Source organism: Leucoraja erinacea, chromosome 25 (assembly GCF_028641065.1).
Source record: "Leucoraja erinacea ecotype New England chromosome 25, Leri_hhj_1, whole genome shotgun sequence".
NCBI lineage: Eukaryota > Metazoa > Chordata > Chondrichthyes > Rajiformes > Rajidae > Leucoraja > Leucoraja erinaceus.
The window spans coordinates 21,902,726-22,016,172 of record NC_073401.1 but is presented as its reverse complement, the minus strand read 5'-3'; the positions used below and the strand labels follow the sequence as shown (position 1 = coordinate 22,016,172).

The following is a 113,447-nucleotide window of genomic DNA, read 5'->3' as shown; positions in this document are numbered from 1 at the left end:
CAAAAGGAGGAAATGGGTGAGGAAGGGAAGATGTGTGGTGGCGGTGGAATCACATTCGAGTTGATGGAAATTACAGAGGGCGATGTGGTGGATGCAGAGGCTGGTGGAACATGAGGCAAGGACCAGGACAACTCTATCCTTACTCTGTCCTGGGGGGGGGGGGGGGGGGGGGGGGGGGGGGGGAGAGAGAGCAGGACCACAGGATGGGTGAGCGGTCCATCTATGACACTAGGGGGGAAAACACTTGACTAAAGAAAGTCAACGTTTGGATGGTAAAGAACGAAGACATGTCAGGTGCTAAAGAACGAGGATTTCTCAAATAACCTCCCCCTCTCCAGGCACTTTTTGATGAACCATCCGACTATCAAAAACCCCCTCACCTGTATCACCTGCCTATTACCTGCCAGGCTTTGCCCTGCCCCCTCCTCTTCCAGCTTTCTTCCCTCCCACCCAAAATCAGTATGAAGAAGGGTCATAACCTAAAACATCACCTATTCATGTTCTCCAGCAATATTGCCCGACCCCCTGAGTTAATTTGTCTAATTTTGAAAAACAACATCTGCAGTTACTGTTTTTTTCTATTGAGTTCAGGAGTTGGGACGTTATGTTAGAGCTGTACGAGACATAGGTGAGGCCATTTTTGTAGTTCTGTGTACAGTTCATGAAGGTCATGACCTCCGGTTCTCGATTCCCCTACTCTGGATAAAAGAGTCTTGTGCTTTCAACATATCTAAATACACGGGCCCCACTACTACAAATTTTGCAGTCAAGTATCCTGCATTTGGGGATGTCGCAGGCATCAACACAGCCGAAGTGCATGGTATAGCCTCTTCCTGGGAGAACCATCTTTTTGATCACAGTCTCTCCCCTGCAAGGCAAGTAAGTCGGGCGCCTTCTTTACCACCCTATCTACTTGTGTCGCTACTTTCAGCGAGCCATGGACTTGTACCTAATGTCCCGTCAGTACATCAATGATCCTGAAGGTTTGCCATTTACTCGATACTTCCCTCTTACATTTGACCTCCTCAGCTGCAACACCTCACCCTTGTCTAGAATAAACTCCACCTGCCATTCCTTTGCCCACGTTCCTAACTGGTCTATATTCTGCTGAATCTTTTGACAACCTTTCTCACCATCCCCAACTCTTCCAATTGTTGAGTCATCTGTAAGTTTCCTAATCAACCCATCACATTTTCATCCAAATCACTAATATTTATCACAAAGAACAGAGGTCCCACCATTGATCCTTGCGGAACACCTCACGTTTACCCTCCGTCTTCTGTGCCAAGTCATAGAGAAATAAAATCTTTTTTTAATGATTGCTGGAAATATCTAACAGATCAGGCAGAATCTGCATCAGAGATGAAAAGATTTAACATTGTGCCTCATGATCACCCTTCAGCTACGCTAACCTTTAGCAGCTGCAGAGCGCCCAAGGACCCTTGAGGCCATTGCAACAGTTAGTCCACAAGCAAGATTTGTCCTAATCTGATCTCCCGCATGCATCATACTTGCATGTTACGGAGCAGTGACACGCGCTCTCCAACTAGCCGGCAGTTCTCCATGGACCTTCCTAGTAGCCTTCAGTACAATCTGACTGTCAACTCTGTTTCTTTTATTACAGATACTGCCTGATCAGCTGAGTTGCTCTTTTCTGTATCCTTTTAATATATTTTTTGTACTCTGGGGATTAGAACTGTACACAGTATAGAATATTGAGTGGTCATTTATAAATTAACAGGATTGGTTTGCTGTTAAATTAACAAGCCTTCGGTTTGGCTACCTTCCAATATCTTATTTGTTTTCTCATTACCACAGAGTATTAATTTCAATCAGGACCACCGGATCTCTTCAATTATCTCTGCGCACAATTGTCTTTCCATTTATGCAATAGTTCCTTCCTGGATTTTTTTCTTGTCTTCGTGAAACATTGTATTTAATTTTTGCACAAATCGCAAGTATATTCCATTGTAACCGTAGCTAATTTTGTCCAACTTTGAAGTCTACATCCTTCAATGACCTTGTAATACAATCTTTGCAATTATTGTTATTGTGCTCGTGACTCTTGGCTACAGTTAATTTGCACGGATATTGAACAAATGTCTGTTTATATAGTTCCACGTGGATGGCTGGTTTGGAATGTTAGATCACCAGGGATCCAGTGTGAGCTGGCCTATTGGATACAAAATCGACTAAGTGGAAAGAGTCAGGGAATGGGTAGTGGAAGGTACACAAAAATGCTGGAGCAACTCAGCGGGTGCAGCAGCATCTATGGAGCGAAGGAAATAGGTGACGTTTTGGGTAGTGGAAGGTTGTTTTTCAGATTGAGGGCTTGTGACCAGTTGAAGAACTGCAGAGATCAGTGCTAGGTCCCCTGTTGTTTTCCATATACATTAATGATTTGGATGAGAATGTAGGTAGCATGAATAATAAGATATTATGTCTTAATGACTACCAGCCAGCGACCTTTATGCTGCCATGAAATGCTTTGAGAGGCTAGTACGGCACATACTAAATCCAGCCTACCAAGCAACTTTGATCCATTGCAGTTCACCTACCACCACAAAAGGTTCACGGTTGATGCCATCTCCCTGGCCCTAAGAACATAGCAGGGAACTCATCCCTGGAACACCTGGATAAGGACACTGACGTCAGACCCCTCTTCCTAGACCACAGCTCTGCTGTCAATACCACTATCCAAATCAAGCTCATCTCCAAACTCTTGGAACTTGAAGTCAGCACTCCCCTCTGCAACTGGATCCTTGACTTCCTGACCAACGGCCCACAATCAGTGAGGATAGGTGACAAATCATCCTCTAGTACATTGTTCTGTGAAAGTGGCAACACAGGTAACAATGTGGTGCAGAAGTAATATGTACACTTGCCTTCATCGCACAGGCCATTGAGTACATGAGTTGGGACATCATGTTGTACAACCACACGTCGGTCAGGCAGCACCTGGAATATTACATAAGGAGGATATAATTAAGTTAGAGAGAATGCAGAAAGATTCACAACAATGCTGCCTGCATTGGAGGGCTTAAGTTATAAGGACAGGTTGGATAGGCTGGGCCATTGTCACTGAAGTAAATGAGTCTCAGGGATTACGTTGGCGAAGCTTATAAAATTATGAATCTGTAGAAAAAAAAATCTGGAGGAACTCAGTGGGTTGAGGAGGCAAAGAGATAATCAACATTTTAGCTGCGGTATTACTTGATATAGGGTCTTTACCCAAAATATTGTCTATCCCTTTGCCTCCTCAGATGCTGCTTGACCCACTGAGTCCCTCCAGCAGTTTGTTTTTGCACCATCCAGATTCTATTGATCGAGTCGTTTCATTATAAACCATTTCTGCTGATTCCCACCTTCTTTATTTTCACCACCAGATTTTCCAGAAGACCCGAACATTGGTTTGCACGCAACCTTCATTCCCAAGTACACATTCAAGAAGTTCAATACTGTCCAGGTTAATGGAGCATGTTTGACATGGGAGTAATACACGTCAATGACGGCAGTGTGTACCATTTACAAACTGTACAATGACAATTCAACCAAGGATGACAATTTAACCAAGGAGAATTATCTAGTATACCAGAGGTTGAGGGGTGACCTAATAGAATATTTACAATTGTGCAAGGCCTAAATAGGGTAGACAGTCACTACATTTTTTCCCCAAGCTGGGAAATATCAAATATTAGAGGGCATGGTTTTAAAATGAGAGGGGCAAAGCTTAAAAGATGTATGAGGCAAGTTTATTTTTACACAGAGCATTGTGGGTGCCTGGAAACCATTGCCAGAGGTGGTGGAGGCAAAGATGAAAGTGGCATTTAAGAGATTTTTGGATAGGCATGTGGATATGCAAGGAATGGAAGGATATGGATTATGAACAGGCAGATAAGATGTTCTTGACATCATTTTCGGTACCGACTCCGTGGGCCAAAGAGCCTGTTCCCATGCTGTACAGGTCTATGTTCTAAATCTTCCACCCTATTTCTCAAACTAACAACCCCAACCACCCAGAAAGACAAGAGCCACAGTACCACCACCTGCAAATTTGTCTTCAGCCCAAACCACATCTGAAATGAAATTATCATATTTTTTAATTACTAAGTTTAACAATGGCTGGCCTTTGTACCTTAACACTGACAGAAATTACCATTGGAAATCTGCATGCCATTGTTATTCCCATCGACCTTACGTTCAGGAGAGGAAAGAAAGGATTGTAAAATTAACTAATATTCAACTCAATATCGGTTGTTTCCACCAGAAGCCATCATTATTTTCATCCTCGAGCCAAGCTGTTTCAGACAGAAAGCCGACGAGTGATTCTGAAATAATACTGGCCCAGATTGCTGACCTTGGAAGCAACTTGTCATAAAGCTTCATCAGGCTTAGTGGAGAGGATTAATCCTGAAAAAACATCAGCTGCAATCAGCCGTCGGTTTAAGTGGATCTGCAGTGTCCAACAACAGCCATGTCAGCGAGCTAACTGAAGAGTCCATCAAATTGAAGAATTTAGACACACCAAACTTGATAGTGCAAAGCTGTAACATTTTTAACTAAGTCTTGGAACATTTTGCAGTAATTAAAATAAAGGCTGGAACATACAAAACAGAAATGGCAATAAAAAAAACAAGCCTAATATTTGTATTTTAAAATCTATAATTTATTGACAATGCATGCCCGTTACAATATCTTTCTTAGGGTCACAGAGATTATGGCTGTTGTCATAAACTTAATCTTCTGTTGAAAGCCCAGTTATACCTGGTTGAACTGTATTCAAAAAGATAGACATTAAGTGCTGGGAGTAACTCAATGGAGCAGGCAGCATCTCTGGAGAGAAGGAATGGGTGAGTTACTCCAGCATTTTGTGTCTATCTTCGGTGTAAAGGGGGAAATCTTTTAGGACCGAGATGAGGAAAACATTTTTCACACAGAGAGTGGTGAATCTCTGGAATTCTCTGCCACAGAAGATAGTTGAGGCCAGTTCATTGGCTATATTTAAGAGGGAGTTAGATGTGGCCCTTGTGGCTAAAGGGATCAGGGGGTATCGAGAGAAAGCAGGTAGAGGATACTGAGTTGGATGATCATCCATGATCATATTGAATGGTGGTGCAGGCTTGAAAGGCCGAATGGCCTACTCCTGCACCTATTTTCTATGTTTCTATGTTTCTAAACCAGTAGTTCCTTCCTACGCATTTCAACTGTATTCAATCTCTGTTCAATATTTTCATATAAAATAATTTGTAAAAGATTGAGATTTATCTCAATTCACTGATTCTACGTTATATACTTCATAAAGACTGCAATATGACACTAAAATGGTATTTTTCATGTTTAATAGCCCATGTGTTTACTCCAGAAGCTGCTGTCGTATTTCCACCGATATATTAGTTTATTCTAACAACCCAACGGCCATGCTTGTCCCCTCCTCTAGCGTTCTTCCCCCCACCCCATAAAATTAACCTGAAGAAGGACCCAGGCTTGAAATATCACCCATTTATATTTTCCAGAGATATGTAGGAAGGATCATTTCTGTAATGGGCGGCACGGTGGCGCAGCGGTAGAGTTGCTGCCTTGCAGCGAATGCAGCGCCGGAGACCCGGGTTCAATCCTGACCTCGGATGCTGTCTTTATGGAGTTTGTATGTTCTCTCCTTGACCTGCGTGTGGTTTCTCTGAGATCTTCGGTTTCCTCCCACACTCCAAAGACATCCAGGTATGTAGGTTAATTGGCTTGGTAAATGTAAAAATTGTCCCTAGTGTGTATAGGATAGTGCTAATGTGCGGGGATCACTGGTACCCGTGGGCTGAAAGGGCCTGTTTCCACGCTGTATCTCTTAACTAAACTAAATTAAACTGCAGATGCCGATTTAAACCAAAGGTAGACACAAAAAGCTGGAGTAACTCAGAGGGGCAAGCAGCATTTCTGGAGAGAAGAAATGGGTGACGTTTTGGGTCAAGACCCTTCTTCAGACTGCTGCCTGACCCACTGAAATACTCCAGCACTTTGTATCTATTTTTGTAAACCATCATCTGCTGCTCCTTGATTCTACAACTAGAAGACTTGATTGCCTGATTTATGCAGTCACCCAATGTTCCAAACACTTGTTGGTCAGTGTTGTGGTTTGTTACGTTAACACTAATTGAGAACCTGTGGACAACACAAGGCTGCTGGTCTGATAATGACAACTCACATTTCTATATCTCCTGCATTAAAACAATGCAAAACTCTCTATAGAAGAGAAAATGGACATCGAGTAGGGAGAAATTTGAACATTGGAAAGTGTCAAAGACCAATACCACACATATCAGGAAGAGTGAAGGTGTTGTGTACATCATCAATAAATTGAGGTCATCAAGACCCCCCCCCTCCCAAATTAGCATACCCAAAACCTCTATTTTTAAATCCATTGGTATCAGGAAAATATGGAAAATATTCAGCTCAACAAGAAATTGGATGATTGTTCCTTCAGTGACACTGTCAGAAAAAAACTGCAGAACGCTGGCAACTGTGTTTTCAAGCACCGACATATCTGCTTGACAAAAACCGTGGAGTGTTCAAGAAGGAACTGCAGATGCTGGAAGATCCAAGGTACACAAAAAGGCTGGAGAAACTCAGCGGGTGCAGCACCATCTATGGAGCGAAGGAAATACGTGACGTTTCGGGCCAAAACCCCTCTTCAGACTGGAGAAGTGGCTTCATGGTGTTCGTGGTAGCAGGGAACATTGGGCAAATTTCTCTCATCTGCCGGTAGACCAGCAGCAGCCACCACCATTCAGCAAAGGGCTGACAGGGTAATGCACAGACATGCTCCAAAGTGAACACAACAAATCTGGAGCATCCTTGGATATTCTCATTGGAACATCTGTGGTGGTCTACATCTTATGCTCTTGCTGTGTGTTGACACCATGTAATACTTAATTATACAACTGCATCATATTTTCCCGTCTCCATATTTCCTTACAACGTAGAAGCCAGTTCAGCCTATTGGGTCAATATCATCTTACAGACCAATTGCTTTCCCTTACCAATTTTCTGTATGAACCAACATTAACTCTACTACCCATGCCATGCCTTTGATATGTGGGTAGAACTCAGAGCGTCTGGAAGAAACCCACATGTTCATAGGGAGAACTTTCAAACTTCACAAATACCACCGCAAGGTCAGGAATTGAGCAGAATAAAAACATTTTGGTGAGACAAAGAAACTGGAGCAGAAACAGGCCACATGACCCACCAGACCTGCTCCACCATTCAACAAAATCATGCCTCAAATCTGCTTCTCCACAGATCACGATATCCTGTCCTCTTAATGAACCAATATTTACTAATCTCAGTCGTGAACATAATGCATGACTGACTATCCAAATCACTGAGAAAAAGGATTCCAAGAATTTACCACCCTCTGTTTAAAGCTATTTTTCCTTATCTCAAAAACATAAAGTTATGAAAATTGGAATCAGACATCGGAGCCTATCATGTCCATGCCAGCCTTCAAGAACCCATCTATATTCATACATTTGTTCCAGCACTCAGCCATTGTTTCCCATGCCCTAGTGCTTCAAGAGCTCATCTACCTACTATTTAAAGGCCAAAACATCCATCGCACTCTGGAAGTGTGTTCCATCTTTCAAATCGCCTGCATGTAAAAATCCCCCTCTAAATCCTCTACCCCTCTTCTTAATCCTGTACCCTCTGGTTACAGATATTTTTGCAAAGGGGAAAATAACCTCACTATCTACCAATAACTATGCCCCTCATCATTTTTCTGATCCCCTCGGTATTCTCTACTTCAAGGATAACAAGATGAGAAGGATACGATTGAACTTGAAAGGATGCAGACGAGATGATACCTAGGACGGAATGTTTCACTTGAGTGTTTCACTCCGTCCTATGTATCATCTCTTCTGCATCTCATCTTGTGTGACCAGAATGTTTCAGTATTAAATTGGATCTACCATTTCCCTGCCCATCACGCTAACTCATCAATATTGTTCCATCACTGAAGATTGCCACAGAACATGAAACAGTCCAGCCCACAATTTATGTGTTGACCATAATGTCAATTTAAACTGCATTATCCACCTGGACAAATGAAATATAAATTGACATTTAATCAATTGCACTATATCTGCCTGCATATGCTCTATATCTCTTCTGTCTCTGCCTATTCATGTGGCTGTCTACATGCCACTTCAATGCAGCCATCATATCTCCTTCCACCACTTCTCCTGGTGGCAAGTTCCAGGCACCCATCACCCTCTTTATATAAAAAAAAACATGCCACAAATCTCTTTTTAATCTTCCGCCGTCTCACCATAATGTTCTGTCCTCCGGCACCTGATATTTGTACTCTGGGAAAAAGACTATGACTTTAATATTTTTATATATTACTATGAACGTCATCCCTCAGTCTTTGATGCTCCAGAGAAAACAATTAAGAATGTCCAACCTCTCTAATACGAACAACATCCTGACGAACCTCTACTGCACTCTTTCCAAAGCCTCCACATCCTGTAATGCAGTGAATAGATCTGCCGTCCTCATTATCAATTTGTTCTAAAAATAATAATAATAATAATAATGTGAGCATGCAGTTTTGATTTGATTCTTTTGCAGTAACTGAGTAATAATAATGTAAAAGCATGGTCAGTCAAATAATTGATTTGATTCTCATTTGACAGGGTAAGCACACAACTAAGACTCACCTAACAAAGTCCCCATAGACCACACCAGAATAATCTACCATTAAAATGAATGCAGATAAAATGGTCAGAAGATAATTAACTGAAACGGGGCTAACTGAATACTAAAACTCATTCTGGAACAGGAGACATTGGACACATACAATACAGGAGTTCATTTGCCCTTCGAGCCAGCACCGCCATTCAATGTGATCATGGTTGATACAATCAGTACCCCATTCTTGCCTTCTCCCCATATCCCCTGACTCCGCTATCTTCAAGAGCCCTATCTAGCTCTTTCTTGAAAGTATCCAGAGAACCGGCCTCCAGAGAATTCCACAGGCAGACGGTCAAGGTAATTAAAGTATTGATACTGTAGGGAATTAATTTAAAATATTTCCACTGGTTTACATTTTAAAAACATGGAGATCCAAAATGTAGCCAGCTCTTTGGAATTGAAGAGTAAAGATTAGCCAAGTTTATAATACAAGGAATTTGCCTTGGTGCTTTAAATTAACACATGATAATTTAAAATAAAACATTGAATTTAAAATGCAAACATTGAAATAAAAACCTGAGGAGGGCTACAGACTTTTGGCTGTGGAGTAGAGCTACATCTCGTGGAAAAAAAGCTGATTTTATGTCTGGCGGATTTGACAGTCCAGAGTCGCCTTCCACAGATAAGCGCTTCAAAGAGTTTGTGGCCAGGGTGAGAGGGGTCAGAGATGATCTTACCCGCTCGCCTCCTGGCCCTTGCAGTGTACAGTTCGTCGATGGGGGGGTAAGTTTACAGCCAACAACCTTCTCAGCTGATCGAACGATGCTCTGCAGCCTCCAGATGTCGTGCTTGGTGGCCGAGCCAAACTTTGCCATGATGGAGAAGGTGAGGACAGACTCTATGACGGCCGTATAAAACTGGACCATCATTGCCTGTGGCAGATTGTGTTTTCTCAGCTGCCGCAGGAAGCACATCCTCCGTTGGGCCTTTTTGACTGTGGAGTCGATGGTGGCCACCCATTTAAGGTCCCTGGAGACGATGTTTCTTAAATACTGATGTGACTGTGATGTTGTTGATGGTGAGTGGGGTGAGGGGAGGGGGAGCTCTCCTAAAGTCTACAATCAATTCCACCGTCTTAAGAGCATTGAGCTCCAGGCTGTTGCGATGGCACCAGGACGACAGCTGTGTCACTTCCTGTCTGTAGGCAGATTCTTCCCCATCCTGGATCAGTCAAATCAGGGTTGTGTCATCCTCAAATTTGAGAAGCTTGACAGAGGTGTCTGTGGAGGTGCAGTCATTGGTGTGGAGAGAGTAAAGGAGAGGGGAGAGTACGCAGCCTTGCGGTGCTCCTATGCTGGGGGTCAGCAGGTCCGGGATGTGCTTTCCCAGGTTCACATGCTGCTTCTTGTCTGTCAGGAAGTTGGTGATCCACTGACAGGAATTTTACACGCTGTGGGGGATAGAAATTTAGAACTCACTTCCACAGTGACATAACATCTGCCACCTTCTTGAACACTCATTTGCGAGTTCTCCTTTTCACATCTCATTCTCCTACCAAGCATCTTATCCCTAGCCAATTAGGATGCACTATATTCTGTTTTTTTCATTTAAGCCATGAATGTAAGTCATAGAAACATAGAAAGGTGCAGGAGTAGGCCATTCGACCCCTCGAGCCTGCACCGCCATTCAATATGATCATGGCTGATCATCCAACTCAGTATCCTCATGAACTACTAACAACCCAATACTAATTTCTCTGGCACCTAACAAGCAATAACTTGACAAACTGAAAAAGGACCTCCGTTTCCTACTTTTTGTTTACTATCCTTTAATCCAAACTGCCAGTCTTTTACCGCCAACTGCCAACCCTGTGGGCATTTTTTTGTTGAGTAAGAATCTTTTATGAACTTCCCTCAAGGAATGATCTTTGAAATTTCAAAATTAATACAGGTTGCTCCTTAAATTCTGGAGAAGGGTTTTCTTGTGGACGTAACTAGCAAAGTGGACAATGACTCCACCTGCTAATGGAACTAAAACTGTCTCTATATTGCGAATTGCACACGTTTTCTGATCTCTCAGGTGGAAGACACAAATATGTAGAAACATTTTGAAAAAGAGCTCTCTCAAGTGTCCAAGCAAATATTTTTTTCACAAACATCGCTGAAGCAGATTCTCAGGCCTTGATTACAGGTCTGTTTCTGAGATCATACTGGGTCCAAATTGGCTGATGCTTTTTTAACATTAATTACGTTTCATTGGTTATAAGGTACTTTGGGTGGTGTTGAACTTAGTTATTACAACACAGGAGGAGGCCATTGGATCCATCAGGTCAATGCTGTTTCCCCAACAGACTCTCTCTTCCTATTCTTCTATAGCTCATTCCCTCTCACACCCATCAACATCGCTAGGTTTCTTTGCCACTTATCTTCACAAGGTGGCTATTGGAAAGAGGTAATTTACAATAACCATCTTCACAGTGTGGAAGCCAGAGTGCTTCACAGAATGCATCTGGTTACAGGTAGGATGTGGAAACACCACACAGATAAGAACCAGGGGTCAACCTAGGTCCCTTAATAAGGTCAAAGGAATGAGTAGAATTAGGCCATTCGGCCCCTTAAGTCTACTCCACCATTCAATCACGGCTGATCTATCTCTCCTTCCTAACTCTATTCTCCTGCCTTTCCCCATAACCTCCGACACCTGTACTAATCGATCTTGTCTGCCTTAAAAATATCCACTGACATGGCCTCCACAGCCTTCTGTGGCAAAGAATTCCACTCCCTAGGGAGTGCAGAGACGGTTCACTCAGACTGATTCCTTTCCTGTCCTGGATAGACTTGGTTTAACTCTCTAGAATTTAGAAGATTGAGAGGGGATCTTATAGAAACTTACAAAACCTGTAGGCTAGATGCAGGAAGATTGTTCCCGATGTTAGGGAAGTCCAGGACAAGGGGTCACAGCTTAAGGATAAAGGGGAAATCCTTTAAAACCGAATGAGAAGAACTTTTTTCACACAAGAGTGGTGAATCTCTGGAACTCTCTGCCCAGGGTAGTTGAGGCCAGTTCATTGGCTATATTTAAGAGGGAGTTAGATGTGGCCCTTGTGGCTAAGGGGATCAGGGGGTATGGAGAGAAGCAGGTACGGGATACTGAGTTGGATGATCACCATGATCATATTGAATGGCGGTGCACTCGAAGGGCCGAATGGCCTTCTGCACCTAATTTCATGTTTCTATGTTTCTATTCACCACCCTCTGACTAAAGAAATTTCTCCTCATCTCCTTCCTAAAATAATATCCATTAATTCTGAATTATATCTATATTTATATTTTCTCTTAATAATTTGGAATAATAATATTTTTTTAATTATGGACACGGCCCCAGAGGGGGGCAGAGTGGCGCAGCTGTAGTGTTGCTGTCCTACCGCGCTAGAGACCCAGGTTCGATTGTGACTACGGATGCTGTCTGTATGGAGTTTGTACATTCTCTCTGTGGGTGGGTTTACTTCAGATGCTCCAGGTTCCTCCCACATTCCAAAGACGTGCAAGTTTGTAGTTTAATTAGCTTCTGTAAATTGTCTCTCGTGTGTAGGATCGAACTAAAGCATGGGTGATCATTGGTATGTGCAGACTCAGTGGGCTGAAGGGCCCGTTTCCATATTGCATCGCTAAAACCAGTACTGATATGGTATCGCAAAGGTAGAGTTCCTGCCTTACATAGAAACATAGAAAATAGGTGCTTGAGTAGGCCATTCGGTATATATCGGCAACTATGATCATCCAACTCAGTATCCCATACCTGCCTTCTCTCCATCCTTTAGCCACAAGGGCCACATCTAACTCTTAAATATAGCCAATGAACTGGCCTCAACTATCTTCTGTGGCAGAGAATTCCACAGATTCATCACTGCTGTGGGGGGACGTTTCATGTTGATTTCTATAGTGTACTGTGTCTGTCTTTTTTCTTTTTCTCTTTTTTTGATTTGTATGGATTTATTGCATTGATCTGTTCAATTTAATTTAATCAATCTCTGTAAAGCACTTTGGTTCAAATACTGGTTTTGTTGAAAAGTGCTATATAAATAAACATTATTATTATTATTATTATATAAATAAATAAACATTATTATTACTCTCTGTGTAAAAAGTGCTTGCAGCGCCAGAGACCCAAGTTTGATCCCGACTACAGGTAAAAAATTAATGTCTATACCAGTAATCCAGAGGGAGGCTCATATCTCACTATTCGAATTTAAGCTCAATGGTTAACATAATGCCTAAGCACCACTGGACTGTGACCCCAACGTGGCTGCTGCATATCTGCCCTTCAAAGTAAGCTTTAGCCAGTCATTTAGATGTACTAAACTGCTATCAGTGTTTCAAGTGACAGGCTGATAGCACCTAGTGATGGACAATAGATGCCAGGTTTATTATCTGTGCCAGAACATAAACAATGTAAAGTTATTGTAACATCTCCCGATTTAAAAACAGGGGAAATCGAGAATCACAACTTAAGAGGAAGGAAGGAAAAAAAATCTGGTACTGTACTTTCAGAATTTTGTTGAAAGTACTTTGCATTCTGAACACAGGACACAAACCCAGTAATCAAGAGATTAAAATAGAACTTGTCTGAGAAGGAGACTGAATCACCAATCACTGGAGCCTGTTTGTTCCAAACACTGACTTCTCATGTTTTTAACCCCATCCCCTGCAGATTAATTTACTGAGATATGACTCAGAGCTCCTTGGACAACAGGTTGCAGTGAAGTGTGGCAGGAATGACTGTCAGCACCAGAATATCAGATTTGTACATTACCATTTTTCCTACATCTCAGCACCAGCCTTCAAATGTAAACTGTGTTATCTACCCCTGTGCCATTCAATTGTGTTGGATGCCATGTAAAATACTGTGAGAAATGTGCACCCTAGAGTAAATGTTTTTATTAACACTGGGATTTATCATGTGTATGCAGAATACATGTTAGTTATGCTCAAGGTGCAAATACAAAAACACAGATTCTTCTTGCAAATTTTACTTTTGTAAGAAGAAAGGATGGCAGGTTCTGATGGTCATTTCACCACCCAAATTCCTTCACGAGTTCCACTGAACCCCACTTGTAGCTTCAATGGGGAGAATTATGAAACGATAAATGACATAATAAGCCAGTAATTTTGATATAAAACTGTAACGATCAGGGAAATTCCAGTGCAGTTAACGTATTTTTATGCAACCTCCAAATTTCTTTGATATTTTCAGGCATTTCAGCAGAACTTCCATCTGAAACTTCTGCCCCCATGGATAAGTGTAGCCCTCGTGAATCAGGAAATATAAACCAGTGAAATACTCTGAACTGACAACAGCATTGTCAAAAATCTTCTTTGCTCTTTCTCCAGTACAATCACAAACTTCTTGTAATGTGCTTGCAAGAACTGTTTGCCAATGACCTTCCTTGTTAACTCCTGAAAAGAATGAATACTCTGACATGCTTGGCTGTTAATCAATCCATACTGACTATTCCTTTATTCCTCATTAATATGATTTTTCAGATGAAGCTTCTCCCGTCCTCTTCAATGGATTCCAATAATTTGCCAATAACATAAATTAAACCAACTACCTGTAATTGCTTGATTTATCCCTTCCTTTCCAGTTTAGGTTAGAGATACAGCACAGAAACAAGCCCTTCAGCCCACCAAGTCCAGGCTGACCAGCAATCACGGCATGTTAATACTATCCTACACACACGAAGGCCAATTTACACTTATACCAAGCCAATTAACCTACAAACCTGTACGACTTTGGAGTGTGGGAGGAAAAAAAATCTCGGAGAAAAACCATGCGGTCATGGGGAGAAACTGCAAACTCCGTACAGATAACACCCGTAGACAGAATCGAACCCTGGCCTCTGGAGCTGCAAGCACTGTGAGGTAGCAACTCCACCACTGCACCACCGTGCCGCCCAACCATTCTAAGGAATGATACATTAGCAGTATGCAACCTCTTCATTTACTAGGGTGGATAGTCAGTCTTTTTCCCCAGGGTAAGGGGAGTCTAAAACTAGATGTCATAAGTTCTAGTTATGCCATCTAACTACATCTGCAGCCAGGAAGGACTGAAAATTTCAGTCACAGCCACTGCAATTTCCCCCCTTGCATATTTTAAAAGCCTGGATATGTTTTCCTCTGAGCCTGGTGATTTATCAGTTTAAGTATGCTGAGCCGCTTTATCTCATCCAATAATTCACACTCATCCTCCCTAACGGGAACATCCACTTCTCTTTTCTGTAGACAGTCAAAAAAATGTAATCAAGAACCTAGCCCACATCCTCTGCCTTCACATTGAGTTTATCTTTGTGGTCTCGCAAAAGCCCTAGTCTATATTTAATTATCCATTTGCTCTTTATGTACTTACAAACTATCTTTGGATCTTCTTTGAATTTACTTGCCCGTGGTTTTGATTTTCATATTCTCTCTTAAAACTTTTCACTCCTACACTTTGCCCCACTCTTCCTGCCGTATTAAAGATTTGGTTGCCTGGCTAACCTTCCTTTTATTGCTTTATCTTACCCTCTATGCTACTTGCCACCCAGAAAGCTTGCAATTCAGCAATCGCAGCCCCTTTCTTAATAAGAGCGTTTAAATAGTTGCATAAAGTTACAAGGAAAGTGGCCCTTCGGCTCAACTTGCCCTTGCCAACCAGAATATCAATTCGTAATAGGAAGGAACTGCAGATGCTGGCTTATACGAATTATAGACACAAAGTGCTGGAATAACTCAGCCGGTCAGGCAGCACCTCTGGAGAAAAGGGAAAGGTTTGGGTCAAGTCCCTTATTCAGACTGAAAGTAGGTTGGGGTGGGGGTGGGTGGAAGGGGGAGAACAGGAGATGATAACATAGGAGATGATAAAGTCCAGGATTAATCCAATTTGTGTTTGGGCCATATCCCTCTAAACTCCTTAATTCTAAAAACTTTGCTATGCATTTACCATGCTGTCCAACCATCTTTTAAAGGTATCTTGTAACTGTACCTGCCTCTGACATCTTGTTTTATATATACACACACACACACACCATCTTCTCAGTGAAAAGCTTGATCCTCAGATTCCCTTTAAATCTGGGACACCATTAGCTCCCATTTCACTTGGACAATTCATCTGAAGGCTCAGCAAAGCATTGGAATTACCCCAGCAAGAGAGAGGAAAGTAAAATAAAGCATTCTCCATCCCAACTGAAAAGAAAATGTGCAGCTGTAAAGTTGTGCAGATGGAGGCAGGATTTCACAAAGGCACGTACATTGATCAAATGAAATAAATGGTGCAATACGTCTCAGTGGAAGGAACTGCCAGGTTAATACATGATAAATAAAATGCAAATATTTTCTTAATAGCAAGAAAATATAAAATAACTTTGGTTAAGACAATAATTGAAAAAGAGCCATTGTGTAATGGAGTCATACTACAGAGTAATAGGCCCTTTAGTCTACCATGTCTTAATGCCCATCTACACTAATCTCATTTACTCACACTAGGACTATCTTTTTATGCTTTGTTTGTTTCGGTGTCTGCTTGAATGCCCCTTACACTAATAGTACTTGGTTCCACCATTTCTTCAACAGCTTGTTCCAGGTATCAAGTACTTCAGTGTAAAAAAATAAATAATAGAACACTGGTTCGTATCACACAAGGTGCTGTAAAACAAAGGAAAGCAAATACTTTAGTCAGATTCCATCAGGAATATTGTGTTCAATTTTGGTCACTACACCTCAAAAAATTCACTTAACATTGCAGCAAGTACTACACAGTTCTTACAGAATGATACTAGCCATAAATTTAGTGGGCCGAATTATGAGAATCTATCCTTTGTTCCTTTGAGTATTAAAGGCTAAAAGGGTGATCAAACAACATTACAATGAATACTCTGTTGTCAGCGACCCGGGTTCGATCTGGACTATGATTGCTGTCTGTAGAGTTTGTGCATTCTCCCTGTGACCATGTGGGTTTTCTCCAGGTGCAGACTTGTCGGATTAAAAAAACAATTCACTGTATGTATTAGAGTATTGATTTCCAAGCCTTACTCAGCTGCATGGTATAGCTTGCAAAGGTCTTTGTTCTCTGTAAAATAAAGATTCTCCAGGTCACTGAAAAGAAAGACATCAGATGGAGGCAGGATTTCACAAAGTCCTTATTCCAAGTGCAGAATGAAGAACATTTATTTTCTATCCGCAAAGTGCAGTGGGTCAGGCAGCATCTCTGGAGTACAAGAACATATACTATCACCTGGTGATGTTTTGGGCCCCAAAAAATGACCTGTCCATGTCCTCTATAGATAATGCGTGACCTGCTGATTTCCAGCAGAGAGGTCACGTGATAATAAAACAACAATACACCCCTGGTCTGTGAATGACACCCCTCCCAAGTCTCTGCAGCACGATGGAGTGCCAGAAACTTAAATAAAACAAATATAAAATGTAAACTGAATGAGAATTAAATGACCTGCCGACCCATTGAGTCACTGCCCACTCTTGCCCCCCCCTATCCGCCTTCTCCTACTCCACCACCTGCTCCACCCCTGAAGTAGTTCTTCTCAATACACCACCGTGGAAGTGATAACAGGTAAGAGAGGAGGGAACATCACAGTGAACGAACACATTCTGCCAGTGGGGGCACACTGAGATTGTTCCCGATGTTAGGAAGTCCCAGGACAAGAGAGGATAGGGGGAATCTACAACGTGATCCGTAACGACAGCCGCTTGTGAACCTTTAAAAAGAAAGGCTCGAGAGTGGTGCAGACTCCTGCACAGAGGGTCATTGACAGTTCATTGGCTATTTTAAAAGTGAAAGGGGATCAGGGGGTAAAGTGCTGGAGATAACTCAGCCAACATATTGAATGGCAGTCAGGCTTGAGGGGAAGGGTCCTCAATGTCCTCCCTTGCAAATCTCTGAGTGCAGAATCTCCAGAAGTGCATGGGTCAGGACATCCTGGAGTACTGAACATATACTATCCAGTACGTCCTGTCCTCCATAGATAATGCGTGACCTGCTGATTTCCAGCAGAGAGGTCACGTGATAATAAAACAACAATACACCCCTGGTCTGTGAATGACACCCCTCCCAAGTCTCTACAGCACGATAGAGTACCAGAAACTTAAATAAAACAAATATAAAATGTAAACTGAATGAGAATTAAATGACCTGCCGACTCATTGGATTTAAGAGAGAGTTAGATAGAGCTCTAGTGGCTAGTGGAGTCGAGGGATGCGTGGAGAAGGCAGGCATGGGTTATTGATAGGGGACGATCAGCCATGATCACAACGAATGGCGGTGCTGGCTTGAAGGGCCGAATGGCCTCCTCCTGCACCTATTATCTATGTTTCTATGTATTTTTGGTGGCTGAAGGGCTCGCTGGTGCACCTTGTGAGCTGGGAATGGGGTCAGAAGATGGGGCTCTAAATGGCCAGTGAGACGGTGCAGTCCAGGGCTGGGTTGGTAGGTCCGTCCGCTACATCTGTTGTAAGGGGGTCATTAAAACTAGGGTTTACTGTATTGCCTTTGCAAAAAAGTTAGGAGAGAAGATTGAGAGCATCGTTAATTGAGAGCCACATCTGGGGTTGCTTGGAACTTCAACTGAGCTCTCGGAATTTTGTCCAGATTATAGGGGTGGGCAGGAAAAAGTGAATGCTGTTCAACCAAACATTTCTACTGCTCTGCCTTCTGCAAGGACACCATAATTAATTAATTGAATCCACATCTGTTCTCACACCCCTGCAAGGATATTCAGCTGGTCCTCAATTCCCAACCAACATGACTGTTCTGTCCATCTTATCCATCAGTTTCAATGAGATGCCACCTACCATATACATCCTCACATTACAGCACACCAAGGGGATTTTTCCTCCATGAATCACTGACTCGTCCATCACCACCAACCATTGTGTCCCAAGCAATGCCTATCATTTTACCCCCACCTTTCTCACCATCCAGGGATGCAGAAATTCACTTGCATTTCCCCCCCCCCCCCCCCCCCCCCCCAATCTAGTGTTTATCATTTGATGCTCAGTGTAATTTTCTCTACATTAAATCAAATGCACTTAGTGGAACCCCTACAAACAGGCTGCCATGTAATGTTCCATCAAACTCCCATTTTGACCCGTCACTGTGGCTTCCTGTACAGTTTTACACAAACATAAGGAACTGTGTCTTATCTTCTGCCTGGGCACTCTACAGCCATCTAGATTTAATACTGCATTCAACAAATTCTGGGTAACTCAATGTCCATTTGCTTTAGAACTTGCTTGTTCTGAACTTTACCCATCTGTAATATTAACTCAGCCTTTCTCTCGACACCAACTGCCTAATTGCTGAGCATATACTCAAAATCAGACCCAAAATTAATAGCTTTCACATGTTTGCTTTCTCGAATTGCCCTCATTAATCAATCAGTCATAATAGCAACCTAGGCTTCACCCTCCGAGATATTTTTTAGTCTATCCATTCCCTACCCAAATTTTTTCTGCAACTTAAAAATAGTCAGTCTACCTTCCCACACAGTTTTGACCAAGGTCTTCACATTGAAAATTAAACCTCTCTTACCCGATAGAATGGATGGCCTGCTGAGTATATTCTCTTTATATTTCAGATTTGAAATTTTATTTGGGCCAAATACCTATGTATGTATTGGATATATATTATATTTATTGTTGGTAATTATTGCAAAACAGGGTTCCAATTAAAATGGTGAACAATTAATAGCCACCGGGGAATCTGATTCTTCGATTTTGAAATGATACCGTGTGGCCTTTGTCTAACTAAGAGACCAGGCAGCACCTTGATTTAACATATCATCCATCTGATTATTTACATTGTGACAAAAATGGACATACTTCTGATGAGATCCAAAGCTTAAGATGTGCACACTGTGGTTTTACATCACTGGCTTTACAACAGACAGTTTGTTCCAGTGGATCATGATATCAGGCCAGCAGACAATGAGCATTCAATTCTTAGCGTATTTCATTTCACCATCATGTTAAACATTTGTTTACTCATTGGTGACTTCATCAATACCAAAAACATATTTAAAGCATCTCCACGCACAATCAGTTTATTTTGACCCATCCGTTCAAGTGTAGCACTGGTTTCTCATGTTAAACAAGCAGCACACTGTGAAAACAACACTGACCATGTTGCCACTGCCTTCTGAACTGGTTCCACTCTAATTTCAAGTCAACGACTGCAACCCACCCCATACCCTATGCGGGTAAAGGGATCCAACACTTGAGAAGAGCAATGAACATGGAAGAAACAAATTAAAACAGCACAGAACAACAGTCATGTTGAAAGGGAAAAAATAATGGCAGTAATATTTATATCAAATATTAGTTGACGAAATCAATCTAAAATCTATGAAATTTCAATGCAGAGGTCTACCATAGTTATGGGCTCTTTGGTAACACAACTACAGGAAAGGCCTTACATTGCCTTAATGGATTTAACATATTTGCATTGGACAACGTCAGCTAGACTGGGTGATACATTGTTCTTGGATGCCCACCTAGGGAAATTCTTTCAGAATGGAAAGAAGGCATCTGCTTGGTGAAGAAACCAAGAAGGTTGGCTTCCTTCAGTGTCAACCAGCAGATTAAAACAAAGCTATATCACAACTCCATGATGTTTAATATTTATTTTCACATGCAACCCATGATTTTGACACAGGTCTGTAATACTGCAAAAATTTAAATCGTGAAAGAGATCATAAAGGGCCAGTTGTTTCTCCAGATGTTCACAACATGAATGTTTCACAATTTCTTAGTTTTTTCCATGACTCTAGCTGAACAACAGACTTCAGGTGTCATACACCAAAGCTCCTCAGAAGTCGTTCTACCTATCAGTCTAAGTGGTACTCGGCTTGATGTAGTCAACTAATTTTGCTACCTTGAATGCAATGTTACTAGGAATGCACATCTTCATCCCATGCTCTTAAATAGAACAGGCAAATAGCCAGGAACAGTAAATTGTCAATGATAGCAAAAATTAGTACTCGAGACAGATGTTATATTCATTCTGCTTTATGGCTCGAGCATGGATAATCTATACCATACATTAAACAATTGTCACGAGATGTCCATACAAAATTTTGAATAAATTGGCAAAACAAAGCAAAAAGAAATGTTTATAACCTTTCATGAAAAAGTTGATTATAGAAAAAGTCACTGATGATTTATTGTCGAGCCAGTGATAGATTACAGGAAGGTACACAAAAAAGCTGGAGAAACTCAGCGGGTGCAGCAGCATCTATGGAGCGAAGGAAAAAGACAACGTTTCGGGCCGAAACCCTTCTTCAGATTACAGATTCATAGATTACAGGATCTTGCTCATGAAGGAACCGTATAAGTATGTAGAATTTGAGATAGTTGCAAATATGACACTGTTTCATTTAGAATCCTTATGAACAATGAAGGAATAGGAGCCTTAAGCTGTCTAGATTGTCAGAATCAGTTTGCAACAAGAGCAGGGGACAAAACTGTTTTTGGTGGTCAAAGAAAATACTAGCTTTGAGTCAGAAAAAAATTTAGTGCTTGGGTAATCCCATCTGCGGTCTAGATTGACTGTTGCCTGATTGATTCAATGGCCCAAGAACCCACTAGTGCACACGTATATGCTCTGTAAAGAACAGCTGTGTAATAGGAATATCCAGGTCAACATGCAATACACTCCCTTTAAGGCCAATATCATGCTTCCCATGTGTTGTCCAAATTTTCTCTGAAGCCAAATTACTGGATCTCCAGCACTCTACAATCGATGGTAAAGGGTATTAATACTTCTTATGCATCTAATATATTCATTTAAGATGAATAAATCAAGTTGCAATCAGTTTTCAGTTCATGTAAAATACCTGCCAAAACCATAGCACTTAAAAAAAAATTTAAAAAAAAATCAGTTCACCTGAATGATTGCAAGTTTAAAGTCGAATATTGTGGAACTTCAGACTTCCTTTATACATTTTTTTTTAAAATCAGTCAATGTGAGAATGTGGGACACACCAGAAGCTTGGATCTCTCCTATAAAATTTCAAAAAAATTAACGGGAATATGGCTGTAATGTTTTTCAGCAACATCTAGAGCAGCTGATGCAATAGATGAGGCTGGAGGAGGCGCAGGTGAACCTCTGTCGCACCTGGAACGACTGCTTGGGTCCTTGAATGGAGTCGAGGGGGAGGACCCGAGCAGTCGTTCCAGGTGCAACAGAGGTTCAGCACTTCAACTCCCCCTCCCATTCCGTATCTGACCTCTGTCCTGGGCCTCCTCCACGGCCAGAGTGAGCAACACCGGAAATTGGAGGAACAGCACCTCGTATTCCGCTTGGGAAGTCTGCATCCTGGTGGCATGAACATTGAATTCTCACTATCTGTTAGCCCTTGCTGTCCTCCTCCCCCTCCCTCAGCCCTCGGGCTCCTCCTCCTCCTTTTTCCTTTCTTCTCCCCGCCTCCCCCCCACCAGTCTGAAGAAGGGTTTCGGCCCAAAACGTTGCCTATTTCCTTCGCTCCATAGATGCTGCTGCACCCGCTGAGTTTCTCCAGCATTTTTATGTACCTTCGATTTCTCAGCATCTGCAGTTCCTTCTTAAATACTTCTGATAACGGCCTGGTCCTACAGTTGAACCAGCACCATTCACATTCTGTGCAGTCAAAATGATTGAACCAACACTAATTTATATGCACTGACACAGACGACATTGATTCAAGGCAGTTGGCCACCGTCTCCTTAAATGGGTAAAAAGGGTATGGACAATAATAGTAATGCCCTGATCCTTAACATGAATACAAAAACTAAACTTTTATTTAATGTTCAATTTGTACATTAAAATAAGCTACTGAATGTCTAACCTACTATGTGTTTTGGAAGATGTCCATAGAAGAGGATATACCATCCACATGGCTACACTTTATTTTGGCAGCTGAGAAAAAAACAAAAACTTAAATCCATAAGAAATGTCGATAATGCCTGCAACAACAATGATGTTTTGACATAATCTTTGTAATCATTTGCAGAGCCTTCAAAATGCATCACTTAGGAGAAATCGATCGTCATCTATAGATAGAACAAAAAAGGACACATGATTTTCAAACCATTAATAAACCAGTGGCTAAAGGGAGGACTCTGGTTTAGACTCCTAACTGATCATATTGATTAAAAAACAAATTAGAATGAGGAAGTACAACACAACTGTAAATTTGCAAGACACCTACATGTAACAAGTAAAAGAGAACCAGAAGTAAACACTGATCTTTGGATGACAAGGCATTGGAAAATAAAGAAGTATTAAAAAGTATCAAAAAGGAACTGCAGATGCTGTTATATACCAAAGGTAGACACAAAATGGTGGAGTAACTCAGGTCAAGTGGTATCTCTGGAGAAAACTTATAGTTAGCGTTTCAGGTTGGGACCCTCCTTCAGACTCGGGTGTTAAAAAGATATCACTAAACAAATTAAATGGGACTAACAAATCCTTAGACTGAGTGGCTTGCACCTTACGATTCTGAAAGAAATGGACGCATAATAATTGTAACATTACTATTCATGAAAGGGTACAAGATTGGGGAATCAAAATGTACAGGATTTTTGAGGGAAAAAAAACTGACCTTAAGTACAACATAGTTTTTGCTGATACAAGGAACTGCAGATGCTGAAGTAACAGCAAGTAACACAGCATGTTGTTTAAGAAGGAACTGCAGATGCTGGAAAATCGAAGGTACACAAAAAAGCTGGAGAAACTCAGTGGGTGCAGCAGCATCTATGGAGCTAAGGAAATAGGAAATTTCGGGCCGAAACCCTTCTTCAGACCTCAGCATCTCTGGAGTTCATGGACAGGTGACATTTCAGGTGGGGGCCCTTCTTCAGACTCATTTTGACGGACTTGTTTAAGACAAACTTACATTTTAGACAGAGTTCATCAGATTGATTCCTGCGATAAGGGAATTAATATTATGAATAAAACTTGATTGTCCATATTCTCTGAATTATCGAAGAGCAAAAGCTTATCCTACTGAAACATGCAAGATGCCGGGAGAATTACAAGTTTGGAGACACGTTTCCTCAAATGGGAGTGTTCTCTGAAGTCACGAATCTTTGGAATTCCCTGACTGGAGAACTGAATACAGAGTCATAAATGATTCACAACAAAGAAAAGTAGATTTTTGGATGGAGGAGAAAATAGGATATTATGGTGGCTAGGAAAGTCAAAAAAGGAAATATAGCACCTGCAGTATAACAGGATAAAATATGGGCCACTCTCACTTCTTATGTTCCAATTACAAGAAGTCAATTTAATAAACAGACCATTTAGTCTTTTCTGCGCACTTGCAAATCATTACAATCAACAGCTCTAATCAGAACTTAATGGTCTGTGATTTGGAAGGAGCAAGTGATGGGCAACTCGAATGACTTCTGTACACCATAGTTTGAATGCAACTATGATAGGAATAAACATCACTCCTACTAAAAAGGGCAGCTGTTATTTTTTTTTTTTTTTAAAACACCATGCAGGAAACTTGACCCAAAAAGTCAACGGTGAACACGTTTGCCGGATTCAATTAAGTCGCAAGCTTCCAACTTGAAATTCAGCCAATAAATCAGCTAGCATCTCACTCTGTTTCTTCTTAATGTGTTGGTGATTTGTCCGAGCATGAAACTTTTTTTTTAACCTCTTAACCAACTTAAGACTCACTTAAAATGTCAGATAACCAACATCACTCCTCATAACAACAAATAAGAGTTTCGTTCTGCAGCTTTTAGTTTCTTGATTGACCTGTTACAATAAAAGTAGTATTCTTCTCTATCCATTACCTTGCAATTCCCAATCTTTAAAATTATAATACAATAATTGACCTAAAATAAACATATCTAGGGCATATTATTACAGAACAAATGACAGATGATGAGGATATTTATAGGCAACGACGCATGCTGTATGTACAGGCGAATATTCTCTTGCGTAAATTTGGTGCGTGTGCAGATGTGGTGAAGATGTCGCTATTTAGAGCATACTGCACACCACTCTACACTGCGCATCTGTGGTCGAACTATGGAAAGACAAGTATTCAGACTAAAGGTGGCATATAACAATGCCGTGAGAACACTGCTAAGGCAACCTAGATGGTGTAGTGCCAGTAATATGTTTGTGGCTGCAGGAGTCAGTACTTTAGAAGCTATCCTAAGACATCACATGTATAAATTCATTTGCAGGATAAATGACTCTAAAAATATGCTTATTGTGGCCTTGTCAAACATAAGGGTTAGCACTACACGCTACGAATCCCAGCTGTGGAGACACTGGCATCGTTGTCTCGTTGTAGGACATTGATCATTCTTTTAATCTGGATTTTTAACATGTATTGTGTTTTAAAAAATATATAAATTATGATGTTTTTATAAGTGATATACTAAGATTTTATATGTATTTTATGATATTTAATATGCAATGCATTTTTTATGTAATGTTGCCCCTTGTCTGGCCCTTGAGTCCGTAATAAAGTTTATTATTATTATTAAAAGGTGAAATCATGATAAGCCCAAGAACTAAATTTGTAAAGGACTAGATTGGATCCTACCAACATCAAAACCATTAACTAGGTTCACCAACAACTCCTGACCTGATTAGTACAACAGGCTATTGAATTGCGCATTTAGTCCTTTACTTTTCCTCTGGGACTTTCCATGAGCAGAAAGGAAGTATGCTGGAAATTCAGTGACATGATTAATTTTAGTTTAATCAGGACAGAATTCTCATCATTCTATTGAATATTCCTGAAGTCACTGGTTCGTTTTTGACAAATCTACTTAATCTTCAAACTGCAGCCAAGAAAACATGCAACTTCTACATCCATTTAAAACATTTCCTGTCAGTAACATTGGTCACGCAGCCCACCATGTCTATCCCACCCATCAAGTACCTGCCAATGCTAATCCCATTTACCAATGTTAGTCCCAGTCCAATTCCTTCTATGCATTGGCAATTTACATGTTAGTCTAGAGAACACTTGAATGTTGTGAACCACCTGATGAATGTTTGACCACAGATTCCCTCCAAACCCCTTACTTTAAACCCATGCCCTCTAGTTTTAGGTATCTCTGCCATGGGAAAAGGCTTCTCATTATATACATCCTTCAATTTGTTCAATACATTCATCAGATCACACAGCAGCCTATTCTATTCAAAGGAAGACAAACCCAGCCTATTAAGTCCCTCCTGTAACTTCCATCCCAGGCAACAATCTGTTGGATCTGCTCTGTACCCTTTTCCATTGTAATCATATTCTTCCTATAAAATATTCTTCCTATAAAATCGCGACTAGAATTATACACAATACTCCTAGTTTTATAAGTTGTACTATAACCTCCTTGCTCTTTCATTCTAGGCCCTAGCTAATAAGCCCAGCATCTCATATTGCATGTGCAGGCAACATTCTGGTGAATCTCTTCTGCATCCTTTCCACTTTAATAACATCCTTCCTGTAGCTGGGAACCAGAAATGCACACAGTACTCCAAGTGTGGTCTCACTAAGAACTTTTATAGCTGCATCATGATGTCCCACTTTGGTACACAATACCCTTCCCAAAGAAGGAAATTGTGCCAAATGCATTCAACACATTGACCACCCAGTTTGGCACAAGGCAACCAAGCACTGTACTTCAGGACTCCCACTATCCCAGGAATTAACCTAGTGAAGCTACGCTGCACTCCCTCAAATAGCAAAAATGTCCTTCCTCAAGTTTGCACACAATACTCCAGGTGTGGTCTCACTAGGGCCTTGTACAACTGCAGAAGGACCTCTTTGCTCCTAACTCCAAGGTCCTTTTTAGTACCATCACCTCCATCATATGTCCTGCCCCCCAGTACCAGCTTAACTGGGTCCCCTGCTAAGTGCGAGGAATTTACTACATTTTTCACCAGCAAAGTAAAGAACATCAGAACGAATATTTCCCCTCCCAACCGTCTCATTGGTCCGTACTTCAAAATTAGACTGTTTCCAACCCGTTACTCTAGCCTCCCTTGTAAAACTGGTCACCACCATGAAACCTACCACCTGCCCCCTCGACACTGTCCCCTCTGCCCTTCTAAAGGATGTCATTACAATAGCCAGTCCCAGCATCCTCGCCATCTTCAACAGTTCTCTGGCCACTGGCACTGTTCCTACCTGCTTCAAGCATGCGGTCCAGCCCCTCCTGAAAAATCCTAACCTCGACCCCACCTTGCCAAGCAACTACAGACCCATTTCAAAACTGCCTTTCCTTTCAAAAGTCCTTGAAAAGGTAATTTTAAGTCAACTTATGCCTTACCTTCACCAAAATGCTATCTTGGAAACTTTCCAATCAGGTTTCAGGGCCCACCACAGCGTCTGCATTGTTGAAGGTACACAATGACCCACTGCTCACCGTTGACTCTGGCGACTGTGCAATCCTGCTCCTTCTGGACCTCAGTGCAGCATTTGATACTGTTGACCACACCATCCTAATTGACCGTCTCTGGTATGGGGTTGGTATTGATGGCACTGCCTTGAGCTGGTTCACCTCCTACCTCAAAGGTAGGGAGTTTCTCTACTAACATAGGCAACTCTTTCTCCTCCCCAGCTAGCCTCTGCTGCCGGGTTCCACAAGGTTCCATCCTTGGCCCCATTCTCTTCTCCCTGTATATGCTCCCCTTAGGCCAAGTCATTCAAAGGTACGACATTTCCTTCCATTGCTATGCAGACGATACACAACTATCTCCCCCTGAAGCTCAACAACCGATCAGATCTACTTGACCTTATCCACTGCCTCGAGGATATAAAGTGTTGGATGGCCCAGAACTTCCTCCAACTGAACGAGAGTAAGTCTGAGGTCATCCTTCTCGGCCCCTCGGACTCAATCAAAATGATAGCAGGCAGCCTTGGAAGCCTTACCCCATTACTCAAACCTCACGTCAAAAACCTTGGTGTGATATTTGACTCGGCATTGAAATTTGACAAATGCCGTGGTAAAAGCTAGCTTCTTCCAGCTTTGGACGAAAGCTAAAATAAAACAATTCCTCCAGTTTGACGACCTCGAAAAGATCATCCACACATTTATCTCCTCCCGCCTAGATTACTGCAACTCCCTCTACACTGGCATCAGCCAATCTTCCCTGTCCCGCCTGCAACTGGTCCAAAACGCCGCAGCGAGACTCCTGACAGGCACCCGAAAAAGGGACCACATTCCCTACATTCTGGCCTCTCCCCACTGGCTCCCGGTGCAGTTCCGAATAAATTTCAAGATCCTCCTTTATGTCTACAAGGCCCTTAAGGGGCTTGCCCCCATCTACATAATTAGTCTGCTTATCCACCACACCACCTCCAGGTCCCTCAGATCGGCCGACTTGGCGTTACTGAACATCCTGCAATCTAGGCATAAGCTTAGGGGCGACTGCGCCTTTGCGGTTGCAGCTCCTAGACTGTGGAACAGCATCCCTCTTCCCATCAGAACTGCCCCCTCCATCGACTCCTTTAAGTCGAGACTTAAAACTCATCTTTACTCTCAAGCCTTTCTGGACGTCCTCTGAGGGCTATATGTATGTATTTATGTATGTATGTAATCTATGAACCAATGTTGTAGAACATTAGCATCTCCACCAATGTAAAGCACTTTGGCCAACAAGAGTTGTTTTTTAAATGTGCTATAGAAATAAAGTGACTCGACTTGACTATAATTAACTCTTGTTATGAAGGCCAACATGCCATTAACTTTCTTCACTGCCTGCTGTACCTGCATGCTTACTTTCAGTGAGTGATGAATAAGGACCCCCAGATCTCTTTGTACTTCCCCTTTTCCCAACCCGACACCATTCAGTTAGTAATCTGCCTTCCTGTTTTTGCACCAAAGTAGATAACCTCACATTTATCCACATTAAACTACATCTGCCATACATTTGCCTACTCACCCAACCTGTCCAGGTCACCCTGCATCCTCATAGCATCCTCCTCACAGTTCACACTGCCTCCCAGCTTTGTGTCATCTGCAAATTTGCTAAGGTTACTTTTAATCCCTTCATCTAAAATCATTAATATATATTGTAAATAGCTGCTGTCCCAGCACCGAGCCTTGCGGTACCCACCCCACTAGTCACTGTCTGCCATTCGGAAAGGGACCTGTTAATTCTGAAAGAGACCTTTGTTTCCTGTCTGCCAACCAATTTTCTATCCATGTCAGCAAGGGTCGAGACCCTTCTTCAGTCTGAAGAAGGGTGTCGGCCCTAAACGTCACCCATTCCTTTTCTCCAGAGATGCTGTCTGTCCCGCTGAGTTACTCCAGCATTTTTAATGTGTCCATGGTCATTACAATAGTTGAGGAACAGGAAGTCAGTTTATACGAGTGGAATAATGCAGCAAACCCACTTTGTCAAGGCACAGATAGTGCAGATGTCATAATGACACTAGTAAGTCCCTCACTATTTTTTGAACCATTGAAGCTTTTTTTCTGAAGCATTGTTCATCATAGAGCAGCACCAATTTATCAGCCAAAACAGTACAAAGAACATTAAGAGAATACAGAATTAAAATACTGAAAAATAAAAGGCCTTGAAGAGAAAGGGCAGATTTGCGTTTCAGGTACAGTGTAACCAGTCAAGCATTCCCAGCTGTGAATAACCAGTTACTTTGGTTTAAAATGATTCAGTTAGCAGCAATCTTGTCTGAAAGATAATTGGATTCAAATTTCAATAGCTGATACTTTGGTAAAAAGCGAGTGCTGCAGAGTCAACAATCTGCCAGCTGCAGATGTTAAGAGCTTTGGTCACAATTTGAGGAGCACCTATTCCTTTGAGCGTCCTGCGTAATATTCCTACATTACTCACTGGCCTATACAGCAGTTGATCATAATTGTGTTACTTTTTGTGACTCACTGGTGCACTTACAAAACCTAACCATTTAATAACATGAAAGTTAACTTCAACCCAACTCATTAAAACAAGCACTTGGAATTTCACTTTCAAAACGTTCAATTTCAAAGGAATGGTTTTATTTTCACCCAGACTAAATGCATCAACATTTAATTGTAATTCATACTAGTCATTCCCACATCAGTATTCTTTGGTCATCTTCAGTGACTTTTTCATGAATAATTTGAAATTGAGAAAACTCAATGATCAATGTTTCTGGAATCACTTACCTTCCCTTGACAAATTAAGCAGCAAATAACATCTTCAGGATCCCTTAACCAGATCCATATCAATTTGGCACACAAGAGTTGTTACGGCAACAACATTGAGGCTCCAAGTGCACAGGCTGAGGAAGGACATTATTGCCATAGAGGGAGTGCAGAGACGGTTCACCAGACTGATTCCTGGGATGTCAGGACTGTCTTATGAAGAAAGACTGGATAGACTTGGTTTATACTCTCTAGAATTTAGAAGATTGAGAGGGGATCTTATAGAAACTTACAAAATTCTTAAGGGGTTGGACAGGCTAGATGCAGGAAGATTGTTCCCGATGTTAGGGAAGTCCAGGACAAGGGGTCACAGCTTAAGGATAAAGGGGAAATCCTTTAAAACCGAGATGAGAAGAACTTTTTTCACGCAGAGAGTGGTGAATCTCTGGAACTCTCTGCCACAGAGGGTAGTTGAGGCCACTTCATTGGCTATATTTAAGAGGGAGTTAGATGTGGCCCTTGTGGCTAAGGGGATCAGGGGGTATGGAGAGAAGGCAGGTACGGGATACTGAGTTGGATGATCAGCCATGATCATATTGAATGGCGGTGCAGGCTCGAAGGGCCGAATGGCCTACTCCTGCACCTAATTTCTATGTTTCTATCACCTACTCTTACCAGTGTCTCAACTTCACACACGCAGCTTTTCAACGATTATTAACAGACAGGATGTATCCTGGTGAGTCTTTTATTTTAACTCCAGTACAATACAGTGTGTTGCTGCACAAAGTTGATGTAGTTTCAAGACAGATCAGCAAAGCAATGTATAGTCCCAATAGCTATGAAGGGTTGGGGGTGAGGAGAGGTAATAAAAGCATTCAAGTTTATAAAAAATACAAAAGAATTCAGGCACGAAAAAAAAATTACTTTAACAATATATAACATGCTTTAGAACTTGTAATATTGTCAAACACCCTTGTAGAAAAGAATGCTCCAGACTTAACATTCTTCTTGTGCACTAACACCAAATGGCCACTGCCCTCAGTTCTTCAGAGCAAAACTCACTTACTACTGGATGGATATCAACAACTCTAAAGCCTCAACCAAAATAAAAGAGATCTCAAACAAAAAAACATTGATTGTAGTGAAAGGAAAATAAAAGTGTTTAAAAATAAATTTAAAATGTTATCAGTCTCTGGATGTTAAACCAACGGACAAGCACCCTGGGATTAGCCAGCACAACAGCCTGCTCCATTGGTCCAAGAAGAGATGCCCTTCCCACCCCAACCCTCTCCATCTTTTATTTTTTTTAAAGGCAAAAAATGAAAAGCAAAAATCACAAAACCTGAAAACAAACACTAAATCAGATTGCAAAGTTAAATGTTATTGCAACAAAACACAAGAATTACAGAGAACAAAAGTGCTCAGGTAGGGGAAGCAAATCAACTTACCCAGTAAAAATATGTATAAAACCTTAAATATGTTTCTTCTTCTAAATGTACAAAAATGTTTTCTTTTTATATATAGGGAAACTGGTTCAACAAGATCCTCGATCTGTTGTCTGCTTCAAGTATTTAATTTCTGTAGTGCGACCCTCTTGAAATCGGCTCAGTAACCAGACTGGCCCCGACTTGGTTTCCAAAAAAATGTTCCTTCTTCAGTGGCGCGTATCTGATCAGGACCCATCCCCAAAGAATTTCAACTCAATGCACGGCACCAAGGAATGAAAATTCTGACAGCAAGAGAGCAGGCAAAAAAAAGTTGGCTATAAGTGGTGATAGGAACACTATTTAAAAAAAGTATCTGCTGGACCTTCCTGTTAACACTGCATATGAAATGTCTAGCAGCAGAGTGCACCGTTACCTGTAGCAGGTGCACCCATACGACAAAAAAATGATTTAACCAGCAAACCATTGCACCCAGAAACTGTCCATACTCCAAGAATTGGGAATGACAATTTGGGAAAAGAAAACAGGAAGCAGAGATCAGAATAGGAGAATGCGAGGAAAGAAAAATATAAAACTTGTTTAAAAAAAGGAGCAAAAGCAAAGTTCTGGAGTGTGTACGCGTTCCAGGCAAGGGAACTTTATGCATCCGTTAAGTTTTAACAGTTTGCAGACCAGGAGCCCAGCTCTACGTTTAAAAACAAAAAGGATGTTATACCCAGAAAACCTACTTTTGCGCCCAATTTTGTCCAGTGCATAAGTATACTGCTACATGGAACCAGCCATATGTGTCCTTAAACCTACCTTTGTACAATTTCAGTGGGTCCCCACTATCCCCTTACCACAGCTCCCATTAAATGCTACAGCTGCTACATGCTAGATTTATGCCCACTGGCCATCTAGCAACAGTCTTGGAATAACGGAACGAAATGCAGCCTATGGGGATTCAACTGTACCTCAGTGTCACAACACTGCAACCATTACTTCCCGGTCCCAAAACAACTCTAAAAATAAAAAAAATGCTACATTTAGATGTAGATGTATAAACGTATATAAACTCCCTTCACAATGATCTCCATGCTGATCAGCCAACTTATTTCTGTATCAGAGCATGAACAGCGATAGAAGTGACATTTAGAGGGGAGTTTAAAAGAGGGGAAGTGAGAACAGCCAAGTTCAGAACAGTCGTCTGTAAAGCTAAACTTTCCAAAAATAAAAGTTAACCATTTCTCCTCGCTCAAACCGTAAAGAGCTTTGAAAAAAATCTCATCTATAGCTGTTTTACAGTGTTTCACACAAGAGAACACCAAACCTAGACAAAGATTAAAAAAAGAGCAAAAGGGCCAACAAGAAGGCAACATCAATGGTTCAGCTGTAAGGTTTTTTTTTTTAAAAAAGTCAGCAAATGTTCTCAGAACTGTCTTCTAGCAGAGCATTTTCTGTCCATTAGATCAGCCTCATACACAGTCTTTAAAACAGAGCAGCAGGGGTCTGTAAGTCACTGGTCACTCCCACCCATTGTCTTTAATCATGTGGGCCAGTTCAATAATGAACTTTCCTTCTTTGTACTTCTGACTGCTCTCGAAGGCATGTTCCTACAATGGAAAAAAAGAGGGGAACATTGCATCAGATGAAAAATCAAATATAGCAGGCAATGAACCATAAAAGTGAATAAAAACAAAAGTGTTATTAACCAAGGTGACCTAAATTGGAACACCAATCATTTAGGTAAATTGGAACCATAATACTATAATCACTGACAGTTCCATCTTTGAAAGAAATCCTATAAAAAAGGACTGTTGGTGTGTTACATTAACCACCTTTTATCTGCTTAAGTGCAAGAGAGCAGGGCATCAACATTTAACAGAAATTACTAATTTGGATGGAACAAGATTTCATTTGAGTCATAATGTATCATTTGATTTTCTCTTAGGTCCATAAACTAAGAATGTGCCTCTCATGCAAGTCTCTCCCAATGGAAGTAATATCTAATACCAATTTGTAAAAAGCCAAGGAAAGGAAAAACTCAGATGGAGAAGGCACAAAGTTTCCACCTTAAATCCTATGAAGAACATCAGAAATGGATGCAGGAATAATGCCATGAGCTCTCATGTTTACCCTGTCCATTCGCTAGTGGATCATTAACTTCAATGCCATTTTCCTGCACTAACTCAATTAAGGGCTGCACAGTGGTGCAGTTGGTGGAGCTGCTGCCTCACTGCAGAGACCCGGGTTCAGTCCTGACCTCATCAGTGTAAAGTTTGCATGTTCTCCCTGTGACCACATGTATTTTCTCTGGGTGCTCTGGTTTCCTCCCACATCGGAAAGACATGTGGGTTTGTAGGGTAATTGGCCCTCTATACATTGCCCCTAGAGTGTAGGATGATAAAGTGGGATAACAGAACTAGTGTGAATGATGATCAACAGTCGGCGTTGACTCAGTGGGCCGATGGGCCCGTTTCCGTGCTGTATCTCTAAACTAAGAATCCATAATTTGCAGGTCCTGGTAATAAATGTATCGCCTATTGAGGGAGAGGGTTTCCCCTTACATATTCCCTTTCACTTACAGAATAAGCAAGACCGCAAAATGTAATAGGAGCAATATGGAGACACGTACATATTTCCATCCCAGAGTTGTTTTGCAGTTCTCGCAGTAGATGTCTGCCACAGCATGCAATCCCGTCAGCAGCACTCTTTCTTCAGCAGGGCCACAGCCCACATTCACCCTGCAGAAGAAAAAATCATAGCATTAAGTGTGATGTACACCTCATCCTGCAGAGCCCATAAAACTCTTAAACCCCACATGCCTACTCCATGCCTGCCATGATAGAATTGGAACACTGGTCTTTTAATTGTTAGCTCAGGCAACTGGATTGCAAGTCCAATAACTGCTGCACTGACATTATATCCACTAGACATTTTCAGTGGCCAGCAGTGCGGGACAAAGACGACACTCTGTGGAGGCCAACAATAGTATACTCAAACCACAACAGGATAACGCTGAAAACAATCACAGATGGTAGTGGAAATTGCTGTGTTTGTCTCCAAAATCAAACCAACGTGGAAACTCCATTATGCAGCAAGTGATCATCTTGTAAGCCAAAGGTAATAACCAATGTCAAAAGAACAGCAACAAGGAGAATAAAAAGGCAGAGCCTTGAGCAGTAACAGGAAAGAAGACCAGGAGAATGCGGAGCATCCACAACTTCCCCTATATGCAGGCATAAAATAGTGTTGTCAAAATGATCTGAACACACATGTGAGAACATGAAAATTATTTCTGCTTTGCACCAGAGCAAAATAATTTGCCCTCCTAGGTGAGACCACATATCCACCTCTTTTTTCTATGATGGGCCTAGCAGAGGTTCTAACATTTTTTTTGGTACTCGGGGAACCCTTTTGGCATGGATATTATTGGTTTTACATTTCTTGATGCGGAAGGTCTCTCTCTTTCTCCCCTGCGACCTGTGAGAACGCTAATGAGCGTTTCTGATGTGTGGATGATTCAGCAGTATGCCTTTAAGGGCTCTCAACCTTCTGGCTGCTGTGCTGCAAAGTTTTGGGAACTGTGCTGGATTGACTCAAGACCCACAGGAATTGTGCAAGTCCTTTCAATTCTCAAATCTGCATGTTAATCACCAATGCTGTATTACATTGGACTTTGGCCAATTTTAAGATTTTATTTACAGGAGAACAAATATGGCATGAGCACCAAAACAAATAATATTTTAGCACACCAAAACAGGTATAATCCCTTTTCTAGATTATAGTTGTTCATGGAGATTGAAAATCTCAAAAGAAAACAGAAAGTCCAGGAAATGCACTGATCAAGCACTATGGAGAGAAATATGGAGGTAAAATATTCATACAACAGAAAATTTAAGAAAAAAGGAATCGGGTTGTGCAGGATTTTAAATTTCTAGTCATATCTCTTCTATTATAATCCCACCACTGTTTAAATGTGATAAAGATTTCTGCCTCTTCTACCCTTTTTTGAGTTTCCTATGATCTGGATGAAAAAAAAGTTTACATCACCTCTCTAATCTTTCCACCAATTTCATTAAATCCATCCTTTCATCCCATCTGTTAGCACAACAAATACTTAATTTAGACAAAAGTGCTGGAGAAACTCAGTGGGTGCAGTAGCATCTATGGAGCAAAGGAAATAGGCAACGTTTTGGGCCAAAACCCTTCTTCAGACTGATGTAGGGTTGGGGGGGGGGGAGTAAGGAAAATGGAAGAGGAGGAGCTCGAGGCCTGAGGGAGAGCTGAGAAGGGGAGGAGACAGCAAGGGCTACTGGAAATTGGAGAATTCAGTGTTTATCCCGCTAGGGTGCAGACTGCCCAAGGTCTGCATGAGGTGCTGCTCCTCCAATTTCCAGTGGTGCTCACTCTGGCCATGGAGGAGGCCCAGGACAGAGAGGACAGATTCGGAATGGGGAGTTGAAGTGCTGAACCACCGGGAGATCAGGTTGGTTAATGCAGACCGCGCGGCGGTGTTCGGCGAAACGATCGCCAAGCCTACGCTTGGTCTGTTAATGCAGAGGTGTTCGGCAAGAACACTCCCATCTCTTTGTACAATAACACTTTCAAATCCAACACAATTTAAATAGTTGGGTGGTACAGTGGCGCAGTGATAAGAGTTGCTGCCTTGCAGCGGAAGAGACCCGGGTTCAATAATGACTATAGGCACTGTCTATATGGAGTTTGTACATTTTTCCTGGGACCACATGGGTTTTCCTACTGTGCTGTCTGTTAACCAATTTTCAACCTATGCCATTACTCTCATTATGATGCTCTTTCATTTTACACAAACCTTCAACTTTATGAAAGGCTTACTGAAATTCCATGCACAGTGCATCCACTGCTTTCTATTTTCTACTGCAGTTTTTTGAGGATGTAACTCATGTTTGTCAAATATAATTTTCTCTGCAGAAATTCATGTAAACTTTGTCTAATTCTGTTGATATTTTCCAAATGTTCTAGCATTTTACCTAATTCTGATGTTAAGCTAACTGAATCTTACTTTCATATTTGTTGTCTCTAATTTTTCCAATTTTCCGCATTGTCCATCATTTATCAGCTAAGATTGTTCTGCTTCACTTGACATTTAATTATAATTAAGAAGTGTAGAATGTCAGCCACTGCAAGTACAATGAATTTAGCTGTACTGTTTATGAAGATTACAGCCAAAATTGTAACTGTCATCTAATGTTTTAAAGTGTAGCTAGGAGCATTTACTTTGGTGGTGGTTGTTTTTTTTAATTCTCAACAATTATTCAACAGCAGTTTTGTACATCGTCATTGTACTAAACAGAACATTTAAAGTTATGAAATTAAATAAATTTTATCCAAACCCCCCCCCCCCCCCCCAAAAAAAAAACCTGATCTCCCGGTGGCTCAGCACTTCAACTCCCCCTCCCATTCCGAATCCGACCTCTCTGGCCTGGGCCTCCTCCATGGCCAGAGTGAGCACAACCGGAAATTGGTGGAGCAGCACCTCATATTCCACTTGGGCAGTCTGCACCCTAGCGGCATAAACATTGAATTCTCCAATTTCCGGTAGCCCTTGCTGTCTCCTCCCCTTCTCAGCTCTCCCTCAGCCCTCGGGGTCCTTCTCTTTCTTTTTCCTTTCTACTCCCACCCTACATCAGTCTGAAGAAGGGTTTCGGCCCGAAACGTTGCCTATTTCCTTCGCTCCATAGATGCTGCTGCACCCACTGAGTTTCTCCAGCACTTTTGTCTACCTTCGATTTTCCAGCATCTGCAGTTGCTTCTTAAATACTTAATTTATCTAGGCCCTCACCTTTTTAAAGCTCCGCTCTGCCTCTTGTCCTCAGTAGTCAAAGCACCTCCTACAAATAGCCTATAGTTGATCTACAAGTGTCTTCTTTATTTAAAAAGGTGAAAAGAGAAGAATGCACTGTTTATATTTAATAACTGACAGTAAATGGTACACCTGAACATGGCCAACCAGTCCAAATGACCCATAGCACGGTTTATGCTCTAATCTAATTTCACAGGAATAAAACATAGAAAATAGGTGCAGGAGCAGGCCATTTGGCCCTTCGAGCCTGTACCGCCATTCATTGTGATCATGGCTGATCATCCACAATCAGTAACCCGTGCCTGCCTTCTCCCCATATCCCTTGATTCCTCTAGCCCCCAGAACTCTATCTAACTCTCTTAAATTAATCCAGTGAATTAGCCTCTACTGCCTTCTGTGGCAGAGAATTCCACAAATTCACAACTCTGGGTGAAAAAGTTATTTCTCATCTCAGTTTGAAATGGCCTTCCCCTTTATTCTTAGACTGTGGCACCTGGTTCTGGACTCCCCCAACATTGGGAATTTTTTTCCTGCATCTAGCTTGTTCAGTCCTTTTACAATTTTATATGTTTCTGTAAGAATCCCTCTCATCCATCTAAATTTCAGTGAATACAAGGCCAATTTTTAACCATAATACTTAATACGGTTAAAGCATGGTTTCTGGATGCAGTTTTCCCATAACATCCATTTCATAGGAAATTAGCTCTTTTGCTTGCATTTTTCTTTTTTCAGCAGAAAAATAATAGCAATTCTGAAGCTGTTCCAAAAAAGTTTTTTTATTTTTTTTTTAAATCACCCTTAAAAGGATTTTCACTGTGGCAAGTAGGCACTTAAGGCCAAAAGGCTTATACACATTTCTGGTTAAATTATGTATGCAAGAAGGAACTGCAGATGCTAGTTTAAACCAAAGATTGAACCAGTCTGAAGGGTCTCGACCCGAAATGTCACCCACTCCTTCTCTCCAGAGATGTTGCCTGTCCCTCTGAGTTACTCCTGTGTCTATCTCTCGTTAAATGATGATCTGTTTGACAACAATATGGTCATTATGATCCAGTTTCAGATAGTTGCCTGCATGCAGTATGGAGTTGGTAGCAGTGGAACCAAAATTGTTTATATCTTTCCAATACCTGGAGAAAGTTTTTATTGACCAACATATAGTTCTGGCAACAGAGAGACAAGTCAAAGATTAATCATGTTTAAGGGGCGACACAGCTCAGCCCTATAACATCCTTTAGTACACCACCACCTTCCTCCCCACCCCCAGAATATCCTCATTATTGATTCAGTTCTATCCACTGCAGCAACTATCAGGAATGGGAGAGAAAGAAAGAAACCTGTGGGGGTAAGAAAAGGGGGAATACATATTAAACAAAAAATGGGGATACATTTTGGAATGAAAGCACATTTAATTATGGAACGGCATGTAGTGTGTTTAAGATGAAACTCAATGAAAATCCAACAAACCACAAAAACTTTTAGGAATGTTAGAGCCTTATCCAAACAGTTTCACAAGAATCTGTGTAGACAAAACAAAATACTGAAACAGGGCATGGAGCAATGGGTGAAAGGGCAGGGCAAATGGCCACAGTGAAAGTAATCAAACTTATCCCTCCCCCCCACCCAGGTTTCAAACTGCAAATACATAAGCTCTTTTTTTTTAAATGACATGGCATGGGGGGGGAGGGGGGGGGAAGAGAAGAGTTGCACCAATGGTACATAATTTGTGCAAGCACTAATGTTCTAGAAATGTAAATTTTGCAATATTTCCTTCCAATATGTGGTAGGTGTTTTTCCCCAGGTTCCCTCACAAATGCTAAACCAATGCTGAATGATGTTATTCTTGCACTCAGGTGGACACCAATTCCAAGTCATTGTGTTGTTCAGGGAGCAGGAACTCCAAATTCACCAGCATAGCCCTCAAAGTAATGGAGGCAGTGGAAACTTGCAATGAAGGTCTTAAATGCCAAGGAACACAGGAAGCAACCATCCATCCCATCCATCCCATCCTTCACACAAAACCAAGGACAGAAACAAGTGTAAGGAAATAGCAAGAGACAATTGCCGACAGTGATGTAGTCATCTTTTTGTGGGTATACGCAACTCCTCTCCAATGTGTGGCATTGCCGCAGGGAAGTCAGGGTATACAAATGCCCTGGAGGATTAACATCAAAGAAATGCACCAATATGCAAGTCAATTATTGTACGAAGTTTCCTTTGATTATACATAAGTTTAGCATCCTGAATTATGTTATAATGACTTTTCATTATTTGAGCCAAAGGCAATAACATGGTGATCAGTAATAGTAGGTATGTTACAAAACCTACCTGAATCGTCATTGGGAATCTGCCCACAGCCAGGTCCGCGATTTTGGCGCTGTTTGGAAGGGGCGGGTTTAAAACGCGATTTTTACTAGGCTGTACTAATCGCAGTTGTTCAGCCTAGTAAATCATTAACGAAAAATCGCTGCAAGACCCGGTCGCAAAAGGTATTATTAGTTTTATAGGCCTCGATAATATAGTTATAATAATTTTAAAATTACTGTCTCATTCCGCAACCTCTCGCAGCCCCAGGGTTTTATAAAGCAAACAATTAAAGGTATGTACCTTATTTTTACATTAAATGGGGCATATATCACATCTGCGCCTTCCTCCCTCGGAACATGGACCCGTTGCAGTTTGCATACCGTCCGAACAGGTCCACGGACGATGCGGTCTCCCAGGTCTTGCACACCGCTCTCTCCCATCTGGACAGCCAGAAGGGGGGCTACGTGAGGATGCTGTTCATAGACTACAGTTCAGCCTTCAACACGATAGTCCCCACCAGACTGGCCGGGAATCTACTGGAATTGGGGCTCAACACCTCCCTGTGTGCCTGGGTCCTGGACTTTCTCACCGCCAGGCCCCAGGTAGTCAAGATGGGAGGGAATACATCGAAGTCCCTCACCCCGAGCACAGGATCGCCCCAGGGTTGCGTCCTCAGCCCCCTATTGTACTCCCTGTACACACATGACTGTGTGGCTAGGTTCAGCTCCAATTCAATAATTAAGTTTGCTGATGACACTGTGGTGGTGGGCCTGATCTCAGACAATGATGAGAGGGCCTACCGGGAGGAGGTGGCTGATCTAGCACTCTGGTGCCAGGAGAACAGCCTCCTCTTGAACATCAAAAAAACGAAGGAGTTGATCATGGACTTTAGGAGGGCACATCATCCGAGGACGTACACTCCATTGAGTATAAATGGGGATCCTGTGGATAGGGTGAACTGTTTTAAATATCTGGGAGTCCACATCTCTGAGGATATGACATGGTCATCACACGCCTCAGCACTGGTGAGTAAGGCAAGGCAGCGCCTTTACCACCTCAGGCAATTGAGGAAATTCAGAGTGTCTCTGAGGATCCTCCAGCGGCGGTGGAAAGCATCTTGTCCGGGAACATTACCATCTGGTTCGGGAATTGCTCTGCCAAGGACAAGAAGGCTCTGCAGAGAGCAGTGCGTTCGGCCGAACGCACTATGGGAACTTCACTCACCCCCCTGCAGGAACTATACAACAGGAGGTGCAACTCCAGAGCAAACAAAATCATGAGAGACCTCTTCCACCCCTGCAACGGACTGTTCCAGCCGCTACGGCCAGGCAAACGCCTCCGTTGCCATGCAGTGAGAACGGAGAGGTTGAGAAGGAGCTTCTTCCCAGAGGCAATTCGGACTGTAAACGCCTTTCTCACCAGGGACTAACTGTACAGAACGTTTTTCCTTCTATTATTTATTATGTAAAATAATATGTGTGTTATGATTGTGTTTATAATTTGTTTGGTTGTTTTGTTGTTCCGCGAGCATTGCCACTTTCATTTCACTGCACATCTCGTATGTGTATGTGACAAATAAACTTGACTTGACTTGACTTGACTATATAACCCTATATATCAAGTTATCTATAGCGAGTAGTTCATTTTGGGCTTTTTATATCCCGCAGTATTTTTCTCGGCATTTGAGGGCACTAATCCAGCGCGATGTCAACGTTCTAAACCAGCGCGTTCACAGGAACCCACTGGAAAGCCGATTTAAATGGGCATTTATTTACAGCAATTGAACACTAAATTCCTTCCATTTGGCCTATAAATTAATGTAAATTAGATATAAAAATCATGTTATATTGTGAATTATTTGTGAATAATCTTTGGACACTTAGGCTATTTAAAAATGTTAATTTTTCCTTAAGAAATGGGCTTTTGACTATCCAAGATCACAGCTTTTTTGTAATGTCCATTGAAAATCAATAGGGAACAAGATGCTAATTTCCGAGTATGAAAATGGCCATAACTTTTTTAATACTTGAGATATGAAAGTGAATTTGGTGTCAAATTAAACTTATTGTTATGCTTTATCTGATGGGATAAATTGCAGACTTGATTTTTAAAATCTCAAAATTTTGTAACATTGCTAGTAATAGGAGGATGGTTACAATTGGACTGCATAATTATGAAGATCAGCACATGTTGCTCATTTCCCATTCCCAAAGGAGACTATTAAGATGCATCCTTCCAGACCCACTGCAAAGCTTGTGGGAAGTGAACTCCCACCACCCGACATCAGTCTAAAGAAGGGTTGACCCGAAACGTCGCCTATTCTTTCTCTCCATAGATGCTGCGTTTCTCCAGCATTTTTGTCTACATTTGGATATTAATAGGGTACGTTCCAAAGTACTAAGTCATCAAACATGCCCGAAAGGAAGATATTTGGAAAAATGGGAATGCTGTAATACCTACCTTGCAGAGGGCCACAAAATGAACATGCCATGCAGGCTTAACAGATACATGACATTAATCATAAAGATTTTAAGTGTTTGACCACTTCTCTATTCTCAAATCTCTATTTTCAGGGAATAACAGTTCTGGAAGTTCATGAAGAGATCAAATCAAATGTGGAGTCAAAACCACCATCCATGATGGTTGTTTTTTTACCCCTTAAATCTCCAACAAATCTACATCTGGGCAAAATCTTATGCCTACATATACGTAAACAATTGGTGTATTATCATGTGTTGTAAGATTTTGCATGATGCAGGCTTATCAAATACACGAACACAGATAGATGAAGAGAAAGGAAATAATGGAGCATAGTTTTACAGCTACAGGAAAAGAACAAATAAAAAAAGGTGCAAAGTACACATTAGATTGGAAGCCTGGGAATATATTTTTGCCATATGAGAGCTTCATTCAAGAGTCTGATGTACTGTGGGGAAGAAACTGTTCTTGAATTTTATGATAAATGTTTTTAAAATATTTGCATCTTCAGCCCAATGGGAGTGGGGAGAAAACAGAATAACTGAGGTACGGGTAATCCTTGATTACAATGGCTACTTTCAGCGCATATATCTACATGCCTATTGGTTTCTCTAAATACAACAATGAATTCCCTTCACCTTGGGAAGCATTCCACAACATTCCACACTGCAATGACTGGACATGGAGATTCACATCATGTACCAGCCTGGAATGATGCCAGAGGCAAAATATTTATCTATTTCAATACACAGGAGGTCCAGACAGATGTACCATTCTGATGCCTTTCCTCACGGGGCGGGCATAGTTGCGTAGCAGTAGAGTTGTTGCCTTACAGCGCTTGCAGCGCCAGAGACCCGGGTTCGATCCAGACTATGGGTGCTGTCTGCACGGAGTTTGCACGTTCCCCCTGTGACCTGCATGGGTTCTCTCTGAGATCGTCAGTTTCCTTCCACATTTCAAAGATGTACAGGTTTGCAGGTTAATTGGCTTGGTATAAGTGTAAATTGTCCCTAGCGTGTGTTAATGTGCGGGAATTGTTGGTCAGTGCAGACTCAGTAGGCCAAAATGCCCGTTTCAACACAGTATTGATAAACTAAAACTAATAAACTCACGGACTGGAAAAGTTTAACCTCTGAATGCACTGTTCTTCAGGCAGTTGGTGGCAAGCTTTGGAATGAAATGTAAACTCTCCCAAGTCAGTCTCCAGACTTTCTTCCTTCAGGTTTATGAACAAATTCATGTCATATGAGCAGAATTAGACAATTTGGCCCATAAAGTCTACTTCACCATTCAATCATGGTTGATCTATCTTTCCCTGTCAACCCCATTGTCCTACCTTCACCCTATAACCTTTGATATCCTTACTAATGAAGAATCTGTCAATCTCTGCTTTAAATCTCTGCAATAACTTGGCCTTCACAGCTGTCTCTGGCAATGAATTCCACAGATTCACCACCACCTCTTCAGCAAGACTACACAAATATCCACAATGTGCCACAACCTTGATTCGCTGCACAGCCAAGTTCACCAAGCAACCTGTACTCTTGCCCTTTGGAATGAAACACTCTGCTTTGCTTGGCTCTTTAGCTAAGTTTCTAGTAATTCTATTAAACTGCATTGGTATACACTTATACCAAGCCAATTAACCTGCCCATCCCAATTTATTGCAAAGGGCAGCTAAAGAAGTCAATACTCATGTGCAGTCTGAAAATTATGGGGATCCAGCAACTTGCATTTTATTTTTACAAATGCACACGAGACACTGCATGGTAGTAGCAAAAGAGTATTCATAGTGATCGCATGGGGCTGGAAGAACTAGCTAATGGATATCAGGGAGAAAATATGTGATAACAATCCCGCCTCTCAGTTTGCACACCATCTCTAGTGTGGTTCAATGATAATTCAATTTTTAGAGACCATAATCACATTTAAACTTTATCCAATTTGGATCACTTATTAACTTAACCCCTAATCAAAATTGTAGATGAAATTTAATGTTGAGAACTATGTCGTGCTATATTTTGATAGGACGATTGAGAAGAGGCAATATAAACTAGAGGACAACTCTAAAAAGGTTACAGAAATCAAGAGTTCTGGGAATATATGTGCACAGCTCATTCACATGGCAGGCCACGTTGATAAAATGTTGTTGTTTTTTAAAGCACATGGTATCTTGGACCAAGGAGTACTTTAGCAAGGAAATCATTGTGAAACTTCAGAAAATGGAGTTCTGCCATAACTGATGTGTAGTGATAGTTCTGACCAACTCACTTCAGAAAAGATATGACAATATTAGTGATTTACCAGAATGATTACAGGGATTAGCTTTACTTATGTGGATATAGAAAGACTGGATTTGTACCCTTAAGCCAGAAATAAATTGAGGTAATGATATAGATATTTAACATCATGATGGTATAAAGATGAATAGATAGAAATGGTTCCCAATGAAGGGGTCAAAAACAAGATGTAGAATGAAGATGTTTGGCAGAAGAACTAAAAGTTATAACCCTCGTCCATGCATTTTGTTATTTGTACACTTATTTATCCCAAAACTGCCCCAGACTCCACCAATCTGTACAAACCTCCATGTCATTTACACACAACATTCATATCAACTTGCACCTAGTCTCATTCATCCAGATACTCATCAGTTCTACATTGTGAGTCATAGATAAATATAGCCACAATTTTAAAATGCTTATTCTTCCACTCAAAACAGTTTCAGCTGCCTCAGTTGCCTTTGATGAAACTATCTGCCCCATCCATTTCTAACCTTTTGGGTATCTTTGACTTGAGGATGTGCTGCTTTAGACTCTAGAATTTTCACCATAAATCTTTATTTCTTTTCTTTAAGGATCTCCACAAAACCAGTTTTTTAAAAAAAAACTAAGCTTTCAACCATCCCTACTCCAATTATCTCCCTTATTCTATATGTAGAATAGTGTTGGATTTTGATGTTGTGAAGCACCAGCAAGTGCTAACTATATTAAGGATAGTACATAAATACAAGTTGCTGTTGACATCATAGTTAAGTACAATGGAACATTGTAACAATAAAAGGCAGAAGAATAGACAAAACAAAAATCAATCACCAAAGCATACATATGAGTAGTACCAGTATAGCACAGGATTTCTCACTCACAATGTAGGAAAGCAGAGAAACACTATCCAAAACTGAACAAAGTTTGGATACGAGAACTCAATGTTTTTCTTGAATAACAATGATGGATCAGCTTTAAAACACAACTAAAACAAGCACAAGGGGTGTTCTATCTAGCCAATTAATTACCTCAAGTATACCAACAATATAATAAATAAATAAATAGAAATGTAAATAATTCAAAAAATGCACCACCACTTCTACACTGCTTATTTCATGTGCTTCAATTTTCTAATAACCTATGTATTTTGCCAATTTAATTCCGAAAATGTTGAGCTCAGTTCACACATTCATTTGCCATAAGTATAGATCTCATCTTCTGGCCTCACATGTTAAGAATGGTGTGCCAGCCTGAGGTGATATGGCTATGCAAAAAAAAAAGTATAAAATGCATTTCCAAGGTGCCTTGTGTTTACTTCAAATTACTGAATAATTGAGCTAGTGCTGGAAACCACACAATTACTTAGGACTATAGCTTTCAATGCACCTTATCCCTTAATGAGAGGGTATAACGTTTTTGTCAGACTACCTTACCTTACGCAGATGATCATTTTTTCCACAACTGCTGATCAACTAATATTAAAAATTATCCTTACAAAAGATTAGACACGAGTTAAAATGGCATAGGGCAAACTAGGAAAACAATGGCCTAGCTAGTTCATTAATCATCTGAGCACATTTAAGAAAACAAAAATTCTTAAAATTCTGCCTTAACAAGTACAGGTTTGTGAAATGTAACATCGAAGTTCAGGGATAAAGACACTCACGAGGGCAATAAAAGCCACAGTAACAGTGGCTGAGCAGAATGTAAAGGGGAAGAAGTTAGGCAAATTGTTTTAAGTGTCATAAAGTAATTAAGGCCAGTGCTTAAGTGACAATTCCTCCACCTTTTGTCACATCTGCTCCCAAGATGAGACTTTCCATTCTTGCACAGTTTTGAACTGGTCTACCAAACAGTTTGTGTGTTGTCTGTTTATTAAGAAGCGAACCTGTTAAGTTGTTATAAAAGTAACTTTTTTTCACATGGTTTCCTCCCCTTCTGTCATAGATGGTTCCCAAACTCACCTCTACGACCTATTTCTGCTCTTGCACCACCTCCTCCCAGATGGAACAAGGACAGAGATCCCCTGGTCCTCACCTTTCACCTCACCAGCCTCCACATCCAATTTGAAGGACAGTGCAGGGTTACTCTCCAGTGCAAAGTGTGGGATGCTAATGCAAGGCAGGGGTTTTAAATTGGCTAGAATATACCAGACTTCACTGCTGAAGAAGCTGTTACAAGTGCTTTGCTGGGTCATTACAGAAAATAAATGTGGAAACAATGGATGAGGCTTTGACCATTATTAGAAATATGCCCTTTAAAAAAGAGCAGGCTACTAGCCACTACAATATTTAAACAAAGATTCGTTGAAGAAACAGAGGCTAGATATGAGCTATTTGTTTGAGGGATGTTGGACGTTTCGCTCAGAGGAGAGAAAATCGGTTCGCTCAAAGGAGAGAAAAACATTGAGTTCTCATATTCAAACTTTGTTCAGTTTTGGATAGTGTTTCTCTGCTTTCCTACATTGTGAATGAGAAATCCTGTGCTATATTTGCTGTACAAATTTTTGTTAAATCGGAAGCTGTAATCTCCGAGTTGTTTTCAAGAATTGTGCATTAGAGAAGTGCTGTACACTTTACATCAACCTGAAAGGATTTTCAGGAACCTCTATGCAGCTCTTAGAAAAGATTATTCTATCTCAGCAGATATTTATTCCAATGGGTTAACAATTTGATCAACACTGGAAGTCCAGTTAACATTGCCACAATCCTTTAGGACATGTCTGTACAGATGACTGCCAAGGAAAACAGATTTTGGTTGGATTTTTTAAGTTGTGTACGATGCGACAGAACTCTATTTATCCCAGGAATTAAATTGATCTGCCAACAGTCATAAAAGCACAAAATACATGAAACATGAAATTAAAGTGACGAGTGGAAAGGATTGGGGAGTCAGTCACAGTCTACCCCACGACAGAAGGAAAGTGTAAAGCACTTCTCTAATGCACAATTCTAGAAAATAACTCGGAGATTACAGCTTCCGATTTAACAAAAATTTGTGCAGCTAATATAGCACAGGATTTCTCATTCACAATGTAGGAAAGCAGAGAAACACTATTCTATTGCTGAAGGTACTTCTCTGTTTAACCAGTGTGTCATGGTTCCGAGCTGTATTGTCCAAGATACTCTGCAGTTTGAGGAACATCCTCCCCAATACCACCTCCCATGAATCCAACTCCGCCCCAAGGTTGGAGCCAGCCTTCCTGACGAGTTTGTTAATCCTATTGGCGTCTGCGGCCTTTGCCTGCTGCCCCAGCATACGACAGTGAAGAAGATGTCATTGGCTACCACCGATTGGTAGAGCATCTGCAGCATCTTACTGCAGACGTTGAAGGATCAGAGCCTTCTCAAAAAGTACAGCCGGCTCTGTCCCTTCTTGTACAGGGCCTCAGCGTTCCTGGACCAGTCCAGTTTACTGTCCAGATACACTCCAAGGTATTTGTACTCCCAGGTAAACTGTACATCCACGCCATTGATGGAGATAGGGAACAGGGGTGTTCCTCACCTCCTAAAGTCCACCATTAACTCTTTAGTCTTGTCATTGTTCAGCTGCAGGTGATTCAGTCCACACCACTCAACAAAGTCGTTGACTACACCTCTGCATTCAGCTCACCTCCCCCCACTGATGCAGCCCACAATTGGAGTCATCTGAAAACATCTGCAGGTGGCAGGAATCTGAGTTATATCTGAGGTCCGAGGTGTAGATGGTGAACAGGAAGGGAGAGAGGACTGTCGCAAGTGGGGCCCCTGCGTGGCTCACTACCAGGTCCGAGACACAGTTCAGTAGCCTGACATATTGTGGGCGTCTAGTCAGGTCATTGGTGATCCAGGGCACCAATGGAAAATCCACCCACATCTTTGTCAGTTTGCTCCCTAGCAGTGCAGGCCAGATGGTGTTAAAAGCACTGGATAAGTTGAAAAATATGACTCTCACAATGCTTCCCAGTTTATCCAGGTGAGCATAGGAACGATGGAGAGCAGGTGGATGATGGCATCCTCAGCCCCCATCTTTGGTAAGCGAACTGTAGGGGACCCAGGTAGGGTTTAGTTGATGAACTAAATTAACGTACAAAAAGATAGATAAATATTAATGGTCAAGGACACCAGCTACGCAATATGGAATATTTGATGGGTCATTTTTTTTTTCCTGCTGTTATACACAAACTGAAGAAGTTCAGGGGAACACGTTGCAAATGTCACCAAGGTGTGTGAAAGCATCAGATGGCAAAAGCAAATTTACAATATTTCAGCAAGATGTGAAGCACAACAGGACAGTAGATTTAAAAATGAAGAATGTTTTATGATGCATTGGATAGAGGCAACACCAAATATATAATTCAGATATAGCCTGCTGAAGGTTTGAGGCGAAGGACCTGGCATTAGGGTATAGAAGGCATTCAGGTCCAAGGCCCAAAGCCACCATGAAAGCAAAGGAGTTAGGTGAACAGAGGGCAAAGCAAGGTACTCCCAATATCCTTGCATTAATGGCTTTGTATTTTTATGCAATCATCCTGGCACTCTCTGGCTTCACAGTGCCCTCAAGCCAGACCACATTTAAAGTGGTGTCCAAGTTTAGCTTCCTGCAGGTAATGAATGTCTAAGTGCCCTGAAAGGATTTCCAGAAGTAGATTGGAGATTATGACACATGGTTCATACAATATACTGAGATAGATGTTTTAGATTAAAGGAAAAGGTGGGAAGGGCAGGTGTGTGGAATTTATGCCAAGGATAGGCTCCACACTTGCCAAAAACCCAGAATAGAGTCGAGTTCAACTGCAATACTTTGTATAGGCAAAGAGCTTGTTGATGCTCACTAGCCAAATTACAGATTTCACAAGATAGCAGAAGGCAGAGAATACACAGAAAACCAAGACCATGGGTTTTCTCCGGGAGCTCCGATTTCTCCCCACATTCCAAACAAGTGTAGATTTGTAGATTAATTGGCTACTGTACATTGTCCCAAGTGTGTAGGGTAGAACTAGAGTACGGGTGAACGTTGGTCGGCACAAACTCGGTGGGCCAAAGAGCCTGTTTCCATGTTGTGCCAGCTTTTATCTAGCAACTTCAATAGGGTAGCAGATAACTTTGTCTTATACATATACAACATTCTCATACCCAGTTATTTCGAAATAATTCAAAGCAGCAGACTGGCAATAAAATGAAATTTTCAATTGTGCTGATGGAGTCATCATGCAACTGTGAAGGAGAATATCCTAATGAATATGAAATAGTGCATGTTTTCAAACTGATGCACAGTTAACCAATCAGAGGATGCATGCAGTTGCTATTTTGGGTTTGGTGTCATTGATACCTGTTAACTTGCTGATACCCATCTTATAAATCAACACCCACCAGTAAAACTACCCCTTTAACAAAGACAATCACCAAATCAGGTTCATAGCATAGATTTTCTCATGGAAACACCAACAGCACAAAGGTACCTCATTTTTGAGCAGCAAACAGAACCATATACTTACACAGAGTTGAACAGGTATGCACGTCCCTGGCTGCCTTGGAATGACTGAGAAAGAAAAAGAGGCAACGATTAACACGTTTTGAACAAAAGGAACCAGAAGCCAATCCAAAATTCACAGTGCATGAAATTAAAAGAGCATCTTTCTTATGCCCCTAGGCATGCAAGCTCAACACTGCAATTCCTTTTTGAAATATCATTTGCCATGGAAGATATTTAAGAGCATGCAGATGACTTGGGAGCAAGACAGGAACGTCCTATCATTTACTTGCATGCTCTTGAGGTTTTGTAAACATTTCTCTCCAGTGTTCAAACTACTGGTCCACTTATCAGTACAATGCAAGAAATGGAAACAACAGTAAGCCACACAGTCCATCAAGCCTATTATTATCACATATCATCTGCCCTGTACTTTAACCCTACTTTTCCATCCTTCATTTTATAAAAACAATCCCAAAATAAATTGTGCGCCTTCAAATGCATAGTGGATGTTCATTTGTCGTGCTTCTGAAAGATTTACAGCCCTTCTCTCGATCTCCAAGTTCTAGGTCCTTCAGTTTGAGAAATCAACTCCTTAGCAACTAACCTGCTAAATTTCTCACTGTGGTCATGTATGTCTCAATGAGATTATTTGTTTTATAAACTCCCAAGAATATTTTTTTATTATTAGACAAAGATCTGAACTCATTCAAGAAATGTATCTTGTGAAAGTGTTGCAGGTGTTGCACCACCAAGGCAAATATATCCTGAGCCTACAGGACAAATGTGCAAACAACACTCTAGTAGAGTCAAACTCCAGCATATAGTAGCACTAAGATAGACACAAAATGCTGGAGTAACTCAGCGGGACTGGCAACATCCCTGGAGAGAATAGCACTACTTCCTCCTTGCACTAAAGGCCAACATAAAATGTAGAAAGCAAGCAATTTTAAACTATAAGTATCAGCATGGTGAGATTACATTGTTTTGCAGCATTTACAAATTTCTTACTACTGAAGCACAGATGCTCAAATCTTCTGCTGTGCAACTCCCTGCCAACTGTGTTTCTCTCATAGCTTGTTTTTTCACCTAGCTTTGCACTTCTTTTCAGTTGTATCTTTAATATGGATTGGGACAAATTTACTGTCCTGCAATTAACAACTTGAATAGTTCCAGGTTGGAAATTGCAACCAATATTGGAAATACACAGGACCTTAAAATGAAGGTGAATTACATCCAAAATAATAATAGATTTTTCTTTGACATGTTAACCAACTGAGATTTTCAATCTCTAGATCGGCGGATACAAACAAACATGCATATCTTAATGCTTCTTAATCTGAAGCCAGGGCCCAAAAGAAAGTTCAGCCAAATGGTTTCCACAATGAGGAAAATACTTTTAAAATGATTTAAACTCAGAATCTTAAGGTCACCAAAATATCTGTTGACAGCAGTTGAAGTGTTAGATCTAAATGACCAACCAGCCAAATTCATAAGACGCAGATTAATAAAAAATACAATTCAATTTGAATTGACAGCCTTTTGCCAAACTGAAAAACATGGTGCGATGCAAGTTTTGAGATCAAATGTCAGATGACTAATGTTACATTGAAATCTGCAGCCATGGTGCAGCATTACTAATCATACAAATGCATGGGTAATTGCAAGTTAGGGGAGATGCAGTTTGTTTCAAAAATGGACACAGTAGTCAAATACTGGATAGAAGACATGAATTTGTGCAGCTTCTGCAATCTGACAGGCAAGGCCAGTAAGACATTGCAACATTAATTCTAATAAGCATATCTGTAAAAACACATTAATTGGTAGTGATTTTGTGGACAACGAAATGGGTAATCTTTGGCTGTTGAACAACGTTGAGGAGTTGGTAAGATGGACAGCACAATGGTAGATAGAATTTAATCCTGAAAAATATGATTTCTTGTATTTTGAGGAGTAATAAAGATAATATTTCAATGGTAGGACAGTACATACTTGCAGTATGTGGGAGGTCAAGGACACCGCTGGTGCCTCTGGCTGCTACAAATGCGAAAAGTGCATCCAGGTAGAGCTCCTGAAGGGCCGTGTTGGGGAACTGGAGAAGCAAGTGGACGACCTCCGGTTCGTACGAGAAACGGAGTCGTTCCTCGACAAGTCCTACAGTACGATTGTTACACCTAAGGTACTGGAAGAGAGAAGGTGGGAGACAGTGAGAAAGGGAGGGAAGCATGGAATGCCAACGTCCCCGGGTGGTGTACCTCTTGTAAACAGGTTCATCCGCTTAGAAGCTGTTGGGACAGAAGACGTGAGCGGCGGACTGGCTTGCGATGCGAATAGGGCTGTTGAGCCAAAACCAAAAAGGCCTAAGGCAGGCAAGGCCATTGTAGTGGGAGACTCCATCGTGAGAGGTACGGACAGGGGTTTCTGCGGCAACAGACGGGATGCGAGGATGGTGTGCTGCCTTCCCGGTGCCAGGATCCAGGATGTCACGGACAGAGTGCAGAAGGAGATACGCCAGGATGTTGCCTGGGGTGGAGTGTTTGGATGGTCCCAGAATGAGTGGATAGGCAGGGTTTGTTTTCTATGGAGGAGAGAAAGTTGGAGGATAGCCTAATTGGTATACAAAGCTGAAGGGCATGGATAGCGAGAAGCTTTACCCTGCACAGAATATAACCAGAGAGGAAGGTTTAAGGGGTGCAAGATTTAAAGGAGAATGTTTTCACCCGCAGTAATTAAAACTTAGAACTCACTGCTAATGGTGGTAAATGCAGGTACTCCCATATTGTTTCAAAACTAGTTAGATGTTCAAGTTCAAGTGAGTTTATTGTCATGTGTCCCTGTATAGGACAATGAAATTCTTGCTTTGCTTAAGCACACAGAAAATAGTAGGCATTTACTACAAAACAGATAAATGTGTCCATATACCATGATATAAATATATACAAACATGAATAAAGAAACTGGTAAGGTGCAAATAACAGAAAGTGGTTATTAATATTCAGAGTTTTGTCCGAGCCAGGTTTAATAGCCTGATGGCTGTGGGGAAGTAGATATTCCTGAACCTGGTCGTTGCAGTCTTCAGGCTCCTGTACCTTCTACCCGAAGGTAGCAGGGAGATGAGTGTGTGGCCAGGATGGTGTGGGTCTTTTGATGATACTGCCAGCCTTTTTGAGGCAGCGACTGCGATTAATCCCCTCAATGGAAGGAAGGTCAGAGCCGATAATGGACCGGGCAGTGTTTACTACTTTTTGTAGTCTTTTCCTCTCCAGGGCGCTCAAATTGCCGAACCAAGCCACGATGCAACCGGTCAGTATACTCTCGACTGTGCAACAGTAGAAGTTAGAGAGAGTCTTCCTTGACAGTCCGACTCTCCGTAATCTTCTCAGGAAGTAGAGGTGCTGATGAGCTTTTTTGATAATTGTGTTAGAGTGTTCTCGGACCAGGAAAGATCATCAGAGATGTGCACGCCCAGGAATTTGAAGTTCTTGACCCTTTCAACCATCGACCCGTTGATATAAATGGGGCTGTGGGTCCCCTTCCTACTCCTTCCAAAGTCCACAATCAGTCATGGGCACTTGAAATGATGCACTTGATGGGCACTTGAAATGCGACAGCAGAGCTGATGCTGGGAAGGGCTGAGTGCTGGGAAGTGAGATTAGCATGGATAGGTACTTCATGGCTGGCATGGATACAGTCAGCTTCTGATGTCATTTGTCTACTGCATGGCTTTATAACTGAACAGAGTGAACTACAATTACACAACATTCAATGCTGTGAATTATATACTATACTCCCTAGATTTTAAAATATCTACCATTAATAGTTTGTAACAAGATTTATTATTGAAAACCTGGCAAAAAAGGGGGAACTAGGGTCACCCAGGAACAAATCATCAAGCAAAATTACATAATCTTTCCATTACTAATTGGAAACCCACACCCTTTCTGATAGTGCAACATTACAGGTAGGAGCTTTGACAGCTAACCATCTTCATCGGTTCATCAAGCAGGCATATTGCATTTTTTCATCCGAATATTGCTGCATCCACTCTCCATTTGTCCAGTGGAGGTGGACAATGGCAGATGCAGCATATTGTAGCAGAAATATATTCATATATAGAATACATATTAAGAATTTTGGGAACATGCACATTTAGGAACAGGGACAGGCAGTGTAAACAGAAATTAAGCGGTACAAGAGCACAGGCCGACTATTTATTAATTCAGTTATCAATCGGTATGGCAATCTGTCATATCCAGCTGCAGAAATTTAAGCCTTTAAGAGGAGAGAAACCAAGTCTCTGTCAGCATCTTCTCCAGCAGATGAAGTTCACTCAGCTCAATACTAGTGTCTCAGTTGCTCTAAATTGATAATAAATTCATAATATAGTATAGGCTCACAACACAAGAATTAGAACCAATTTGTCTGCTATGTAACTTGCCAATGTTGCCCTTCCAATGTCCAGTTGAGTCCTCAAAGCATTAATATTAAAAACTAAGGCAGAGTGGTTCCATAACAGGACTTCAAAGATCCCCAATCATTGTTTATTCATAACAATCCCATGTTAGGAGTTAGATTTTGACATTATCTCACTTGGCAGTGTCGGACCCTCCAAAGACTGAAGAAGTGGAATTGATGGAGGAAGAATCAGGAAAGGTCTGGATACAGTATTCCCAAAAGCCACCCGAAAAGTGCAAGATCGTGCCGCGCGGACTGGGTAATAAGTGATGGGTGGCGTTGCCGAGGGAACAGGGTGTGGTATGCTTAAACACCAGAGGCTAACTAAAAGGGAGTGAGTATGCTTTTTCCCCCAACTGACCGATTCGCTGCAGGCCCACATGCTCATGGAGGAGTATCAGCAGGACGGAAGGGTCTGGCACCAGATACCAGTGGATCACCCAGACCCAAGTACCTTATGATTGACATCGGGTCCATCACTATTGTATCGGGCGCTGTGTTTGCCAGGAAGGACATGGGTGAATTATTAAGTTGGTATACTGTTGCTTGCCTGTTTGCGGTGTTCGGAACGAGTGCTGTACTTATATTCCAGATGATTCAGAGAACATCACCAACCTCGCTGACCACATCCAAGAAGATTCGAAGGGTCGGAAAATAGTACCACGACTACAACCCCCCCGGGATGATGGTGGCCTTTCGGGATGTTTGGCGGCTGAGGACTGGCCATCGGGAAAATCTTGTTGACAATTATATTATTGCGTTGTATGTGCGGATTGGCATCACGACCGCATGGACTTCACTAAAGTCTGTGGGCCGGATGTAACGAGGCCACGCCTGCGTGTCAGATGTAATGGTAACCAGACTGTTCGAGGGGTGGAGTGCTATACGAGAAATTTGCCCAAACCCATATCGGTATGTTTAAAGCCCATAGCGCTGTGGCCAGTAGTGCAATATTTAGAACCATAGCACTGCAGCCAACACTTCTCTGTAGCACTATGTGTATTGTTTTATACATTGTCTGCAGCTGATAGCGCAGTGTGTATTACCTTGCGCGCCAAGCCTGCGGCTGATAGCTCTTTGTTTCCAAAGTTGGGGGGAGGGGGGACTTGCTCTGATGCAGTCCCCAGCCATTGGTTGTAATTTGAATGTGGGAGCAATGCTATTGGCCCGTTACCGGTGGTTCTTTTTGCCTGTAGAAAGGCAGACGCCGGTAAGCCATAAGGTAGTCATTGACGAGAGGGGTTCACCAACGAGCTGAGTTGCGATCGGCACCGCGGACGGAGGCCAAGAGAGAGGGAGGTGTGCTGCTGTAAGATGGGCCCCTGCGCATGCCGAGATAAGTATTGTTTTTGTTCTCTCTCGTGCCAATAAAACTGATTTGTAACTTAACGGACGAATGTGCCTTTTTTCTGTTTTACTAGTCAGATCCTTGAACCTGTTCCCTCGTAAAAAGGCACTCGCTGTTAATTGTACAACATTTACAATCCCAACATAGGTAGCCATGGCTTTTTTGGTACATCAAAGAGTAATACACTGGTAAGTTGTAGAGTGGGTGGAAGAACCCCCCTCCCCACCACACAAAGAAATGACAACTCGCATCAAACAATTGGAAAAAAAAAACTCATGATTAATAAACTCAAGGTCGGTCATGAATATTATTGCTCCAGAATTTTTTTTACCCCTCCAAAACCAACCCAGCTTCCTTTTAAAGAGGTCCAGTTGTTGAGGTCCGCATTACCCAAATCCACCTCCAGTCCGGCAAGTGATTATCACCAAAAGTGATTATCGAAGTTTTCCAGCCACTGAAACCAGGTATTCTGAGAAAATACTTTCTGCCTTTCTGCCCAGCAAGTTCATGCCAACAACCACTTTTACATCTATCCTATCCCAGGCCATTTTATTTTCCCCACATTGTTATCAATGCTCCCAAGGTTTTACCATTTTGCCTAATTCACTCTGGTTCATTTGTTTTAAATCTGTAGCAACTTACTCTCTTGCCAGTAAATTAGTTGCTTCTTGTCCATTCCATCAAAAGTCATTATAATCTAAGAGCTCAGATGATTTCAGTTCTTACCAAATACATTGAAATATTCTCTGGTAGTTTGCTAGACTACAACCAGCTCACTCAGCATTGATTGAGTTGAAATGGAAGGCTTAGTCTTTCTACTTACTCGCAGGGACATCCAAACAATCATGGATTTATAAGCACAACACTTATGCTGGCCTACAATAAGCAATAGAAAAAAGCCCCCATTAAACCTCTACTTTCCCCCAGCTGTTGCTTACCTTAGAAATTAATTCATCATGATTCGCAAGATGAGCTCGACAGTGAATGCAGCTGTATGTCCGGTGGCAGTTTGGCAGATAAGCCTGGAAGGTTTTTGATTTTGTCATCTTCACCATTTCCAACGGATGTTCTTCGCTGCTGAGCTCAGGGCTGGCAGTCGAAGAGTTACAGGCCTGGTGCACTCTCTGACAGAAGAAACACTGGAAAACGCAAGCAAAAGCCGTCGTTGTACAGGAGTGTGTGTGGCCTTCTCCACACAGACACCACGAGGGAAACTGTCAGAACCTACAAAGGGAAATCCAGAATGTCCATATTAGCAAAAGGCAATAAAGACAGAGGAATACATACATTGAACAAAGTTGGGAATTACACTGCTGGGTTCATTGCGACAGGGTAATATTTTATCATGTAGGGGTATTAAATTGCTTGGAACCAAGGAAAGTAAAGGGAATTAAGAAACACCTAATCCAAGGTAGTTTATGCATTTCAATTCATATTTGATGAATTAAGCAACAAATTTGTTTTTAAAAAGTCAGTATTACTACACACTATACCCTCATCAAATTAAATTACTTGGTATTTCACATTTAACACAGTTTGGGAAAAGGCATCACTTCTTATTTAGAGAATTTTTACAGCCTCCAGACTTGACATCAAATTGTACAACTTTAGATAACTCTCCTGCTCTGTACCAAAAAAGGCAATTTCTGCAGCAATTCGTCCATTAATGATATTGGTTAGGCATTTTCACATCTTTATTAGTACAACTAGCTTGCTTGCCATGAACTGTAGCTCTGCATTTCACTGCTTTATATGCTTTTCTTTATATTCTCACCCCCCAACTGCTTTTATCAAATCAATTGGATGACTTCCACAATTTATCCCCATGGTGATCCTGACCCCACCCTATCAGATATATTCCCTTTGTCCCACCCACACCTTCTTTGCTATTTAAAGTTAACTGTGTTCCCTCGTCCCTAGTTCTGACAGTCTTTGATCTGATTTTTTTTTCTCTTCCACTAATACGCTTTGACTTGTTAAACATTTCCAGCATTTTTTGTTTTTATTTCAGATTTCCATCATCTTGCCTGTTCTTGTGGGGGTTACTTCAAAAACAGAATATTTGAAATCTAAAACAAATAAAAAGGAAACCAGATCAGTTAGATCTGTAGAGGAATTGATGTGAAGACAGCAAGATCCACAAGGAAGATATTCTCCCACATTCTAAAGTTCAAAACAAACTACAAACTACAATAAAATCATAGTTTTGACTGCTCACCCCTTCCACTGTGTTTACCACATACTTTTAATGAAAGTTCTAAAACCACAGCAACAAATTAGCTCCAGTCTCACTTACTCATTGGTTGATTGTGGTATTTTGGTGTGGCAAAATTGTCTGTAGTGTTTACAAACATAATGGGCCTGTCCCACTTAGGCGATTTTTTTAGGCGACTGCCGGTGACAGTCACAGTCGTAGCAGGGTGCCAAAATGGACCCACCCTCGGATAACGTCCATGACAAGCTACCACCTAGTCGACGCCAAGCTACGTCAACCGGCGACACAATTCCTCGTGACTTGGGACATCCACCTATGACAACCACAACACCTACGACAACCGAAGTTAACCTACGTCCACCCGCGACAAGCTACGACCCTGTCGCCGACAAATGAAGACAACTGAAGACCTCTCTTGACACCGGTACTATCACCAGTTGACCTAGGATGACGTAGGTTGACGCCAATGGAATTCACAGAGGTCATCACCCGGCGACAATCAACGTCACCTGGCGTCAATCTACGACAGGAGAAGACAGTCAACGTCAAGCCCACTGTCGCCGAAAGGTTTTGAACATTTCAAAATCCAGCGGCGACAAGAAAAAAGGTTATGACACTTGACGAGACAACTCACGACAATACAGGCGTCACCCCCGCGACCATGTGGCGACAGCCTATTTTCCGTCTGTCGCCAAAAAAAATCGCCCAAGTGGGACAGGCCCTTAAGTTACTGTATTTCAAATAGCAATTCATTGGTTGCGAAATACTTTGATGCAACTTGAAATGTGATATGTCATTATATAGTTACAAATGCATTCACCCCCTTCCTGGTGTTTCAATAAACTTAGCTTTCCAGTTTCCTGTCAATACCCATTGCTTTAAAGAATTTACCACTTTGAATGTTGACCTCGAGTCCATTGTTCCTGCCAACTGTTTACTAAAACAAACAAGTATGATTTTTATATTCTATCGCCATATATCTGCATATTCCCCAGCTTCATTTATTCAATTTTCAGTTGTAGAATCTGTTCCCAGCTTTGGTACTTTATCCTAGCATTAATGCCTCATAACAATTGTTTCCTAACACCAAATCATTCTATTGAATCTATCCTTTACAATAGTTATCAGTCGTGATAAGCAGAGCCTATGGCCAGACTATTCCTCCAAAACCCACTGTTGGCCATTTTTGGTACTCCTCCCAACACCAACCTCTCTGTTGCGTTGAAGCGGGTCCTGGCTTTTACAACCTTGTTAGCCTGGAGACTGATCTTGCTTAACTGGAGGCTCACCCGTCCCCCGCCACACGCCCGCTGGATCAAGGAGGTGCTCTACAATTTAAAGCTTGAAAAACTTAGGTTCTCTCTCAAAGGCTCTACCAAGACACTCCTAGCCACATGGAACCCTTTCCTGGAACTTGTTAACTCTTAACTTGTCCCCGGATTCGGAAGAGGACCGAGTGCTTTCCATCACTGTCCTGCTTTACTGCAGCTGCTCCCCCCCCCCTTAGCCTCCCCCCCTCCCCACACTTATTTATTTAATTACCTACTTATTTACTGTTATTAGTGACTTTTTTTCTTCCCCCCCCCCAGTACATTTTGTTTTGTTTATCTCTATGTATTTGTGTGGATTCGTACGTATGTGAGTGTTGTTTGTCCCTGTTTCGTTCCGACCTGATTCGGGTGGGTTGAAGGTGGGTAAGGGTAAGAGCTTTGAGGGCCACTTACAGTCCGTTGCACAATTATGCCTTGAGTGTCACCGTCTGTTATTATTGTATGTATGCAAATTGATGTGAAATTCAAATAAAAAGATTTCAACAAAAACAAAAAAAAACAACAGTTATCAGTCAATCATACCACAGAAAAGATCTACACCATGGCTTGTCCAACAATTGTACAATCATTACATCAGGTCTAAGGTCACACCTGTTAGCTGCATGCTGCCAGTCCTATCCAAAATATAACTACATTTAACCAAGCATTCTAGAACTGAATTTTGAACTCTTGTTGTTTGCCAAACAACCCAACAACTAAAACATTTTCAGTGTTATGCTTAGTATGCACACACCATCTGTAAACACCTAGAATAAAGCAATAGAAAATAAATGTATAACAGTGCAGCACAGGAACTTCAGTCCATAATGTCTGGGCTGAACATGGGGGGGGAAGAAGAGGGTTCTCATTATTTATCCCATTTATGCCTCTCAAAGTTATACACTTCGATCAGGTCTATGCTCAAACTCTGACTCCAGAAAAAACAATCCAAGTTTATCCAACCTTTCCTTATCAAGGCAGCATTCTAGTCAATATCTTCTGCACCCTCTCGAAAGCCTCTACAGTTTCTGTAATGAGGTGACCAGAACAGCATGCAATACTTCAAATGAGATTTGACCAAAGTCTTATAGAGCTGTATCATGACTTCTCAACTCTTATAGTCAATGCCCTGACCAATAGAGGCGAGTATACCATACAACTTGCCATTATCTACTTGTGTTGACCATTTCATGGAGTTATGGACATAGGCTAGCATATCCTGCACATCAATGCTTTTAAGGATAAAGTGCTGGAGTAACTCAGCAGGTCAGGCAGCATCACTGGAGAATATGGATAGATGATGTTTTGGGTTGGAGCCTTTCTTCAGACCAATAGTGGGGGGGGGGGGGGGGGGGGGGGGGGGGGGGGGGGGGGAGGGTGGGTGGAAGAAAGAAAGCTGGGAGATACTAGAGGCAGGACAAAGAGTGCCAGGCAAAGGGGGTTTTGGTAGGCAGATGGTTGGAACAAAGGCCAGAGATTGAAACGAAATCTGAAAGACAAATGGATTGAAGAGTTGCAAATGGTGAAGTCAGAGGAAGGAATGAGACTGGGAAGGGGCAAAATAGGCGAGAGTCCAGGTAAGGGGGGGGGGGGGGGAAGGTTGTTGGGGTTACCAAAAATTGGAGAATTCAACATTCATATAATTAGGTTCTAAACTATCCAAGCTGGATACGAGGTGCTGGACATAACAGAAAAGTCAGAATGGGAAGGGGAGTTGTAATGGTCATCACCCAGAGATCCAGTAAACCTTGGTGGACCAAGCGTTGGCAAAACGGTTAGTGAGTCTTCACTTTATCTTGCACATGTACAGCAGGAATATCAGTTGCATTAGATGAGGTTAGTAGGGACTTTTAAGGATCTTGTCATTATCCGTAATCTTTCTTACCTCTAAAAGTGCAACACCTCACATTTGCTCAGATTAAACTCCATTTGCTATTTCCCTGCCCTTATTCTACTGTATACTTTGACAACCTTCCTCGCTGTCTACAACTCCGCCAATATTGGTGCAGGCACAAACGTACTAACCATTTTATATACATCACAAACAGAGGTCCCAGCACAGATCTCTGTGGAACACCACTGGGCACAGATCTCCAGCCAAAACAATACTATTCCACCACATCTTTGTTTTCAATGAGTAAGCCAGTTCTGAATCTATACAACCAATTCTCCATAAATTCAGTGCATGTTAATCTCCAGGATCAATCAGAACTTGGTTCAATTATTAAAATCCATGTTTACAGGATCCATCGCCCTTAACTTCATTGATCACATTGACACTTCAATAAACTCGATAAAGTTAGTACGACATGATCTAATGCTTAGAAAGCCACATTGACCATCGGCAATAAGCCCATTCCCTTCCAAATGGAGTAAATTCAGTCCCAAAGAATCCCCGCCAATAGTTTCCCTACCATTGACATGAAGCCTACAATTCCCAAGATTATCTCTACTTCCCTTCTTAAAGAAGGAAACATTAGTTATTATCCAGTCCTCTGGGACCTTGTCTGCACCTATCTTCAAGGACCTTGCAAATTCTCCTTTTACCTCTATTAATAAACTGGGATAGATGCCATCAGGCCTGCAGAGGCTCTTCAAGACACCTAACACTGCCTCCTCCTTGATTGCAAACTGCCCTCACATATGCACTGATCTCACCATTTTCCTCAGATACTAATGCAAAGTACTTCCTTTCCGTCCTGGGCCTCCTCAATTGCCAGTACGAGGCCATATACAAACTGGAGGAACAGCATCTCATATTCATATAATGGTATGAACATTAGATTGTAGCTCCAATGTTCAGTGACTACAAAACACTACCCCCCCCCCTCCCCCCTACATTTCTACATCTTTATCTGTTGCCTGGATTCCAAAGTTATACTTCAAGTGTTCATTAAAGCCCTCCAGAATTAGATAGAATAGAAAAGTGCAACAGTAAAAGGAAACTTTAAAAAAAGTTAGGGCCTACAAATCATTATTCACTGAGACACCCTGATTCCCCCCCCCCCCCCCCCCCCCACCCAAGCTTCATTTCATCAATTTATTAACTAAAACAAATCATAATATTCTATCCAAAGTAATCAAAGAAGACAAATCTGCATCCATTTTGTAACTCACTTCTGGTATATTTAATGTCAGTGATATATTGATTTAAAAAAAATTAGAGATTAAAAAAAGCCTAATAATGACGACGTTTGATTTGTGGTAATTGAGAACTGAGAACATGGTTAAAATCACATATGGTTTATTTATCACATCATGTATAAGTACAGAGTTCACAGAGCCCGAGGTACAGTGGTTGTTAACCTGATCCAAGATCTCTTTCCCAATAAAGAACCTCACACAATTAATACAAATCAAAGGTTAATCCACAAGGAAATACGTGCAGGATTAGACAGCCTAGCTCCTTATGTCAGCATAGCCATGCAATTGTGATCAAGGCAGATCTACCCCAGATCTCATCTCCCCAAAATCCACAAACAGAACTGTCCTGGCCGACCCATTGTTTCTGCTTGTTCATGTCCCACCAAATTAATTTCGACCTACCTCGACTCCATCCTATCTCCTCCCCAGTCCAATCCCTCCCTACCCAAGTCCAAGACACTTCACATGCTCTTCGACTCCTCAATGACTTCTGTTTTCTAGGTCGCCACTCCCTCATCTTTACTGGACGCCAAGTTACTCTACACCTCTATCCGCCACCAGGAAGATATAAAGTCCTCCATTCCTTCCGCGACTGCAGAACAAGCCAATTTCCATCTACCAATACTCTCCTCCGCCTAGCGGAGCTGGTCCTCACCCTCAACAACCTCTCATTCGACTTCTCCCACTTCCTCTAAATCCAAGGCGAAGCTATGGGCACTCGCATGAGCCCCAGTTATGCCTGCCTCTTTGTAGGGTATGTCGAACAATTACTGTTCCAGGCGTACACTGGCCCTATCCCCGAACTCTACCTCCGCTATATTGACAACTGCATTGGTGCTACCTCCTGCACCCATGCAGGAACTCATTGACTTCATCAACTTCACCACCAATTTCTATCCTGCACTCAATTTCACGAGGACCATCTCTGACATCTCCATACCGTTTCTAGATCTCACCGTCTCCATCACAGGAAACAGGCTATTGACCGACATCTGCCACAAACCTACTGACTCCCATAGCTATCAAGACTACACCTCTTTCCACCCCGCTTCCTGTAAAGACTTTATCCCCTACTCCCAATTCCTCCGTCCACACTGCATCGGCACCCAGGATGAGGTTTTCCCATATCATGGCATCGGAGATGTCCTCATTCTTTAGGAAACGGGGCTTCCCCTCTTCCATTATAGATGAGGCTCTCACTAGACACTCCTCGATATCCCGCAGCTCTGTTCTTGCTCCTCCTCCCCCACATTCACAACAAGGACAGAGTCCCCCTTGTCCTCACCTTCCACCCCATCAGCCATCGCATACAATCCTCCAGCATTTTCACCACCTCCAATATGAACCCACTACTGGCCACATCTTCCCATATCCACACCTTTCTGCTTTCTGTAGAGACCATTCCCTCCAAACCTCCCTGGTCAACTCGTCCCTTCCCACCCAAACCACCCCCTTCCCAGGTACTTTCCCTTGCAAGCGCAGGATATGCAACACCTGTCCCTTTAACTTCCTCCTCGACTCCATTCAAGGAGCCAAACAGTCTTTCCAGGTGGGGCAGAGGTTCACTTGCACCTCCTCCAACCTCATCTACTGTATCCGCTGTTCCAGGTGTAACTTCTCTACTTCGGCGAGACCAAGCGCAGGCTCGGCGATCGTTTCGCTGAACACATCCACTCAGTCCGTCTTAACTTACTTGATCTCCCGTTGCTCAGCTCTTCAACTCCCCCTCCCATCTTTGTCCCGCCCACTCCCGACATCAGTCTGAAAAAGGGTCTCAACCCGATACGTCACCCATTCCTTCTCTCCAGAGATGCTGCCTGGGGTGGGAGATTACAACCTTCACGTGGTCCGCCCTGTTTCGACGAATGCAATCAACCTGGCATGCACAATCAAGTAAGATCAAATAGAACAAGTTGTCCTACAACTTTAGGCTGTGCACGCCATATGCAAGAAAAAGAGATGCTGCCGTCCCGCTGAGTTACTCCAACGTTTTGTGTCTACCCTCAGCTTCTCTTCTGTGCCATATCCATCGATTTGCCAATCATTTAACAATGTATCTAGCTGCCACAACACTGGCGGAGATTTATTGCCGTCTGCAGGAAAACATTTATATGCACCTTGATTTTTATGAACCTCTGCTTCACCTTATACCCAGGTCCTCTCATTTAATACTCTCCCAATTGTGAAAACTCAATATCTAGTATCACATTCCAATAAAACCATCCCTCATTCTTTTAAACTCCACAGAATGCAGACCCAACCAGTTTAGCCTCTCGTAAGGACAATGTTCTCATTCCAGGAATTAGTCTTCATGGTTAATTTATCCTTTCTTGGTTAAGGGGCACAAAATCACATAATTTTCTCATCTTTACTCTTCTGAAAATAAAGTGCCCAACAAGAGGATTAAATTTTACAATTGAGCCATGTTTGCTCCTTTGCCAACTTGTAATATTTGATCCTCTTGTTGGGCACTTTATTTTCAGAAGAGTAAAGATGAGAAAATTATGTGATTTTGTGCCCCTTAAGCAAGAAAGGATAAATTAACCATGAAGACTAATTCCTGGAATGAGAACATTGTCCTTACGAGAGGCTAAACTGGTTATATTAGTATACGAATGGCCTGTACCAAAGAGGTAACACGACTAAAAATGACTGCCACCATCATTCTTTAGAGAGATGGGGCAAAATAGGTCCAAGCCAAGAGGAGGAGTTTGAAGTCCTAGTTTGATGAAGGCAGCACTAACAAAGAAGGAAGATGATATGACAGAAAAGTTTAGGATGAGTATTACTGAATTGGATACAGAACTAAATGTACAGCTGCCAACCAAATAGCAGTTTGAAATGCTAAGCAATCAAGGAGTTGATACATTTATCAAGCCAGGCTCCATTCTCCATGTGCATCCAGATTTCAAGAAACTAGCCAGACATGATCAGAAGGTTACCCAAGAGTATTCCAGGGATAAGATTAATATGTGTTTAGATGGACAAGGGAGATTAGGGATAGTCAGAACGATTTTGTACATGGGAGATTAGGTGTCACAAATATTTTTGACGGCGTGTCCAAAAACATTGATGACGGCAGACTTGTAGACATATATATATATATATATCGATTTTGGCAAGGCATTTGACAAGGTTCCACATGGTAGGATGCTCTGGAAGATTAGATCGCATTGGATCCAAGGGGAGATAGCTGATGGGAGAGAAAATTGGCTTCATGGAAGGAAGCAGAGGATGATGATTGAAGGCTGTTCTTCGGACAGGCCTGTGACTTGTGGTGTGCCTCAGGGGTCGGTGCCGACCCCATTGCTGTTTGTCATCTATATCAATAACTTGGAAGAGAATGTACAAAGCCTGATTAGTAAGTTTGCAGATGACACTAAAATGGGCGGAATTATAGATAGTGAAGATGATTGTCACAAATTGCAGGAGGTTCTTGATCAGTTGGGCAGGTTGCAATTTGAGGAAATAGTTGATGGAATTTAATACAGAGAAATGAGAGGTATTGCATTTTGGAAAGTCTAACCAGGGCTGGACCTACACAGTGCATAGCAGGGTCTGGGGAGTGTTTAGAGCAGGGGGATCTAGGAGTGCAGGTATATAATTTCTTGAAAGTGGTGTCACGGGTAGATAGGGCGGTGAAGGCAGCTTTCGACACATTGGCCTTCACCAGAGTATTGAGTACAGCAGTTGGGAGGTCACATTACAGTTGTACAAGACATTGGTGATGCTGCATTCAGTTTTGGTCACCTTGTTAGAGAAAAGATGTTGATAAGCTGGAAAGGGTGCAAAGAAGAATCATGAGGATGTTGCCTGGACCCGAGGGCCTGAGCTACAGGGAGAGGTTGAGCAAGCTAGGTTATTATTCCTTGGAGCTCAGGAGGAGGGGTGATCTTAGAAGTGTACAAGATCATGAGAGGAATCGATAGAGTAAATGCAGAGCCTCACCATTTCACACCACTGCAAAAAGCTTGATACTACAAAACCTTCTTCATTTGCCAAGCTCTTTCACAGTAAATATTCGGACATGACCTTTGACATGAACATTCATTCCATATCTACAGTCACAAAAGGTAGTACTGCTAAAAATGATGAGCATTTCTTTATTTTTTAAGATTTTATTTTACAGATGTGGCATAAATGTGAAACTCCATTCATAGTTGGTACAAATAGTATCAATGCTTTTTAATGAGCAGCCAAATAAAGTACAAGCAGGAAAAGGGATATGCTGTCAAGGCAGGATGAAATAGTATAGAAGTCTTGTTTGTATCATAAAACAAATGGGCCAAATAGCTCATTTCAATGCTGAAACTTTACAGTATGTACACCCATTAGAGTAACACCAGAAATCACTACGAAAGCTTCTGAATGGCAATAAAACTTAACCATTTCAGTGATGCCCTTTTGGAAAAAGAAACAACCTATTTCTTTCTTAGACAAACAACCTATTTTTGTCTGGCTTGCAATCCTACCCCGAATGGTTGAACATACAAACATGACAAGAGAAGACTGAAGGGTGATGAATCAATTCCGCCCTTTATTCATTACTGAAACATCATACCATGGTAGTTGTCTTCCTTTTTCCTACTGGAATACAAGCCCAGATATTTTGGCATCCTTATTATACTACATCCAGCTTTTTGAAAAGCACAAAATAAAAACCCCACTGATGGGAAAATAAAAACTGCCAAAAATAAATTCCTCTCTGATGATCAATAATTCTCCAAACTGCTCTCACTAAGCTAGTAAGCCAAGGTCACTAAGATGAATTTTATTACATTAGAGGCAATATTCAAATGCAGGCTATTGTAATCAGAACAATTTATACTACATAAGACTAAAATAACCCAGATAATTCAAAAGAAAATTACAAAACCAAATTTGACACAAAGGTGCTGCACCAAGCTAGTGAAAAGGGAAATATGGAGGGATTGCTTCAGGCATTATAGATCTTAAAAGCCAACAGTCAATACAGCCAAAATTAAAGTGTTTAAAACTGTGAACCAAGTCATACCATTCTATGATATGACATACCATCGTCTATGAAAGTAAATAGTGGATCAACTCCAGAAACGTCCCCTAGTTCCACAAGGCACCCCCACAAGCTATGGAAATGCATCAGAAGCAGTAGTCCTTACAGAATGACTGCAGATATGACGATGACAACATATCACCCGCTCTCCATCCCCAATCCCAAGTGACAAAATAACCTAATGTAACCCTCCCTCTCCCACCACACAATTTACTGCAAAGCATTACTAATAGCTACAATTGATTTAAACTCAAAACTTGAATAAAGAGGGCGGAGAGAAAAAAAATTGATAGAATTATGGGGAAATAAAATGGAATGTTTGACAATTGGTGTAGCCCAATTCTATGTTGTATGACTCGGATTGTTTGGTCTTTGACCATTTATTTTAACCTACAACTTGAATGTTCGCACGTTATATCATATATTTTGCTTACTGTCGCATTACTTCTCAAAATGTAGATCCTGCCCATTGCTTCAAATCTGTTGCATGTCAAGATTACAGTTTCTATGGCTCTTGATAGTTAGAAGTTTAAATCTCAAGTCTGTGCTGCTATGGAATTGGTTAAGGCATGTTAACAAGGGTCTCGACCCGAAACATCACCCATTCCTTCTCTCCAAAATGCTGCCTGTCCCGCTGAGTTACTTCGGCATTGAGTCTACCTTTAAGTTGACATTGATACTGGTGTTCCTGAAACCAAAAGAAAAATTGGAAAATATGGTTGGGAACAATAACAAATTAATTGACTGTCATTTGCCAATTTTTATCCCAAATACCATTAACCAGGAAGGAATTGAACCACGAGTTGAGCACAACTTCGAATTTAATGAAAATGCATTCAGGGATGGTTGGAAGGAAGTGCAACATGTGACAAGCTTCCACATGTCAGCATTTAAGAAACCCAATAGTGATGTTTCTGTGTTTTAAATGCAGATGCTTCGACACATCCATTACAATATGCGAGTTCGGTATTCCGAAAAATGCCAGGAATCATGGGATTTGTCAAAAGTCAAACGCTATAAATAAAAATCAAACGAAGCGCTGTAGATTCAGCGAGTATAGTTTAGGTCCGATTTTTTGGCTTTTTCAACTTTGGATTTGTCAGGGGGCAGATACGAGTTGGAGACTGGCGGGGGGGGGGGGGGGGGGAAAGACTTGACCGGCAGCTGCACGCACACAGAACCGCTCCTCATCCGCAGCTAGGATTGAACGCGTGTCCCCGACGCTGCAAGCGTTGCCAAACAGTCAATGGAACGTCCCTGGTCCCCTCCCCCCCCCCCCCCCCCCCCACCCGAGTGTCCCATCCCCGACCAGGGGGGCTGCGGGAGAGGTCCAGACAACGGCACCCAGGCCCCCAGCCAGCGCGGAGAAGCGCCAACCTCAGCTCACCTCCGCCGCTTGGCAGGCCAACTGACAGCCAGGACCAACGACACCAGCAGCCCCAGGCCCACAGCCAACACCAACTACAGCCCAACCCCGCTCCAACTCCAGAGGAACCCGCTCCCCAATGGGCCACTACGGCGACAAGTGCCAGTTCGCCCACAGCCTGGCCAAGCTGCGCTCCCTCAGCCGCCACTCCAAGTGGAAGACGGAGCCGTGCCGCACCTTCCACACCACCAGCTTCTCCCCCTACGGTACCCACTGCCACTTCATCCATAACCCCGAGGAGGAGCGAAGTCAAACGTTGGATGTCGGTGTTGGACTGAGGGGAGGGGAGGTGGAGGGCTGCCGGCCAACCCGGCAGAGCCAAGCCGGAGTCAGCGGCTGCAGCACCGGCTACAAGTCCAGGGCCACTCCGCCAGCCCAGCAGCAACTCAACAGCACCTGCAGCGACAGAGAGCCGGGCCTGATCCCGACCACGGACGAAACAAAAGCCTACACACAATGCAGCACCACCGTTGCAGAGACTGTTTATAGCGAGTGACCTATGACCTGGGCATGCGCAGTCGGAATACCGAACTCACTTATAGATCACACGTCTTCTGGCATCACAGCAACTGGAGACTAAAACTTTAATAGTGCCATAATATGACTGCGAACATTCCACGAGTGTACATATTTTAAGTCTGGCAAATCCAATTACTTTCTCAGCATCCCTTGTTTCACAGAAACCTTTTAATTTCCAAGATAAAAATTAAGCAATAAATTAACAAATTAAATAAGCATCAAATTCTGTACTACATATGTAATGAAAACAGAAACGTTTTCCAGTTTAAATCTTAACTCTACTTCCTTCTCCAAAGCATTCTTTCTCATCTGTTAAGTATTAAAGCAGGTTCTTAATTTCACATTTGCTTCTTAAACTCAATTACATGATAAAATGCAAATGTTATGGATTTAAAAATGTCATGGAATATAGAAATGCTGGAATGATTTGGGGGAAATTAACTGGATGCCACTGATAAAAAACAGAAAACACCAGAAATAGCCAGAAACTGCAGACAGGAAAAGTTTACTCTTCAGGTCAATGAGTTTATCAGACCTGGGAAAAAAGGACAAGTTGCAGAGAAAGCCGAGAGTTGAAAGGGGAGAAAAAAAAATGATAGGATAGAGACCATTTGTAAATATCTGCACATTCTACTTGTGCCATTTGCCCTCTTTTTATTGATTTATAAAAACTTCACACAACTCATGAGGAATTTAGGAAACATCTTAATTCAAACTTTTGCATCATCCTTCCACTTAATAATCTCCAGAGTTGTTAAATTGGTAGCCTGAATACAAAGCAGCAAAGCTAAGGAACCAAAATCTGAAATAGGAGACATCAAAAGTGTTTTAAAAACGTGGCTCCATCATTTGGATGTATGAAGAGCTAACAAAAACTTCCAAGGTCCACAAAGATAGGCACGAATTGATGGTATAAACTTGCCCCACAATAAACACAACACAGCACAGTACAGTAAAAAAAAGTGCTGGAGTAACTCAACGGTTCAGGCTATATCTCTGGGGGTCATGGACAGGTAACCATGTTTCTCCAGTTTTACACAGAAGACTAATGCAAGATAAGCAAAACAGAACAATGATATTAATATGGTACTCTGCACTACATATGCATGTTACATGATGCTGAATGCTTGTTCCATCCAATTAAGATGCTCTTCTTGATGCAAGAAGAGTGGCTTTCAGTTACATGGATTGCCAAAACATTTGCATTTAGTTATTATACCAAAAAGCCAACAAAGGCTTGACACCACTGCAATTTAATGCAACATGTCACCACTGAGAGCTACAAGAATGAAAGCACATTCCATTTCCGAAATGAATATTAATCCTGATTACAAGTGCCAACTACAAACAAGCAGTTAAGGGGAGGTGACAAGAATGTGGTTCATAAAAGAGACATTTCTTCACTTCACTAAAAGTTTTCCCCAGATTACAAATATTATTAAATTCAAAAGTCCAACATACATAGGTTTCTATGAATGATAGAGCAGATTTCCCCTCTCCCCACTTTTAATAATTGTTCTTTGTAATCATTCATGTGCATTTGATGCCATTCCTACTGAGGATGCGAGCTGTTTCTATACATTTTCCGACTTGTGAACATGCTCAGCTATGGCATTGCAAAAACTGAACCCTGGGGACTGCATAAATGATTTTTTTGAATCTTGAGGATTTTGAATCAAGGAATGACTAACTCACACAAGGTTTTATTACGCGTCTTCAAGTATAGCTCCAGATATGGGTCATTCTTCTCTTTAGCAATCCATCTTCAGCCATGTCAGGTTTTTTTTTTAATCTACATTTATAATTTATTCTGTTATAATTGGTTTTCATAACTTGTTTGCAACTTTATATTTTTTAAACAAGGAAGTATTCATTTCAATTAATGTTAGTTTGTCAGCAATTTGCCCTGTTTTCAATATTAGCAGTTCAATTTCATTTTCATTTTGCTGGTACATTTCTAGCTGCAAAGCATCACTGAACTATACTTCCATCCCTAACCCAAATGAAATTCAAATCAGATAGGCCATCTGGATTTTCATTCACTCAGCAAGTTCCAGAAGAATGTTTGCAAACATAAAACAACAAATAAGTGGGTGAATGTAACTTTAAACCTTTACCTATGATCACCCATTGGTCCTTAATACCCTTCTTGTAAATATGAAGAATACAAATAAATCAAAAACAACCAATTTTGGGAAATGCTCTGTCCAAAACATGCCAGTGGATGGGTGATGGTTAGTCAGTAACACCAGTTGATCTCCTGATGTCAGCCAAGGGCTCTCTCAGCAATATCCTGATTCTTGAAGCCAGATAACCATCTTGTACTGTGTTTAAGAGTCTATCTGACAATAGCATTGAAACAGGAGTTGACCAGTCAGCCATCTATCCTTTTATTCCTACAATACGATTGTGGCTGACTGATAAGCTAATATTAATTTGTTATCTTTATCTCTGGATAATTTCAATCAGTGCTGCATCCAACTTCAGGGGACCGAATTCCATATTTCCACTAACTTCTTTGAGAAGAATGTTGATCAGTCTGATTTCAGCACATTTCAAGATTAATAGTTTCAATGGGTGCCCAAAATGAGAGTACAACTAATTATCACTTTCTAAATATTTCATTGATGCAAGAGTGGCATATTAGACTGGAGCTAAACATCTAGTCACAAATTTATACTAAGATAACTCAATCCTATCTTAGTAACATCACCCAAATCTACCCTGTTTCTGCTCACCTTTAACTGAAAATGTTCCACATATCCATGTACCATTTGGCTGGACATCCATTCCATAACATTTAATGTATCCAAAACTCTGCTGGCTATTATCTAGTACACTAGATATAATCCACATCCAGGAAAATTCTCATCCATGCCTTCACATTTCTCCATGTCTCACCTGTTCTCCAGTTTTATAACCTTCACATGTCCATCTGTTACAGCTAAGGATTCAGATGACAAGGGTGTCAAATCTGAAAGCCCCTCCCATTCTTGTCTTAAACAAAAAGATCTAAAATGACCTCTTTCACAATCTGTTTTAGTACTTCTTACCATGACTTGATATCAAATTGTATTTAATAACACTTGTGAATCTTGGGATATAGTTTGTTATCTAAAATTCAATGCTAACGAACAGGCTTGCTTTTTCCCTCTCCCTTAACCATTTACAACCATTAACCATTTCCATCAACAAAATTCAACAGTTTTAGAAAAAACAAGCTCCAATTGGAGAAACTCAATGTTACAAGGTAATCTACAGAATCAGGCATTTCAGGGCAATCTTATGAATGGGGAAAGGGAAAGTAATTCACTGACAACAAGCACAAAAAATGGATTGCAAACAAATGGATCTTCAACTAACTAGTATTCCATAATCACTCTCCACAATAGAATAAAATAATTGCCTGAGTAAATATAATTCCACGAAAAATACACTTTGGTCTGCCTGAAACTTGCTTGTCTTCCAGTACAAGTAGCTATCTACTGCATGACCAAGGACTACTGCCGAGGGGTGCAAAAAACTGTACACAATATTTATTAGGAAATAATTATATTTTAAATGCCCTCTTGCCATTGTTTATTGGAATCTTGGCTTGGACTTTGTGCACAACGAATGTGCGTGAAAGAAAAAAGATAATTCCATTTGCTAACAAAATTTTACTTGTACTATTAAAGTGACATATTTGCCACATTATTTGTCACATATAAAGTGACATTATTGGTTGTAAAATTTATGAATAATAAAGGAGGCTTCTTAAGTATTTAAAAAAAAGAGTTGCAATAACAACGTCCAGAGTGCAAAGAGCCAGATGGCAAAACAATTAAGTTTGGTTCCCCAGGCACATCCCCAATTAAGATGCAGCTGCCTGGCTTGAATAAATAACTTGCAAGTCTTCCTCCAACCACAAATCTTTGCATGAAAATACAAATATAAAACGACAGGCTGACGAAGCTTTAATTGCTGGTCTGCTCATACGGACTTTCATACAGCCTCCGAATTATCCAACCAGGTAGACAATGACGTCACGCTGTCAAGTGATCGACGGAGAGAGGACGCCGTGACATTTACTCTGCAAAAGCGTCAAACCATTCCCGGAACTTGAGTGACAAATGTGTCAGATTCTGTGGTCGCTACGTGACGTGAACATACTCAACCGGCTTTTAATTGTTAGCTCTGCACAGCTAACCAAAAATTACCGAGCAGTTACACGGAACTTCCCACGTCAGTTAAAGCAAAGCGACCAATAAGCGCACAAAACACGAAATCAATCACCACTACCAGCTGTTCTCCGAGTGGAACATCACTTCCGTATAAACAGCAGAGAACAGTGGAGTGGGGAAGGGGGTGGAAATGGAGGTAGAAAATAACATTGTAGACTTCGAATATGTATCCAACATTAGTCGCAACGAATTGCATATCCATCATAGCGCAAGCTTGCGATAGACAGTCCGTGCATTTCAAAACTAAGGACATAAAATAATCTAATTTACCCCTGGTTTACGCAAGACACCCTCATTTGACATTCACTATAGATCCCCAAATTACATCACAGCCCCTTTTTTGATCTTGCCAATGTACCGGCAGTACGAGCTACATACACTTAAACAATAAACTACTTACAATACACTAAGCTACACTTATGTATAGATACTAAAAGATGTAACTAAACATTCAAAGGAAACATTTCCCCGACATGCGCCTTGTATACGTCCATTAAATCCAGCCCGTCATAGTACCTCGCTATGATTTCTCGAAAAGGGAAGTACATCCTAAGCTAATGCATCCCATTGTAAATACGGCAACTAACCCATAACACACACGTCCTGAATAAACTAGTTACATAATGCCGCATTTTGTTGTGACAGCTAGTCTCGCCCAGGTTTACACATGGACTGCATTTAAAAAACACCCTAAATGGGGCACAGCCGTCGTCATAGTGTACCGGGATATCAGATTTTACTCGTAATCTGCCCTAACTCCACAGAAAAAAATCTTCGAGGCACACGGCAAAATGGTTGATTTAAAAAAAGTTTAATCAACCCAAGTTGTTTACAAACGCCAGTCTTGTTTTACGTGTGCAAGAGTACGTGCAGCGGGATATTGATATTGGTATCCCGCATCGCGGCACGTACCGTACTGTGGTTTCAAAACAATTGCAACACAACTCTCCCAGGATGGCCACTTCCAAAGAAACAAGTAAATCCGGATGACGGGTGGTTCCCAAATACCCAACATTAACTTTTAAAGCCTAATTAAAACAGTTGAATTTTACTGTTTAAATAAATGTAGTTGATAGGAAGCCCAGCCGTTTCTACTGACGGCTATCGACAACATTAGCTGGCACCGTTCTAGGTTGGGAGGGGGAGGGGGGAGGAGGAAGACAACCGCTTCCCCCTTCGTTCACAACTCCCGCAACGGAGGACAAGGGCTGAACGCCAGTGTAGATACCTCCTTCCTCTCCAGTCGTCCCAGTGCAGCCGTGTCCTTACCGTGGACTCGTTGTCCCGGCTGCGGGCTGGCTGGGAATCCAGACGGCTCGGCTTCCCTCGCCCGCTCACTTCCCGATACAATGCCCCCGGCGTTGCGTTCTGCTCGGGGTTCCCCCACTCGGTCACTCGGTGCCCCCCGCCCTCTGGCTCACCCCCGCCTCTCCCCAGCTTTGCCGTTTGTCTGGGCGCCGAGTAAGGGCAGTTCGAGCCAGTTTCTCTTCCGTGGTGTTGGCACTGTAATCCCGGGCTCCCTAGTCCTACGGTCCGGGATAAATAAAAATAATTCGGGCGGCTCGGCTGAATCCCTTCCCGTTCCCTACTAGCTCGGGCCGTTTATCCTGTGCCCCGGATCCGGCTCGCTGTCCCGGCCTGGCTCGGTTTCACTGACCGTCCCGCCGGCGGGGGTCTGATTTTGCTTCGCGTCTCGATTGAGCGCTGCTCGGATCGGATTGAATGGGACGTGGTGTCCTCACCCCGAGGCGGCTCGGGATCCGGACGTGCTCCACAGCTCTCCGAATCCCGGCTAGGTTTTGTCCTCAGCCCGTGGCCGACCAGGCCCGGTTCGGCTCCCTCTCGGTGTCTGTTATTATTCTGCCTCGCGTACAGTTTTGCGTCGCCGCGCGGCCAATGGGAAACGAGCGGCACCGGACGGTTTGTGTTTGAAGCGGGAGCGAGAGCACGTGGGGAGGGAGCGCGCGCCGCGCCACCTCGCGAGGCCGTTGGCCACCGGCGGACGATTCTTTTTTTAAATTCATAAACGGCAGCGTCTCGCGACCCTGACAGAATCTGGGGGGGTGGGAGGAACAATAACGCACACGTGACACGCGCGCCTGCGGCGACTGAGCCCATTCCCCCCGAGCGGCCGCGCGCACTCGGCACATCGAGATGCAAACAATAACAACGGCGCGCGCACACACACGTGGCATACGCGCGGGGGTCACGTGGTCTGCGGCGCCAGAGACGTCAGTCTCCAAAGCGCTGCTTCAGCCAAAGATACTAGAGGATCTTTGGCTACGTTGGAAGTGGATTTCATTGAAACCACTTTCTTTTGTACGTTCTCGTGGAAAGGTAATTCATTCGAAACATTCGTTTGGCTTCCCCACAAATGTTGCCTGGCCTACAGGGCATTTTGGTCTATTCTGCTTTACATGCATTTACTATCTTGATCTGAAATGACATTTCCCAATTGCCAAAGCCCCTCCAAATTTTACAGGGGTGGTTATTGATCAAGAAACTCAACTGAGCTAGATCTAAAACTAATATTATTACACAAAGGTGACGTTAGATCCCCATTCAGTGACCTTTTACCATCCAAGTGTTTTGTGGCACACTTTCTACTTAATCACAGTTGTAACAACATTGAAAAATGTCAACGTTATCCAAGATAAGGCAACCATTCGTTTGGCATTCTATCTCCTAAACAAACATTAATTGCTTCCCCTGTTGGTGTCGGTGCATATAATCTATAAATTGCTCTTCTGTGAGTCGCTTTGGCCAATTCAATAACACCTCCCAAACTTATGACCCTTGCCAACAAGTAGAAACATAGAAACATCGAAAATAGGTGCAGGAGTAGGCTATTCGGCCCTTCGAGTCTGCACCGCCATTCAATATGATCATGGCTGATCATCCAACTCAGTATCCTGTACCTGCCTTCTCTCCATACCCTCTGATCCCTTTAGCCACAAGAGCCACATCTAACTCCCTCTTAAATATAGCCAATGAACTGGCCTCAACTACCTTCTGTGGCAGAGAATTCCAGAGATTCACCACTCTGTGTGAAAATTTTTTTCCTCATCTCGGTCCTAAAAGATTTCCCCCTTATCCTTAAACTGACCCCTTGTTCTGGACTTCCCCAACATAGGGGACAATTTTCCTGCATCTAGCCTATCCAACCCCTGAGACTCAACAGGACAACTTTGAAACCAGTACGACTTGGGTGGGGGAGGGGTAGAGAGAAAGAGAGGGGATGCTTGAAGTTAGAGAAATCAAATTTCATATCGCTGGGTTGTAAGCTGCCCAAGCAAAATATGAGGTGCTCTTCCTCCAATTTGTGTTTGGCCTCACTCTGACAACGGACGAGGACAGAAAGGTCAGTGTGGGAATGCAAAGAGGAATTAAAGGGTTTGGCAATCTGGAGATCAGGTAGGTCCAGGCGGACTAAGCAAAGGATTCTTTGGTATGGTACTTGCATTTGGGAAAGAATTAGCGGGAATTAGGGACAGTCAGCACTGCTTTGTCGGTGGCAGGTCATGTGTTTTAGATTTTGAACGATTTAGATCTTGAGGATCTTGAGGAAAAGTAATCGATGTAGGTAAGGTGGTGGATGTTGTCTGCGTAGATTTTAGTAGGGCATATGATAAGTTTTAATCTACAATTTGAGAGGGAGAAGGGAAAATCGGAAGTGTCAGTATTACAGTTGAACAAAGGGGACTATGGAGGAGAACAGTGGAACAGCAATGGCAGGTATTTCTGGGAATAACACAGAAGGTGCAGGATCGGTTCATTCCAAAGAGGAATAAAGATGCCAGGGGGAATAAGGGGCAACCGTGGCTGACAAAGGAAGTCAAGGACAGTATAAAAATAATGGGACTTTCAGAAAGCATTTGATAAGGTCCCACATAGGAAATTAATGGGAAAAATTAGAGCACATGGTATTGGGGGTAGGGTACTGACATGGATAAAAAATTGGTTGGCAGACAGGAAACAAAGAGTAGGGATTAACGAGTCCCTTTCAGAATGGCTGGGCAGAGACTAATGGGGTACCGCAAGGCTCGGTGCGGGGATCGCAGCTATTTACAATATACAGTGGCTTGCAAAAGTTTTCATACCCGTTGAACTTTTCCACATTTTGTCACGTTACAACCACAAATGTAAATGTATTTTATTGGGATTTTATGTGATAGACCAACACAAAGTGGCGCATAATTGTGAAGTGGAAGGAAAATGATACATGGTTTTCAAATTGTTTTACAAATAAAAAACTGAAAAGTGTGGCATGCAAAAGTATTCAGCCCCCTTTACTCTGATTCAGAAGTCACCTAATTAGTAAATAGAATCCACTTGTGTGTAATCTAATCTCAGTATAAATACAGCTGTTCTGTGAAGGCCTCAGAGGTTTGTTAGAGAACATTAGTGAACAAACAGCATCATGAAGCCCAAGGAACACCCCAGACAGGTCAGGGATAAAGTTGTGGAGAAGTCTAAAGCAGGGTTAGGTTATAAAAAAATATCCCAAGCTTTGAACATCTCACGGAGCACTGTTCAATCCATCATCCGAAAATGGAAAGAGTATGGCACAACTGCAAACCTACCAAGACATGGCCGTCCACCTAAACTGACAGGCCGGGCAAGGAGAGCATTGATCAGAGAGGCAGCCAAGAAGCCCATGGTAACTCTGGAGGAGCTGCAGAGATCCACAGCTCAGATGGGAGAATCTGTCCACAGGACAACTATTAGTCGTGCACTCCACAAATCTGGCCTTTATGGAAGAGTGGCAAGAAGAAAGCCATTGTTGAAAAAAAGCTATAAGAAGTCCCGTTTGCAGTTTGCCACAAGCCATGTGGGGGACACAGCAAACATGTGGAGGCAGGTGCTCTGGTCAGATGAGACCAAAATTGAAGTTTTTGGCCTAAATGCAAAACGCTATGTGTGGTGGAAAACTAACACTGCACATCACCCTGAACACACCATCCCCACTGTGAAACATGGTGGTGGCAGCATCATGCTGTGGGGATGCCTTTCTTCAGCAGGGACAGGAAAGCTGGTCAGAGTTGATGGGAAGATGAATGGAGCCAAATACAGGGCAATTTTGGAAGAAAACCTGTTAGAGTCTGCAAAAGACTTGAGACTGGGGCGGAGGTTCACCTTCCAGCAGGACAATGACCCTAAACATACAGCCAGAGCGCCAATGGAATGGTTTAGATCAAAGCATATTCATGTGTTAGAATGGCCCAGTCACAGTCCAGACCTAAATCCAATTGAGAATCTCTGGCAAGACTTGAAAATTGCTGTTCACAGACGCTCTCCATCCAATCTGACTGAGTTTGAGTTATTTTGCAAAGAAGAATGGGCAAAAATTCAGTTTCTAGATGTGCAAAGCTGGTAGAGACATACCCCAAAAGACTTGCACCTGTAATTGCAGCAAAAGGTGGTTCTACAAAGTATTGACTCAGGGGGGCTGAATACCTTTGCACGCCACACTTTTCAATTTTTTATTTGTAAAAAAATGTGAAAACCATGTATCATTTTCCTTCCACTTCACAATTATGCACCACTTTGTGTTGGTCTATCACATAAAATCCCATTAAAATACATTTACGTTTGTGGTTGTAACGTGACAAAATGTGGAAAAGTTCAAGGGGTATGAAAACTTTTGCGAGCCACTGTACATCAATGATTTTAATGAAGGGATTCAAAGTAACATTCGTAAATTTGCAGATGGGACAAAGCAGGGTGGCAGTGTGAACTGTGAGGAGGATGCTATGAGGATGCAGGGTGACTTGGACAGGTTGGGTGAGTGGGCGGATGCAGTTTAATATGGATAAATGTGAGGTTATCCACTTTGGTGGCAAAAACAGGAAGGCAGATTATTATCTGAATGGTGTCAGGTTGGGAAAAGGGGAAGTACAAAAAGATCTGGGGGTCCTTGTTCATCACTCACTGAAAGTAAGCATGCAGGTACAGTAGGCAGTGAAGAAAGCGAATGGCATATTGGCCTTCATAACAAGAGGAGTTGGGTATAGGAGCAAAGAGGCCCTTCTGCAGTTGTAACAGGGCCCTAGTGAGTCCACACCTGGAGTATTGTGTACCGTTTTGGTCTCAAATTTGAGGAAGGACATTATTGCTATTGAGAAAGTGCAGCGTAGGTTCACGAGGTTAATTCCCGGGATGGTGGGACTGTCATATGTTGATAGAATGGAGCGGCTGGGCTTGTATACTCTGGAATTTAGAAGGATGCGAGGGGATCTTATTGAAACATATAAGATTATTAAGGGATCGGACATGCTAGAGGCAGGAAACATGTTCCCTCTGTTGGGGGAGTCCAGAACCAGGGACCACAGTTTAAGAAGGAGTAGACCATTTAGAATGGAGATGAGGAAAACCTTTTTCACCCAGAGAGTTGTGAATCTGTGGAATTCTCTGCCTCAGATGGCAGTGGAGGCCAATTCACTGGATGCTTGATAAAGTCCCCCACGATAGGCTGAACCAGAAGATTAAGATGCATGGGATCGACAGTGACTTGGTAATTTGGATTGAGAACTGGCTTACTCATGGAAGACACAGTAGAAATGGAAGTGTTTTATTCTTGTTGAAACTTCAGTGAAAGGTGGGTCAGGGATCAGTGTTAGAACCTCTGTTGTTTTGATATGTATAAATGATTTGAACATGAATGTGGATGGGTTGGTTCGTAAATTTACAGATGACACCAAATTGGTGAAGTTGAGAAGAGTGAGGAAGGCTGCAAAATTAAATGCTCAGGATTTAAATCAGTCACAAATATGGGAGGATAAATGACAGATGGAGTTTAATCTGCGCAAGTGTGAGGTGCTGCACGTTGGGATGTAAATTTTAGGGAGTTAATGGTAAGACTCTTAACAGCATTGATGTACAGAAGGATCTTAGGTCCAAAGTCTATAGCTTCCTGAAAGTAGCAACACAAATAGATAAATTGATAAGGAAAGCATATGGTATGCCACTGGAACACGCTAGACGGCTAAACCATATCATTTGTACTTTCACAAAAACTGTTCTCAATTTTGAAAAGAATCTTGGCAGCAAAGTATTTTGAAGACTACAAATTCAGCTTTAAATAGCGCACATACAATGGTGGGGGATATCTGATAACCTACAGAAAAATAATTTTCAGCACAATTTTGAACAATATACCACCTAGGTAACTCAGTTCAAACCCAGTCAATAATGTATTCATAGATTTGAATCGTTCTAAATTCCATCTTTTTCAGGTTGTAACTGTGCCAGGCTTTCATTATTCTATATATAATTTGTAGAGATCCTCAATTAGAGTCCTGCTTGTAACTTACTCCCAGGTATTCATTATTGATGTTAGCTGCGGTTCAGTTGAAAGCACCCTTAGCACTGTCAGAATGTTGCGAATCGTGAATCTCATTGTTCAAGTTCCACCAGAGACCTGAGTACAAAAAACATGTGGATGGTTCAGTGCATTGAGGTTGTGCTATATTGTCGGAGGCAATATCATATAAATGAGATGTGAAGCCAAAGCCTATCTACTTTTTCCAATGAGCACACCACACCACTCTATGCAGATGACATCTGTTTGGCCTTCCAAGCACCAGATTTTGGTACATTGGAACAGGTGCTCAATGAAGGCCTTGCTAAACTGGACAAGTACTGCAAAACCTGGCGCCTAAAACCAAGCACAGAAAAAACGGTCTCCAGTGTGTTCCACCTCCATAATGCAGAAGCCACAAGAGAACCAAACATCTATCTGAGCAGGACCAGACTGAAGTATGCCCCCACTCCAACTTACCTCGGAGTGACCCTTGACAGGACGCTATCCTTCAAGGAACATCTCAAAAGAACAGCAGCTAAGGTGAAGTCCAGAAACAATCTCCTCAGTAAGCTTGCTGGCTCAAACACTGCGCATTTCAGCACTAGCCCTTGCATTTTCTTCAGCCGAATATTGTGCCCCTGTTTGGTCCAGGTCATCCCACACACACCATGTGGACACACAATTGAACTCGACAATGAGGATCATCACAAGAATAATCTGCTCAACACCACTCCCCTGGCTCCCTGTCCTATCCAACATAGCCCTTCCACACATCCGGCGAGTAGTCCTCACTCAAAAGATGCTCCAAAAGACCAAAAACTCCCCTTACCTGCCAATTCATATGGACATCTTCAACCCACCCACTGGCACCAATCTCCCAAGGTAGCAGTGGACGACGCTGAATATATTCAGGACTGGACATGGCCCCTGCTTGGCCAGCCTTCACAAATGGGGCAGCAGTCCAACCCCACGGTGTGCTTCTGGAGAGCAGCAAACAATGCAACACATCATTGAAGCATGCCCTCAACAAAGACTCAAAGGAGGACTTGTCACCCTTCATACAGCAAATCAAGAGGCAACTGCTTGGCTAAAGGACTTTGCATTCGCTAAATAAATAAACCACTCTTTTACAAAAGAACAGGGGAGTTCCTCCTTGTGTGTGTATGTATTCAGCACTCATTTAACATCTTTAACAAAAATGTTGCCTGAATATTATTATAAATTTTTTATTATATTATTCAGTGAAAATTAGTTGCCACTTTTAGAATATTACAACCATGACTACTTCAGAAGTACTTCATCACACAAAACCAAAATAATTTGCATTTATATAGAATTTTAACATAGCCAAATGTCTCGACATGTCATAGGAAAAAAATCAAACAAAATTTGGTACTGAACAATGTGAGACAAAAACAGAAAATTCTGAAATTTTAGAAAAAACGCTGCCACTTACGGCGTTTACTTAATCAAAATAAACGTGAAAAGTCAAACTTTAAATAGTGCATTCCTTCCTTGCATTTGTGTGTGTTTCATTGATCAAAGTATATGAGAAATGAATAACATGAGGGACTACTATGAAAAAGAATGATATTCAGACATCAATTTGAGGTTAAAAAGTCAGAGATTTCCTTTATTGGTAGTGAAACATACAAAAGTCATGTAAACAAACAAATGTTGATAACAGCCTGGTGGTTGGTGTGGAGCGTTGTACGCTGCCCCTGCACTGAAGCCTTTTCCTCAAAGCCATTACTCACACCATCTGATCCACTGAAAGCAAAATTGCGCAATTACCGTGCACTGGAATGACAGCGCATCACGTGCTGCTGTTTACATACCTTTTTTTCGCAATGAGCCAATGAAAATGACCGGTCAGCAAAGGCGATTAACTAAGGCTACCTACAACTACGTAAGACTACCTACGACTACCTATGACCCCACGACGACTAGACCTACGACTACAAAAGTATTGATTTTCTCCATGGCGACCAACATGTTGAAACATTTTCGGCGACCATACTGAGGCCGCGACTAGTTCCCAGAATGCAGGAACTCCTCCTGACCATGAAGGAGACCACCTGCGACCATGTGGCGATTTTGTGGCGAGTGCAGAGTCTCCTGCATTCGCCAAAGAGATCGTATAACGTCCTTTAAAGAAGTATTTGGAGAAATTCCTCGGCAGTTGAGGACTCGGCTACTAAAGGAGGACCATTGCGCGTGGGAATTGGAAATGCGTAGATTTCTGGGTGGGTTATAAGGCTGAGAATATTATAGAGACATGGAAGACAACCAGTGAAGAGAGTTTAAGAAAATACTAAGATTTTTAAAATTGAGATATTGTTTAGAAATTAGGTGCAGGAGTAGGCCATTCGACCCTTCGAGCTCCGAGTTTAAGGTCGAGTCAATATGGATTAACAAGAGTGTGCATCAGATGGAACTGCCATTAACTGCCTAAAACATATGATCAATGAAGGTCATGTGTTTCTGAAAGTCAGCCCTCCAAGGTCCAGTAGATTTAAATTACTACATGGCCCCTGTAAAGGGTTGATGAGTGAATGGGAGTTTGGACACAAAAACAGAGCTTCAGATGTTCTCCAATTTACAGAGCGTAGAACGAGAGAGGATGGCTTGGAGTGCGTTGGAATAGTTCGATCTGGAAATAAAGAAAGCATGGATAAGGATTTCAAGAACATACAAACCCAGCAAGAGCAAAGCTGGAAGGTTTTAGTGATGGCATAGATATATATTCTTAAGCTTTCTGGGATGTCCTAGAGTGTCTATTACATTATTTATAATCCATGTGAACAAGACAGATCAAGAGGGTCATATTTCCCCTGGGAGTGAACTCTCTTTCCCCAACCTACCCTCTGCACACCCATTACCCAATATGTTGTTGAAAAGCTATCTCTATCACCATCTGGCACATTTTACAGCAGCAGAGCTTTGCCTCAACAGTAAGATTTTGCATAATAAATAATGTCTGATTAATCTCCACATGCATCTTAGATAAGAAAATAATGCGATTGCGTAATAAACCTAATAAAAATAACAACAAAGAGGCCAGTAAATTTCTGGAGTTACATTACTGCAACCACACTAAATCCAATCCATTTGGTGTACAGATATAGTTTAGGCAGCTGTGCACATGCTTAGTGCTTTACTGCCCTCTAAGGGTAAGTACTGTAAACCACTGGCAACATTGGATGAGAAATTATTTTATTCATGGGTGTTTAAATTATTGGGATGAATCTCTTTTGGCTGGAATCATTAGTTCTGATCAGAATCGCTGGCTTTCAGCAATCTAGGTATCAGTGTGTGTTTCAGCAAAATAGGTATCGGTGCACTGCCAAATACAGATGTCAGAGATTTACTGCATGGTTGATGATGATGCATATGTCACTATGTCCATATGAAGTCCAGCGAAAGGGCCCAGTTTTGTTAAGACTCCTTAGCGTTATATTGAAGAGTTGTCTCTCCAATCATGTGCCAGAATACCCCCGGAGTAGCATCAAAAACCTAATTGATTTCAAAATAATTATAAAGCAGCGGATTTGGAGGCAACAGGGATGGTTATTTTTGCTTTAATTATTATATATAAACTTAAAAATGATTGAAATATTTTTCATAACTTTAATTTTTATGTTTCATTGTATTTTTAAAAATAATTTATTTAATTTTAGTACTGACTCAGTGGCATTGCAAAGTGACAGGTTTTACTGAAGGCAAATTTCTGCCCCAAGCATGCCTGGTATTTAAATAATAACTAGACTAAGTGGGACCTGTGTGTGTGGGGGCTGGGAGATTTGTGAGGGGGGAGGGGGAGTGCGAGCTCGGAGAAAATACGGGGATGGTGGTGGGTAACAGGGATGGGGGGCAGAAGCCAACGAGGGGGACCAGAGGGGAATGGGCTGGAGCGGACTCACAGAGGTCGCTGGTCTTCCTCTTCCACCGAGATTGGATTATCCGCTTTCCATTTGGCGACATTTCCCGTGCCGGGCCGTTTCTAGTACCTCCGAAAATTGTGTCCGGTTGGAAACCTCCGCCGGCCATCTACCGTTCCAGTAAAGACACAATGGCACAGGAAGGGGCGGACCGTCCCACGGAGTGACAGGAGAAAAGACCAATCCACGCGGCGCTGAATGGCAGGAGAGGAGATTGATCTGCGCACGCGCGGTTTTTAAGATCTTTAAACCTCGTTAAAGTTTACATTAGACCACCAATAGGCACAATCATAGCGCAGGAGAACGGTGAGTAAGCTGGCGAAAAATCGTAGCGCTATCGCATATCGTTTTTGCGCTAATATAATAACCGCGCAACCGGAAAACTGCAATTGATTTGATGATACCTTTTCCAGTGATTGATCAGTCAGGCAGTACAGCAAGGTGTCTCAGCATTAGACATGGGTAAAAATGATCTTCTTTCTCTTGGCCTTCATCTTAAAGTGATGTATCTGTCAAGCTGAGGCCACCATAAAAGCTTTGTCTCTGATTAGTTAGCTGCCTGCTGTTTAACTCTTTGCCCACAAACTTAAATACCCTATTTCTGAGGAACAGCAAAAGCTCACAATCCACCACTACCCAATTCATTTGGGTCTGTTAATGAATGAATCACCCCACCCCAATCTACCCCAACCAACTTCATTAGGTGATGAAGTTCCAACCCTTCTTCATTTCTGGCCTACTCTGGTGATCTGGGTATGTTATTTTTGGACAACTCCTTTGGTTAACTCTACTCGGACAGTGCCAATGTCTTATCTGCCTGAAGGTATCACCACCAGGATTTCCCTTTCCCTCATTTGTATTGCACTCAGTATGGTGTCTTTATTTTATTCTGCTCGGGTACTGTGACACTAAGGCCACTAATTTGATCTTGGACTAAATAAAACTCTATTTATTGTATCTGTTAAGTTGAAGAACATAATCGCTACACTCTTCTGTTCTTTCCGATCATACCTTTCACATCAATATTATAAACAATAGATAATGCTTTCTTGCAGAGAATACCTGATTCTTTCTAATTTATACTCCTGCCGACTGGTCCATAGCCTAACCTTCAATATATTAATAATAAAATATACAAAGTGCTGGATTACTCAATGGGTCAGGCAACATCTCAGAAGACCATGAAGACCCTTCTTCAGATCCTACTCTTTTTTTGTTATCCATGTCCTCCAGAGATAGGAGTTGAGTGTGCACCGATGATCATGAGAATAGACTGTATTGAGTAACTCAGATTGAAAATCAGTGAGGGGTATCCAGAACCAAAAATAAAGTGCTGGATAGGTCTATGGTTTTCAATATTGTGGGCAGTGTATTCAACTTGGAAGACACACAAACACAGCAAGATCTGGTGGTGGTGGTGGAAGGCAGATATGATACAACCCTCCAGCATCATTAAATAAGGCATTAGTGCAGGTGACATATGATACACAACATGCTGACCCATAAAGCCTCCTCAAATGGAAAGTTGGAAGTCCGTACATTTTTCTCCAGGTTTGTTAATATTTAGTTAATTGTATAACTTTATATATATAAGTTGCCTGATGGTATAATCTAACGTAGGTAAATAATTAATGGTTTTCATGGGTTTGTTGTATTTTATAAATGGGAAGTAGTACTCGATTATGAGCGTGACTGCATCTTTAAGACCTGAATGTGCCAATGGCATACTGCCATCCTTGATCTTGATATGTTATTGTACCAGATATAGCTGTTTCGTATGAGAATGGTTACCTTCAATAAAGGATGTTCTATGGTTAAAACATGTGAAAGAATGTAGTAAAACAAAATAAATCCACTTACACTACATGTTTTCCCATTTTTGTCCTTTTCATTACTGTGGAGATGGAATTTGTTGTTTCTGCTTTGAGGGAACGAACCATTTATCAGTAATTCCTGAGGAAGTACCGAGTCAGCAGATATCTATTAACTCAAGGCTTCCGTTTTTTCCTTTCATGATATTTCATCATGCTTTCCAACACAAGTATGTAAATGATAGCCGAGTACCATTCAACCAGCAATAAAATCCAAAATATAATTTGAATCATCACTAGTTTAGCAAATGCTACAGAATTTTTAACACATATTACTTATATGGCATCTTAAATATAATATGTAAAGACACTTTATGGGAGAGATAACAAATACCAGTTGACATCATACATGAATACATAAAGACATGAACAAATAAAATTTGAAGAGCAAATCCCAAAGTTTTAGCACTTGAGAGCTGAAGGCATTGGGTTTAATGGGAGGTCAAAGGATACAATGGGCAAACTAGAGTTCAATAAACTGATAGTCTTTACTGGTTGTTCGATCAGAAGATGGTACGAAGATAAGTAAAGGAAAGGTTGAGAGGGATTTGAATATATAATTGATTCTGAAATTTCCATTAGTATGAAAAAAATACTAATTAGCTGAAATTATTGTGGGACCCTGACAGAAAAAAAACAGGAGAAACTATTTTGGAAAAAGGAAATGTCAGGGACATTTTTTTTTTATAAACAATTTGGTGTCTGCCTCCACATAAGACGCATACAATCTTCATATATCATGAAGAAGAAAAAACACATCCAGAATGAATGAGAAGCTGAAAGAAATTGGCATCAGAACAAAATAGTATTGAGGAAATTAATGGGACTGAATGCTGATGGGGGTGTCTAAAAGTTGGTGTTACTGGAATAGGTTAGCTGTGAGAAAAAAAATCATTTTCTTGAGGGAAATGTTTTTTTTAATTGAATTCACTCCCAAAGAGGACTGTGGAAGCTCAATGACTGACTATATCCGAGACAGACCTCTATAGATTTTGGCATTATCAGGGAATCCATGGATATAGGGTTAGTACAGGAAAGTGGTGCTAATGTAGGGAGACACAAGGAACTGCAGATACAAGCATAAGAGGGCAAATGGGTGATTTCTTCAGCATGAGTTTATCTCAATCAAAAAGAGGGATTCCATGAGCAGGGAGTAAAATCCATGGTTCACAAAGTATAAGCCAAACACAAGAGCATACTGGTGGAACGGAGTACAGGGATGTTTTTAGGATCCAGTAGCAGAAGACTAACAAATTGAGAGAAAATAAATTTTCGGAAATATCTTGCATGAAGCATAAAACTAAACAGTAAATGTTTCCATGGATACATAAATAGTAAAAGGGTGGCTAAAGTCAATGTTGGTCCTCTCGACAACAGGGCTGGTGAATTATTAACAGTGGAAATAGTTGACATTTTTCATATCTCATTCATCTCCAGGAGGATACTAGATGATTGGAAAACCAATATAACTCTCTTGTTCAAAAAATAGAAAGGCAGAAGGCAGAGAACTAAAACCAGTTGGATTAACAGCTATTATTGACAAGATGTTCGAGTCAATAATTGGGGAGAAAATAGCTGATCATTTAGGAAAGCAGAATGTAAATAAATCAAGTAAATGTGATTTTATAAAAGGTAAACCACATTTGACAAATGTCAAATTCTTTGAGGATATAACAGGGAGTTGATAAAAGGCAACCAGTATATGTCATGTATTTAGATTTTCATGTGGCATTTGATAAGCTACCACATAAGAGGCTAGTGCACAACTTAAAATACATAAATCATAGGGTTTGAGTATCACAAATAATTTAAAACAAATGTATTGGGGGGGAGAGTGCGGGGGTAGCATTGAAAACAAAACAATGCAAAAGGATAGGGAGAGATAAATAGTTTCAGAACTAGAAAGAAAAACTTTAGGTCCAGATTAAGAGAGTGTACAAGTAGGTTTACGGTGCATGTGCATAAACATAAGAAGCATATTGGGGACGTTGGAAAGCTGCAGGTGCAATTAACAACAAGGGATTGTAATGTTTTGGCAATAACATAGAAGTTGGTAAAAATAAAGGACAGAAATGATCCCGGGTACAAGATGTGGAAACAAGTTTTGTGGAAAGACAGGGAAGGAAAGGAAAGAACAGGGGGGGGGGGGGGGGTGGCAACATCAATTAACAAAAAAATGGGCAGTACTGGGAAAACAGTACTGGGCTCCCGGTGCCGCCGTCCGCAGACCCGCAGTAGCAGCCTCCTAATCTCTGGAGGTCGGGCCGCAGCAGCAGCAGCAGCGCTCCACCACCGCTCCACCCGCTCTGGACTCGGCCAGCTCCACGACGGTGATGGTGAGGTGAGTCGGCATCAGAGTCCCCGGCTTCTTCTGTTGGAGGCCGCACCTCATTGCAGCCCCAACGACAACGGAGACCCGACAAGAAAAGGTCGGGTCTCCCGTGCAGGGAGAGATTTAAAAGTTGCCCCCTCCCTCCCACCCCACCCCCCCCACCCCCACCCCCCCACACACACACCCCCCAACATAAAATAACAAAAAAACTACATAGAAACATAGACAGAAAATAATAAAAACGCGGACGGGCTGCAGAGGCCGCTGCTGACCAGAGTCGCGCCGCCTACCGCCTTTTTAACTCAACTCAAACAAAACTCTGAACATTAATAGCCCATTATCAGTTTATTTGCACTTTATCTGTTTTATTTATTCATGTGTGTATATATTTATACAATGGTATATGGACACACTGATCTGTTCTGTATTCACCTATTCATGCCTTCTATATTCTGTTGTGCAAGGCAAGAATTTCATTGTCCTATCTGGGACACATGACAATAAACTTTCTTGAATCTTGAATCTCAAACCAATTAGACAGAAACAGCAGAGGTGTGTCTGCATCGTTGAGACTCTTCAATTGGGGAACAACTAGTAAGAGAGCAATTGCAGAGAGGAACATAGGCCATGGAGCTAGTGTGAGGTTGCTCTTTGGGAGGTTGAATATACGGGGAAATTATACAGTTAACGGCATGACCCTTAAAAGCATTGTTGTACAAAGGGATCCTGGGTCCAGGTCCATAGCTCTCTGAAAATGCAACACAAATATACAGATTGGTAAAGAACAGGCATGGTATGCTTTCCTTAATCAATCAGGGCATTGAGTACATGACAGGAAGTGATGTTGCAGCTTTATAAAGCATTAGTTCGGCCGCATTTGGAGTATTGTGTACAGGAAGGGCTGTGGAGGCTTTGGTGGGTGTGCAGAGGAAGTTTACAAGGATAGAATAGAATGCCTTTTATTGTCATTCAAACAGCTTGGTTTGAACAAAAGTGCATTTTCTACAGTCTTAACATTACAACAACAAAAAAACAAGACCCACACTTAACACACTTTACACAAACATCCATCACAGTGAATCTCCAACACCTCCTCACTGTGATGGAAGGCAAAAGTCTCATCTCTTCCCTTTATTCTTCACCCGCAGTCCAGCAGTCCAACTGCAGCATCGAGGTGACTGGGGCTCCCGATGTTAAAGCCTCCGGCGGGCACTTTAACATCGGGACTCCCACAAGTCCTAGACTCCCACTAGTGGAAACATCCACTCCACAACCGCTCTATCCAAGCCTTTCGCTATTCTGTATGTTTCAAAGAGGTCCCCCCCTCATTCTTCTAAACTCCAGTGAATACAGGCCCATTGCTGACAAACGCTCATCATATGTTAACCTACTAATTCATGGGATCATTCTTGTAAACCTCCTCTGGACTCTCTCCAGAGCCAGCCCATTCTTCCTCAGATACGGTGCCCAAAATTGCTCACAATATTCCAAATGTGGGCTTATAGAGCCTCAGCATTACACCCCTGATTCTGTATACAAGCCCTCTTGAAATAAATGTAAGCATTGAGTTTGCTTTCTTTACTACCGTATAGTATATTTCTGACCCAAAGAGGAAGGCATACTGTAATTGCTGGTCTGTGAATTATGTCAAGCCTAGTGTCATCACTAGGAAACAAGCTGAGTGGCATCACTAAGAAACAGAGATCATTATAGTTAGAATTACCATGGAAACAGATTTGGCAAAAATAGTCAATTGTGACTAAGCTACTGTCAATGGGTTGACAACAGATTTTAGACAAGCAAATTAGAATCAAAGCTGGGCAGGCAAAATTGTAATAGAACGACGAGAGACCTTTAAGGTAGAATTGCTTCAGATACAATCCAGGTATATCACTATGGGGGAGAAGAATCTGGAATTTAAAACCCAAGCTCTGTAGGTGATGAGAACATTGAGCAAAATAAAACAGAAATAAAAAGCACATGACAGATGTCAGGTTGTTAACAGATACAACATGGATGATTATGGAAAGTTCAAAAGAGAATTAGAAAATGAAATATGGGAACCAAAAAGAGCCTGAAAAGCGACAGCCGGAAGATTTTAAATGGAATCCAAAATTATTGCTCATATTGAACTAGGTTCCACAACTCCTCTTTGGGTTAAACAATCTCCAACACCATTGCTTTAAAGGCCAAATACCAATTCCCTTCTTCAAATGCCAATTGCCAATGTTGATTGTCCACAGCAGAACGTCAGTAATATTTACTCCAAATAACTCAACCATTTTCACTTCGGCACCATAGATGCTGATTGGGGCTTGTACCCCACCATGCTTCCTCAACACACTTATTTTTGTGTCATTGGTAAAATTGGATACTTGCCATTCTACTCCCTGCTATGTCATTAATATAAATAGTAGGTAACCGAGGGCCATGAACTGATCCGTGGTGTACTCCATAGTTACACCCATTCCATCATGACAAGGATCCCTTTATTCCATCTATGTTTTCTGTGTAGATAGACACAAAAAGCTGGAGTAACTCAGCGGGTCAGACAGCATTTCTGGAGAAAAGGAATAGGTAATGGTTCAGGTCAAGACTCTTCTTCAGACTATTCTTCAGACTTCTGTGTGTTAACCAATCTTCAATCCATGCCAGTACCACAAACTCTGAACTTGTGCACTCCTTGCCAAACATGATTTACCTTTCATGAAACATTGTTGCCTTGGTTTCATGATTGGTTGAAGTTTTCCTAAATGATTAGTGTCTTGCCAACAATAGCTGTTATACAAATAGCCTAAAAATAAATCACCTGGTCCAGATGGGATTCATTCATGTTTGCTGAGGGAAGTGGATCCTCACCTTAATCTTGCAAACAAATATAGATTCAGGGGTGGTACCTGAGGATTAGAAAACTACCTATATCATTGCCTTATTCAAAAAGGAGTATAGGGGTAAACCCAGTAATTGCAGGGGCTCAGTTAGTTGGGAAAGTTCTAGAAAGTATAATCAGGGACAGAGTTACCAGGCATTAGAAATTTTAAATGATTAGGACAAAACAGCATGGATTTGTTTTCTGATTAAGTAAAAGAGAGAAAAGACACAAAAAAGCTGGAGTAACTCAGTGGGACAGACAGCATCTCTGGAGGACGGCCTGTCCTGCTGAGTTACTCCAGCTTTTTGTATCTATCTTCAATTTAAACCAGCATCTGCTGTTCCTTCTTACACAAGTAAAAGAGAGGGTTGATTAAGCACGCTGACCGGTTGCATCGAGGCTTGGTACGGCAACCTGAGCATCCAGGAGCGGAAAAAGGCTGCAAAAAGTTGTAAATACTGCCCAGTCCATCATCGACTCTGACCTCCCTACCATCGAGGGCATCTATCGCAGGTGCTGCCTCAAAAAGGCTGCCAGTATCATCAAGGATCCACACCATCCTGGCCACACACTCATCTCTCCGCTGCCATCAGATAGAAGGTACAGGAGCCTGAAATCTGCAACATCCAGGTTCAGGAACAGCTTCTCCCCCACAGCCATCAGACTATTAAACACAACTTCAAACCAACTATAAACTATAACAGCCTATTGCACTTTATCTGTGTATTTATGTGTGTATATATATATTCTATGGTATATGGTCACACTGATCTGATCTGATCTGTATTTATGCCTAAAATATTCTGTCGTGCTGCAGCAAGCAAGAATTTCATTGACTTCTCTGGGACACTTGACAATAAACTCTCTTGACTTGACTTGAAATGTGGTTGATGTGATTCATGTGGACTTCCGAAAGGAATACGAAAAAATACCGTGTCAGCAAGAGTCAAAATCATGTAGTAATAGGTCCTGTGGCAACATGGGTAGAAGATTTGCTAAGTTACAAAAAACAGCAAGTGAAAGGCTGTTTTTTGAAAAGGAAATAAGTATACAGTGAGGTTCCCCAGGGAAATCACTGCTGCACAGGGAACACGTTTCAAATTTGCAGGTGACGAAGGAGAGAAAGCTCAGCTTATTGAACGGGTGGAACAGTGGATGATGACATTTAATGCCGATCAAATGAAGAATTATAAGTGGGAATAGAAGTGGCAAAGCAGCATGACGAATGAGAAGTTATATAAACCAGAGGGCATATTTCCAGGTCAGAGAATTAGGGATCAATGTCTATAGTTCATGGCAATGACGGCTTGAGGAAATAGTTAAAAAGGATAACTACAAGGTTTAAAAGTCTGACAGAGTAGTTAAAACACGAAAGTCATGATGAACCTTTAAAACATTACATTGACCACAAATAAAGTATTTTTGGCTGTTCTGGCCCCCATTGTTTTGTAATCACTTCAATGTGGCATGATGGATCATTGGAAATGTGTAAGTCGAGTAACGTGCAGCTGTTTTAGTACTCTCCTCGTCTGTCTCACGAATGAAAACATTTGCATTGTCCCTCGGTCTTCCCTTCCTGAAGTACTTCAAAATGTAAAATGTTTTTGTGCCACAATTGCGCAGATACTTCCTTTCATTCCCAAACCTAAAGGATGTTCCTGCTGCTGATCAAATGAGCCAGTGAAGCCAACTACTTACCCGTTTCCGGTAAGTTCCTGAGGATTGGAGGGTAGCTAATGTAACCCCACATTTTAAAAAGGGAGGGAGAGAGAAAACGGGGAATTACAGACCAGTTAGTCTAACGTCGGTAGTGGGGAAACTGCTAGAGTCAGTTATTAAAGATGGGATAGCAGCACATTTGGAAAGTGGTGAAATCATTGGACAAAGTCGGCATGGATTTATGAAAGGTAAGTCATGTCTGACGAATCTTATAGAATTTTTCGAGGATGTAACTAGTAGAGTGGATAAGGGAGAACCAGTGGATGTGGTGTATCTGGACTTCCAGATGGCTTTCGACAAGGTCCCACATAAGAGATTAGTATACAAACTTAAAGCACACAGTATTGGGGGTTCAGTATTGATGTGGATAGAGAACTGGCTGGCAGACAGGAAGCAAAGAGTAGGAGTAAACGGGTCCTTTTCACAATGGCAGGCAGTGACTAGTGGGGTACCGCAAGGCTCAGTGCTGGGACCACAGCTATTTACGATATATATTAATGATTTGGACGAGTGAATTGAATGCAACATCTCCAAATTTGCGGATGACACAAAGCTGGGGGGCAGTGTTAGCTGTGAGGAGGATGCTAGGAGGCTGCAAGGTGACTTGGATAGGCTGGGTGAGTGGGCAAATGCATGGCAGATGCAGTATAATGTGGATAAATGTGAGGTTATCCACTTTGGTGGCAAAAACAGGAAAGTAGACTATTATCTGAATGGTGGCCGATTAGGAAAGGGGGAGATGCAACGAGACTTGGGTGTCATGGTACACCAGTCATTAAAAGTAGGCATGCAGGTGCATCAGGCAGTGAAGAAGGCGAATGGTATGTTAGCATTCATTGCAAAAGGATTTGAGTATAGGAGCAGGGAGGTTCTACTGCAGTTGTACAGGGTCTTGGTGAGACCACACCTGGAGTATTGCGTACAGTTTTGGTCTCCTAATCTGAGGAAGGACATTCTTGCCATAGAGGGAGTACAGAGAAGGTTCACCAGACTGATTCCTGGGATGTCAGGACTTTCATATGAAGAAAGACTGGATAGACTTGGTTTGTACTCGCTAGAATTTAGAAGATTGAGGGGGGATCTTATAGAAACTTACAAAATTCTTAAAGGGTTGGACAGGCTAGATGCAAGAAGATTGTTCCAGATGTTGGGGAAGTCCAGAACAAGGGGTCACAGTTTAAGGATAAGGGGGAAATCTTTTAGGGCCGAGATGAGGGAAACATTTTTCACACAGAGAGTGTCGAATCTCTAGAACACTCTGCCACAGAAGGTAGTTGAGGCCAGTTCATTGGCTATATTTAAGAGGGAGTTAGATGTGGCCCTTGTGGCTAAAGGGATTAGGGGGTATGGAGAGAAGGCAGGTGCAGGATACTGAGTTGGATGATCAGCCATGATCATATTGAATGGTGGCGCAGGCTCGAAGGGCCGAATGGTCTACTCCTGCACCTATTTTCTATGCTTCTATGTTTCATTTCTCAATGCAAATGAGACCCCAGAAAATCTGCACAGTTTGATGTTTAAAAGCTTTCAACCACTTGATGGCAATGTCTGTCATTGTTTTAGATCAAATCCATGTTGTCGCTAAAAACTGTAAAATTGTTGCTAAAACCAGTAAAACCATGCAATGTGGATTAATTTCTGTGTCTTTTATATTTCTGTTTGATGGTTTAATCTCTCACGCTGAAAGAAAATTCCACCTGTAATAAATGGGAAATCCATTTAAATATGTCCCCTAAACTGGATTTGACTCATGAAACTGTCATCTCCATTATATCAACTATTAATTCAAAATAATTGTTATACCTTTATTGCTTTCTATTTAAATTATAGCCCTGAAATCTTTATACCAGGAGCTGGTGTTTTCTTCCATTGATCCAATTGTTTAAAGGGTCCACATGTGAGTTTTTTCTCACATTTTTCTTTATTTTAAGACAAAGTTAAAAGCTAATATGCCCACAGCATTACTGTCACTCATTTCCTCACTTATGTCCTTACAACCTTTTCTCGCTCACTTCATCACAAACTACCTACTAACTACCAACCCACTCACAAGGCCAGCTAAGAATTATTTTGAATGAGGACTGGTCAGAGGATCAGGGTTGGGATTGAAAATACTGGGAGTCAGGAATGTGAGTAGGTGTACAAACATTACTTTGGAAGCTCCCTTTACCCTGAAGATAGTTTCAAACAATTCCCTTAATATCCTTGTGCAGGTTCCCATTTGTCCTTAATATCCCACATCCCCATGCACCACCTTTTAACAATTTCATGTGTCTACCAAACACTTTTGCTTTTTCAGTTATATTTTCAATAAAAATTCCTCCATGTGCTCTTTTTGTCTCTTATTCTAGTTGTTCATTTGCCCTCCGTTTCTTTTCCTGCTCAAAGTTATATTGACATAATTTCACCCATGGAAAGATGACCACTATATATCATTGAAGCCTTAATGCCATTACTGATGGTCATGTGTTTTTTTTATGATGCATGGAGATAGGAACATACCTTCTCCCCCCCCCCCCCCCCTTCAATTAATAACTTTGTGTATTTCTCAGGACCCACCTACCAATCCCCCCCACCACCTCCACCCCGGCCTATGTCAATGAGTACTATTAGCATATCCATCCATCCACCTTCGTATGCTTATTATATAAAGAATAGTACCACGTTGAAGATTTTCATCTCATATGCTGGCTCTTTGAAGGAGATATCCAATTAGCCTACTTCAGTACACCCATTTCACTATGCTTCCCTGATAGTCCCACAGATGTATGTTTTAAACATTTTCATAGAATCATTGACCTGGCACAGATGGAAGCCATTTAGCCCATTGAGTCTACACCAGGTTGCTCAAAGAGCCAATGCAATTTGTCTCATTGGCCTCATTCTTTCTCCATTGCTATCATTGAATGCGGTTCTAAGTCATGTTAGATACATACACTGATTACAAAGTTGAAATGGGGAGGCTGCTGTCATTGGTGGGAGAGATCGAGGATTAGAGGGCAAAGGTAGCACTGGGAGAGATTTAATGGTGACACGAAGAAAGAATATTTTTACATTGCGAGTGGGTGAAATCCGGAATGCACTGGCTGCAAACTTATTAGAGGTAGATTCCACAGTAGGAAATTTATACCTGTATGTTGAGAAACCAGGCTACCACGGAGGGTCCAGGGATGAAACTAGTGAATTGTTCTGAGAGAGAGCTGGGCAGAAATGATGGGCCAAATGGCCTCTGCGTATGCTATAACCATTTTATAATTCCCTGATATTTAAAAAGAAAGAGCGTCCCAATTCCTAACAACGTGATGTATGTGAGTGTTTTTACACTTGTCATCTCTGGTTCTTTAATTAGCAACACTGCAGCAATAGAAGGCACTTCATCTTTTATTCTATCCAACCGTCATGATATTGAAAGCACCAGTTAAATCTCCTTTCAAGCTTCACAGTTTAAGGCGGACGTCAGATTTTCTAGTCCTCCCAGGTAACTTGAATTCCATATTTTTGCAACCCCTCTAGCAAATTTGAACCTCTGCATTACCTTTGTTCCTTTGATTAAATGCTGTTCTCCAGCTGGTGTTTCATATTGGTTAAGCATGACATGTTGGTTTTTGATCAAATGTTGCTTTGAATAGTGTTAACTGCTGTGTGTTATAAATTTAAACATCTGTGCATATGTTTCTCGCTTTTACAGCCACTTTAAAATTGCTGTATCTCTGTAGATACTTCCTACAAAAAAAAATTACAATGCTTTTTAATGAGTTACACAGCATGGAAAAAGGCCCTTGTTCTAACGACTCCACACTGTCAACCATCGTTTAATACTAATCCTACACTGATTCTATTCTGGAAATAAAAAAACTACTGATGCCGGTTTATACCAAAGATAAGCATTAAGTGCTGGAGTGTCTCAGAGGGTCAGGCAGCATCTCTGGGGAAAAAGGATGGGTGATGTTTCAGGTCAGGACCCTTCTTTGAACTATGGACTAGGGGTCCTGACCCAAAACGTCCTTTTTCTTCAGAGATGCTGCCTGACCCAGTGAGTTACACCAGCACTTTGTGTCTAATTCTGTTCTCTTCTCCTCACGCTTCCCTCAAACACCCCCACCCAAAATAAATTCTACTACTCACTAGGAGCAATTTACAGTGCAAAATTAACCTAGCAACATGCACATTTTTGGGATGTAGGAGAAAGCAGGGGGGAACCTATGTAGTCACAGGATGAATGTGCAGACTCCACACAGGCACCCCCTTTAAAACTCCTTCCACTCACCTTCAATCCATACCCTCTTGCTTTTGATGCACCTACAATGGAAATATATTTTGGCTACTTACCCTCATATCCCCTCTAAACTTTTTGCTTCCTACCATAAAGCTCTCCACTGTCAATCTAAATAATTAAGATATGTCCAATGGTTAGTCCACCAATGTTTAAATGTATCTGTCACATGCACCGTAAGGTGCAGTGAAATTAATTTACCATGCAGCGTTACAATTAAAAAAGGACATATTACACAACATAATGCAACACGTACATCCACCGCAGCATTCCACTGTGGTGGAAGGCAATACAGTTCAGACAGTCCTCCTTCTCCTCCCTTGTTCACCCGTGGTCGGGGCCCTGACCCTCCATAGTCGCCTGATGTTCAAACCCTCTGGTCGGGATGGTCAGAACGCCGACATCGGGATAGGTCGACCACACCCCGTGGCCTGGAGCTCCCAAATCGGCCACCTCCCTACAGGAGACCGTGGCTTCAAGATGTCGTAGGCCGCAGGGCGGTGGTCGGAGCTCTTCTCCGGCGACCCCCGGCAAGGGATCGCCCGCTCCACGATGGAAGGTCCGCACCACGCCTGAAGCTCCACAGACCAAGGCTCCAAGATGTTATAGGCCGCAAAGAGAGAAGTGTCAAAAAGGGAAGTGTTTCTTGTATGAGATTTGGGTGACATCACTGTTCCTTCCCATCCCCCTCCCATCAGTAAATTCTCAACTTTTCTATACAATATGGAAAGTCATTGGGTCCATTGAATATAATGTCAGATCTCAGAACAATCCACCATTTTCCCTGCAACCTACTTTTTCACAGTTGCCCATTAGCACCTTACAATAATATTCCTGGGGATGTAGAAGGGAACTGGAGAATCTGGCAAAAACACCCACAGTCTCAGTGAGAAGGTGCAAACTTACATAGCCAGCATTGAAGATCAGTATCGAACCCAGAGCTGTGATTGTATACAGTACTTGCATTGTTACTGTATTATAGCCAAGTTTGTGTATTTTGTTAAAGCCCTTTATTAAGAGCTTCACTTTTCCAACATGTTTTTATACGGTAAAACGAGATTCAACACATCTATGCATACGTCAACTGTACCGCACTTAACCAGTATGAAGAAGGGTCTTGACCCAAAACATCACCCTTTTGTTCTCTCCATAGATGCTGCCTGTCCCGCTGAGTTACTCCAGCTATCCATTTCCTCCACTATAATGGAGGCTTCACATCCCCCACCTTAGGTGAGTTCATGTAACACCACCATAAACAGGGCACTAGTGTGAATGGCTTACGTTAATAGTTTTCACAAAGAAAGTATGAATGTAGGAATCTGTGATGTTCTGAGCTGAAAGAATTACCCTGAAGGCAATAGAGATGGCTGCTTCCCAAAATAAATTGATGTAATAGATAAAAACAGCTACGGGCCTGCTTTTCCACCATTGTTTCTATGATCTAGCATGCATGTAATGTAACGTCTGCATCAACAATTGTCCTGTGCTATTCAGCATGGAACCTTGAATGGCAAAAAAGGTTTCAATTTAGTCAAAAATAAAAAAGAAAGCAAATGTAGAGTTTAGGAAGATGAAATCAGATAGAGGCTCGGAGAAATACGGAGGAGGCAGGAAAGAATTCAAGCAGGGAATTGTGAGAGCCAAAGAAAGGCCTCAAAATGTCACTTGCAAGTCAGATCAAGGAGACTCCCGAAACATTTTGTACATGTGTTAAAAACAAGAGGGTAACTAGGAAGAGGATAGAACTGCTCAAGGAGGGAATTTACGTTTAGAGTCAGATGATGTAGGCGAGGGTTTAAACTTCAGTAGTCACCATGGGGAATGAAATGGAGGATGGTGAGGTCATATGCAATGGCATTTTGAGATCAAGAAAGCGATGGTAAAAACATAGAAAAATAAGTACAGGAGGACATTTGGCTCTTGGAGCCAGCACCGCTATTCAATATGATCATGGCTGATCATCTAAAATCAGTCCCCCATTCCTGCTTTTTCCCCCATATCCCTTGATTCCTTTAGCCCTATTCACACTCTCTGGGTGAAAATGTTTTTCCTCATCATAGTCCTAAATACCCCTTATTCTTAACCTGGTTCTGGACGCCCCCAACATCAAGAACATTTTATCCTGCATATGCCCTGTCCAATCCTTTAAGAATTTTTAATGTTTCTAAAGATCCTCTTTCATCCTTCTAAATTCCAGCGAATGCAAGCCCAGTCGACCTATTCTTTCATTGTATGTCGGTCCCGCCATCCTGGGAATTAACCTAGTGAACCTACGCTGCACCTCCCTCAACAGTAACAATGTCCGTCCTCAAATTAGGAGACCAAAACTACACACAATACTCCAGGTGTAGTCTCAGCAGGGCCCTGTACAACTGCAGTAGGACCTCCTTGCTACTAAACGCAAATCCTCTCGCAATGAAGGCCAACATGCCATTGGTTTTCTTCACTGCCTGCTGTACCTGCATGCTTACTTTCAGTGACTGATGTACAAGCACATCCAGGTCTCGTTTCACCTCTCCTTTTCCTAATCTGACACCATTCAGATAATAATCTGCCTTCCTGTTCTTGGCATCAAAGTGGATAACCTCACATTTATCAACATTATACTGCATCTGCCATGCATCTGCCCACTCACCCAACCTATCCAAGTCACCCTGCAGCTTCCTAGCATCCTCCTCGCAGCTCACACTGCTACCCAGCTTTGTGTCATCTGTAAATTTGCAGATGTTACAATTAATTCCCTCTTCTAAGTAGTCAATATATATTATAAATAACGGGTCCCAGCACTGAGCCTTGCGGCACCCCATCAGTCACTGCCTGCCATTCTGATAATGACCTGTTAATTCCTACTCTTTGCTTCTTGTCTGCCAACCAGTTCTCTATCCATTTCAATACCCTAACCCCAATACTAAGCACACAAATTTTGCACACTAATCCCTTGTGTGGGACCTTGTCAAAGGCTTTTTGAAAGTCCAGATACACCACATCCAATGGTTCTCCCTTATGCATTCTACTGGTTACACCCTCAAAAAATTCCAGAACATTAGTCAAGCATGATTTCCCCTTCATAAATCCATGCTGACTTTCACCGATCCTGTTACTGCTTTCCAAATGCTCCACTATAACATCTTTAATAATCAACTCAAGCACCTACCCCACTACCTATGTAAGGCTAACTGGTCTATTCTGAAAGTGTCGGAGGATAATGTGTTGGATGCGGAAGCTGGTGGGTGAAAGGCGAGGACCAGGGGAACTCTATCCTTGTTGCATCTGGTGGGAAGGGGGGGCAAGAGTAAAACTACAGGACTCAAGAGGAGGCCCGTGTGAGGGGTTCATCTATGACAGAGGGGGGAACTCATGTCTGCATGATTGTCACCACTTTCATCCTGAAGAAGGTCCCAACCCGAAACGTCACCCATCCTTTTTCTCCAGAGATGTTGACTGAAGCCGCTGAGTTGCTCCAGCACTTTGTGTCTATCTTTGGTTATAAACCAGCATCTGCTGTTCCATGTTTCTACATTTAACGCATTCAATGGGTCAGAAATCGGAGATGGGAATTCCGGTTTCCACGTTTCAGCTTTATATCCCATTCACCATCACTGCTCGCAAACACCAAGCCAAGATTAAAGTATATGAGTGGGAAAAAAAACAAATGAATCAGTCAATGGGTTGGATTGGCGGCATTATTAAGCCGTGTAGACAGCCATGCCCCTCCGGCTGGGGCTGGCCTTTGAGTTGCCGAGTGAGCCGGGTCCAGCGCAAATACAAAGCAGAAAAATAGAACACTTCAGAGGACATGAATAGAGAGATGTAAGCAAAGACAATGGCACCGCAGGCAGACAGATGGCTCCCGGCTCTGTCACCCCCGCCCCCAAACTCCCTGTCAGCAACAAGAACATGCTCACTCAGCTGGCATGAAATGTATCAAATTAATCCAGGACTAACATGCGCAACAAATTCTGTTGCTTCTGAGATTAGACGTGTTCGGTTTTTTTTTAAAAAAGGAAATGAATGCATTTGAAGCCAGTAAACCGACTGGGGGGGGATAAAAAATAAAACCTTGCTAGATTCAAAATGAATTCCAATTTACTGATTGTCTATCTGTGTGATGACAAATTTTGCACAGGGTATGGATTTCCTGTGGAGAAGCTTCACTTCCTGATGTCGCATTTCTGCCAACATTTATTGCTGTAACTTGCTGTACCACTGTTTTCCTTTCAATTAAATATTACGTCAACTCTAGCGGACTGGGACGAAGAAGTGGTCCTGTAAAGTGACCTTCCCAAGGCTTTGTCCCAGCTGCAGCAAGCATACACTCAACAGCTGATGGTGGGTAACTGCCAGAAGAAATCCAGTTACACGTTAAAATTCTAAAACGTTTCTACTCGACGTATGAAATGCAACAGTATAATTGGTAACAGCAGGAGATAAAGTCAGCTCCTACGAGCTTTAACAGTGAAATCTCGTCAGTTCCTTCAAAGTCCAAGCCAGTCAGCTTTTGTTTTTTTTTTAAATAATTATAGCCTATTTGCAAACAGTTTTCTAAATGTACACAAAAAAGCTGGAGAAACTCAGCGGGTGCAGCAGCATCTATGGAGCGAAGGAAATAGGCAACGTTTCGGCCCGAAACGTTGCCTATTTCCTTCGCTCCATAGATGCTGGTGCACCCGCTGAGTTTCTCCAGCTTTTTTTGTGTACCTTCGATTTTCCAGCATCTGCAGTTCCTTCTTAAACAGTTTTCTAAATGTCCTTTACTGGTTTAAAGGTACTGCAGGTTATTGCATTGGCGCTGCCTGCTTTGTTGCCCTGTTCCCCAATGTGGCCTCTCTCTGCATTCTGAAGCCTTTATCCCTCGTCTTCCTTCCTAGCTTTTCCAAGTGGAATTCCAGGCTCTCAGCCTTGCCAAACATTTCCAGCACTGGTAACTGTACGATACTTCTAACATCTCAGCTCCAACCCAGTTACCTAGCGACATTTATTTCCAAAAATAAACTTTATTCAGAATTGTAAATATATACAAAACAAAAAAAACAGTGCAAAAGGCTCTTTACATATTCTCAGTATCTATACACTCGACAGTGTCATACTCCATAGCGTTCACATCTATCTTTAAATAAAATAATATTGCCACCGATGGGTGATATCCCTTCCCTTGTTTGAGGGGTGTCCCTGCCGGACTCTACACTTCAATGTTCAGCAGTGGAAGAATCCCAGATTGTGGTTCTACACCATGAAGCCTTCACATTGGCTGCACCAATCTTCAACGAGCCCTTCAGCACTTAGTCCAGTAGTTTTGAATGGGCCCATCAACAATATTCCCTGACGGACATCTCGCTGTGCTAGGAGACCAACAAATTTCAGGCAGACCTAAGAGCATTTTTCACTGAGTTGATGACCGAATGCGTCCCAGGGAACAGCCCTCTGTTACAGAGTAGTTCGGGAGGAATGATGTCAAGAACCCCGACATCATTCTCCAGACCCACTTCGCATATCCACACTTTTTATGACAAGAGCCGACTGCTATGGAGGGGGGACGGACGGCTGCCCATTTCTTCGCAGAGGGTGGGTTTACAAAGAGGTGCGCAATCATGTCCTCTTCGTTCCGAGGCCAGTGGGCATCAGTAGCAAGATTCCGACTGCGAAGGAAGGATCCGACTGGGAGAGCCCCACTCACAGCCAGCCAGGCGAGGTTTTGGTGCTTGGTGGGGATGAGGCATTGCCAGACAGTCTGGGCAGTCTGCTCAGGGAGCTATGCCACAGGATCCATCAAGTTCACTGCTTCCCGATGGGCTTGCGGTGAAAGGCGCTGGCCTGAAAGAACTCTTCCACAAAGGACAGGCGGTAACAATCTTGCTAGTATTCGGCCAAGCCCTGATGCTCCATTTTCCCTTCTACAGCTATGCAGACTACAAATCTTCCCGCCTTTCCTTCCCGATGTGCACTCAGATTCTTTAAAACAAGTCTTTACCTGACAACTCCAAGCTCTCAGATGCAACGTACCCGCCTGAGAATTTTTAAAGGGCTTGTGTCTGTATCGTATTGGAACAGTGTTTCACTGCAGATTCATGATCACCATCGTTCAGAGTAGTTTCTAGTCAGCTGGTGTTGCACATACAAATAAGATGTCTAACACTCGTTGCAGGTTCCCTTCCTGTGACAGTATTTATTGACAAAACTGCACAACATTGACAACAGTTTGTTAAAGGTGGAACCAGACGCGTGACTCACAACACATGGCCGATTGTGCAATAAGGCAGCTGTTTACCGAGTTCATTGTTGGACAAGAGGAAATAGAAACTAAAGCTATTTCACACAGCAGATTCTCCAATCCCTTTGTACCGCAACCATTTGCAGTCTCACTCCAATGAAATAATAATTAATTTTGTTTATTCTGCCTTCCAAAGTGGATATCTTGCATTTTCCATATTAGACTCCATCTGCCAACTTCTTGCTCACTCAGTTAACTTACTACGTCCCTTTGCAGCTCTTTGAGCCCACCTCACAACTGTGTTGAGGACACATTAATTGAGTGCACATTGCTTCGGTAAAAGACCAGCCACAATCTTATTAAATGACAGATCAGGCATAAAGGACCATATTGCTTTCTGTTATGTAATTTTACCTGAGAAATAGTGACTGCATGATGCTTGAATATTATGTGCATAAATTTAAATGCAGTCACTTACGGTTTGATCAATCAACTAGAGAATCATCCAGCTAGACAGTTATGTACTTATGAAACATATTTTCATTGTCACAATCATGACACATGATTGAGAAATTTTAATAATGCCTGATATAATCAGAGCAGGTCCATAATGAACTGGACTTCTTGACTCTGTTGCCGGAGTGAGGCCAAATACAAACTGGAGGACCAGCACCTCATATTCCACTTGGGAAGTTTACACCCTAAAGGGGGTGTCCCACTTGGGCGACCTAATCCGCGAGTTCTGGCGAGTTTGCCCTCGACTCGTACTTGCAGCATGGTCGACACAAGGTCTTTGTAACTCTCCTTCATGCTCGAAAGTGGTCCCCGCGTACTCGAGGCCTCAGCTAGGTCGCGGCGTATTTTTCCAACATGTTGAAAAATGCCCGCGTGTAAAAAAAGGACGCCATGGAAAAAAAAAAATCAATATTTTTTTTACTCGTGGGTTTAGTCGCAGTAGGTCGGCATGTTAGTTGTAGGTAATCGAGGGTGGTCGTACATAGTCTTCATCATAGTCGAAGGGAGGTCGAAGGAGATCGTCTTCTCTCTCCACTATTCAAGACCACAACAACTATGTTGCAGCTAGGAATAATATCTTACAAAATCTGGTGAATTGAAAGCGAGTCAACCTCAGCACCACAGCCATTGCAATATTCCCCAATTCTCTCTCAGGTTTATTGGCAGAATGCTAGCTTTCCTGACAAAGACAAGAATTATTGCTTATTGGTAATACCCCAGAGAAGGCCCTTTCTTGTACAAAATATATGTATTAAATGTACTGATACTTTGAGCTTATGCTTGTTAGAAATGTTGCTATTTATAAATTCATAAGTGATAGGAGCAGAAACAGGCCATTCGGCCCATCAAGTCTACTCGGCCATTCAATCATAGCTGTTCTATCTCTCCCTCCTAAACCCATTCTCCTGCCTTCTCCTAAATGTTTAATCCCTGTGGAAAGTGAATGTTAAGGCAAAGTCATCAATCTCTTTCCCTTTTCTGTCACCAGGTCGTCAATCACCCCCATTTCTTTTGCCTCTCTATTCCTCCCCAGCTTTTCTGTAACTTAAAACTAATTTGTTGAATGCACTGATGTAATGTTCGGCTGAGATTCCAGCTGAGGAGACGTTTCTCAAATTCATTACATTCAAACTAATTTGTCTTCTCCCTTCCCCATTTCTGCCAATGCTGCCGATGCTTTTCAGGTTCTGCAGATTTTTTGATCTTCATCTCCTGGCCGGGAGTTTGTATTTTCCAACTCTAGCAAAACCGCACCCACTGGTGCATGAAACAGGTTGCTTAGAAGTAGCTTTAGGAATGGGGCTCTGAAAGGAAGTAACTTGAAGATTTCTGACTGTTTGATAAACAACAAACGGAGAGCCTTCTGCTCTCTTGCCAACACTCCTGTTCTGTAATGCTAATGACTGATGGAGAAATACAATGATTTATTTAGCATCTTTCACAGTTTCTGAATGTCCCAGAGTAGTAAAATTAAATTAAATCCAGACTGAAATGTTAACATCGTTGCAACAATGTATTGCAACAGTCAATTTATGCAGAAAAATATTCCACAAACAGTAATGTCTTAATGACCAGAAATCGTATTCTAGCTGGTTTATACCGAGGGATAAAAAAAATGGAAAGATATCAAGGGAAAATTACCCTGTTCTTCTATCATGTCTCTAGTGTTGTTTCAGTTTCACCTTAGTTTAATGCCTCATGTGAAAGATCATATCTCTGACAGCACATCACTCTATCAACTCCACACCACTGTTGGCTTTATTTTAATGGTTAATCCCTTTGAGAGGTTTAAACCACCAATTTGACATTTCCGAGGTAGGAGTACAGAATTTTATGTTCAAGGCATACATAGGCTGGTATCAGAGCATGGAGTGAAGGCACAATAAAATGGTAACAATAAAACAACATTTTAAAGTAAAACTTAAAAACTATCATCGCTTTATCTTCACTGGCTGACCTGTGGATCAGCTCATCCTTATTTTAACCCATTCCTCAACCTTGCTGTTCTCCAACTCTGTTATCTCCTCCAGATCTACAACCCTCCAAATTATCTGCACTTCCCAATTCCAGCCCCTTCACTATCCTGAATGTATTGGTCCACCGCTGGTGGCCATGCCTTCAACTACAAAACAGCAAGCTCTCAAATTCCTTCCCTAAATCTTTATGGTTTTATCCTTCTTTGATTTCAAACTCTCTTTGACCAAGCTTTTGCTCATATATCCTAATGTCTTCTTAGTGAGTCAGCACCAAATTTTGTTTGCAACGCTTCTTCGAATATTTCGGTAGATAAAAGGTGCTTTCTAAATACAACTTCAGTTGTAATTGGGGATCTTGCTGCCAGCTGTAATATCAATGATAATTTGCATGCTAGCCCCAGTGAAGAAATATTAGTCACCCAACCCCCTGATTATTAATCTTACCTTCTCCACGGCGATCTTAAACTACATAAAAGAAACACAATTTCCAAAAAACCTAGTTATTCTTATTGCACCACAGCTAGAGGTGTAATGCCTGTAATGTCACAACAAACAGAGTTCAAGAACATACCACTTCCTTCACTAGCTATGAGCAAGACCATGTGAGAGCAACTATCCACATATTGAGACTTGCATCTATTAAATGCCAACACTGAATAGCAGTTACACTTTTGTCACATTTATATATTGTGCAGCGGCTGGTTTGGGAATTATTTCCACGTGTTTTACTCTCAGCTTAGCTTTCTTTATACAAGTAGCAGAATCAAAAGTGAATTAGCTCCCACTAGCCTCAGAAATTAGAAATAGCTCACTTTTTAAACAATTGTTCCCACAATTATCATTACCAGGTTTCTATCTTCTGTCCTCAATTTTCATAAAATGTAAGACATTTCACTTCCCTGCCTCACCAACAATACATCAATTTCGCCAAACCTCCCACTTGGCTAATTGAACCGTCAGTAGAAGCAACATTGATTTATAGCCTGACTTGCTACAGTCCACAAGTAAACCTTCTTGCTTAGATATAGATATTTACTCAAAATCGTACAGTGCCCCTCCTATTGTAAAGTAGGACATCATCTAAATCACCATTAGTCACATGTCTGGGGTGCTGGGACCACAGCTATTTACAATATATATTGATGATTTAGATGAGGGGATTAAAAGTAACATTAGCAAATTTGCAGATGACACAAAGGTGGGTGGCAGTGCGAACTGTGAGGAGGATGCTATGAGGATACAGGGTGACTTGGACAGGTTGGGTGAATGGGCAGATGCAGTTTAATGTGGATAAATGTGAGGTTATCCAATTTAGTGGCAAAAACAGGAAGGCAGGAGAGCAGATTATTATCTAAATGGTGTCAAGTTGGGAAAAGGGGAAGTACCACGGGATCTGGGGGGTTCTTGTTCATCAGTCACTGAAATAAGCATGCAGGTGCAGCAGGCAGTGAAGAAAGTGAATGGCATGTTGGCCTTCATAACAAGAGGAGTTGAGTATAGGAGCAAAGAGGTCCTTCTGCAGTTGTACAGGGCCCTAGTGAGACCACACCTGGAGTATTGTGTGCAGTTTTGGTCTCCAAATTTGAGGAAGGACATTCTTGCTATTAAGGGAGTGCAGTGTAAGTTCACAAGGTTAATTCCTGGAATGGTGGGACTGCCATAAGCTGAGAGAATGGAGCGGCTGGGTTTGTATACTCTGGAATTTAGAAGGATGAGAGGGTATCTTAATGAAACATATAGGATTATTAAGGGTTTGGACATCCTAGAGGCAGGAAACATGTTCCCGATGTTGGAGTCCAGAACCAGGGGCCACAGTTTAAGAATAAGGGGTAGGACATTTAGAACGGAGATGAGGAAATACTTTTTCACACAGAGAGTTGTGAGTCTGTGGAATTCTCTGCCTCAGAGGGCAGTGGAGGCCGGTTCTCTGGATGCTTTCAAGAGAGAGTTAGATAGAGCTCTAAAAGATAGCGTAGTCAAGGGATATGGGAGAAGGCAGGAACGGGGTACTGATTGTGGATGATCAGCCATGATCACATTGAATGGCAGTGCTGGTTCGAAGGGCCGAATGGCCTACTCTTGCACCTATTGTCTATTGTCAGTGCATTCAAGATTAAAACTACCATATAATAATCAGAGACACATGAAACTGCAGGTGTTGGAATCCTGAGCAACAATCAAACTGCTGGAGGAACTCAGCAGGTCAGGCAGCATCTGTGGAGGGAAATTAAGATATGACATTTTGGGTTGGTATTCCTTCCAAAGGGATATGAATATAATAATTACCGGAAAATGGTTTCCCAAGTTAGAGTCATAGAAAGTAAAAGTAATGTTAAGCATATCAGCACCTCTCTTAGACTTGATAAGACAGAAATAGGCCCTTTGTTCCCTCTAGCTCGTCCACCATTTAAAGACCATTTCTTGTACCAACACAAATCCCCCAATTCCCTCCATATCAAAAAATCAATTGGCTTTTATCCTGAATGTATTCAGCAACTGAGCCTCCATAACCTTCTTGCGTACAGAATCATAAAATATCCACTATCATCTGGCTGAAATAGTCTCTTCTCAATCCTCTCCTCACTGGCAAGCCTGATTTCGAGACTCCTGTTCTGGATAGAAACCACACCCCAGTGGTAACATCATCTCTGTATGCTTTACAATACTGTAAGAATTTTGTGCATATCAATGAAATCACTTCTCATCTTTGCAGATGCAAGAATGAATAAGCTTAGTTCAAATTCATTTCTCCACATTGGGCAGCCACAATATCTTAGGACTCAATCTAGTGAACCTTTGTTAAACTCCCTCTATCACAAGTATATCGTTAGGCTGATCAAATTGAACTCAATATTCCAGATGTGGTCTCACTTCTGGGCTGAGATAATTGATGCAAGATGTCTACACTTGTATTGAAATCCTCTTGCAATAAAAGCCAACATCCCATTTCCTGTTCTAATTACTTGCTTTGGATGCATGTCTGTGATTCATATGCAAGAACACCCAAGTTCCCACGGACACCAATGCCTTTTAAACTCTCACTATTTCTGTTTTCTTTCTCCCAAAAGTGAATGATCTCACATTTTCCAACATATTTCCATATTCCATGTCTTTGCTCATTCACTTAATCCATCTGAATCCTGTCCGTAACCTCTCCACGGCCCTTGCTGTATCTCAGTTTTGTATCTGTATCAAATCTGCATATATTTCACTTTATCCCCTCATTCAAATAAATGATGCAAATGGGAACAGCTGAAATTCTAGCACCAGTCTCTGTGGTATTCTATTAGCAGTAGCATTTCAAAATGAAAATGACTCGATTATCTACAGAACAGCACAGAAACAAGCCCTTTAGCCCACTATGTCTGTGCCCAACAGGCGTTAAACTGCTATGCCTGCACATGATCCATATCTCTCCATTCCCAGCAAAACGATATGCCTCTCTAAAAGCTTCTTAAACGCCACTCTAATATCTGCTTCCACCACCACCCCTGGCAATGCGTTCCAGGCATCCACCACAGTCTGTGTAAAATGACTTACCCCACACATCTCCTTTAAACCTTTCCTCTCTGATCTTAAAGCTGTGCCTTCTAGTCTTTGACATTTTTACCCTGGGATAAAGGTTATGAATGTCTATCTTATCTATGCTTCCAATAATTTTTATATACTTTTATTATGTCTCCCCTCAACCTCTGACATTCCAGAGAAAATTATCCAAGTTTGTCCAACCTCTCCTTCTAATTAATAATACCCTCTAACCCAAGCAGCTTTCTGGCAAAACTTTTTTTGCACATTCTCCAAAGGCACCACAACCTTCCAACAAAGATATGGCCAAAGCCTCACACAATACACCAAATGCAGTCTAACGAAATTCCTATAAAGCTGCAACATGTTTTCCTGACACTTATACTTAAAGCCCAGACTAATGCATTTCTGTTGCCACTTTCAGGAAGCTATGGACTTGGATACCAAGGTCCCTCTGCATATCAATGCTGTTAGTGTGAACAAAGATAGTACAAAAGTCACCAATGAGGTAAATGGGAGGTCAGGACTACATTCCGGCTGGTGTGAGGAAAGTTCAGTTGCCTGATAATAGCTGGGAAGAAACTGTCCCCGAATCTGGAGGTATACATTTTCAAACTTCTGTACCTTTTCCCTGATGGGAGCGGGAAGAAGAGGGAGTGACTAGGGTGCGACTGGCCCTTGATTATGCTGGTGGCCTTGCTGAGGCAGCATGAAGTGTAGAAGGAGTCAATGGAAGCGATGGCCTGGACTACGTCCACAATTCTGTGTCATTTCTTGTGGCCTTGGATGGAGTGTGCCCAAACCATGTTGTGATGCATCCTTAAGAAAATGCTTTCTATGGTGCATCTGTAGATATTGGTGAGGGTTGTTGGGGGCATGCTGAACTTCCTAAACCCTGGTCGGCGTGGTGGCGCTGCAGTAGATTTGCTGCCTTACAGCACCAGAGACCCAGGATCGATCCCGACCACGGGTGCTGCCTGTTCGCAGCTTGCACGTTCTCCCCGTGACCGCGTGGGTTTTCTGAGATCTTCAATTTCCTCCCACACTCGAACGCCCTACAGATTTGTAGGCTTATTGGCTTGGTATAAATGTAAATTGTCCCTAGGATAGTGTTAATGTGCAGGGATCACTGGTGGCTGCAGACTCGGTGGGTCGAAGGGTCTGTTTCCGTGCTGTATCTCTAAACTAAATAAACTAAACCGAAGGGAGTAGAGGCGTTGGTATGATTTCTAGATCATTGATTCAATGTGGCTCGTCCAGGACAAATTGTTGATGATATTTATTCCTGAGAACTTGAAGTATTCAACCATCTCTACTTTATTGGTATTAAATGTACGTGTGTACTGTATGGATGTAGGTACGGCTTCGTTTTCTGGTCAATCACAATTCCCTTTGTGTTGCTGACATTGAGAGGTTGTTGTATTGGCATCAGGTTACAAGGTGCTCAATCTCCTTCCTGTGCTCTGTCTCGTCTGTAGGTCGTTCGAGTGTGGGAGGAAACTGAAGATCTCGGAGAAAACCCACACGGTCACGGGGAGAACTTAAAAGCCGCGGTCTCAGGTGGGGAAGAGCCGATCCTGGACTTGTACCTTGTCCTTTTACCATCTGGACGCCCGCAGCAACGGCTGCAGAGGGTTGAGGTCCCGACCACGGGGAAAAATGGAGGACTGGCCAAATTGTGTGCCTTCCACCACAGTGATGAATGCTGTGGTGGATGTTTTTGTTAAATTTTTATTGTGTTTTTGTGTGTGTTCTTTATCATTGTACCGCTGCTGACATATTCATTTCACTTGCACTTTATGTGCAATGTGACAAATAAACCGTATTGTATTGTATTGTATTTGATAACCGACCCACTACGGTGGTGTCATCTGCCAACTTGTAAATGGAGTTGGATCGGTATTTGGCTGTGCAATCATGAGTGGATAAGCAGTGCAGTAGAGTGCTGAGAACACATCCTTGGAGGCATCAGTGTTGAGGATTAGCATAGAGGAAGATTTGTCACCGATCCTCACGGATTGTGGTCTCTTGAATTCAGAGATGAACTTGGATGGAATAATGGTATTGAAAGCAGAGTATGGGATGGCGTTTTGCAACAGGCAGGGTGGGAGGAAGTGTAGATAAGATTCTTTGCAAAAGGCAGGGACTCAGAGATTTGGACAAACTGGAATTGTTTTCTCTAGAATACCAGGGAGACACAGCCAGCGTCCTGGTGCCATCGCAACAACCTGGAGCTCAATGCTCTTAAGACAGTGGAATTGATTGTAGACTTTAGGAGAGCTCCTCCACCACCTCACCCCAGTCACATCAATGGAGTCTTTTAAGTTCCTGGGAACCATCTTCCGCAAGGACCTTAAATGGGGGACCACCGTCGACTCCAGTCAAAAAGGCACAACTTCCTGCAGCAGCTGAGGAAGCACAATCTGCCACAGGCAATGATGGTCCGATTCTATACGGCCATCATAGAGTCTGTCCTCACCTTCTCCATCATGGTTTGGTTTGGCTCAGCCACCAAGCATGACATCCAGAGGCTGCAGCGAATCTTCCGATCAGCTGAGAAGGTTATAGGCTGCAACATTCCCACCTTTGACGAACTGGTCTGCAAGGGCCAGGAAGCGAGCGGGTAGATCATCTCCGACTCCTCTCAACCTGGCCACAAACTTTTTGAATCACTTCCCTCTGGAAGGCGACTCCGGACTGTCAAAGCTGCCACAGCGAGACATAAAAACAGCTTTTTTCCCCCACAAGTAGTAGCTCTACTCAATAATCAAAAATCTGTAGCCTCCTTTTCCTCTGCTATTTCATTTAATTCACGTTTAATCAATAATGTTTTATTATTGTTTAATATTTTATGTGTCATTCCTAACTGTCACTGTATTTCATGTTGTCACTTGAAATTGAAGTTATCTACTGCATTCAGTGCTCCCGATGTAGCGAGATAAACGTATTCATTCATTCAATACAAGTATACAAAATTAAGACAGGCATATAAAAAGGGTAGACAGGCAGAAGAACCTTATTCCGGGATTGAAATGTCAAAGACAAGAGGGCATAGCTTTAAGCTGAGTGGCAATGTTTAATGGAGATGTACAGGGCCTGCTGTTTATACAGATGGTAGTAGCTGTCTGGAACTCACTGCCTGGGTTGGTGGTGGAAGCATATTTGTTAGAGGCATTTAAGAGGTAGGCACATTATGGGAAGGGAAGGACAAGGATCTTGTGAAATCAGGTGAGATTAGTTTATCTTGACATCAACATCAGCATAGATATTGTGGGCTAAAGTGCCTGCTCCAGTGCTATACCTTTTATTTTCTGTATTCTATGGTTGCCGAGTAGATAAGCTGCTGCCCAACCCTAATTGAGAAGGTGGTGAACCACCTTCTTGAATAGCAGCAGTCATCTGCTCAGTACTTTATACGTTATTATAAAGGTAGTGATTCCAGCATTTACCAGTGATGAAGGAATGATGTGAATTACAAGTGCGACCTGGAGGGGAAACTGCTACCGATGAAGCTCTCACTGGCGTTTACTCTTATCTGCTTGGTTCTCATGTCCGCATGTTTGAGAGATTTGTGAAATTAACCAGGCTGCGCAACAGTAGTGCATTTTGTAGATGCTACATACTACAGGCAAGGAGCAGCAG

At 41.9% G+C, this 113,447-nt stretch overlaps 1 protein-coding gene, 1 long non-coding RNA gene and 1 pseudogene across 3 annotated transcripts; 1 reads left to right on the top strand and 2 right to left on the bottom strand.

The window, feature by feature from the left end:
* Positions 1–706: 706 nt before the first annotated feature.
* On the bottom strand, positions 707–883 carry LOC129709558 (U1 spliceosomal RNA; annotated as a pseudogene).
* Positions 884–30,562: 29,679 nt separating this feature from the next.
* Positions 30,563–74,902, bottom strand: ypel1 (yippee-like 1). 2 transcript variants are annotated; one of them, XM_055655152.1, is made up of 5 exons: positions 74,498–74,902; positions 56,339–56,624; positions 49,623–49,666; positions 33,891–33,999; positions 30,563–32,868 (listed from the first exon to the last, which is right to left on the bottom strand). In XM_055655152.1, exons 2-5 carry the CDS (start codon positions 56,453–56,455, stop codon positions 32,779–32,781), a joined length of 360 nt encoding a protein of 119 aa, XP_055511127.1. In that variant the 5' UTR covers positions 56,456–56,624; positions 74,498–74,902; the 3' UTR covers positions 30,563–32,778. The 2 variants fall into 2 exon arrangements, with proteins under 2 accessions (XP_055511127.1, XP_055511128.1); XM_055655153.1 differs by lacking the exon at positions 74,498–74,902 and adding an exon at positions 74,182–74,486.
* Positions 38,819–44,759, top strand: LOC129709056 (uncharacterized). Its single transcript, XR_008725454.1, has 2 exons — positions 38,819–39,407; positions 41,552–44,759. It is a non-coding gene; the product is annotated as an uncharacterized LOC129709056 (long non-coding RNA).
* Positions 74,903–113,447: the final 38,545 nt, after the last annotated feature.

Excerpts from the sequence above, each read along its gene's own strand:
- ypel1 (XM_055655152.1), bottom strand. The coding sequence starts at position 56,455 with ATGGTGAAGATGACAAAATCAAAAACCTTCCAGGCTTATCTGCCAAAC. Across the intron at positions 34,000-49,622 it reads GCATACCTGTTCAACTCTGT|GGTGAATGTGGGCTGTGGCC; the intron begins GTAAGTATATGG and ends TTTCTTCTGCAG. Across the intron at positions 32,869-33,890 it reads CAACTCTGGGATGGAAATAT|GAACATGCCTTCGAGAGCAG; the intron begins GTACGTGTCTCC and ends TTTCCATTGTAG.